The following is a 143,210-nucleotide window of genomic DNA, read 5'->3' as shown; positions in this document are numbered from 1 at the left end:
GAAAGATGAGCAATTAGTACCCAGAATTGGCCTTCATATTCAGGCAGGCATTTGACATCTGCTGCTACTCACTTGTTTCCTTGGATTGTGCTTTATTGGCTTCTCCGAATGGTTCACTTTGTGGTATTGTTGCTTTTCTTGGACTTTGCATCCTACTTTGAGCTAGGCTGCCCTGATGGGGGAAGACAAGGCTCCTGCAGTTTTAATGGTTGTGTAGAAGAGGGAATTTGAGCAGCTAAACTATGCCTCTTCTACACAACAGTTAAAGCTGCAGAGGCCTTTCCCCCCATCGTCATATGGCCACCCTACTCTGAGCGTGCATTTGGATGGAAAGATAGACAGTAAACCTAACACACAGTTGAGAAAAAAACAACCAGTTGTTTAAGTCAGGTATCAGTTACATACATGGTTCTTTCAGTGATAGCGTTCAGAGTGAGCACAGTATTGACAATGGCACAGTCTGGTCATTTTAAACAACAACTCAAAGTGTGATGTAATGAAAACAAGACACAGAGCCAAAATCAGTTTTGGCTCAGTTGCTTCCATTCAGCTATGCATTGTATTATCGTAGACACATTTTGTGACATATATACTTACAGTGCTAAAAGCGTAATGTGACATCATCTTGAAGGTCAGAGATAGCTTAGGATCTTAAGTCCCTCGACTTTTAGCATCTGCAGAATTGTGTCAGCAAGTAGAGCTACACCGCCATAATAAATGTGCTGGTGTAGCCCTGTGGTATGCCAGCATGAAGTCCTTCATCTTTAAGATCTCCAAGGCTCTTGGCATTAGCTGAAACCAAAGCATAGGATTGAGCTGAAAGTGAAGCATAAGATTGAGCTGTCAGTGTGGTCCTGAAAGTTCACAAGCCAGAGATCTCTCTAGGCCAGGGAGAGCAAATCCATGACCCTCCCAGATGTTGTTGAACTCCAGCTCCCATCAGCCCCAGCCAGCATTGCCAATAGACACAGATAATGGCAGCTGTAGTCTAGCAACCTGGAGGCTACAGTTTCCCTCTCCCTGCTCTTTGCATGAGGCAGGCCAAGCCTTTTTAACAACCTGGTCAAGGGTGGAGAGCTGTTGTGTAAGGTCTGCTTCCGATCGCTACAAAAGATTTGCAAAGTATCTGGCAGAATGAATCCACAAAGCCTTTTTTTGCCTCTGTCTCTTTGAGATTGCTATGTTCCCTCTGAGATGTTGGAATGTCCATTTAATCTAACCTTGCATAAGGGCTTGACTGCAGATCTCCACATCCGATCTGTTCTTGCAGAAGGCTGCCTTTTAAATCCCATGCTAATCTCTCCAGTGAGTAAATTTACACAAGCCAAATCAAACAAATAATCTGAAGTCGAGAAGAACCAAACTTTATGGACTGTCGTCACACAAGTACTGTTACTGGCTTCTGTGGTGGCCAGGACTGAAATACGACATTTAGGATTTTTCTTTTCTTTTTCTCCTTAGTAATATTGGAAGTTTAATACTTGGTTATCTAAGGCAGGGGACCAGCTGAGACATTTTACTGCCTATGGTAGAGTAGCAAATGTCATCCCTTCCCAAATTAAGGGGTAAAGTCATAGTACCCAAGACTGTTAAACTTATTTTGGCACCTCCAATGCATAATCCCACAATTACTTACCCTAACCTGCCCGCAAACCCTCCAAGTGTCCCTATTTTCCAGGGACATCCTTGATTTAGAGAAGCCATCTCAGTTTCTGATTTGATCCCGGAATGTCCCGCCTTTCCTTAGGATGTCCCTATTGGAGAAATGTTGGAGGGTGTTGAGTTATCCAACCCCTGAGCCATCTGAAGGCAGTCCTGTATAGCCAAGGTTTTTTTTTAATGTTTAATGGTTTATTATGTTTTTATATATGTTGGAAGCTGCCCAGAGTGGCTGGGGAAATCCAGCAAGATGTGTAGGGTATAAACAGACAAATTATCATTATGGAATGGGACGTCCCTATTTTCATCGGAGAAATGTTGGAGGGTGTGCCCACCTGTAAAAACAACTGGGAATGGTCCTATGAATGGGCAACTCACTTGAAGGGATGGAGGCTGAAGGAGTGACGTGCAGATGAGTAATGGTATGTGAGAAACTACAGTTTGAAATGATAGAGCAGAAAGCAAGAGGAGAGTTTATCATCGGAATCAGATCAGCCAGAGTAGGGTGTGCAGCCTTGAGAAAGCTTCATAGATTGATATTTGGGGCGCTGCTGTCTGCTGAAGAAATGTCTTAGGGTGTTTTTTCCTGCTGTGTTCTACTTGTGGATTTGTCAATAAAGCCACCACTGTTCTCATCCAAAAGTAAGGTAAAAGGTAAAGGACCAGGACCCCATGACGGTTAAGTCCAGTCAAAGGCAAATATGGGGTTGTGGCGCTCATTTCGCTTTCAGGCTGAGCAAGCTGCGTGCGTTTGTCCACAGAAAGTTTTCCAGGTCATGTGGCCAGCATGACTAAACTGCTTGTGGCACAGCAAGACCCTGTGACGGAAACCAGAGCACAAGGAAACACTGTTTACCTTTCCGCCGCAGCAGTAACTATTTATCTACTTGCACTGGCGTGCTTTCGAACTGCTATGTTGGCAGGAGCTGGGACAGAGCAATGGGAGTTCACCCCATCATGGGGATTGGAACCGCCGACCTTCTGATCGGCAAGCCCAAGAGGCTCAGCGGTTTATGCAATGCTATCCTAGGACTTCCCCCTCCTGGGGAAATGGATATAAACACACCCTTTTGCATTGTCGTCACGGTAGATTATTTGTACAGTATCCCATTTTTCCATGGCAACATGGCTCAAAGCAGTTTACAAATTTCACTCTTATAATTCACCAATTATAGCAGAGTTTAAATAGTCATAGAACAACAGGTGAATGGAAACACCGCATATTAATAGCCAATAAAATTAATCAATCACCAGATAACTCATAACAGTGCAACAAGAAAAATACAAAAATGCTCACAGTGAGACCTTTATGATTGGGACATGGCAAACAGGGTCTAAAAACATGGAAGTGAACTGTTTGAATAATATGAAAGGCTCCCAAACTACCAGATACAGTACTTAGTTATGCAGCTGCTTGTGACCTGGCAGAGCTACAAACAATCCATGCTGTACACAACATGTGAAAGAGAAGACAAAAAGAAGGCCTTGGTGCTGCCCTAAATAGGCAAAGAACTCCAGGATGAGGAAAGGATAACTTCTCAACACCTTATAACAATAAACCCATCCTGCAATTTGTAGTGACTTTTTTGCTGTCTAGTAGATAGGCTTAGCATGTCTCTTACATGTAACAATGCCTCTTTTGTATTCAGATTAAATTCTCAGCAGGGAGGAGAAAGTGACTGGGAATACACAAGTGTCTCCCCCCCCACAACCCCAGCTCATTTATAGCCCAACAAGTAATTGACTAGGAAATGGCCCTAGGCTCTAAGCTAGAGGAAATATGCCTTGATTCCTTATCTGTGAGCAACAGGCCTTTTCTACCTCTGAATGTACAATTTAAGATTGCTTTAACAGGGACAAGTAGGCAATACACACAGCAGACAAGGGCTTCTTTTCACCACAGGGTGATGTATCTGCTTTCAAACACTGAACCTCCAGAGGTGTTTAAGATTGTTCAAGGTGTGGAGAAAATGGGTAGAGAGAAGTTTTTCTCCCACTCCCGTAACAAAAGAGCTTGCAGACATTCAAGGAAGCTGAATGCTGGAAGATTCAGGACAGACAAAAGAAAGTACTTATTCACACAGCCCATAATTAAAGGATGGAATTTGCTCCCACAAGATGTAGTGAGGGCCACCAATTTGGACAGCATTAAAGAAGGATTAGACAAATTCATGGAAGATAATAAATCTATCCATGGCCCACAAGCCACAAATGCTACATTCTGCCTCCACTGTTGGAGGCAATATGCCTCTAAACATTGGTTGCCTGGAATCACAAATGGGATGAATTGCTGTGCAGGGCCAACCCTACCATCAGGCGGCAGAAGGAACTGCCTCAGGCAGCAGACACTGGAGGGCAGTCATTCCCCTTGGTTGGGGATTCAACAGCTAGGCTAGTTGGCATCTGTATGTGGAATGGGGGGGACGGGACACACGACATCTTGTCCTTTGGCCGGCCTTATTTGAGTGACTGTCATGCATAACTCTGTTGCTGGATAGAACGAGGTATCTGGCTGGGCCCACTGTGAGAGCTTCTCCCTTCTTGAATTATTTGCCTGCCTTCGAATGCCTTGTGTTACCATACATGCACACATAATTTTATTTGTATGCCATGCCAAGGCAGATTACAACCTGAAAAACCAAGCATAACATAACAAAAGGAGTCATAAACAATGAATAAAAACATTTAAAAGTACACAAGCAGACTGAACTATTTCCACACAAATCACAATATCTAAGATAAAGAAACAAAGGGGAAGAAAAATTAAAAAACAGCAACAACAAAAGACCCCAGCCCAAAAGTCTTCAGCAACCTCAGCTTCTGCAGCTGGAGTCAGTCAAGGCCCTGTGGGTGGAAAAAGGCTTGCAGGGCAGGGAGCAGGTCTTCCAGGACTCGCAGACAAGAGGGGTGGGGGCCTGCCTCTCAGTTTAAGAACCACAGCTCTAGAGATACAGTCACCAAGGAGCAGTTGGGAGGAGTAAGAGGATATGTGAGCAGTGGGTAGATCTGGCTCAGATGGCCTAGTTTTTCAAAGCAGCACGTCTCCCACATTCTAGTACACAATGTGTCCTAGGCATGTGATAATATTATTTTTTAAAAAATAAAAACAAAAACAAAAACAGGACAGCATCTGCTATTGTTCTACACGTAAGAGTTTTGACTTTGTTGGTAGCATTCAAATGGTGTGAAATAATAATACCAATAATATCCCTTGTTGCTAGCTTGTAGTAGCAAGAGTTCCTGGCATGAAATTAACACTTTCCCATGCCCTCTACTCTAATTTATTTTAAAGCATAATTTCTCTGCTCTGTTTAGCAGAGTGAGAGGGCACTGACTGGGCACAATAAGGGAACTCTGTTCCACAGGGCCCAGTGCCAAGGGGAGGTCCTACAGCAGCAGCACCAAAAAGGAGCCAGTCACGGAGTGGGGTTTGAGCAGTTATTAAATGCAAAGGATGCAGAGATTTAATTGGTCTTAAAGCCTCTTTCTTTGTACCCATGCAATCTATGCACGTTACGATGCTGGGTTTGGAATTTTAACTTGCCCATTAAAAACTGACTGAGTCAAATCAAAAACTTAAATGCAAGGGAGAAATAATGGGGACACTTCACAGGCATGAAATGTTCTAAGGGAGAATAGCTCCTGCTAGGTTTTATTCCACAGCATGTAGTATCTATGGGCGAGGTTCAATGTCGCAGTATGACGAACGTTTTGTCTGCGTGAGCATTTCAACTTGCCAGATGGAAAATCCCCCCTCCCCTCCCCTCCCTCCACCCCCACATCCCACCCACCGCATCCTGTTCTGGGGATTCACCTAACACATCCATCCCAATTTGTGGGGGGGGGGGCTAGACATGAAGGAGGAAGAATGGGGGGGGGGGAAGCATTGCTGTCCAAGTGGAAGTGCTTGCACAGGACTTCCACTGATGGGGCTTGTTAGCTGCATCCTGCCGTAATTGTTATAAGATGGTAATAGCCAACTTCAATCTGACCACAAGCCTCTCTTCATCTGCACAGCCTGGACATTAATAGAATTAGCACCTGGCCAAACCCTTGTGCCTCAAGAAAAGCTGCACAGCAGGCAGAAATGCCACCTCTTAATGGAATTGCAATGATAGAGGATACTGCATCTGTTGGATTTCTACCTGTCACCCAGCTGTTAAACACACGGGGGCTGTGCTGCCAACAAATGTGAGAACGGCAGTAGCCGTCCCATCGACCTACAAATAAGCACACACAGGCTCAGGTATGGTAAATCGAACCCTTAATGTGCAGCCCTAATTTCAGCTGATGAGCACAAAGGTGCCACAATCAATGCAACTCCAGTCTAGCATCTTATCTGGATGTTGTGATCATAGCAGCATATTCTACTTTTGAAACAAGGACTGTTATTAACTCAGAAGAAGGCCACTTCACCAGGATGCAGCCTCCTTAGTATAACATGCCCAAACATGTTCCTTGTTAGAGCACTTCGCTCTGAAAGCTGCTTATGCAGGCACTTTTACTATGAAGGCTCACTTTTTATCCCTGGAAGCCAATTTTCAAAATCTGGCTACCAGCTGATTTAATTGATTTTCCTTATATTCTGAAATTGAAGATAACGGGGTTCTTTAGCCATGAACCAATGTTGCATTAGGTATGGAAAAAGCAGCCGAGATAATAGTTCTGCTGCTTACATCATCCCAATCCACAGTGGAGAATAGAGTCCTACGCAGTTAGAAATTCTGCCCCCACTCCAATGCTGTCTTTAAAAAAACAATAATGCAGAGGCTGCTAGACAAAAAGTAATTAGTGTGACCTTGTGCCATACTTTGCAGAAGGCCGGCTTCTGCCTGAAGACATCCTGTGTTTGAAGGGCTGCCTAACCAAGTCTATTTTAAAGATAAGGGTCAGCAACGATGATGTCTGTTAGCAGCTGGACAGCAGACTGAGCAGCCACACAGGTCAACACTATGGGGAGATGCATTTCTATTTAAATTACAGTAATTCTTTCTAAAATTGCATCTGTTCATAGAAATCAGCACATACACTTTATGCAAACCTCTGCCCCCCCCATTTTTTTTATTTTGTTGGCCACTCTGGAAATGATACAATTAACCGTGACTGAGTTTCCTCAGTGAGGTGAGGGCCTAGCTGCACAGCATGCAGATTTTCAACAAGTGTCCTTTCCACCAGTGCATGGTAGCAGCGAGGAAAGTTATGCCTGGTAGATTTCTGCCTGTTACACAGCTGATAAAGGTGCAGAAGCCCAAAAGGTGGCAACCGACTAAGTAGACAGCTAAGACTTTAGCAGGTGGCTAACAATGTTGCCTAGCAATGCCGTCCCATGTTAAATATTGATATATGGGCGGGAGGCAGGTGCGTGGTTCCCTTTGTTAAAGGTCCTGATTTGGCTCTAGACAGGTTGGTAGCAACCTTAGAGTTGTAGCTCAACAGCCCTGAAGTGGAGCATCTTCACACGTCACTAAAAGTTCATATGACCAATTTGTGAATGGTTATCTCAATACTTTATTATGAAGTTAAAAGAACAGTCCAATAAGAATTATGAAATAAGATAAACAAAAAGAAGAGAACAAAACAAAACAGTGTCTTACAAAAATAATCAAGGGTCACAGCCTTGTATCAGATAAAGTATATTCTCCAGACAATTAGATGTTACAACGAAAATTGACCTGATACAGAAAGAATATAAAACAAATGCTACAAAGAGCCAGTGTGGTGTAGTGGTTAAGAGCGGTAGACTTGTAATCTGGGGAACCGGGTTTGCGTCTCCCCTCCTCCACATGCAGCTGCTGGGTGACCTTGGGCTAGTCACACTTCTTTGAAGTCTCTCAGCCGCACTCACCTCACAGAGTGTTTGTTGTGGGGGAGGAAGGGAAAGGAGAATGTTAGCCGCTTTGAGACTCCTTCGGGTAGTGAAAAGCAGGATATCAAATCCAAAACTCTTCTTCTTCTTCTCTTCTACAAATATCAAATGACTAGGACTTGCCATCCTCATGATTGGCCTATCATGGCAGGTGTGAATGACTTTAATGCATTTTAATTAAGAAAACCAGATTTTAACTTGGTTTGAGGGTATTGCCATATGTCCCCTTTTTCCAGGACACACCCTCTTTTTCATGGGAGAGCTATCATAGCGATCCATAGTTAAAAGTAGAAGTCAGCAAATGTGTCCTCTTTTTTGCTCTTCAAAATATGGCAACCCTTGGTAGGCCCAGTGTGACCCCGGGTTCACATTCCAACTCAGTGAAGGTCACAGGGTGACCTTGGGCCTGTCATTCTCTCAGCCCAGCCTTCCTCGCATGGTTGTTGTGGGGGATAAAATGGAGGCAGCAGGGGGGGGGGCGTTGATGTACGTATGTTGCCATGGTTTCCTTTGAAAAAAGGCAGGATATAAACCTAAATAAACTAAGTAAAACTCCTGCAACTATTTGGCGATGCACAAAGAGAAAAGTGGGTGGATCTACAGTTACCTTTCAGCCTTCATGCGACTTTGGTGACACGTAGGAACAGCTCTATTGCGACTTTGGTGACACGTAGGAATAGAGCTGTTCCGACTTTCAGCTGAAGATAATCTCAAGGCCTCTACCCAACATGAGTAGCTTGTGTGCGCAACAGAAAGAGGGAATTTTGAAGCAACAGCAAATTATTTTATTTTCATTTTTTGCTTTCTTTTTCTTATTTAACAACAGGAAATTATAAAAGAATCCCAAACTGCGGGGAATCCCACCCCCAAGGAAAAATCTGGGATAAAGTGGGAAGGGGGCTACAGGCCAGCATTTTGGTGTGGATGACGCCATGCAGGAAAGAACCTGGAGATAGAATGAGGTGAACAGTGTCGGCTGGCCACACCTGCTGGATTGCTTCAGATTAAACAGCTCTTAATTCGCCAGAAGCAAGGAGAGAGGAAAGGTGTGTGAGATGGTTGCTTGGTTGGCTGGTTGGTTAGTTGGCTGGCCAGCTGGTTAGTTGGTTGGTCGGTCAGCTGGTTAGTTGGTTGGCTGCCAGCCTGCCAGTCTAAGGAGTGCGGATGTTTTAAGTGCTCATATTTGCATAAATTTTCAAGGCATGTCTAAAAATACTTTTGAGTGCTTTTCCACACAGGAGACGGCAGTCTGTGTTAATACTGGGCAGGGAAAACGTACAAAGAGTCGCTTAAGAAACAAAGCGCAACCGAGCCGACACTCTTCCCGGTGTTTTGCATGAGCGTCAGAGAGACACAGTCGGTTTACATCTTGCAGCATATCCCCCCCGCGCTCCTGGAGTCGGGGCCGCGGCTCTTTGTGCTCGTAGACGTGGATGCCGGGCCGGCGTACCTTTGCGGAAGAATTTTTCGGCGGCGCGATTCCTTTTCGGGCGTGCGTGTAAGCGAGGACCCAGGCAGTCAACAACCGAGACCAGGAAGGAGGCGCTCTGGAAATTCCTCGGAGGCGGGGAGGAGAGGCGCGATGCCCCGCCCCTTCACGAGAGGGGGCGGAGTCTTGGAAAGGCTTTATGTAGTCCTGCCGGGAGCTGCTACGCTCACAGCTACCGAGAGCAGACGGCGCCTCCGAGCGAAGGAAGGCAGCGAAAGAGAGAGAGGTGAGCGCTGCTTTCTCCCGTCTGGGAGCCGGAGGGTCTTGGGCAGCTCTCAATGCTGAGTTGGGGGAGGGCGGCATTGTAACGTGCATGGAAAATATTTAAGGTATCGGAAACAGGAACCTTTATCCGTGATTGTGATGGAGAAACTGCGTCGACATCTCCCACCCTAGCCACATTTCGGAGGTGGCAGCCCCCTCGCTTCCTCTCTTGATGTCCTTCGATCTCCGCTCCGCCTGGGATTTTTTCCTCTCATCCTCATTTGCGGAGGTCAGCTATGCTGCGGAGGGAGAGAGCGCATCCCGGCTTCTTACTCCCTGCTCACCCCCATCCACCTTGTGTAACGTCGAAGATCTCGTATTTTGTCTGCGGGTGGGGAAATATTAGTGGACCAGCCCTGACCCCGTCGGTGGGGGGGGGGTTCCTCTTTCGCTCCCCACCCTTCTTTCGTTTGCCAGCGTCCCAGGAGACGTCGTCTTCCCTCTTCATCCCTTGAGCCACCTGTTCTTTCCATCTCTAGCCACTCCCTTAGACAGCCTGAAGAGCTTCGGCGTGGCTTTTCGACTTCACCTCTGAATTCTCCCACCTGCTCACGAGAGGAGATGGCAAGGGATCCCTTAAAATGGGTTCGGTCGGTTTTGGGGTACGTGTACCTCCCCGAAGTGCGCGATGGCGGTGCCGTCCATCGCAGTCGGAGGAGCCTGGCGACTCCTCAGTTCGCTATCCAAACACGACGGCATTGTTTGTTCAGATTTGCGTGTTGCTTATGTATGTCATCCCGTTCCTGAAGACTCGGGGACCTGAGCGCTTAAAGGGAGGGGAGAGGGGCAGTGATGCGCGCTCACTTGCGCGTAACCTGCACAGATCATGCACACCGAAACCAAGAACGTCTCGGGTAAGTGCCCGTGCTACGCCTACTACTAATCAGTTGTTGACAGATGAGCAGACTGACGCTCCCCAAAAGAAGCACGGAGCGGCCAGTCCGGGTGAGGAAGCGGCGCGTTGTTTTGCTGGATGACGAGTTACTTTATCTGTGCGCCTTTGCAGGGAGGTGCCTGTGTTTGTCTGGGTGAGTCAGGTAGCGGCTGGAGAGCCGTCGGGGCAGAAGTCTCGGGCCCCGCTCAGCGCAAGGAGCAGGAGGGCCTTCCAAAGCAACCTTTGGAAGCGAGGGTGAACATTTTGAGAGGACGCGGGGTGGGGCAGAGAGAAGGGAGAGCACCTTAGGACCATTAAAGGATCTGGGCTTCATCGCTCCGCTTGGGTAATGGCGATGCCCCACGCAGCCCGAGCCCTTTGCAAAGGGTTGCGGGGCCCTTCCTGCGCCTTGCGAGAGGGGGCGCTGTCGAGCCGGCAGCCGGACGGTGACTTTGCACGGCCAGAAGAGCCTGCCGGGGCATGTCCCGGCTTGCAGGAGGCGGCGACTACCACGGCTTGGTGGAAGGTAGTCAGGCGGCGGCTGTGACTCAGTGGCAGTCCCTCGCTCGCTCCCCGCCGGGGCTGATGTAAGAGGGCCAGGCCAAGCCCTCGAGTGTTCCCGGGGCGCTTCCGAGGCAGCCGCCTGGCGGGGCTGCCTTTCCTGACCTGTAGTAGGGGGTAAAAAAAAATAAAAGATAAATAAGATGCGTAAGATGAATATTTAGTAAAAGAACTAATTAAGAAAAATGTGAGAAGGAGGAAAAGTAATATGGGGTTTAATTGGCAATAACTGTGAATTAGGGTTAATTTGGAAATCAACGGGGGGGGGGAAATCGGGGAAGTCGGAAAAAGCAAATATGATATGTGCAAAGTAAGTGGTTAAATTGGGAAAGAATTGTTGATCACCCCAGTGAGAGGGGGGTTTGTTTTGTATGCTCCCCTTGGTGAGAGAAAGGGGAATTTGGAAAAAATTTAATCATGTATTGTAATTTGGATTTAATTGGAAAAACCTTTAATAAATATTATTTTAAAAAATAAAAATAAAAAAGGAGGCTGCGGGTTTTCGCTTCGCTCCCCGAGCTTGAAGACAGGAAGAGGCGAGGGGGGGTGGGGAGAAGCCCCGCCTGGGTGGAACTTGAAAGACGCGCACGAGCTGATTTTTGACTCCCCGCCCAGCCCGCCGCGATGTTCTGTTCTCTCGGGCCGGGAACTCCTTGTTCCCAAGCCGAGTTTTATTTTTGTGCTTGTTGTGCTCACAAGAGCGTCAGCCCAATTACGCCGCTTTGAAAGAGGCGCGCGCAAACCCAACGCTGAGCTGCAGGAGGAGGAAGCGGCTGGAAAGAGACCTCGGTGGGGAGGAGGAAAAGAGCAAAAAACACCCCACACACAACCAAAACCCCACATCTTCCTCCACCCACACCCCCCCCCAAACCACGCTGGAGGAGCAGTTCTTTCGTTTACGGGGCTTGAGCAGCCGAAGCCCGCTTTTGCGAACTGCTGTGTGTTCCCAGCCACTTTTTCCCTCCTAAAAAGGCGCCCCCCCGAAACAGCTTCTTGGGGTGGGATTTTTGCCCCCCCTCTCCTTTTTGAGCCCAAATCCCCAACCATGAGCTTTTGCCAACTGATGTGGTTCTCACCCCCCTTTTTTCTTTTTTTTTGGGGGGGGAATGGAAGGAAGCGCCTTGAAACCGGCCCCCAATCCGCCGGATGCTTGCTGGAGGGGGCGGCGAGGCGGGGCCGTAGTAAGTTTTCTCGGGGCCGTGTTTGTTTCCCTGCCTGTGGCAGAACTAGGTCTGTGTGGCAAGCGCGATTTCGCAACTTCCCTCCCTCCCCCACAGCGCGGCACGTGACGCAGCTGCTGTGGTGCCAGATGACGTAATCCCGGGGCGAGCGCCTCGCACACCTCCCGGGCTCCTCCTATTACGATAAGCAAGTCCTGTTTGCTTTGCTCCAGCACTTGGGGGCCGAAGGAGCCGAGCTCCCTGAGCTCACCCTGTGCCCGGCAGGCGGAGCAGCTGATCGCCAGCGAGACAGGCCGCCAAGCGGTCGGGATTGTTTTGCAACTGCGAGAGACGCTCCTCTGAATTGCGCGGGGTGTTTTAAAGCTACTGTTTCAACAACAGTGGTGACCTACATTGTGATTGGCTGGCTCTTAACCAGCAACCACCAAAGCATGTTTGCAGGATAAATAGGAAATACTATAATGCGGCGCTGTGTTTAGTAAGGTGCAAGCCCCTCTGAAGGGAGTGTGTATTGTCTGCAGAAGGTCCCTGGTTCTTCTGTTCCTGGCACCCCCACCTATGGCTGGGAAGGACTGCTGTCTGAAAAGCTGATGTCAGAAAGGGGAGACACTACTGAGTTGGGTGGGCTAAGTATGGGCCTTCAGCAGCTGTATGGTAGGCAGTGATTTTGTAGCTGCAGCCTCCATCCCAAATGCAGAATTGAGCAAACTGCCTAGTCCTTTCCTGTAGCTGTCTAAGGTAGCACCTGTGCAATGGCAACAGAGCAACTCTAGCTGTGATCTCAAGTAAGAAGTGAATAAGAAAGATCTTTGAAAATTAACATCCAGGGTTGACTTTCAGGACCTTGGGGGTGCAGTTGCTTCAAGAAAAGCATTTTAAAATGTTGGATTGTATGAGTTGATTTCTGGCCTGTAGCTGACTCTGTGTTTGTGTGTGTGTGTGTGCATAGTATTCAATTTGACAACCCACTGCAAAAGTTGCTCTTTGAACCTTTTGTGGGGGTTTTAATAAAGACGTGGTGGCACTTTCCCGTGATGCAAGTGAATTGTTCGCCTGCATGCAATCCAATGTGTTTAAGACTGGAAAGGGGACACTGTCCCCTCAATAGAGGATTGGTTAAACTACTGTATGTGAATTCATAGAATTGGCTAAAATGACAGCAGCCATTAGACTTCAGTCAAATCAAAAACTTAAGGAATGGAATTGCTTAGAAGAATATGACAGAACATTGTTCCAAAACAAATTTCTTGATAATGCATGGACTAACTTCGTAAAGGTGTGAAAAAATTATTGTAAGATGGTTTTGAGAACCAAAGTAACCAATATATATAACACAATAACTAGTTCAATATATATCAAAGGATGTCGAACTGGTGGAGAGAAGTCACAATAGAATGAGATAGACACAGAATGGAAAATGGGAATTTTATCAATGTAATCTTACACTGTATATTCTGTATACTTTAGAGCATATATTCCATGTTATAATGAAATAAAGATTTAAAACTCAATGTTTAAGGCTGCTGCAGTTACTGTGGTCATAGAAATAGCCTTGACTCCTCTCTCTCACCAAGAGGAAGAAGCAGTTCAGAACTTGCATGGCACCAGCTTTTGCAGGGTGAGCAGCTGAGGGAACTAAAGGTGCCTTGTGGGCACTCTGCTCCAGTGGCCTGAAGTGGCAACTTAACAAGATATCAAGTTGAGGCTTGCCCTCAGCAGCAACACTACCTGCCAGGACTTGTTCTGGTATGCCTAAACCTCTCAATGATGTCATTCAGCATAGCTGTTTATAAAGAGAGCACGAAGGCGGCTGCTATTTTTAACCTCTTTGCCTCTTCCCAAGCGTGAACACTGGAGGAAAGGCAGCCTTGCAAACACATTGGCCAGTGTAGGTGGTGGTCTGGAAATGTACTCTCTAGACAAAACACAGTCCACTTAAGCATCTTGGTAACCCAAACCTTATAAACCCAAATGAGTCTGTGCGCAGTAAGCCTTAGAGATGACTTCACGCAAGACACTTAAATTGATCTACAGTGTGATGTCACGATGGGTCATTATTTGGCTGCATTCTGTCTCACTAATGCCATTCAGCACTAGAGAAAATGTGTAATGATGGTATGGGAAGGCCTTGTATTGATGGAAACTGTGTCTCCCTTGCTGGCCTTGAGATCAGCTTTGCAATGTGGATGGATGAATCCTGAACAGTCCTTGATGCCCAAGTCCATTAGCAGCTGGTGACTTAACGTTTTATTGTAAATTGTAGCTAGTTCTACACTGCATATGCACAGTAGGTGGCGTTTTGGCCACATTCAGTGCTAAAAGTACATGAACAGTGCAATCTTTCATGCATGTTACCATGGGAGAAAGTCAAACTGCATTCAATGCAGCTTGCTCTCCAACTTTTCAAGGCTGGAGATCTAAAACAACTATTGGCTACAAAAAACACCCATTTCACAGAAGAACTGGTAATGCTCAGAAGCCTCTCCCAAACAGGCAAAACATCGACACCCTCCCGTACAGAAAAAAGGAGGCAACTTCCCCAACCCCCCTCAATTAAAAGAACCAAAACATTTTAGAGTGGGGGTGGGGGCTTGGGTCTGAAGGTGCTGTAGTACCCAGGTGCCATATTGAGGACTGTAGCCCTAGGAAGTGTTTAGGATTGCAGCTTTTGCATTGTACGGTACTGGACTCAGGGTCTTCCTGTGCAGCCATGTGCTTTTTAAAATAGGTACTTGGACATCCTAGGACTGTACCAACACAACTGGGGGTGTATTTTCTATACAAAGATTGGGTTCTGACTCTGTCCTTCTGAATCATTCAGATTTGGGCAAATGTGGGCTATTCCTTCAGGGTGCTCCTAGGCTCCTTTAATATCAGTACAGTGGTGCCTTGGTTTATGAACTTAATCCGTTCCGGAAATCCGTTCTTAAACCAAAGCATTCTTAAACCAAGGCATTTTCCCCCAAAGCAGCGGGGGACTCAATTTACAAATGGGACACACTCAACATGTTCTGCTTCGAAGGCAAAGTTCACAAACCAAAACACTTCCTTCCGGGTTTGCAGCGTTCTTTCATCCAAGTTGTTCATAAACTAAGCTGTTCTTAAACCAAGGTACCACTGTATTTAAAAACATAACTAACAACCAACACAATCAATTCTGTACAGAAACTATCATTTGGAATGAGTGGGCACAAACTGTCAAAACAGACACTTTAATGCAACAAAGTTTACCTGCATCTACCGTAATTGTCTGGAGGGGATCAATAAATAGTGGGAAGATCTGATGTGGAAGATTCTGCTTCACATTAGGCCAACGATAAAACTGCAAGTGCTACGCACTATGCAAAGGACTGGGTCTGGAAAACATGGGACTGTCTCCTTGAGTGTGCTCAGGGTGCCCAATGATAACTGCTGAGGCAATGCTTTCCTAATTTAACAAGAGTTGTCTGATGTATGACTGCATGGAAATAATTATGTGGGAGAAAGGGAGTACTAAAAATGGAACACAGCCAACTAGATCTTGGCTTGCAACCCCTTTTTAATCTCCAAGGAGCTCTACTAGTACATGGGTAGCTATTGAGTAGCTTTCTTCTTGGTTGAAGGCTGTTGTTCAAAGGGTAGGGATGATGAGGCTTCTGTGTACAGTGCAAAGACCACCTTTCTTGGTGACGTTGGCAGTTACTCAGAGGAATCCTTAGCAGTTTCAAATGTCATCTGAATGAAGTTCTCCTGGCAGAGAATTTCCCTACAGATTCCATCCCTAGTTTTATGTTGCTCAGTTCTTTCAAAGGTAAGGACTGTTAAAACTGTTGGGCCCAACTTGTTGGTTTGTTTATATATTCAGTTGTTGGTTTATATATCCAATTTATATGCTGCTTCTTAATGTCAACTGAAATCTCCTAACAAAACGCAATCAAATACAATACAAACTCCTTATTCAAAATGAAACAATATTCCTAATCACCACCACTATCATAATTCTTCATGTGGAGTTTTGTAACCAAATATATATCTAAACAATGTACATAATTGTTAATTAGGCATTCTTAGTCACTTTACTTAAGAATTAATAACTGTTACCAAAAAAGCTTATACAGTCATGGCTTCAGCCCTGGAGGTGCACTTTATTGTCTCTCAAGACAACTCGGATGCCAACAACAGTCACCTATACATTCACTCTACACAGGAACTATTCTGAGCACTCAGCCACCACATACACAATCTCACAGCAATCGCCTTGCATGCACCACTTCACTCGGTCCACTCGATTCTCACTTCTTAAAAATAGCCATGATCCATTTATATATGTACCACATTTTCCACAAGTGAATCTGTGCTCGAAGCAGTTTATGGTAAATATAGTAACACAGTAACGGTACATAATAAGACATATACTTGCTGAAACAGAACACTAAAAATTAATAACAATTAACAGTTAACATGTGTAAACATTATGCTGTTGAGTTCTTTTGATTAGGCCTTACTGCTGGTCTTGCTGCCATTAGGAGGTGTGGTTGGACGGTGATTTGGGACAGGGTCTCTTTTGTATTGGAACCAAGCTACAGCATTTTCTCCCCTGGAGGCTTGTCTTGCTTCCACCTTGAAGGCCTTTCATTGTGCTATCAATGCTGATATTTTTGCCAAGCTTTTGACCTAGTAAAATTAGCTTTGCCATGGCACTTTTTTTTTTAAATGATCAATTTATTTTACTTGCTGAAACAACTGGATTAATTTGTAAGTTTTATTGTTAATTTATAACTGTTGTAGGTGGCCTGTTGTAACTTTCCTTAAAACATTTCGCTTGTATTTCTCCTAGCTGGAAACATGCCTCTGTCTAAGAGCAACCTCCTTCGTTCTCCCTGCAGCAGGAAGCTTTGCAGAAACCTCTTTGGACCAGTAGATCACGACCAGCTTCAAAAGGACTTCCAGTCCTTGATGAAGGCCCAGCTGGAGGAGGCTCAGCAGAAGTGGAACTTTGACTTTGAATCGGAAACCCCGCTTGAAGGGAACTATAAATGGGAAAAGGTGTCTCATCTAAACAGGATGCCATCTCAAGATCTGCTGAGCCCCACAAAGGAAGACAGTTGTGCCGGTGAAAAGAGCTTGAGCTCCCCAGTGCTTCTCAAGATGCACACAAAGACAGACAGGCCAACACAAGTGGCTCGCAAGTCTGGCTCCCCGAGGTCTTCCAAGCGAAAGCAGACAACTATCAAAGGTAAGGAGCTGCCAGCTTTGTTTGAGAGGAAGGGTAGTATTAATGGCCATAGCTGCCCCGGGCGTGAATTTCACTTTTGTGAAATTGCATTTGTTTCAAATTCACCAGTTGAATTCTGAACCTGAGCTCAAAATTGGAATTTGATATTGGGAATTTTTATTGTCGTGTCATCAGTTTAAGAGGAAATTTTCTTATTCCCCTCCCCCCTTAAAAAATAAAATACTATATTTTAAACCAACCCTTCATCCTGAAGGTTCCCAGGACGTGGTCGAACATTTAAAATAAAATTGAACACATTATAGAAGTTTAAACCAAAGAGTCACATTTAGTAACAATCGCTTAAAACTTCAGTAGCAAAGAATCCAGCAGAATGCAACCAGTAGTCATATTGATGGTCTTCAGCTGACAAGTGAAAAACCAATAATGGGACATGGAAATATCTACTAGGAGGGAATTCCACAGCTAAGCTGCCATTATTGAGAGTGTTGCACCAACCAAACAAAGCACCATTGTTAACAAGATCACCAGCACGGTGTGTGCTGCAAATCTTAAACCAGGCTTCCTCAACCTCAGCCCTCCAGATGTTTTGAGACTACAATTCCCATCATCCCTGACCACTGGTCCTGCTAGCTAGGTATCATGGGAATTGCAGGCCAAAAACATCTGGAGGGCTGGGGTTGAAGAAGCCTGTCTTAACCCATTGGCTGGCAAGGCACTCCTTCATGTACATGACTCTCAAGTTGTAAAGTGGGCCCTTGAAGTAAGTCCACTTGAATGGGTAAACATTCATAGAATTGTGCTGTTAGGGTTGTGTTGGGAACTCCAGGATCTTGGCTGGTGATTGCCTTGCAGTCTCTGAGCAGACTGCTCTTGGGCATGAATGAATATCTCCCGGGCACTCACTCTGCCACTCCCTTGGCTGGCATGTTCAATTTGTCCTTCTGCTCTTTTCCAGACTTCTACAGCTCCAAGCGGAGAACTGTCCCCTGCAAGTCAGACCCATGATAACTACATTGCAAACAAAATGCATCCATGCAGTCTCTGGGCTAAAGGAGCTGACCTGCCTTCACCGCTATTAGCTGGAATGGCCGACTTGGACACAACACTCAGTGCAGGCCGCAGACTTGACTGTTTGAAGGAGCAGCTAGTTAGAGTAATGACTTCTGCTCTGAGGCTCTTACTTTACATAAAAACTATGTAGCGGACTAGTGTAACACTTCAGAAGGATGTAGAATTCTTTTCCTTATTTATGATGGCACTGGAGCTTTATGTGCAATGGAATATATTGTAAAGCCTTATCCTAAAATAGACTTAAGTTGCTGGGGGAGATGCTTAAGCATGATGGCAAAAGGGAAGGATCAGTGCAAGTACTGCTTGTGGCTGAGACCTTTCATACACCTGTCTCAGGTATGAGTCACTTTGCAGGTGCAAGATCTGAAGGATTGTATTTTCCTAGGCCTGTGATCTTGCTCTCTCTTTCTTTCTGTGTCTATCTCTGTGTGCGTGTTGTTGTTTTTTGTCCTGCTAGGTTTAAAGGAATATGGTGAGGGGGAAGAAAAAAGACTTCCAATCCAGAAAGCTAATCCATTCATTTTACAAAGATGAAGATCTTCCTGTTGTGGGCAGTAGTATCACAAATCAGTACCATTACTGTTGCAGGGAGGATTCCGTTATCAGACAATACTGGATAGTGTGTGAGCACTATAACTTTCTTCCCTCTCCTAAAACTATCGAATAATACTGTTGACTCAAGTCATGCAAATAACACTAGCCTTAAGGGGGGGGGGGGAATGTAGCCAGTGGGAACCAGAAGTTTGAGTTCAGAAATATTACTCTACTTCTACCATGCAGCCTGTAGGCACATATTGTCAGCGTAGCAACTCATCCATCCTTCGATAGCACACAACCTTTGGTATGGTACTAATTGGTGAGAATATTGTGGGATTTCGGTTCCCAGTGAGTGCTAGCGAGGCTTGATAAGACATGCCCGTGGAGTTTCCATTGCCTCTGGAAACATAGATCACTTGTGACATCTCTCTCTAGCATGAAATAATGATAAAATATTTAACTTGTGTTTGCTTTCCATGCTTTCTGCAGCTACCTGTGATCTTGCCAGTTTTCCTTTACCCTTTTAAAATCAGAAAGTAAATTGCTTAAAGCTTAAGCACATCTACTTTGTGTGAGACAATTAAACTCACAGCTGTTCCTGTCTGAATTTGGGACTGATACTTCAGTTATTACTGGCATCTTGCTGTCAAAAGCACCACCTGTTAATATTGGGTGCAGTGTTTAACACTGGAATTTGAAATGTAGCCTTTTGCCATGTGCAAGTTGTTATGTACGGAGATTGATAGGGGCTGTTCAGCCACCTAGCACTGGCCCGAAGCTACGTCTGGTGCCTGAGCATAGATGCCGAGATAGAAGGATGGGTCAAACATAGTGAGCCCTGCCAGGTCTCTCGACCAGATCCACCCAAGGCACCAGTACAATCCTGGGAATCCACACAGTCCCCATGGTCCAGGTTGCACATGGACTTTGCAGGGCTCTTCCAGGGCCAACAGTTCCTCATAGTGGTTGACTCCCAGTCCAAGTGGCTCGAGGTGACACCGATCACAACCATGTCCACTAAAGCGACTATAAACGCACTGAGGAAATTATTCGCTACACACAGCTTGCCTGACACACTGGTGAGTGATAATAGAACCGCTTTCGCTTCAGTGGAATTCCAAGAGTTTGTAACCAAGAATGGAATCCGTCACGCTAGGCTGGCTCCCTTTCATCCGCCCACTAATGGCCAAGCTGAACGTATGGTATGCACAACTGAAGATGCGCTTAGGCATATAGTACAGGGAGATTGGACCCGCCGTCTAGCACAGTTCTTGTTGGCCAAACCCATCACCCCAAGCACAGCAACTATCCAGAGCCTGGCAGAGTTGCTCATGGGAAGGAGGCTCACTATCCTCCTGCATTGTATGCATCCTGACAGGGCCCTAGAGCAGCGACCAACTACCGTGGAGTGGAAGGCACCAAGGGGGTTTGCCCCAGGGGATCCTGTATACGTCCGGAACTATGGGCTCGGACAGGGATGGGTTCCAGGCACCCTTGGCTGCTGTACAGGCCCGGTTTCCTACGATGTTGGGTTGGAGGGGGGACTGGTTTGGAAAAGGCACATTGACCAGATCAGAACCAGGGCATCTCCCAACCCAGAACATCAAGCAGAACCACAGGATGATGAAATAGAAACTGCTGGCGACTCAGCAACTGGGCCAAGTGGGGAAACGGAGGGTTTGCCGGCAACTGAGACACCTCAGCAGAGCGATCTTGGGCCAGAGTCCTCAGCAGCCCTGCAAATGGTAACTCCCGCAGAACTGCCCTTGCCGGCTGCCCCACTCTGAAAACAGGTACTAGGGGAATTCCTCCAGTCACCAGCTCAGACGCAGGAACCACGACGGTCCCAGCGAAAATGGAAATGGCTGGCACATCTTGATGATTTTTATTGTTTCTCATGTTAGGAATTTTGGGGGAGGGGTGTTATGTACGGAGATTGATAGAAGAGCTAGGGCAGGCGAACATCCCAATGAGAAGCAAGCTAGCCAATGGGCAGTTTCTCATGATGACAGTTTTTGGCGTGTTTTCCCTGTCTCTCTCCGGCAGCCACACACTCAGTTGGGTTCCTGTTGAGTTGTTTAAAGAAAGAAAAGGGATTTAAGGAACCGTGCCGACTCTGTCTCCTTCCTAGCTGAGTATACAGCACAAGTCAAATCTAACTTTGTCTACCCCTTTGCAACGGGTTCTTTACTGCTGTGCTGCTGGAATAGCACCCACTGCTGAAATCTTGAATCTTTCATCGCGGTGTGCTTTTTGGGAGCTATTGCTTTATTCCAGAGGCTAGAGCTGGACCTCCTGAGGATCGCATTTTAGTTAAATGAAGGGTGTGTCTCATTTAACTGCATCTGCTTTGCAAGAGCGGTGGGGAAATCCCTACAGCCATGGGAAAGGATTAATGCTAGCACATTACTGACGGGTACAATTTTGCCTTTGACAGACAACGCAGGAGCATATTTGTGCTTTGTTGGGCACCTTCATCTTTTTTCCTCCAAGAAAAAGTTGGGTGTGTGTGTGTGGGGGGGGGTGATGTCAGGCACTTGGCCTAGTGGGTTGTTTGTTATAGGCCTGGGATGGAGGGGGGGGGAATGTAGCAGCTGAAATTGGGAGTACTATCAGCCATACTGTATTAGACTAGTTACAAACAACTGTGGCTTGTGAGCAAGATGTTGGAAGAAGACCCATCTTATCCAGAAGCACAGCTTTAGGCACTTCCTTAAGATAGTATGTTTGCCTGTGGATTTGTCACCTTTTTAGAGTTGCCATGGACAGGCCTGGCCACTTTGGACCACTGCACTTCTACATTCAGGGTAATGCGTAATGCTAGGACTCTCTGCACTAATCCAATTGTTTGTGAATATAATGCTGCTGAACTAAGTATAGACCTTAAAATAAAAGCTGTTTCATAATGCACCAACACTTTTGTCTGATGTAATTTCATGTGGGATTGATCAAGCTTGAATTTTCTGGGTGGTGAGGGTTCTTTCCTCGGGGATTGGTTAGTTTTTTTAATGGAGATAATAGACAAACGGAATGACACTATTCCTCCTACCAGTTGTGTAAGGGAAAGCGGGACAAAACCATGGGCGAAGGGCTGCCATGCCACCATCAGGAAACACTGTAGAGGATGCCATAGGTCAAATTTGATTGCCGAATACATGCCGTGACTGTTAATCCATGCGTCATCTATCAAATATGAGCTGGAGAACTTAATGGCATTACTATGCCAGCTATCAGTCTGTTTCTTCTTTCCATCCTTAGGTTGCTAATCTCTTGCATGCTGAAGCATCATGGTAATAGCATTTGCTCTCTAATGGTTGGATTGTTGCAGTGCATTATATAATATCCACAGGCATTCTAATTTCAAAGACTGAAAACCATGTTTGCAAAAACATTTTAAGTTCATGGAAATGAAAGTTTGGGTGGGGAAGGCCATCATAGGCCTAGGAACTTGAAAGTATGGGAAAAATGATAAGGAAGTTAAAACAGATCCTAGGGCTTACAGGAAAGTAAAAGACCAAGAGCCAGATACAATTGTAAAAGTGTTTGATGGGCAGGTTCTGAATAGGCAGCAGGCTGAAAAATGTAGGAAACCCAGAACAGAAGGTGGAGAGTAAGGAAAGGGATGAGTTTAGAGGAAAACCCATACAGTTTTATAGATGCAGAAATTCTTTCCCAATACCGCACATCTGAAATCACCTGCCTGGCCGGATGTGGGAAATAAGGGTGCTAATATGTACAGTGGCTCTCCCTTACCAATCTTTCTGAAATGTGGCAGAATGTATCCCCTTGGAAAGGGCACCATGGCTGCTGTTTGCATTCCATTCTGGGCAGTCTGAATTTACTCTGGAAGGCCTCTTTTGCCTGAAAATTTCATTCACTTAGGTGAAAAGGGGGAAAGGTTATGGTTGTTTTTATATTTAAAAGGAGTGAAACAGAGCTTTGGATTTAACAGTTACAGGTGGGTAGCCGTGTTGGTCTGCCAGTCGAAACAAAATAGAAAATTCTTTCCAGTAGCACCTTAGAGACCAACTGAGTTTGTTCTTGGCATGAGCTTTCGTGTGCATGCACACGAAAGCTCATACCAAGAACAAACTCAGTTGGTCTCTAAGGTGCTACTGGAAAGAATTTTCTATTTTGTTTGGATTTAACAGTTCAGAATTGGACCCGAATTACAAATTGGAATGATACAGTACAGATCCAAAAGAGACTGGTTTGCTTCCAAACACTACAAATAAAAGACCAATTTTTGCGGTGGCAGCACACCACTACGTGGTTTTTATTCATATGTCCTTCAAGTGATTAAGAAGCACCGATGAGTTGATATTTCCAAATATTCAAAGAAGCACTTTGCACACAAAAAATAGCAATTGTATTAGAGAAACAAAACAAGGTGTTTTGGGCACTACACTGGCTAAGTACACTTACAGAGGATGAAATATAAACTACTATGATCTTGTAGTTTCTGTATTGTGGTGTAAAGTGCTTCTCTCCATGAATGTGGGGTTGGGTTCAGAAAAGAGGCAACTGTTGTACCTAGAAATGTGATCCTGAAAGAATACATAGCAGATCCTCTTCCTTTGTAGGATGATACTTTGAATACAGACAACTTGTTACTTTTTTTAAAGCCAGTTAACAATGGCTAATCAATATACAGATAATCTCAGCAGAATTTGGCAAAAAAGAAAATGGATAATTGACTAGCTAAATATATTTACATACAGTACTTGCTTAATGGAATGGCAGTGGATTTTTATAGTCTCAGACTAGCCTAGACTGAAGACCAAAAAAAACCCTTTGCTGCTGGTTTGTATTCTAGGTAGCCACAATAATCTTGCTTAACACAATCACATTTCTATTTGCAAACTGTTCCATAAACAATTTTCCCTGCAGGCTGACCTTGTTCCACATTTGTGAAATGGCTCAATGTAGGCAGTACTGTTGGTCTCTCATTCAATAGCAAAACATTTGCTGATGCTTTATATTCCCAGAAATATGGCCTCTCCCAAGTAAAAGTGAAAACCAACTGTGTTTTGTGCAGCAAATCTTAATCTTGCATTAAATGTCCCAAGGCAACCAACGTCTTTCACAGAGATCAGTAGGACAAACTGTTAAAATAACACGAGTGGCTGTAGCATGCTATTCTTGTTGAGCCCACAACAGAAAGATGAGTTGAGCAAGAAGGAAAGTGACAAGACAAATGTCTCAGTTATGCTGGTGAAATCGGCCACCTTCTCCCTCCTCTGTGGTTGTGCATGCCAACTTCCGCCTGCAAAATAAAGGAACAGTTTCATTTAAGAGGAGGTGTCCTGCTCTTTGCAGTGAGTGAGAACCTTGCAGATGCTGGCGAATGGTAAGTGCTTTTTATGGTCTGGCTAGTGTTTTAGGGAGTGACATCTTGAGTCAACGTATTAAAGAACAAACACATGGAGGCTTTTCTTTATTTTGGAGTTAGATTTTATTTTAACGGTGGAAATACTGAGTGCTAGGAGCTTCCACAAAGAAGCCTCATAACAAGCAGCAATTCAGCAAACAAACACAGTTTTCCTTTGGTATTGCATTTCCATTTGCTGAATTTCTGCCTGCTGTGCAGCTGTTAAAAACACAGATCCCCTGATTAAGAGTCAGTGGGGTGGAATAGTGGTTGGAGTGAGGGTGGGAAGCCTGTGGTCCTCCAGATGTTGTTGGATGACACCTCCCAGTACGTGTGACTGTTGGCCATTCTGGCTAGGACTTACGCAATTTGGGGTCCCTGCACCTGTGTTGGTGTGGCAGAGTAGGATGAGACCCAGGCTCATCTTGGCTAAGAAGCTTTTGCTTGGGTGACCTTGGGCTAGTCGCCATCTCTCAGCCTAACCTACTTTACAGGATTGTGAGAATAAAATGGTGCACAAAAAGACAAATGGACGCCACCCAGAGCTCCTTGGAGAAAGTGTGGAATATAAGTACAAGAAAGAAAGAAAGAAAGAAAGAAAGAAAGAAAGAAAGAAAGAAAGAAAGAAAGAAAGAAAGAAAGAAAGAAAGAGGGAGGGAGAGTTGATAGCCCTAGTGACTGATTCACACCAGGGGCATAGGAAGGGGGCAGAGTGCCACGGGTGCCACTCTGGGAGGGGCGACAAGATGGCCCCTGCCTCCTCCCAGCTGTAGAGAGGCCGAGGGCGTGGCGTCTGTATGGGCTGCTGCTCTCTCGCGATGTCCATACGGGATGCCGCCCACATGGTTGCCATGCAAGCGCCAGCCCATATGGCCGCTGTGCAAGCCACAACCCGTACGGCCGCTGCACGGAGTGCGCACACGCGCTGCCCCGGGTGCTGGAGAGGGTTCCTCCACTACTGATTCACACCATATGTTTAAAGCACATTCAGCACACATTTAGTGCATATGACTTACACCAAACATTCCTGGTAGCTGGAGCCATAGAGCTACAATTCCCTTATATTTATTTATTTATTTACAGCAGAGTTTCCCAAACTTGGGTCTTCAGCTCTTTTTGGACTACAAAAACATCTAGAGACCCAAGTTTGAGAAACCCTGCTTGTCAACTGAAAAGGCTTCCAGACTGTGACTTACATACAATCTAGGATTATTGGTGGAAAGCCATGCGGTTTAAATGTATGGTATAGATCTGCCCATACAGCAAGTTTGAATCAAAATCCAGGTTCCTTTGTTGCCTTGGCCCTTGCAAGCAACACCAGGACTGTACACTGTAGTATGATTCTCCAGCACTTTTTTTGTATTGTAAACAAAAGAACAACAACCATGAAGAGTGATGTGAAGAAATTGTTTTCCACTTTTAACATTAAAAAAAATTGCAAACAGCACCTCTTACAGCAGATTACTCAATCACACTTATGCTGCAACCCTCTTAACTGTGTGACTACATCTGAGTAGACATGTAAATGCATATGCTCTAGAGCAGACGCAAAGAACTGCTTTTTGCCAGACATAGTTGACAGTCCTGACAGCCCAAATCAACTGAAATTTCATCCTTTGCTAGGAGCCATTTTCTCACTATTCACAAGCAAAAGGTGGAAACTTATTTATAGGTGTTAAGTATGTAGAAACTCACCACATGCGCTGGCTGTGTGAATCCATACTGATGGTCTGCACAACCATTGTCTCTAATGTAAGTGGGCTTTTTGTAGTTTGCCAAAGCTTTACTGCAGGCTCTCTGATGGTCAACAGCAGATATAGAACCCACCAAGGAGAACCAACCAGTTATGAGGTTGCATGGATATGGAGCGCTAGCAGGGCTTGAGTTGCCTTGACTTAAAAAAAAAAGCTTTCTGACTTTGTACCAGTTGCATCATCCATCCATGCCTATTGCTAATGGAACCTTAGTCTTATGTAAGGGTGTTGTGAAGATTAATGTCCTGCTTGAAGAATAGGTTGGGCAGGCACTTGGGCTATATTATTAAGAACACATGTACAAATTTACCAAGAAAAGTTCTTATTTCATACACATGACATCTGGCAACCCTAGCTGCAAAAGCCCAATGAAGTCACCAAACATATAGAATCAAAAGCATGAAACTATCCTGCAACTGGAAACTATATGATGACCCTTGTGGAATAAACCTCATTTCCAACCCAACATTTGGTTATATCATGTGTAAACTTTGAACCACGAGCTGCTTTTTGGCAGGGACTAAGGCCTTAGTTTTGGTCATCTAAAATATCCAGAAAACCCACAGAAGTAATGCTAGTTATAGCCTATTTATCTGTATATTGTATTTCCCCCTGATACTTTGTGTCCAGAGTGGTTTATAGGACAGACAATTTAAATGCAGTAACCATAATTATAATATATTGCAATTACCAATTCAACAACTGCAGTTCATTTAAAGGAGCATAAAACATACCAACAGGTCAGTGAACAATACCCAATACTAATAATATCAGTATTATGCTCATATTAAGCCATTCATTCAAAAGTTAATACAAGTCTAACCAGGGCCGGAGGAAGGGGGGTGCGGTCTACCCTGGGTGTCACCACTGAGGGGGGTGACAAAATGCCGGGCAGCATTCACTGTGGTCCTGCAGCGTGCCTGAGCCACACGTCTCTCCTGGGAGAGACGCAATGGCTTGGGCACCCACAAGTTTGCACTGCCCCAAACGGTCTGCCTGCTGCCTCCCCCTCAGCTGTAGGGCAGCTGAGTGGGAGGAGGCAGGCAGATTCCTTGGAGGCCCCGCGGAACGTCCTGCCCTGGCTGGCCCCGCCCCTGGGCGTAGGGCTTGTGTGCCACCCCAGGCGCCCGATTGGCTTGCTCCACCGCTGAGTCTAACCATACAAGTCTAGCCTCCCCCACAAAGTAGCAGAAAAAGAGGAAATTGTTTTTTAAAATCACAAGATGCTTCAGACAGCGCACTCTAGATCATAGTTATCATTTGAGAGTTGGACTTCCACGTTCAGTTTCACATACCCTGAAAAGGCTCCAGTTGAAACTAGTTAACCAACTTTTGTTGCTGTGTGTTGTCAAGTCTGCAAAGTCTGCTTGGTTCCGCACTGCACTGTTCAACCTGGGAAATTCTACTGACTCACCACCAGCAATATAGGCAAGCAGTTCTCGATCTTCTTTGAGAGTAAGTACTTCTTCTTTCTGCGAACATGTTTAATTACAAATGCTAGAAAGTTGTGGGCTCCTGTACCATAATTTCTATAATTAGATACAAGTGCAGTTAGCTTGATGGTTTCAAAGGAAGGCTGATTAAGATCATTCTAAAATGATTCAGATGATAACTTTTAAAAAGGGGGCCAATCAGTGCTTTTTTTTTTTCTTCAAAAAAATGTTTAGGGGTACTCTCATTTTCCCACTCATATTGAAATGCTGCCCCCCCCAATGAGGCCAAACTTAGATTCAAAATTTTTTTAGGCGTATGCGCCCCCTTGCATGCCCCCAGAAAAAAAGCACTGGGGCCAATATTGTAACAAGCTTTTGAGTTTCACAAGACTTTTCTTGACTGCTGAACTTTCTCAATTTTAAAGCTTATTATGCTAATCTACCATTGGCCTAATAAAAAGGTGTTGCTTGGAACACAAGGGATCACAAAACCTTGCAAGGTTTCACGGATGATGATGATGATGATGATGATGATAATAATAATAATTAATAATAATAGGGGTATGCTTGAATAATCTCTATTCTCACATTAAGGATCATTTTGTGAAAACCAGTGTCTCCTCTGTTTTATATTAGTGAAGACTGTTCACCTCCTGTATGTTCATTTGACCAGCAATAATCTGTCCTCCATGCACTTAAGAGCCAGCAGCGTGTTTATTGTTTTGGTTTCAGAAAAACATAATTGTTTCAGGAAACAATTGTTTCTGTTTTCAGAAAAAAACATAATTGTTTCATAAATGGTATGTTTTCCATAAACCTCAGTAGCCGTTGCATGTGAAATGGCAAGTTGTGTGCTCCGTGATGCCTCAGACTGCGTGCACATATATGTACCTTCGTGTGCACTGAAGACAATGTGCATCCATTTCTGACTCAGATGTTCTGCTTCTAGAGAGCTGAGGTTGGGAGCTGAGCCCTAAAGCATGATGACATCAGTAACTCAGGCTAACCACATTTTAACTTGAAAATAAGTAGCGTGCATCCTTGGCAAACAGGGAGGATTGGAGCGAATGCAAGTCCAAAACAGCCATAAACTAGAGACGTAGCACAACATATATGGAAGCTGGCATCAGGTATATCCTGTCACTTCCTTTCCTGATCTAGATAAGGATGTTTGGTGCAGAAGTTAAGATTGCAATGTGCGTGCGCACACTGGGTCAATGTTGATATCCACTGGCAAGCTGGGAGCCAAAGTATGTTTAGCCCAATGGTAGCTAATGTAGTGTCCTCCTGATATGTTGGACTACATGGACTACAATCCCCATCATCTCTAGCCAGCATGGCCAATGGTCAGGGGGGATGGGGATTGCAGTCCACAGCATCTTGAGGAAACCATGTTGGCTGCTTTTGCTTTAGAACAACGAAGGAAATGGTGGAAGAGATCTCTTTGGATACTGTGCAAAGGGGGAGCCAGGATTAGTGGAGGCTTGTAAAAAAAACTCGCTTGCCTGTGACAAATAATTACTTCCCAACTGCAAACAGCCTGGGAAATATTTATAAATTAGTAAGCTCACTGACATGTGGTCTATTTTTGCATTGTATACTCTGACTGGCAGTAACAGTAGCCGGTCTGCCTCAATGAGAGATCTTTCCTGCTCTCCTTTTAATTTGACCTTTGACCTTCTGCATGCAAAGTTATGAGCTACAGCCCCTCCATTATCTGGGAGTTATTTTTCTTTTCTTTTAGGCCCTCAATGTGCCATAAACAGCTTACCTAAACATATAATAAAGTCAGGGAGAGCTGATGTCCGTCCTAGGTAGGCAGAGCCTGAGCAATCTTAACTGACCAGGGAAATGTTCTGATCTGTAACTCACCTGGGGCAAAAGTGCATATACTTCATGCGTTTTGGTCCTAACCTCAGCAGCTCCTGATGCTTGCAAAGCGGGTTTAGTGTAGGCATGCAGATCCATGAGCAAATGCATCACTGCTTTACAGCTGGCACAACCACCAGCCTTCGCGGGTTCAAGATAACTAGGAGGAGAAGTCACGAAGTTCCGTGTCTCTAGTGTGTCAAATTATGAGGCAAAGGAGGATATGAAAAAGGATGATGCCCCCTCCCTTTCCTCCCTCTTTCCAAAGAACTGAATGTAAATCTCTGGGAGGGCCATGGATAGGCAGAGGATGCCTGGCAGAAAGTTTGGGTCGAGCCGCCGGAAGCAAGCAAGAGGGACCAGGGGAAGCACACGGGTATCTTCGATCTCAGAGGAAGAGCCATGCCTTTCTGAACTCATGGAAAAGGTTTGGGACCTCTCCCAGGGACATGGAAAAAAGGAAGGTTTCATCACACGAGCTGATATGCAGGTAAATTGGTGGTGCGTCTATGTCATTTGCTTTTGAGAGCCAGATTTTTCTTGCTGGAAGCTTGAGACATGCTGCCTCTTGGCGGTGGAGGTAGAATACCTTAATGATGAATGAGAAAAGGCTTGGCAAAACCCCTGATCTCAACTCTGCCTTATCATGGATCATTCTGTGTGACCTTAAGACAAATAATTATCATCTTAACATTATTCCGGTGTCTATGACCCTGCATATAGAGTGAAACGCTACGGCTCTTTTCCACTCGATGTTATGATGTTGGGTCTGCTAATCAGACCTTTTTATTGTCCCAGGCGCTGCTAATGCCAATAAGTGCCTGTAGACAGGAGATCCAATATACTTTTGTTTATTCAATTGAATAAAGCGCACAAACATCTCCAAAGAAAGGGAAGGAAAATGCCAGCCATGAGGACTCTTGCGTCAGGCTTTTAAAACATTGATTTCCCCCCTCTCCCCCTTTCTTCTGTCTGCTTTCCGATTGGTTAAGACTTACAGCTTATAGATTTCCCAGAATGCCCATTTCATGTGTTATAAGAACACATGTCTTACTCCTTGGCATGTGAAGGAGGGGAGCACACACATCGCATGTGCATTTAGATTAGCCCTAGCCCCACCCTGGGTGTATCTTCTAACATTCATGAGATCCCAATAGGCTCCAGAACATGTGTAGAGTCCCCAAAGTAGAGCACCTGTTATTTCTTTTTGTTATCTTGGATTGTAAACAGTGGCGTAGCAAGGGAGGGGCGATGGGGGTGGAGCGACACTCTGCGGCCCCTCCTGCTTGGTCGCTGCGGGAGCAGCAGCTCCGGGCCGGATGCACTGTGCATGCCCGGAAATTCTGGGCATGCGCAGTGCATCCGAGTCGGTGCCGCTGCTCCTGTAGCGACCGAGCGAGCCACCAAGTGAGTGGCGGCCCATGGGGCCGCCCTGTCCATAAAGCAGCACGGACGGGGCAGCCCCACGATTTGCCACCCGCTTGGCGGGTCGCCCAGTTGCCGCAGGAGCAGCAGTGCCGGGGCGGATGGACTGCACATGCGTGGCACTTCCATGCATGCGCAGCCCATCCGACGTGTGTCGTGACGTCACGACGCAGCGTCACGATGCCCTGCCCCCAGGGGGGTGCCTCCGTGTGCCGGCCTGGGTGGCCAAGAGGCTTCCTCCGCCCCTGATTGTAAATCTTTCACTCTTAGGCGCCTCTTGGCTATCTACAGTAAGGTTACCAGACGTCCCATTTCCCGAGGACAGTCCCCGGATTTACAAATCAGTCCCCATACAAAATCCATTGAAGTTGAAAAGTGTCCCCAATTCATTGAAAAAAATCTGGTAACCTTAATCTACCTGCCTTGAGCAATAAAATGCCTCCTTAACACATTCCAAGCAAGAGCTGATAAGAGGTAATTAAGGAGTCCCTAACAAATACTCTGGCTCCCTCTGCCATTGCCGCAACCCCAGGGGTCCCTTTACCTTTACCTAACAAATAGACAAAGGAAGAGATTCAACTTAAAAACACCAGGTTGATGGACTGCAAACTAGCTTTGTTTAGCATAACACTTGATAGGTTCTCCAGCAGGGAAACAGAGACAGCAAGCACAATTTTATACAGAAGCGAATACAGCTGGTTATTTTATATAAAAACAGGACCACTAATCATTTCTGACCCCACAATGACACGGAGGGCACCTTTTTGGCAGACTGAACTCTTTACTAGCTGTCTGAGAACAAAGGGACTGATATCAGGGCCTTAACTTCACATTTGTATTGTTTTCAGAAATTGGAGGCAGACTTTCCCTGGAGCACTAAAGAGCTGGAGCTTGTGTTTGATGGCCTGGATACTGACAGCAAGGGCTACTTAACCACAGAAGAGTTCATTGAGGGGCTTAGTATGCATTGCTTTAGTGTGTTACACTGATGGGGTTGATAACGTGCAATGTTTGTCTGCAATCCTATGCACACTGTACTTGGCAGGAAGCCCCCATTTGCAGGGAAGTGCAGAGGTTTGGAGCAATGGTTGCTGTGCCACCCTGACTGAGGATGGTTGCTTCTCATGCTTGCAATGTATTGCAGCAGCATCCTTATTATTATTATTATTATTATTATTATTATTATTATTATTATTATTATTTATTTTCTTAGTAGTGGTCACTCTGTTCACAAAAGTGATTCAAAGTGAGTTACAGAAACAAACATGGAAAATAAGAGTAAAAACAACCTAAAAAGCTCACCGATAAAAGAGCGAATCCAACTCAACCCAACCCACTGAAAAGATAAGCAGAAGATTAACGTCCAAAAAGCATGGGTCAGCGAAAATATCTGGTGTCCAAAAACAGATAGGGATGGCATCAAGCCTGCCTTCCTGGGGAGAGCATTCCACAAACAGGAGCCACCACGGAGAAGGCCTGTTCTTGTGTTGCCAACCTCTGCACCTCCCTTGTGGGAGGCATACAAAATGCCAGCCTGTATTTGTTGCCTCTATTGCCTATTTAATCCAGATTTACCCTTTCCGGGTAAAACAATCCAACCAGGAAAAGGAAAACGCCCACTGTTGCCTGCCAATGACCTGTCCACAATATTAAGCCCCTGTCTGGAAGCCTCTTGATTCTGACAGTCTGTCTAGAGCAGGGGCCAGCAAACTTTTCCAGCAGAGGTCCACTCTCCCTCAGACCTTGTGGGGGGCTGGACTTTATTTTGAAAAAAATATGAACGAATTCCTATGCCCCACAAATAACCCAGAGATGCATTTTAAATAAAAGCACATATTCTACTCATGTTAAAACACGCTGTTTCCCGGGCCATCCACAGGCCACATTTAGAAGGTGATTGGGCCGCATCCGGCCCCCGGGCCTTAGTTTAGGGACCCCTGGTCTAGAGGTCAACATGAGGATCAGCAGACTGCTTGTGGCAGTTGCTCTGATTCAGCATGTCTTGTCGTAGGTAGTTATTTGGTTCCAGGGGCCAAATACTGTTTTGAAACTGTTCTGTATTGCACCATGTCTGTCCAGAGGTGTGATTTTCATTGTCTATGTGGCAGGGTATTTTCTGAGCTCACAGACGGTGGCAAGAGCGCACCGGAAGAGAAATATGCCTTCCGAAAGGGCTCCTACCCACCTGTCTCTGGAGGAAGCTGATACAGAGGAGCAAGTGTGCTTTAAGGCCTTCCTAAACCAACTGGGAGCTGACAGCATCTTTGAAGAGTGAGTGCATGCGAACCTTATGCTAGTTTTATACTGAATCTCACAACACAGGATCAGGGCCGTCTTAAGGAGATCGGCCGCTGTGGCGCAGTGATCCCTCCAGCGCCCCCGGCGTGCCGCCTCTCCGCCCGCCTCCCTCCTGCGCTGGCCGCCCCTCGGGGGGCGGGCGAGCGGGGGATGAGGGGCGTGGCTCTGGAGTGGCGCGGGGCTTTGAGCACCCTTCCCAGTGCTCCAGCTGGGGCTCCGGAGGGCAGCCGGCTTGCAGCTCGCCCGCCGGCACGCGAGTGCCTGCCCGCCCACCCGTGGGGGCAGGGGCGGGGGCACCCGGTATGCCGGCAGACTCGCGGGGGCTCCCTTGGGGGGGCCCGGCGCCCTGGCGCGCCGCACCACCCAGCCCCTATGACGAGACGGCTCTGCACAGGATCCAGGCAGAGGAGGAATAGGGAACAGGTGAAAGAGTTTTGGTGCTGAATGCTGCACCTAAGCTTGAGTTACTATGCGGGTTGTGGAAGTGGAAAGCTTGTAGGAAGACACTCTGGATCTTGAAGATCATGCTTCAACACCCTGAGTTAAGGAAGTAGCTCTTGGGGCTTGAATGCTGGGATTAGTTTTACCATTGGGTAAAGGGAGGCAACCACCTCAAGTGCTGTGATAAAAGTGCTGTAGGTACAACCACAAAAAGGCAACAGCAACAGTTAATCTGGCCTAGACACTTTCCTAGTTTATCTTTGTTGTTGTTCAGTCGTTCAGTCGTGTCCGACTCTTCGTGACCCCATGGACCAGAGCACGCCAGGCACGCCTATCCTTCACTGCTTCTCGCAGTTTGGCCAAACTCATACCAGTCGCTTCGAGAACACTGTCCAACCATCTCATCCTCTGTCGTCCCCTTCTCCTTGTGCCCTCCATCTTTCCCAACATCAGGGTCTTTTCTAGGGAGTCTTCTCTTCTCATGAGGTGGCCAAAGTACTGGAGCCTCTTTTATCTACTAACTAGTTATTTTCGAAGTGACACGCATTGCAATAAGAGGTATTTCAGCTTTCGCAATAGCTGCTTTACAGCCCCGTTGCCTTATTGGTCCACATGCTTGTTTTTAGGAAGAAACAAAACTGCTCTCAGATCCTAAGAGCAGGCTGTCCTGACCTGAGAGGTCCCCTGAGGGTTCGGGTGGATCAACAGTATATTCGCTGAAAAATGAGACAATCTTCTCTCTTGCAGCCAGTCAGAAATCTGGAAGATTTGGGTGCAGCTCCGACAGGATGAACCACATCTGCTGGGAAACCTGAAAGAATTCTTGGCAAAAATGACACACTTGATCAAAGAATCGAGGGGCGCAAAAGAGACACTGCAGTTAATACTGAAAACGTAGGTCACCGGATGTACGAGTAAAGCGCGGAAACTGCTTTCGTAAGTGCAGCTTTCCGGAATGGTTAGAAAGACTCCAGGAAAAGGGAATTTGGAACCCAAAGGGTAGAAAAGGTTGGGGTGTTTGCATTTGTAGAGAGAACAGGGGGGCATACATAGCTCAACAGAAGAGGCTGTGGCTTTCCTTCAGAAAAGTGTTCCCCAACTTGGTGCTTTTCAGGTGTTTTGCACTGTAACTCCTAACAGCCAGCAAAGCCTCACTGGATGAGTCTGATAGTGCAACATATCTGAAGGGTACTAGGTTGGGAAAGGCTGTTGTGAAAAGGCACAGGCAGACTTAGTGGACAGTTAGGTTGGTCCCAGCCAAGGGCACAGGCTGGGGGCAGCACAAAAATTGCGCCTTGGTGCCTCAGTGGGGAACCCGGCCACTGGCATGGACCTTCGCAGCAGCCCTCCCCAGTCAGCCACCAGTGCTGACAGTTAGTTTGTGCAGTGGGGCTCCCCATGAGGACACCTCTACTTGGCCCTCCACCCCAGCATGGCCGCTGTTCCCTGCCCTCTGCTCGCCTGGCTAGCCCTGAGAGAGGCCTTTCAGCGGATGTGGTGACTGAGAAACATCAGGCGAGGCTTTTAATTTACCACTGCTGATTCGCTTTCCCCTGGTTTCTTTCCCACCTTGGCCAGCTTCCAGTGCATGCACCTCTGCGTGTTTACCCCAGAGAGCAAGGGCCGTTGACTTTAGCGTGGCTTACTTCCGAGTAAAGTGTGCACCAGGCGCAACCTCCAAGTTAGTGCCTTCCTTCTGGTGCCTTGTTGGAAGTAACGACAAAGCAAGCAAGGTATTGTCAGAAGGTCCTGCCTCTGGCTTGCCAGATTTAGGCTGCCATCCTGTGTACCCACTTTCCTGGGAGTAAGCCGCATTAAACTTGGCGGGATTTACTTTTGCGTGTACATTTAGAGGAATGTGCTGTTAAACACCCAGTTTAAGAATCATTTGTAATGATAGAATCATGTCAATCTTTTTCTGGAACTGGGTGGGAGATGCCGATACATCTCCTTGCCAAGGGAGTCCAGGTATGGCTGTGGTCACAGGTTCAATTCCTGTCATCTCCTTTTAAAGAATCATAATCTCAGCATAATTTTCCAGTCCTAGCCTGACATGGAGCCATGTTGAGATCAGCAAATGAAGGGGCCTAGGGCCAATTCTGCTTTCTTAAGGTACATGGGTAGGCGTTGTGGTTCTTTCCAGATATTGCGGGCTTTGACTCCTATCCTCCATGAACGTTGTCCAGTCTGGCTGGTGCTGATGTGAGCTGCAGCCCATAACGTTTGGAGGGCGCCATGTTACCCACCTTTAAACAACTCTGCTTTAAAGCTCTCTTGTTTGCTCCTCTGCACTAGGCGAGTGGCTGATCACAACAAGGAGGTGCAGCAGTTATATGAGGAGTTGGAACAGCAAATAGACCAGGAGACAAGGCGGCTGCAGCTTGAGGTTGGTGCATAACTGGATCATGTGTAATTCCTCAGATTTATGAGAAGGGGTGTGCTGAGTTTTCCTTTCAAGTTCCTGCCCTCTCCCAAAAGCTCAGGGTGGATCACACCATTTAAATCACCACATGATGGTGTTGTTGTTCTAAGTGCTGCACAATGACCCCAGGGGCAGATGCCTCATCATAAGACAGTCAGGAGGAGAGAGAGAGCTGCAGAAAAGGACTCTGATCCAAAACATGGAGAAGGAATAAGGCTGCAATCCTATGTATACACACAGCAGGAGTAAGCCCCGTCGAATTGAATGGGGCTTGTTTCTGAGTAGATGTGTAAAGGACTGTACTGTAATCGTCTTTCTTCCTAGAAAGCATGTTCTCAGGACCCTTGTGTGGGCAGAGGAAAACAATTCCAAAAGAGCCAGCATCACCTGCAATTAGGGGTGGAAGGATCTGTCAATTCCAGTTCTCACACTTTCTCATTTTTTAATTATTTTTTGGGGTCTTAAATTCAGTTTGCCATATTTTGCAACAACCTGTGCTTTAAAAAAAAGAACCCTCATGAAAATTCTCCAGCAGTTTAGGACAAAGTTCATAGATGCCCGCCTGCCTGATTTCTTATGGGAGGGGGCACCACTGAGTAGGGCCCACTACATTCAAGACATGGCTCCTTGTTGACATGAATTGTTCTTCGGATACATGGGGAACTAAGATGATACTCTTAGCCAGTGCTTCCCTCCCCCCCCCCCCGAAAAAATAGGTGCTGGTACTCACCTTGAAGTTGTTGCAGTAAGTGCCACACTTTTTAGCAACAACCAAAAAAAGAGGTGCTGGTACTGTGTACCCTTGAATACCCCTTGAAAAAAGCACTGCTCTCAGGTCTTTGGCAAACATCTCCCTCCCAAAATATATCTAATATTTGCTTGTATTTGGCTTTCTTAAAGTGACTCTTCTCTATTATGAAAATGTCACTTGTAGGATTTTTTTTTTAAAAGGATATTATAATGCTTATAATGTCAGGGGCCTTCAGAGTTCCCGATTTCTTATAAAAGGGCAAAAAATATTCATATTTGACTATACACAGTGTGGTTGGGCTTGATGTCATTGCACAATGGGAAATTCAAAGAACCAATCAGCCATATAACACTTCACACAAGGCACTAAAATGTCACGCTATTTGTTCCATCTGTGAAGACAGAAATTGCATGTATTTTGTAGTCAGAGTAGGTTTCATTCCCCTTCCTCCCTGCATTATTCTATAATGTAATATATAGAATCTAGATACTAACAGCAAACTCATTATCCAAATATGGATCTTTATGTAGAAAAACCACTAGCATCCATGCCGAAGGGGGAGATATCAGAAGGCTTGGAGATATCCCAAAGTTTGGATAAGTACAAAAAACATGTAGAATAAAATTCAGGGTGAGGGGGAACCCCAAAATAGCTCAGTGGGGATTGAACATGCCTAGTGGGCGCAGAAGGCTTACCAGGGGAATAGTGTGGAAATGGAATGGAGTATCCTGAAAAAGGATACAGTTGTCTGGAAGCATGAACAAGAGAGCAAACCATGCTGCAACTTTTTGTTGCATGTTCCACTTGTGCTTTGGCTCAGATGCAAACAGGTCCCATGTGTGAACGTTCCCTGGAAAGCTATAGCTTCACCGCCTTTGTTTATTGCAGAGTAAAACCCAAAGCCAATTCCTCAGCGTAGAGATGAAAGAACTGTTGGATGCCAGGGAAAGGGAAATACAGCATTTCCTTGATGTTCAAAAAGAGGTAAGGTTATCCCTGTGACATGAGGAAACAGCGCCATCTACTGGAAGCATCTCCTCTGGCTAAAGCATTTAAGGCCAACCAAACCATCATCCACACGCAGGGTTGCCATATGTCCTCTTTCCCCAGGACACATCCTCTTTTTCATGACGAGAATCTCCATAGATTCAAGTTAAAAGTTGAAGTTGGCAAGCGTGTCCCCTTTTTTGCTCTTCAAAATATGGCAACACTACACACACAGCTGCTTGCAGTGTGGCTGAATATTTCTGATATAGTCAACATGATTTGCCAACCTCATGACCTCCTGGTGTTGTTGGACTACCAATCCCATCAAAGGATGGAAACTGTAGTCCAGCCATATTTGGGGACACTGCATTGCTTCCAGTTACTCAGGGACCATGGCCTTGTTTCACTGAAAAACCTTTCACACCATTGTCCAGTAGTGATGTATGGAAGTGAGAGCTGGACCATAAAGAAGGCTGGTCGCCGAAGAATTGATGCTTTTGAATTATGGTGCTGGAGGAGACTCTTGAGAGTCCCATGGGCTGCAAGAAGATCAAACCTCTCCATTCTGAAGGAAATCAGCCCTGAGTGCTCACTGGAAGGACAGATCCTGAAGCTGAGGCTCCAGTACTTTGGCCACCTCATGAGAAGAGAAGACTCCCTGGAAAAGACCCTGGTGTTGGGAAAGATTGAGGGCACAAGGAGAAGGCGACGACAGAGGACGAGATGGTTGGACAGTGTTCTCGAAGCTACCAACATGAGTTTGACCAAACTGCAGGAGGCAGTGGAAGACAGGAGTGCCTGGTGTGCTCTGGTCCATGGGGTCACAAAGAGTCGGACACGACTAAACGACTAAACAACAAAATTGTCCAGGCACAATAGGGTGTGATGTTTGATACCCAGAGATAAGGAAGAAGAATCCTGGGAACGATAGTTTACATTTCACAGAACTACAATTCCTAGCACCTTTAACAAACTACAGTTCCCAGGATTCTCCTTTCTGGAAGGGAGAGGAAATGTGCTTTCAATGTATGATGTGAATGCAGCACTTGTTAGCCTCTGGCTCTGGTCAGAATGGCTTCAGTCTCCAGTGTGTGTGTGAGAGAGAAAGACAGAGAATGTGAATCAAATGCAAGGCAGATATTTTCAACTGTTTCATTACTTTTCTACTGACCACCTGAAAGGAGTTTGAGAACCGCATGTCTAAGAGGCTTGACCATTTTACTTGCAGAAGGGTCTAGCCCGTGCAAAAGATAGAAATGTAATAAAGGAAATGAAATGAAATGTCAGTCTCACATTTCCTGCAAGGTTCTTCCCCCATTTTTATCCTCACAAGAACCCCATGAATGTAAGTTAGACTGAGAGACTGACTCCATGAGCTTTGATGGAGTTTGAATCCTGTTCTTCTTCTAGGTACTAGTCCAGCACTGTAACCACCACACTTCTTTTACTTCATTGAACACCTTCTATATTCCTTTCTTAGCTTGAGACACAGTTTCTCAGTCTTAGAGAAAAGCAGCATATGGCCAGTACCCAAACCCAGGAGCTCAAACAAACCAACATTGCCCTTGAGGCCCAGCTACAAAAAACCCTCAATCAGCTTCAAAAGACCCAAAGGCAACTGGATTTCATGAGGGGTAGAGTATCCCAGTTACACAAAGAAGAGAGGTGAGTCCTAACCAGCACAGTGTCACCTTTTTTTGGGAGGGTGTAGAGAACCCCTTTTGTAGCCTAACTTGTGGCAGCTATTTCATTAGAAGGCTTTCCAAGTTTCAACGAACTAGCTTTGATCTGGTGGAAAAGAGAGTGGCTTCCCTAAGATACGCTTGCACTGGGAACTAAGTGTTGCATCATCAGAATACCTACTGCCCCTGGCATCTGTTTATTCGCTCCATTAGTCAGATTTGATAATGAGGTAAAAGCAGAATAGCTCAGCAGACCGAACTGTTTTCTGCCCCCTGGGGAAAGTTGTTGGTGGTTAGGCTATTTTGGCCATTGCTTCTGGCAGGGATACCTCTTCCTGAGGTACACCTCCCAAAAGATGTCACTTTTCCAAAAAAGCTACAGCATAAATTGAGTGCAGCAGTTCCGCTGTCCCTCACAGCCCCCTTGAGATAATATGCACTTCCTGCTTGCTCTGTCCCACTTCCTGTTGCCACCATTGCATTTCTTGTTTGCATCCCGCCATCCTCAATATATGCTGTTCCATGCATTGTGGCACTATTACTGCTACTAGGCTTGTGCCCCTGCAGAGGCAGCACATGTTAGTATACAGGGACAGTGACAATGTATCCCTTCTTTCCTTGGCAGTGGCAGATCGCCAGAGGAAGTCTCTGTCAAGACTGCTCAAAGTCAACAGGTACTTCTTAATTGTTCACCTTGCATCCTTTGTCACTCAGTACTGCCCCCCCCATGGTGTTGCCCTGGAAAGGCTGCCTAGCTATGAGTACTGTATATTAATGCATCTGACATAGTGCTTTCAACCAGCAGATAGGATTATGGGAGAATCTAAGCTCTCATGGGCCCTGGAGATATTATCTAGCACCCTACATGTATAGTAGCACCTTAGAGAAATCTGATTACATTAAATCAGGCTTTCCCAAGCATCTGTTAACCAATGCACATTTTTATTTCTGAACCAAAATTGGAGGCACACTTCATTCAAACTATCCAAAATGATTAATGCAACACAATCCCTGTGCATATTTACTTGGGAAGTAAGGCCCCTTAAGTTCAAGGGTGTGTATAGAGGATTGCAGCCTTAGATCACGCTCCTATGCACACTTACCTGGGAGTAAGTCCCACTGAAGTCAATTTATTTTATTTTATAAAATTTATATACCACTTGATTGTAGGGGAAAAAAACCTCAAAGTGGTGTGTAGACATGCATAGGGATTGTACTGTCAGAGTTTACAGAGGGAAAAGAGACCAGTTTTCATTAGAGGCTATCTCCCATATCTCTGCATGAATTGGTGTTCTGGACATGCCTTCTGTGCACTGCAGATAGAGGCAAAATCAGAGCAGTGACTTGTGATGAGTTTCGACAGGAAGCCTCTCCTAAGTGTGAGCGATTCAGCTGCATGTCTCCATCAGGATTGATCCAGTCTCCTTCCCCCCCCGTCACACACACACACACACACACACACACACACGTGTACATGTGATTAGAAATAGGCAAGGCCAGTGCAGTAGATCATGCAGAGATTCGACAGGCATCCTCCCCCATAAGTGGATACTGAAATTGGTAATAAGTGATCCTTACTTCTTTTTCTGCCTTTCTCCCACTGTGATTCTTCTAAGGGTCATCTGAGTGCAAATGAGTTGAGTTCCTCTGAATTGGTGATGAGATTTGGATACAATCCGAGTGAGGATACACTGGACAGCTCTGCTCAGAAGTAAGTACCAAATACTCCTTTAATACACTTGAGTAAGCGGGTGGCAGTGGTTTTCGTTGAAGCTGAGTCCATGCTCCGGCACCTAAGCAGTTACGTTATTTCTGTCTGCAGCCCTGACATTCTCATGTACTTTCACATATGCCGCACCCAGAAAGCCAAATGCATGTTTGAAAAGTATCCTGGGGCCAAACAGATTAGATTAGATTTAATATTTGTATGCAGCTTTGCCAATGACAAAGCTGATCTCAGAGTGGTTCAAGAACAATAAACAGGGCTTCCTCCACTGACATTCCATCATTAGACAATATAATAATAATAATAATAATAATAATAATAATAATATCCCACTACATTACCAAGACATTGCCATTAAAGGGCTGCCAGCCCCAGGTGAACCTAGTACATTCATTTGTTTTGTCAAAATTAACTCTGGCAGACTTTTTAGCTCTCCCCCATAAAATCAAAATACTGCTTATCAGTGGATTGTAAAGAAGAGCCGTGGAAACCGGCAGAGTTTAGAGTACGGTTGATCTTGAAGATTATAGTATTCTTTAGCGGTTTAATAAATGCCCTGTTACCTCATTTTTGTGGAATGACTCAGTTTACCAACATGTTTCTCTTAGGCCTTTTGATATACATTACTGCTTTCATCCCTCACTGTGTTTATAAGAAGAAACATGCATGTTAGAAACAGATATACTCAGTCTTTACACTGAGAAAGCAACAAACCTAAGAGCCTAGAAGTCTTGCTGGTGGTTAAGTTAGCATTTCATATACCTGAAGGAGCATCTCCACCCCCACCATTCTGCCCGGACACTGAGGTCCAGCGCCGAGGGCCTTCTGGTGGTTCCCTCACTACAAGAAGCCAAGTTACAGGGAACGAGGCAGAGGGCCTTCTCGGTAGTGGCACCTGCCCTGTGGAATGCCCTCTCATCAGATGTCAAAGAGAAAAACAACTACCAGACGTTTAGAAGACATCTGAAGGCAGCCCTGTTTAGGGAAGCTTTTAATGTTTAATGGATTATTGCATTTTAGTGTTCTGTTGGAAGCCGCCCGGAGTGGCTGGGGAAACCCAGCCAGATGGGCAGGATATAAATAAATTATTTTATTTATTTATTTATTTATTTATTTATTTATTTATTTATTAGGCCCATGAGATCTTGATGTTCTCCAGCAGGAATTGTGCCCTTCTGAAGCCTTGTTTCTTACTTTTCTTATCTTGTACCAAATGAGTGTTGCTCTATCCATCGTTTCCCCATAGGGCACCTGGTGGTATGGCATCAATGGCCAAAGCCGACTCAGAATCTAGAACTACTAGAGTGATCTCCATTGAAGAGGATCCTTGGGTAGACTCCATTGTAGAACCAGAAAAATATTTTCCACAGGAAGTCGTTGACCAAAGCTCTTTGCTTAGAGAGCTGAATGATGCCGTAGCAGCAGTAAACAAGGTGTCTGAATCATCAAATAATCCACAAATAGATAACTCTGGTTTTCAGTTCTTGGGCCAAATTAGAGAGAATGGAAATTCTCAGCAAAGAAAAATGCAGGAAAAAATAACTCCATATGATGCAAGCTCCAGAAAATGTGATCCTCAGAAGAGAATTGTTGAGGCTCTTCCTGGACGAGCTTCATGGCAAAGAGATGCTCTTCTTAAAGAAAGAACAACTTGTGCTCTGGAGGTGAAGAATGCAAACATCTCTGAGCCAAGAAGGGAAGTCAAAACTCTAGAGTCAAAGCAGAGAGGATGTATTCTTGTTCCTGAAGTGCAGTCTTCTGTTTATAAAGAGTTGACAAGTCCAGCCGGTGACTATAAAGGCTCGATGCAAGGAAAGACTCTCATTTTAGAACAGGCGACCCAACTTCACAAGCAAGTTTTAAAGTGCAGTGGTATCAGCCGGACTCAGTGGCCACCTGCCGATTCTGAGCAGAGAGTGGTAAAGCAATCTCCAGAAATTAAAACATCAGAGAAAAAGATACATGAAACTCAACAGCCCTCAGTGGAAGATACGCCGCTTGCTCATTCCTCACCCAGAGTAGCCCTACCCAAGTTGGATGAAGGATGTGAGCCAGAGATCTCCGTTTTCCAAAACCACAAGTTAGAGAATATGCTCCAACCGGTGTTGCAGACACAAACCACAAAGGGTCTAGAAGCATCATTATCGGAAGACAAAAGAGAAGGATGCTTGGATTTGCCAGGGTGTAGGAAGAATCAAGAGGTCAGGGTAGAAAAGGATGAGGAAACAAATGTCAAAGCAGAAGCTGCAGACTATCCAGTGGATGTGGATGCCAAAGAAACTTCTAAAGACACCACAGCTGTTTGCTTTTGTCCAGACCATGTGTATAACGTGCTCTTTGTTGGAGACTCTAATGTTGGCAAAACGTCTTTTTTGCACCGACTGCAAGATGATTCCTTCAATGCAAATATGACTGCGACTGTAGGTATGAATCCATCTTTCACTAGCAGGTAACAAGAGACACTGGGTCGTCTCTCCCATAGGTGCCAACTCTTAGGGGCCAAGGGGGCTTCGCCCCCCAATAAGATATTTGAGGGAGCCAGGACCCCCCACATTGATGGGGATTGCCATTCAGATGGTGTGTGTACACTGCATCATGTGACTGATTATGCAGGACGGTGCTTACCTGCCCCCCCCAATATTTTATTCAAGTTGGCACCCCTGGTCTCTCTCCACCCCTAGGCTAGATGTGTTTTTATTTCTAAGGCTTCTAGCCCCATGGGGTGTGTTGCCTCTGTTCTAATCTCAATGAGCATTTGTGTGTGGAGATAAACCTCCTCTTCCCATGTACTGCGTTTGAACCAAGAATTGGGCTCCCCGATGCCCATTTTTAATTAAGAAAAAATAAGATAGCTAGTTGCTATGTATTTATACCCCAGTTTGGCCTATATTTTTGTATGATTAGGCCAATCTTGGACCTGCTTGCCATAAGGAGTGGCAGTGACCCTGAACTCTATATACAATATAACACTCCAATATTAGAGATTGACCTGCATTATTCCTATTGTTAGTATTATTTTGCTTTTGAAAGAATATTACCAGAGAGGCTATAAAATGCCCCCAAATCAGATATTTCACATAATTGAGCATGGCTTTCTTAATAGAAAACATTCACTTGAAGGAAAGAGCATGGTTTTAGAATGAGAGGAACCAAGTGAGAGTTGAGCGATCGATTCTCTTGTAAGTCTGTTGCAGGCATCTGCATAACCAAAAGCAAATTAGAAGACATAATTCGTTTTCCTCCCCTATTTGGGGCCGGGGAACACCACCCAGGTCACCGTTTGTCTGCATATGCAAGATAATTGGTCCTAGGGTGCATTCTAAAGGCATGCAATGTCATCACTTTGCTTAAGCTAAGTAGGTATCCGTCTGGTCAGTGTCTAGATGGGTGATTGCTTGGGAACAATACACCCACCATCTTGGGTTCTGTGAAGACAGGTGAGATATAAATGTAACAGAATTGAAACAAATAAATAGCTTAAAAAAACCACTCTCCCTGTGTTAAAACAGCTACTGTGGTGTAGTGGTTAAGAGCGGTAGACTCGTAATCTGGGGAACCGGGTTCGCGTCTCCACTCCCCCACATCCAGCTGCTGGGTGACCTTGGGCTAGTCACACTTCTCTGAAGTCTCTCAGCCCCACTCACCTCACAGAATGTTTGTTGTGGGGGAGGAAGGGAAAAGAGAATGTTGGCTGCTTTGAGACTTCTTCGGGTAGTGAAAAGCGGGATATCAAATCCAAATTCTTCTTCTTCTTCTTCTTCTTCTTCTTCTTCTTCTTCTTCTTCTTCTTCTTCTTCTTCTTCTTCTGTACCCCAAAACCCTTGTTAAGCTGGCAAATACACTGAGTCATACCAAGAATCAGCCCCAGCTTTTCGACAGCCCTTGGGCAGGATGTCCTTGGTGGGCTCTCTTCCCTGAGTTGGTCTACCTCCTTTGCCGTCCCATCTCCCTCTGGGCTCACATTGGCAGAACTGCCCAGAGAGAAAATGCAAAGCCAGCTGAAGGATGCTGCTCTGCCTCCTCACTCTTGTCGCTGCCTGCATGCTCAGAGAGGGGAGCGACAGCAAGGACTAATTGTAGCAGGGCTAGTAGGAGGCTCTGGGGTGACAGTGATCCTCCTGTAAGAGTCTTGGCCTTGGCAGATGCCCAGCTACGCCTACTCCTGATGCCTGACTTCCTCTGTCCCACCCTAGGCCCCCACCCTGTCAGTAAGTTAAATTTATCCACATGGCCACAAGGGGTCCTAATCCCAATGTAATTTGAGCCATGTAGAAATTCAAAGGGCTGCAGCACAGATACAGGAAGAGTTTTTTTTTAATCTATAGGGCATTTCCAGCTTGTTTCCTTCTAGCGTGGTCTTTCGGTTTGAATGTTCTCCTTTTCTAAAAAATTGTATGAAGGTTAGTCAACTCTAAAATGGAAGGAAGTCAAATCCATTACTCCGTGTCAGGTTTGACACCTGCAAAATTCAGATAATAAAACTGAACAAGTTCCTCAGTGTTCTGCTACGCTTGCTTTTATTAATCTCCCCAAACTTCAGGGATGGAAGTGCTAGAGCCCTGCTGCGTTTTATTCTTATCAGTTCGGTTCCAGCTTGCGCTTTTCAGCTCTTTGAAGCGGTTGGAGATGTGAAGTGAACTTGATTGTAAATGGCTGCAATGTATCCCTTAGGAATGGACTATCGGATCAAAAACCTCTTTGTGGATAACAAGTGCTTTGCTTTACGCCTGTGGGACACAGCCGGCCAAGAAAGGTAGTGTAAGGTGCTGCATCTAGAAAAAGAAAGAAAGAAAGAAATTATAAAAAATGTTGTGGGAAAAAAATCACATTTTCTCCCAAAAAACAGATACCACAGTATCACCAAGCAGTTCTTCCGGAAGGCTGATGGAGTTGTATTGATGTATGACATCACCTCAGAACATAGCTTTGCAGAGGTGCGGTACTGGATGAATTGTATCCAGGTAAGGAGAGCAACTCTCTTCCACGATTGGTTGGCTTTTGTTTTCCCTGCTTTAGCTCTTGGTGATTGGGTGATTGCATTGTTGAGTTTGGACAATGCAGTCCTGTGTGTGTTTAATGAGAGGTAAGTCTCACTGCATTCAGTTATGTTTTCTTCCAGTAAAGGTGCTGAGGATTGCAGCCTTATCCACCTCTCTATGGTGTTATTCCCATGCCATGGGCTGGGGCAAGGAGGGGCAGCTGCCCTCCCTAATCAGTAAAAATACATAGCTACCCAAGGTTCTGCCCCACCAATAAAAGGCCTGCCTCACAAAAAAACTCCAAAAATCTTGGCTATGCCCATGTCCCGTGTGGCTACAACAGCGGACATGATTAACAACAGTACATGATGGTTGCTGAGTCATCATGAGATACATTTGCTGACTCGTTCTTGTCATGGAAGTTGCAAACTAGAAAAAATCCGTACTGCTTTTTTTTAGTATATATGCTAGAAAGTACATGATTGGTAACTAAAATAGCAAAGGGTCTGTGATCATTAGAACTAATAGATACTGGAAAAGTACAGATGCTGGAACATACATGAGTGCTTTTGCTTGGCTGGAATGTCTCCCTGAACTGTAATAATGCCTTTATTTATTTATTTTGCTTGTGTGGATGAAGGATGGAGAGTTTTGTGTGTGTAGAAACGTCTGGCTTTTGCATGGTTGCAATGTACCCTACTATACAAAGGTAAGAGTCAGATCTGTGGCTATGCCCACTCTTGCCTCTGGCTACACCCACCATGGGCATGCAGTTCCCAGAGGGTTGCTCAGAAGGAAGTGTGGCCTTTGGGTTGAAACGGGTTTCCTGTCCCTGGGACAGAATGTTAAACTAGAATGCCTTGAATCAAATCCTGGGCAAGAAAATTCCTCCATCCATAAAATGGCGGCCATTCATGGACAGCCTGAGCTTCACAAGACTGTTATGAAGTTTTATTTATTTGTTTTTGTTAGTCACTTTTCTACCAGAGAGTGACCCAAAATGACTTAACATTAAAACCAATGAAAACATTTAATATTTTTTTAAAAAAAACACACCTAAACAGATGCAACAGATCGGGACTTACTGATCTCACAAAAAGAGGCCACAGTACCACCCTTAAAATTAAGAGCCAGGAGATGGGTAAAGAGAAGAGTCTTTGCCTGGCACCTAAAGAAAAAGACAGCACTGAATAGAGCATTCTACAAGTAGGGGCCACCACTGAAAAGGCCCAAGCTCATGTTGCTACCCTCCAAACCTCCTGTGTAGGGGGCAGATGAAAAAGGGCTCAGATGATAACTGGGTTTAGGCCAGGATGTGGGGAGAGGCGATCCTTCAGACCTGAGCAGCATTAGGCTTTATAGGTCAAAAACAGCACTTTGTGTTGATCCTGGAAACAAATTGGTAGCCCGTGCAGTCCTGCTAGAATTCATGCTATATGTTTAGACTGTCTGCCCCAGAATTCTATACCACAGAATTCTATACCACCTGCAGTTTCCAAACCAATGTTTAATGAAATATGGGAAAGATTTTGCCTATTCTAAGAGATTTGGCAACTCAGGTGTCTAAAATATGGGTGCAAAAATGAGTTGAGAGAAGAGGACCTCTCATATTTTCAACGTACTTTGGTTTCCTTAATTGTCAGGAACTAGGAAGGATTATTTTGCAGCCTATCCTATTTGTAGTCCCTGTAGAAATGCAGTAGACGGTCCTTTATCGCTGTCATTTTGGTTTCAGCTCATATTTGAAGAAGCATGTGCGTTTCTTCACAGGAAGGAGCAGAAAATGGAGTTGTCATCCTTCTGCTTGGTAACAAAACAGACCGTGCTGCAGAAAGAAGAGTCTCTTCAGAGGACGGTGCATACCTGGCCAAGGTCTACCCTTAAGCTTTCCTCTTATCTTTGTAATTACTTCTCCCCTGAGTTTGGCAAACCAAAATGAAGTCAGAATAAATTAAAAGTAATATAATGTAGTGCTGCTTTTGAGGTTGATTGATTTAGGCCAGAGGCAAAGGAAAAAACCAGATGCACATATATGACTCATGTGTTTGCCCATGGCCTGGAAGTGATCACAAAATCGTAACGCTGTCTTCCTCTGATTGCTTTCTTTTTTTGCTTCTCTTAACTAAATCCAATTGTGCTTTAAAACGACATCAGGATGTAGGAAGAGCCCTGCTGGATCAGTCCCCAAGCCCGTTTAGTCCAGCTTCCTCTTTCCAGCACTGGTCAACCGGGTGCCTGTAGGAAAATTACAAGAATATTAGCTTAGTAGAACTGTGCAGCTTGTGATCCTCAGCAACTTAGTTGCTGAGCATCACATGGATTCTTGATTACCAGTTGTAGCAGACAAAAACATTTTGAGGGCAACAACCACCACACAGTTAAGAAACAAACCAACATGCATGGATTTTTACTGGGTGGGTGGAGTTGCCATTAAGATGGTGGTCAGGAGTCTTGGGACCTCATCAAGAGATTCTGATGCTCTGGTATACCGTAGGTGAACACACGGGGTTTGCAGGGCTCATTCCGTGTTTTTCTCCATAGGCAATGGCATGGAGGGGCAGAGACAGGCTGCCTTTTATATCTTTTTTAAGGGATGCAGGTGGCGCTGTGGTCTAAACCACTGAGCCTCTTGAGCTTGCCGATTGGAAGGTCAGCGGTTCAAATCCGCTCGATGGGGTGAGCTCCCCTTGCTTTGTCTCAGCTTCTGCCAACCTAGCAGTTTGAAAGTGCACCAAAGTAAATAGGTACCACTGTGGTGGGAAGGTAAACAGTGTTTCTGTGTGCTCTGGCACTTGTCACGGTGTCTCATTGCACCAGAAGCAGTTTAGTCATGAACCAGAAAGCTGTCTGACAAATGCCAGTTCCCACGGCCTAAAAGCGAGTTGAGTGCCACACCCCATAGTCGCCTTGGACTTAGCTGTCCACAGGTCCTTTACCTTATATCTTTTAAACCATGCACCTTTGTCTGAGTCTTGACTCTTTTATGAAGAGGTAGGATAACTTTGATGAAGTAGATTGCACTAGTATCTTGCACTCTATGGGCATGGATCCTTCCCACTCCCCCTGACAGCTCACTCAACATAAGCCTTTGCCCAAATGCCATGAATAATTTGCTGTCTGTGGATATGCAGTAGCGAAATTTGCCAAGATAATTTAGTCAAAGATGAGATGTCAGGGGTAGGGTGGATCTCTACAGCAGGAATAGAGTCACATTTGATCATGTTCATGGTAAAAATGTGTAGCTACGAGGTCAGGTGGTGGAGCTGAAAGTAGTTGCGTTTACCCAATTAGGCATAATGTTTGTCAACTACCACTGCTGTAAAGGATGTGCATTGTTTGTTTTGTTCTCATTTATTTATTTTTGGGCAGGAGTATGGACTCTCATTTTATGAATGCAGTGCTGCCTTAGGTCAGAATGTGACTGAATCCATGGTCAAATTGGTAAGGTGGGTAACTGGTGGCTCTTCAGCAAACAGCATGGACTTGGTATGACATGGGAGCTGCAGAAGATAGTGTGGTGGGGCTGTGGCATTCGCTGGATCTCTGAATAGCTGAGTTGCTGCAGCATACTGGGACACAGAGGTGGAGGGTTGCAGCAGATTTGAGGTTGGCATGGTGCAAACCTGCTGGCAGGAGTGCCGGATTGGCTCCACTAGTGTGTTTGCACCATGCCAAACATGCTGCAATCATGCTGCTTCTCCCTTTCATCCTGGTATGGTGCAGAGACTCAGCCAGATGGAGGTCCACTGCTGGAGGGGGGTTGTTTTGTTTGCTGTGAACAACAGCACAGACAATAACCTATAAATGCCTATAACACTCATGTAGTCACACAGTCATTATAACAGCAATAGATGAGAACATCTTGAGGGGAAAATGTGTTTTCCCAGGTACCAAATATAGAACATCAAACATTCTACAAAGGGATGCTGAAGTAAATTATTATGCAGAAGTTTCTTCCGGATAGGAATTTTGTAACACATGAAGTAGCCCTTCTAAATTTCAGTAAGCTGTTTTTAAGGATTGCCTGAATGTGATTGAAATTGTATCTATGTTCACACAGAACACTAAACCTGAGTTTAGAGGTACATGGGTGACTCAGCTTCCACAAGCCCAAACATTGGCCTTACAGTGAAGTGTTAGGAATGTAGGCTGTTAAACCTTTTGCATATCTCATCTAGTTTGCTTGCAAAGTGCTCTTCTGATTCTACCCCTCTTCCAGTGAACAGACCACACACTGCTAAGTAAATTTTAAATGCTTTATGAACAACACATTCCAAAGGTCAAATTAATGCATTTATGCAAGCAGCAGCAGAAGAACACAGGCAGAATACTCTTGGGTAGAAAATACAAATATGTACCGGTAGTTCCAAATATGTGCTGTAAGCCTGGAGCTTGCTTAGACACATCTTCCTTACCCAGTGATGTGGTGTGGAGAGAGGGAACAGGAAGAGAAGGCTTCACTTCCTCCTTCATTTGAGAAAAGGGGGTATAACTTAATTGATTCTAGGAATGTGGTCTTTACCCCTTCTTGCACCAACTAGCACTCATGCAGTTATGTTTGACTGCAATTTCCCACAAACCATTTATTTAGCATTGTGTGAACACAATGTGAGAGCTTCTGAAAATCCTCTAGACTTGAGCAAAATACTTAACATGTTTCCCTCTATGTTTATCATGTCAGGTTGCTGAAAACTCATGAAGATAAGTTCAGGCAGGAGATTTTGGAGCTTCCAGCACCATCTGGAAAGAAAAGAGGATGCTGCTCATAACCAAAAGGCAAAAGATGAGATGTATAAAGCTAATGGCTTTCAACAGATCCTTGTGGCTGTTATGTGGTTAGACATGTTTTGTTCCCCCTTGAGTCTGGTGCTCAGTCCACCTTATATAGCATGGGAACCTTGCCAATCACATTGGCCAGATTTTACATTGGTGTCCCAAGGCAGCTTCCAAACCTTATATCCCTCCAGATCTGTTCTTTGCTCTGTAAACTTTCTTGACAACAGGCCAGAGAAGAATCTCTAGTTCATAGCAGTAATTTCCCCCTCCCAATACCAAGCTAGTTGCTATAAGCAATTATCTCCTGAAAGATGTGCCTTATTATGCCAATACTCAACAAACATATTCTGATTCTGAACAAATTAGTTGTTTGCTCCTTTTCTTTTCATTCTTAGCTTTGCATATTAATACACTTTCAATTCCTACACTGTCATGGTTGGTAAATTCTTTCTCAATGTTTGGTGCAGCATGATTTTGCTGTTAACAGCAGGGGTGGTACTTGGAGTAAAGCCTTAGCAGCTGATCTGAGGGCACAGGCAGGTTCATATAGGACAAAGCACTCACTAAAGCACATGGTCCTCAACAGTTTTACAAATATTTTAAAATAATAAGATAATCAGTATAGATTCACATTTAGAAAAATGTAAGCATGTGGGATTCAAGTTAAACAATAACAGTTGCAAAGCTATAATGTTTTCAGCTGGAGAACTGTAATGCACAGCTTTCCAAACTGTGTGTAGCAACACGTTAATGTGTCGGCTGCAGTGTGTAGGTGTGTTGCACCAACACTTATAAGGGGTTAGTTCAACCTCTGGTTTGCTAGCAAAACTGAATTACTGTGTCGCGAAATGATGCATGTCTAAAAAGTGTGTCACCAACATTAAAAGTTTGGAAAGCTCCCCTGCTCCTTTCTACCACCCTTTGTTTTTCCAACATCCATGTACAGGTATAGCTGGGACAAAAAAGGTTTCTTGTAAATGCTATTTCAGTTATGCACAGAAGGCGGCGCTTTTCTTGCTTCTAGCTACTCTTTTCCAAAGAGATATAGCAGAAGGTGACTGTCTTACAATTGCTTGATTTTCTCCGTAAGATGGCAGCAAACACAATTTAATATTCATCATTGTATTAACAAGGTTGGGTCAATCTGAATTTCTTCCAATTTGAATTTCTTTAAATCTGTAAACAACTTAAAAATCAACAACGGTGAAATTAGTTTTCTAATGAAAACAGCTGTTTATAAGCAAATTCCACAAGTATGAAGAAAATCCACATGCTAATCATAAATCAGCCTGTAAACAAGAACAAAACACTGTGTTCAGTGTCTGTTCAGAGATAATGACAATAATTGGAGCATAAATAGTGCCAAGAATGCTGCATTTTAAATATTGTTTTGCTTATAATAATAACTTGTCTCTCGATTCTGCTACAGCTTTGGACTTGAGTTTGCAGGCTCAAAGATTAAAATATCATGCCATCTGACAGGAAACATCAGCTTAAAAAATATTCAGCTTTGTGGCTCTAAAATATTTTTGATGAAAAGGGTGCTATTTTTGTGGCCATCCTAGATTCCCAACTGGGAAGTGAAAATGCTGCAGAAATCTGGCCCTCAAATGGATACAAAGGGAAATGAATAATAAAGTAATTAAAAGAAATGTGAGGGGGCAGCCTTGGAACCTCCCTGTACTGTTCTGGGATGGAATGTTTTTTTTTTTAAAGTCTCCTGGCATGCACCCTCCAACCCCAAGGCCAGGATAAAGATGTTAGGGCAGGGGTAGCAAGCATGGTGTCCTCCAGATGTTGTTAGACTCCAGCTCCCATCAGCCTATTTAACAATCAAGGATAATGTGAGCTAGTCCAGCAATATCTGGAGGGCACCACATTGGCAATCCTTGTTAGAGGCTTGAAGAGGCCACTAAACTCTTCATCCCCTCCCTGCCAACTGAATCTCTTTGTTTTTCCAAACTTTTTCCACTTCAACTGCAAAGGAACTTCAGAGGGAGTATGCAGTGTGAAACATGCTATCCCTTGCGAACTGAAAGAAATCAGGAGCTTTAGCATATTGTGTTAACTGGCCTAACAATTCCTGTGTTATCAACTGTTTGATGGTTTAATTGTTAATTGTGTAATTATTATCACTGTACTCCCCCCCCCCCCGTATTTCATTTCCCTCTGATCTCACTGTTTATAATTCCTCCCACCCCACCCCATGCCTGCAACTCAAGGTAACAATGTAAGCTTCCAGTAAAATGGACTGTAACCCATGCAAGTGTATGCTATAATAAATGCGTTAGTCTTTAAGATGCCACAAGCCCTCTGGAAATCTCAAGATTCTGTATAGCACAGGAACGTAAGAACAGTCAATGGCACATCTTGTCCAGCATCCTGTTCTCTCAGTGACCAACTAGATGCCTGTGGCAAACCAGCGAGCAGAATGTGAGCAGAAGAGCACTCATCTGTCATGCTGGTATTTGGAAGCATTGCTGCCACCCCGACCATGAAAGCAGAGCATAGCCTTCATAGCTAGTAGCCATTGATGGCTCCATGAATTTGTCTAATTGTCTTTTAAAGCCACCCAGGTTAGCGGCCATCACTGCCTCCTGGGGCAGCAAGTTCTATAGTTCTATAGTTGGGCTATGCACTATGTGAAGAAGTACTAGAAACCACATGTACTTGGGTTTTTATTTTAATTTTAGAAACATATATATTTTTGCTTACTTAGGGATTCCCAGGAGTATATAGAAATCACTACCTTCTTTTTGGGTGTCTCAGTTTTCCTTGCAAATAGACATGTACCCAAGCACCTAATGGAGGAAATGAGGATGATGATTCTTAGCTGGCCAAATGACCTAGAAGCTGTATGCCAGCTCCCTCGGCCAATAAAGCGAGATGAGTGCCGCAACCCCAGTTGTCCGCAACTGGACCTAATGGTCAGGGGCCCCTTTACCTTACTTTCCTGAAATGACAGAGTGAATGTTGAGACAACTGCCAGGGAACCTGTTTGAAAATGTCATCTACCAACCCTGCAACACTATGAGCTCAAGGCTGGCAATGAAGACTGCAATTCTGTGGCTGTTACTACTTGGAAGCAGGCCCAAACAGAGGGGGTGTGTGTCATATGGGCCACTTGGCTCGGGCCTCCGATTCCAAAGTGGGCCTCGGTCAGCATATTCACAATCGCTCACCATTATTTAAATGTAAATACTTAAAACAATCCTTTTCCCTATGTATTTTTAAAATGCACTATTATTTATATACTTACTTATTTATAAGCCTTTGGAGATCCCCAGGGTAAAAAAAAAGGGGGGCACATTATCTACCTGGCCCGGGCCTCTGACCGGCTCTGCAAGGGCCTGCTTGGAAGTAAGCCCCACTGAACTCAGCGGACTTAACCTCCACATACAGTATTTTGCATTAGGTTTCATCTCACAGAAGCCATCCTGGACGACATTCTTACAACTGTTCAACAATACAAGTAGTTGTTGTTTAGTCGTGTCCGACTCTTCGTGACCCCATGGACCAGAGCACGCCAGGCACTCCTGTCTTCAGCTGCCTCCCGCAGTTTGGTCAAACTCATGTTAGTAGCTTCAAGAACACTGTCCAACCATCTCGTCCTCTGTCGTCCCCTTCTCCTTGTGCCCTCCATCTTTCCCAACATCAGGGTCTTTTCCAGGGAGTCTTCTCTTCTCATGAGGTGGCCAAAGTATTGGAGCCTCAGCTTCAGGATCTGTCCTTCCAGTGAGCACTCAGGGCTGATTTCCTCCAGAATGGATAGGTTTGCTCAGAAGTAAGTCCCCCCTATCCTGAGTTCTATGAAACTTCTTCCCAGATAGGATATCTATCTACCTATCCATCTGGCACTAAGCCCCTTCATTCATTCACACCCTAGACCCGTGCTTCCCACAGGGGGGCAATTTGATTTTTAAGGGGGGGGGGCAATTCGAGAATGAGTTATTAACTTTTTGAATAATAAAGGTTGGGAACCACTGCCCTAGACAGAGGATGCCAGCCAGCATCCCGCTGCCAGTCAGTGTGGAGCAAAACGGGCTCGGCGGGTTTTGACTCAGCTGAGTCCGCTTCTTCGGGGCGCAAGCCCCGCTGACCACCAGGGTGCGGCCTTCCTCACGAGTAAACGCCCACGTGACGGGGCTGCACCGCAAAGCCGGAGGGCCGCTGAACACCAACTGGCGACCATGGGCGGTGGGTTCTTGAACAGCGGCGAGCTAGAGCCCCTGTCCGGGGAGGTGCGGCGGCCGTTCAGGCGCCTCCAAGCGAGGCGAAAGTGCTGCGGGGAATCTGCGGCCTCGCTCCCGTTCCGCAGCCCGGAAGCAGGAAGCGCCAGGCCCAGGCCCAGCCCTCCTCCTCGCCTGCACGGGGAGCATCGATCCCATGCTCGCTGCGCTCCGCCTCTCCAGTCTGGTGGGAGCCACCCGGGCGGCGGTTCATGGGGTGAGGAGGCGCGTGGGCGAGGGAGGGCCGCTTTCAAGTGAAGGCGGGAGAAGCCTCCGGGTGAGGTGGGGTCTCTTGGCCGTTTGGTGGGGATGAGGGGGGGGGTGTCATGTCAGGAGCCTGGGCATGACAGGGGAGAAGGGCAGCCCCAAAGGCAGGGCGGACTGTCCCAGGCCGGCTGCCCCCTTCGGAAGAGACCGGGGTGTGGGGGGGGGCAAAGCCCTCCATGCTGCTGTCAGTGGCCGGTGCTTTCCACGCGCTCCACAGTTTGGAATGTCAGTGGCGGTCAGTGGGAGAGAGAAAAAAGGGGTGTTTTAAGGGGTAGCAGTAACTAACATAAATTGTGGCCCAGCGCTCCCTTAAGCGGGTTCTAACATGTACGGTGTTTCCCAATTAGCTTTGGACCCTCTGTTTTTCGAAAGCCAAGTCACAGAACCCCTCCTTTTGTAAATATTGATCACTCCACGGTAGTTTTTGTTATATGAATGGTGCCACGGATCCCCTGGGTGGGTTTCACAGACTCCCTGGGGTCTGCGGACTAGCAACTGGGAAGAACCACTGCCTAGCAGAAATCTGGAAGTTTGTGTTCGACATAAATAAGCCTGTGCTTTTGTCATTTGTGCACATCGAGGTTCAGATTTCTTGCAGCTGGTGTTTACAATCTTACCAATGTTACATAATCCCTGAAGGCATATAGGGTTAGAATCTCAGGTATGTTGTTGATTTCATATAGGTGAATGAATGAATGCTAGAATGAGTTCCCGTGTCATTTATGCTGAATCTTGTGAATGTCGGCAGTTTCATGAGACTTTTGCAGTGAGTGATGAGGCTTTACATCTTCATGCATATGCACATAAAGTAAAACAGGGCTGCATTATAGATTTGCAAAGTAAATGCCCCATTTCAATTCAGGTCCTGGAGTAGTCTTTCCAAGGCTTCAATCCTGTGTTGTTGGGAGGAAGCCAAACAGTGTGCCTTAAAAGTAAAGGTAAAGGGACCCCTGACAGCTAAGTCCAGTTGCGAACAACTCTGGGGTTGTGGCGCTCATCTTGCTTTACTGGCCGAGGGAGCCAACGTTTGTCCGACGTTTGTCCGCCGACAGCTTCCGGGTCATGTGGCCAGCATGACTAAGCCGCTTCTGGCAAACCACAGCAGCACACGGAAACGCCTTTTACCTTCCTGCTGCAGTGGTACCTATTTATCTACTTACACTTTGACGTGCTTTTGAACTGCTAGGTTGGCAGGAGCAGGGACCGAGCAACAGGAGCTCACCCCATCACGGGCGTCAATCCTGTGTTGTTGGGAGGAAGCCAAACAGTGTGCCTTACTTCTGAGTAAACATGCATAGAAATGTGCTGTTAAAACAAAACAAAACTGTTCTAACCATTATGGTGTATTCTTACTTCTGAGTTATCCCTTTAAGTCTGAATTATCCCTTGGCTACAAAATGTGAGACCAGAACAAATCTGAAGGTTATATTGTCCATCCCTCTCCATTGATGCAGCTCCTTATTCAATTAACAACGGTAGAGGCTAGAACGTGGTACATTAAAGAAGTCAACAGAAAGCAATGTGTACATCTAGTGACTGAAATCTAGGTGGCTCAAGGGAGCCAAAGATGATCTACAGTGTTTCTTTCTTTGCTACAGAGGGCAAGAAAAATCTTAGGTTCTCAAACCAGTCTCACGTAGAGAAAGTTTGTTGCCCAAATCTAGATTCTAACTAGGCCCATTGTTGCAATCCTGTAATATATGAAATTGTACTAGATTTAATATCTAGTTGAAAACATATTAACTGATGTAAATAATGTATATACTACCGTATATAAGACAATTATGTGAACATATATTTAAAAAACCACTTTGTAAGGCATTATCTGGAGGCAATTGACTTATAGCATGCCTGGATAGCTCAGATGGTTACATTGCTGATAATGCCAAGGTTACAGGTTCAATCCCTGTATGGGACAACTGCATTGCAGGGGGCTAGACTAGATGATTATTGGGATCCCTTCCTATGATTCTTTGATTCTATGCCAGTTTCCTCCTCTCCAACAAATTCAAAGGTTCATTTGATCCCCCCTTTGTTCCCAATGTAGATCTTTATTCTCCCATTGTTTCTGATGTAGATCTTCACTTGCCCTTTCTTCCTTGGGGTGTGTGTGTTGGGACACACACACACTGTTTTTTTGTGGTTCGCCTCAGGTGCCAAAATGTATTGGGCCGGCCCTGCTTCTGCACACACTTCCCATTTTGGGGGGAATTGTGCTGGGTGTTTCGTTCCCAGGGCTGGAACAGTGAATCCAACACAGGATCAGGAATCAGGTCTGTCTGACTGTGTGTGTGAAGATCAGAGCTGCTGTTGCTGCTTGTTTGTTGTGGAGTGTTAGATCTCACAAGGAAGTCAGAATTCTAAAGCACATCTTTTACTGGGAAAATGCTATAAAAACAATAATAATACAGCTGTAAACCCGTTGCTTCCTCCTGTTGATACATAGCTCATTTTGGACTCTCTCTCTTTACATAGAAATTAAGCATTTCTCCCGCCAGTACATGATTGCATAGAGTCATCATACACTTGAGGGGTACTTCAGGAATGGCTTGACCCTCTAGTTATTTCCTCCTTTCAGTATCTTCTTGTCACATTTTTAGTTGTACGTGGATGGGTTGGCCTTGATACTAAATTGTTGAGAGTTTCATAAATAACACAGTACCCTTGCAGTAAAGAAATCGTGAATTAAGGGTTTGATAACTGAATGGTTGTTGTTGTTGTTCAGTTGTTCAGTCGTGTCCGACTCTTCGTGACCCCATGGACCAGAGCACGCCAGGCACGCCTATCCTTCACTGCCTCCCGCAGTTTGGCCAAACTCATGTTAGTAGCTTCGAGAATACTGTCCAACCATCTCATCCTCTGTCGTCCCCTTCTCCTTGTGCCCTCCATCTTTCCCAACATCAGGGTCTTTTCCAGGGAGTCTTCTCTTCTCATGAGGTGGCCAAAGTACTGGAGCCTCAGCTTCAGGATCTGTCCTTCTAGTGAGCACTCAGGGCTGATTTCCTTGAGAATGGATAGGTTTGATCTTCTTGCAGTCCATGGGACTCAAGAGTCTCCTCCAGCACTCCTCCAACTGAATGGTAGTTTGGTGCTAAAACGGATGCTTAACAAATGCTAAACTATAAGAAGGCTCAAAAGTTTACTTGTAAGTCTGCTTGAATTTGTTCTTGCTCTCCCTTGACCAGAAATAGGTTTTGTGAGTCAGATCTTCATTTGCAAAAAGTGGACCTTTTGTGAAACAGCTTTTGTGCTGCCTTGAGAAAATAAAACTTCATTGTGTATACCATATTTACTCAAGTCTAATGCACCATCGAATCTAACGCGCACCTCAGTTTTCGCAATGTAATTTGGCCCAAAAGGTGAGCATTAGATTTGAGTAAACATGGTAGTTTTTGTCTGTAAATGTGTCTAATCCAGCATTTGCTATGGCTACCCATGTTTTCTTGGAAATTCACAAGCAGGGCATGGAGCCGACCACTTCCTATTAGGTGGTACTCATAGATGTAGGACAAAGAGCCTTGGCCTAGCATGTTTGTAAAGCCACAAGATTTTGTGGACTACAATCCACTTCCTTAGATGTCCGTGAAAGCTTTTCCCATAATATGTTTGTGTACAGTTGCATCTAACTAAGTTATTGCATAAGGGAAACAGTGAAACAGCTTCCACTGGTTTAATAGACGTTCCTCTCCTCCTACCCCCAGCTCCATCAGCTCTGGAGGGTTAGAGAACCCCCACAGTAGATGGGGGGGGGGAGGAAAGAGAGAAGTTATATTGCATGAGTGACATTATTCCACTCGCACAGTGACTTCATCCCTCTGTGCCAACTCGTGCATTTTCAATGTAAACAACGATGATACTTTTATAGTAGTCATTATGTGTTTTACTTAGATGAACAAACTAGCCCTATTTTAGAACGTTTAAAATCCAGGATTTGGGTGGAGTTTAATGAGACCTCACAGCCAGCTTTGCAATTTTAACACAAAGAAACCTTGCTTAGATTAGGAATTTGCTGTCCTCTAATATGATCTTCTTTGAGGCACTGGAATATCTTGTTTCTTAACATTTTGAATTTTCCCTAATAGGATTTTTCACCAGAGGACATGGAGCTTTCTGCCAGCGAACTCAGCATTTATGATAAACTCTCAGAGACCATTGACTTAGTGAGGCAGACCGGTTATCAGTGTGGTATGTCTGAAAAGGCCATTGAGAAATTCATCAGACAACTCTTGGAAAAAAATGAGCCCCAAAGGGGACCCCCACGCTACCCTCTTTTGATGGTACTCTATAAGGTAAAGCATTTCAGGATGATCTTATCCTTGTCCATGTCCTTATACAAAGTGGACCACAGTTTGAGGGCAACCTAATGGAGTGAAACCTAACAGCCAGAATATATCAAGCGAGATAAAGCTTGAATCATAGCAATGCCTTTCGTTACCATGCCTATTGTCTGGCAGGAATATTAGAAAGAACTGGCACACAGAGTAAAAATTTTGGTGCCTGGATGCCTGACCTAGTTTTGTTCCTAAAAGTCTGGTTGCATATTTGCATTTTGGCCACAACTGTATTATTAAATGCACAGGGAGCACATTATGCTACTGATGTACAGGCAAGAGCATGTACTGAGCAATAATGCACTGCAAGTAACATCCCTCATTGATAACCATATTCACTAGAATATTTGAGCCTACATTCCTGCAACAGCTTTTGTCAGCTGACACTAAAGCAGGGATGGGGAAGGCCAGTGGTTAGGGCTGATAGGAGTTGGAGTCCATCCACGTCTGGAGGGCCACAGGTTCCCCATCCTCGCTCTGTAACTTCATGTTGCAAGCTTTGGTGTCAAAGTGATTTAGCTCAGCAGATCATAACCTACATGATTACCTGAAAGGGACAGTTCTCACTCTGAACAAGTGCCTGTGGCTAATCTAATGCTTGTCTTCTCTTGCAGGGCTTGGTTATGCTGGGGTTAGTTTTACTAACTGCGTACTTTATGATCCAGCCGCATACGCTTTTGCCACCCGAAGCGACGCTCTCCAGAACCCACGCGTGGGGCTCCCTCATTAGTCATATCCGACTGCTGCCTTTACCAATTACCAAGAAGTATATGCTAGAGAGTAAGAAAGTTATTTGCATATTTACTTGACCAGAACATATTTGGGGTGCATTGGTGGTAGCACACATGATGATATGCTAAGACAATAAATGCTAGGGAAAAATATTCAGTAATGATGCCCCTACCTTTCATTGCAAAATAATACTGCTTTTTACAGGGAGCAAAAGAGAACTACTACTAAGGTCTAAATGACTTCTGCCTGCAGTAATCACTAATTGACTCATTGTCATGCTCAAAGGCTTTGTTTTTGTGTTAACAACAAAGCTTAGCAAATTGGCTTCAGTGGGCATGTTCTGAGACATTACACTCTGCAGCATGGCAACCTGCTAGCATTTTTTTTAATGTTCTAAAACTGGTTCCAAACCAGTCACAAATGAGGATAGGCAGAGCCTAACATTGTGAAGGAAAGTTTAGAAAGCACAGGGACGTTTGCTTATTGTTGGGAGAGCGGTTTAGTTTGTTCTGGATTTTTTGAGAGTGAAAACGAACCAGTTACCATTGGCCCCTTGTTTAACAAACTCGCACCTCATGAAATTGGTGCAGGATTGCACGTACACACAGATTGTACAGGATAATGTGTTGCAAAAGGGAGGTTCTGGGGAGCCAAATAGGACAAGGTGAGGTTTTTCTCTGCTGTTGTTAATTCTCCTCCTAGCATGAACAGCTAGCTGCAGAGTGGAGTTTCCAGCTTTTTGTTTTTCCTGGATGGCCCCTGGCTGCACAACTAACAGGTGCAGCTTTTTCTGGCATGCTTTACTTATCACACAGCTTTACATTTTTTGGAGGGCTGCCAGGAACAAAAATACTTTGGTAAATTTATCCACAGTTTAAACTGGACTCCGAAGGCTTGTATTCATTTTTTTAGCAGTTGCATCAGACTTTCACCCTTTACTGCCTCTCAAAGATGCAGAGATCCTGCCTTTGCACCTCCTATATCAAGCACATATCCACAAACGATATCACCAGTTATCATTTTTTTGTTATTCTAATGCATTTAAAAACGTTAAAATCTAGAAAAATTGCTGTATGTTTTCCCACTTGGCTAAATATTTAAATCACGCATTTAGTTGCATTTGGAGTATTTCAACAATGTCCAAGCATATAGAAGGAGCCTGATCAGGATGCTGCTAATGGTAAAGTGACCATTAACTCTGGTATTACCTGTAAAAACTGCTTGCTATATAATTCTGAGTCTTTCCACTAGTGCCCTAAAACATTCAAAGCAGCATTTGTACAGGATTACTCTGTGCTTAAGGTGGTGCTTTGAGTTCTGCATGGAACTTTGGTTCAGAGTTCAGTAAATCTGATTTCAGCAGGTAGGCTGTGGAAGGTAGTGGTGCAAATATCTTCTGTTTATTTTTTGCTGTAGTGATTGAAATGTACACGTCAGGAAATGTAGCAATCTAGGTCTTTGTCAACAGAAATGAGGAAGCCCCTCCAAGGAAACTCAGAATGAGACTAGTGTTTTGTAGCTGAACTTAGTATTCAGCTGCTGCAGGAAGGTTTCAGAGCAGTTAACTCTGAGATAATAAACCACCAAGACTTAACATAAACCAGACATGGGTGCAGGCAGAACTGTCTGAATTGCAGCTAGCTGAAAGGTCATCACAACTGTGCTGTCTTCTCGGGCAGATTTGTTTAAAAACCTTATCATGTCTACATTTGTTGCTTTTTTTTTGTTTTGTTAGTGCTCAGTTGAAGGAAATTTTATTTCTGGGAATGCTTGTCACACAAATGGTTGTTTTTTCTTTGTGACAGTTGAGAATAAACAAGGGGTGGGTAAGGCAGAATATAGATTGGAATGTATTACTACTACTACTATTTATTACCTGCCCTTCACCCTAGGGCAGGCTTCCTCAAACTTGGCCCTCCAGATGTTTTTGGTCTACAACTCCCATGATCCCTAGCTAGCAGGACTAGTGGTCAGGGATGATGGGAATTGTAGTCTCAAAACATCTGGAGGGCCGAGTTTGAGGAAGCCTGCCCTAGGGTCCCAGAGTGGGTTGCAATTAAAATAATAACATTAATATTAAAACACAGCATCGCACAATATTAAAAACCAGTTTAAAATGGGTAGTTTTCTACTTGATTGGCAGTGGATTAACAAAGACTATCTCCAAAGTTATTTATTTTTAGCGATAGCAATAACAAAGCAACCCCTTCCACCTAAATTAGGTTGTTGAAACGAACATAGAACATTGGTGTTTGGATACACACAATTTATATGTGATGTGCAGTTTGCCACTCTCAAATTTTAATCCTGGGCATAATCACTTCTAAGTAAGCTCTAATTTTGTACAATGAGATTTATACCCTAATAGGCATGCATAGGATTACAGACTGAATTGTTTCATGACTATTCTTACATGTACATAAGAGAGAGGATCCTTTTTTTTTTTGCTCAGATTTTCATACTGGGCTTCTATATGTTAAAGCAATGATTTTTCTAGCTCCCAAGTATAATAGCTTATCTGATACTATTTGCATTCTGTCAAAAGCAAATTGAGCATGGCCACCTCATTTTGTTAAGTATCTCGAAGCCTCATAGGAAGATGAGAACTTTAAGTGTAGTAGTTTGATGGGTCTCCTGACATATTTTTAAAGAAAAGAACGATGGATTGTGTATTCGCAGCTGTTTAGTGTACCGCTCTTTGATTCTTTCTAGCTTGGGAACTGTCATAGTTTCAGGAATCCTACATTCTGCAAAATCTCCATCTTAAATTTAGCTCACTGTCGTGCCCTTGCATTAGTTGGTTGATTAGGCCCAGCCTTGTAAATTACTCCCTGCAACTCTTAAGCTGGGAAATGATAAAAGGGAGTAAAGGCTGCTGCCATATCAACGTGTGTTTCATAATGTACAATGCAAAGAGCAAATGTAACTAAGCAGCTTTGCTGGGATGGAGAAGAATCCTGTTTAGAGGCTGACTCAAGCTAGATGTCAAGCATCTTTGAAGAGCTGCTGTTTATATTTTCTGTTGCGATATCGCTTCAGTACATAATGAAAATGATTAGACATTAAAGGAATTGCTTTGGTAGCTTGAATTAGCTGGCAAATGAAAAGAGGAGGGAGCTCTTTGAAGAGAATCGCTCTTGTTTGCGAAGGCTATTGACAGCGATGGAAAACTTCTTCATCACTGTTGCTGTGCCCTGAAAGAGGAAAATGTAGTGGGCACTTTATATTTCCTTTGCCTGGACTGATATGGTCACTATATTATCTATTTAGAACGGACATATAAAGCTGCTTTGGCTCCTGGAAGGACATGCACTTGGCTTATGTTATCTGGTGCAAAACCCACACATATCTAATAACATCTTTCTAGGAACAGATTACAGACTATACATGTACTGTGTTCTGCCAATAACCATGTGGCTTTGCTAGCAAATTATTGCTTCATTGTGATCTTTTAAAGTGAGTCGTAGCTAGATAGGCAGGAGATATGGCCATAGAAAGGGGCTTACTAGCCACTTGAGTTACAGGGGCTGATACCTGAGAGGATAATAGCCCTGTTACAGCCACTGTCAAAAGTAGGAACTGCTTGCTGGATAGTTAATTCTAGTGTGGCAATCTGAAGGGAGCACCCAGGACTGATGACTTTGATTTTTTATTCCATGGGCCAGATCCAGCCCTGGAACTGACTGTATCAATACCCTGGTTGTCCTATCATATTTTCATTAAGGATATAGTCACAGGTTGCCTGCTGTTTCATGTGCAAGGGACAGAAATAATCTTCTCAAGTCGTGTACAATAGGTGAAAATCCATGCTTTTTACAGCTACACCCCTTTGGCAAAGCATGCGCTTGTGTGCTCCATGGCCATAAAGTCATTCCTGCTAGACTGTACCAGTTTCATCATAGAGTCCACATACTTATGAGGTCAGTTTGTATAGCAAAATATGTTTCTGACCCCCAGGAATATAGAAGTTGACCATCTCTTGTTTAGAAATATAGCTCGGCGTGCCTTCTTGCTTGCTGCAACTGCCCCTGGATAGTGCTAGCTTAGCTACAGTGTAGCCTGGAGTACTGCAGCACAGTACCCCTAAATCTGGTTTGGAAGCTACAGCTGGTGCTAGAGCTGGTGCTAGGTGCAGCAGCATGGTTGCTCACTGGTTACATGTAACACCTTTTTGAAGGAACTGCATTGGTCTCAGTACAGTCGTACCTTGGTTGCCGAACGCCTTGGAACTTTTACGTTTCAGCTCCCGAGCGATCGAAACCGGAAGTGAGTGTTCTGGTTTTCGGACGATTTTTGAAAGCTGAACGTCTGGTGCGGCTTCTGCAGCTTCCAATGGGCTGCAGGATGATCCTGCAGCCGGTCAGAAGCCACGTGTTGGTTTTCATACAGTTCCGGAAGTCTAATGGACTCCTGGAACGCATTCTGTTTGAGAACCAAGGTACGACTGTATTTGCTACTGAGTCATGTTTAAGGTGCTGTTGTCTGTTTATGAAGCTTTAAACAGCTTTGGACCAGGTTTCTCTCATATAGATCTTCCTGCAGAGGAAACCCTTCCGGAGATAAAGCAGCTCTTTGAAGCTACCTCCAAACCACCAGAAAAAGGGCCTTTATAATTATAGCACCTCCCATGTGTAGCATTCTTCCCACAGTTATGTGGCATGTGCTTTCTGCAGTAAGCCCGCAACTTACACACGTTTAACTTCTGCACATTCAGTTTTTCATGTGTGGCAGAAAATAAAATTAAAAAGAAGGTGGAAAGGTTATGGGAAAAAATTACTTTGGCAATCCCACCTGCCACTGAACCTACACATGAATTTGAGTTTGGGCGCAATCCCCGGAATATAAACCATGTGTAAGTTGCAGACTTACTGTATATTGTGTTTCCAATGGAGGTTGAATATTTATCTGCTTACCCAGGTGTTTCCTAATCCTTGATATTGATTATACATACTACCAGCTATCATAGACACTGTTCTGATGTGATTACAGATAATACTTAATTCGTTTATTATTATTTTTGTTACATTTTATCATTGTACACCACTTTGGACATTGTATATATGAAGTGGTATAACAATAGTTTAAAATAATTCTTTATTTTGTTTTTCATTTATTTTATTTTATTACTTATCATTGTTACAATATCAGTCACATTGAATCGCACGAGTGGATGAGAATTCCATCATCTAGTGCAGTGGTGCGCCAGATAGTTATCTCCTCCTCACATTGCATGCTGACGTGGGCAGGTGCTTCCCTGACGTCACAATGACATCAGGTGGCCTTTTTTTGCCCACGGGGTCTTATTTTTTACACCCTTTCAAAGCAAAATTCAAAACCGATTGCCGATTTTCGGAAACCCCTTTCAATGCACAATCTTTCTCTGTGCTTTGCATAGGGCTTTGCAGGCATTTCTGATTGGTGGTGCCCGCAAAGCCCCAATTTGACTGAGCTTAGTTTTTACTTGCCTCGCACCTGGCATCATACATGGTGTGGCTTGGCTGAAATGGCCTTGTGGGCCAAACGGGGTGGCCTAGAAGGCCCCATTAGGCTTGTGGGCTGGAGGTTCTCCACCCCTGATCCAGGTTATGGTACCAGTAATCTCACTTCAGAGGGAGATTCCAGAAAGATCTTAACACAATGGGGAGGTGCATTTGGGATAATATGCTCCCTCAGTAACACTTATATAGGTTTTGGCACTTTGACTTTTTCATTTTTATCTGTCATCAAGATCATTAACAAGACTGCAAGACTGTTTTGGCCCTGTTTAATTAGCAGGTTTGTCAGTTTCTTATGTCCACATTCTTTGCAGATGGATATTATATGGAGTTGCAACAACCAATCACAAATGTTATAGTCTAAATTTGTTTGTGAAAATTTTGGTCGGTGTGGTTCAAGGTCTCAGTCAAACCTGGAACTCAGCGTTCTAGAAACCCTTTCTCCCCCACTTCCAAGAGACTAGATCTATCCTTCAATCACAGATTTAAATCATGAACTATATAATGATGTACTGGGTGAAACCCAAGATACGTAGGGCTATTTGGAGACATGATTACTCTTAGCACTAGGATGTGGTCCAGTGGGAAGTCCTCCATTTGTTCTTGGCACAGAGAAGTATCTTTAAAATGATGGTAGTATGGAGCTGGGCCAACATTCATTCGTCCCACATTTCTAAATTCCTTTGACATACCAAATTCAAGACTAGAAATGATTATGTTCTTCGCCAGGCATTTCTGCTTCTCTGAAATTGTTTGTAAAAACAGGAAGGACTCTTGGGCTCAGTGTTGGCTGTTTGCAGAGGTGCATGATGTAAAGTGGTGGGCGAAATTCCAGCAGGTCACTTTTAAGCTGGCATACGAGCCACAACTGCCTTGTTAGCAATGAACTGCAACTAAGGTCTGAAATAATATGATTGGAAGAAGCAGTGAGGAGTCTTTCTACATTTCAGAACCCTTGAGCACTACCTCCAAGCCGTAAATTATGAAAAAGGGTGCGGTTAGCAAAAATGGTTCATTTGGGAAGATTTGCAGCAACAATATCTATCTTTTTGGCTCTCTAGCTTAGCATGAGACGTGCTTGACTTCCATCCAACATTCAGGGCCCTCTCAGGCTAAATCATGTCTTGGATAGTTGCAGTTGAGTCTGCTATAGAGCATGCACAAAGATATCCTTTGCAGATTAGTGTTCTTTCCCCCTAGAAAATACTGATGCCTCTAGAGGATGTTGTCCATTAACATCAGCCCAGCTGCAGCATCCTTACACCATTATGAACTGAACTGTAACTGATGCCCCAGGGCTCTGAATCTCATTGTAAACATCTCATTTTATTATAATCTGAGGCCTAATAACAGGCACATGTGTTGGTACACATTTTTAAAGGTCCAGGCTGGCTTTGTACAGATGGGTGGTGCAAGTTCTTTTTAAACAATGACTTTATCTTGGCTATTCAGTAGTTGAACTGTTTGTTTGATATTTCTTATAGCAAACCAGTTCCATGTTATTTTGGGAATCTGGAAAGTGGAAAACTCTTTCCTTGTTTTGCATTTAGGGTAGCATGTTATATATGTATCTGGCCACAAAAGATGGGTTTGTTGTGGGGGTGAACTGTTGGGGTTCACCCAGTGGCAAATAAGGCTTGCCATTCAAAGCTTAATGTTGAGCATATTCTAAGAGAATTAGCTATTTTTTTAAAAAAATATCTCGAGCAGTGTATTGTATAACTTGTTAAATTATTCTTTCAAGTTCACTAGACGTGCAGAATTGGGTATTTTAACATACTGCTATTTGAAAACCTGTTTCCAACTCTTAGGTGTAGAAACTAGCTATGAAAACATTTGCTTATATTTCTTGGTAACCCAAAGAAATTGAAAGAGGTATTAACATGATTTCCCAGGGGATCAAGGAATGGGGCTTCTATTCCATCACCATTCCTACCACTGTCTCTCCCAAAGCATAGAACTGTGCAGGATCCCCTTGTCTTACCCTCTTTGCATTCTTTTCTTTGAAAACTTTGGGATTGAGGGGAGGCCAAAGAAAGTGCAGATTTGGGAGATGGAGTAAGTGAAATAAGTAGTAGTTCATTTATTTTGGACAAAATGTTGATATTTGAATGTGAGTGCACATAGTCCTGGTGGTAATTCCACCTTGGTGGTGTTCAGCTTTGCAAAGTTGTGAAGAAGCAGTTTCATCCTTGCTTCAGGATTGGTGTGCTTATTATTATGTAAAACATGGTAGAGTGATGTGTTGCCTTCTCTCTCCATGCATTTACCAAGCATGTGCATTTCATAAAAAATCAGTTTTGACATCTGGTTTCCACTGAGCCATGTCTGTTGTTCCAGCTGGGGTAATCTGAGGGTGACAACACTAGAACTCTTGTGGCTTGAAATTTGAGGGGTTTTTTGAAAAAAAAAAGTGCATTTCTTTTTAATTAAATTCTAATGTTTGAGTTTTTCTGTTCATGCTGAAGCCCAGTTTCCAAGCTTTTATCTCCAATCTTAAAAGCTAAAACGTCCCCCACAAAAAATGGAAGTTGTGATTTTGAAGTCACTGTTGAATACACATAGCACAAGACGCTTTGAATCCTTGCCATAAAAATGACTTTGATAATTAATGGCTATAACACTGAATATCCCTGTGAGGTGGTCATAACAGGAGCACCTTTCACCCCTTTCTGCTGAGTCATGATATGCCATGTTATTCTTAGAACCTCTGGTGACAAATAAAAATAAGAGGGGAGGATGATGACAGATGAGGTCTACCCCTTCAGGTTATACCAAGACTGTGGCTAAGCTAGAAACTGGGAGGTGGGGGGCAGACTTGTATCAGTTCAGTGCTTCAAAGCGCAATCCCCTACTAATTGGAGGTTAAGTCCAATTACGCTTACTCCAAGAGAAGTGTACATAAGATTGTTTTCTTAATTGCCCCAGTCTTTTACTCTCAAATGTGAAGGATTCATACTGTCCAGGTCTCTGCAGTTTAGTTTTGGTGACTTGCAGATGCAAAATTGAGTCTAGCTATGTTTGGTTTTTTTTAATGTAAATGAAGTCAGAGCCTGTGCTCCTACTTTTAAATGAATCAAAATAATGGTTTGCTTTCCCTAACTATACCTATTTGTAATTTTATTCCAATATACATAGTTCCAGTTACAGGTGGGTAGCCGTGTTGGTCTGCCATAGTCGAAACAAAATAGAAAATTCTTTTCAGTAGCACCTTAGAGACCAACTGTGTTTGTTCTTGGTATGAGCTTTCGTGTGCATGCACACTTCTTCAGATACGCTGAAACAGCTGATCACCCATTCCCACCACCCCTCTGAGTAATACCCCTCCCCACTCCCTCACTATATTTAAGGATCTGGTGACTTCTGTTTCAGCGTATCTGAAGAAGTGTGCATGCACACAAAAGCTCATACCAAGAACAAACACAGTTGGTCTCTAAGGTGCTACTGAAAAGAATTTTCTATTTTGTTCCGATATACATATTTCTCTTTGCAGAAAAAAACAAGTCTGTTGCAATGGGTAGCTTTATATTTTACCGCCACTGTTTCTCTCTTTACTTGTAGAGTGCTAAGTTGTAAGCCAGAGCAGCAATAGCAATGAGGGTAGCAGTTGTGAGTATTATATGGCCGTGTTTTGAGATTGAGGATGTCTGGTAAGCAGGGAAAAATCACTTCTGCTTGGAGTAATGTTGGCTGCTGCAGAGCATGGTACAACTGGTGGGTTTTTTTTGGCTAGTGCAGGTTATTCATAGTTTATGCTTTAAAGGATCTTAGCATCATTTTGAACGTGTGCACCTGCATAAATCCAAAGGAGGCAGCCGCATTGCCTGTAGTGATATCATCTGTTAGTGGAGAACTTTACTTGTCTTGAATCAAATAAATAATTTGGCACAGGATAGCCAAGTACAGGCATGACACTTCTACCTAGTCATGCCAAGAAATGGTGCAGCCTGTTACCAAAGCTATGCAGGGCGGATGCATGTTACAGATTTTGCGGGTTGGATAATCAAAGTGTGAGCCAACCCTTGGAGACCATGTGGCGTTGCCGAGCTTACTCAGCTCCTGATGTGCCAAAACGTTCTAAACGTGATGTTACTTGAGTTTATTTGTAGTATGATTTAGCCTATATGGCATGAAAGATACATATTTTTAAAAAATGAATGTATGATATCAGTGTAACCACACACGCTATTCACCTAAGATTTATGGACAAAATATACAGTTCTGGTTTGTCTGTCCAGTTTCTATATCATTCTGGGGAAAGTTCTTCACATGCTTGAGGATCAAAAGGCCAACTTTAGGTACACGCAGTGGGCTGTACATGCCCAGAGGATTTTTTGAACATTTTGAAACATAGCCACTTTTGCTATATCTCAAACTGCTTTTGAAACTCTCTTTAAATTTCGAAAGCAGTTTGGCATGCGCCACAGGTCGCTGTTATTTGTGCATTGTTTGTCTAAAACCCCCTTTAGGGACTAGCTTCTCTGGGCTAGTTGGTTGGTTTTCAGATATTTACACATAGGCGGACCCCTATGGTGGGTAGAAAACAATCTTTAAAACACAACAATAAGAGAGCAGCAACTCAAGACGAGCACAGCTTAAAACCACATCTACAGCAGGAAAGAAAACCAGTGACTAGAGCCAACTTGGAAATAGGAAGGGGTGGAGGTGACAACAATTTCAGCTCAGTGTGCCAAAGGCACATTGAAATGAAACAGTCAACTAGGCCTCGAAATGTCAACCAAAGAAGCCTCCCAGGACAGAAAGTTCCCTTGCCTGGGGACAATAACTATAAAGTCTCTGACTTGCATACCCAGCAGCTGCACGTCTGTCAGTGGTGGTGGAGCAGTACCTCCACTGACGACCTAAGCACGTAGGAGATGATGATCCTTTAAATATTCTGGTCCCAAATTATAAAGGCAATGAGAAACATTTTGGGGCTTGGAAACTGACTGGATGCTCCAAAAAGCCACCACCAACAAATTTATTTATATCCCTCCTTTCCCCCTGACGGTACTTAAGATTTGATAAAATTAAACTAGCTACATATATAAAATCTATTAAAACCATACCAATAATTACAAAACAGCACAGCGCCAGCCCTTTAATTAAAAGCAGTCTGTTCCCAATCAGAACATGTTTGGGCTAGTTGGTTACTCCTTACTTTTGAGTGTTTTGCAGTTAACCAGCCAACCTAGGAGGTGTGATAGGCCTATCTTCTCCAGGAAACGGCCCAGCCAGTGGCCAGTTGTGAGTTCTCTGGATATAGGCCATTGTGTCTTAACTTCCTGACTCCCTTAGCTCTTTGAGGTCCATCTTTCCTATCAAATTAGCTTCTTAGCATGCCAAAAGTTACCGCCTGTGAAGTGATTTGAAGTGACTGAAAGATTAAAATGTTGATTATATGGTTTTTTTTTAAAAAATAAAAAATAAAAGTGCCTGGTGGTTTGTATGGACAGCCAAGAGAAACGGTTGGTAATGATACAGTACTCTGTCTGACCTCAGGACCGAGTGACAGGCTGACTCCCTTATGAAGTTGCTGAGCCTCTAAGGAGAGATGCAGAAACAGCTCCTGTCTACACTTCTGGTCAGTAGGGGGAAAGCAGCAACACAGTTGTGATGCTCAGCACAGTAGTGAGAAGAACCAGGGAGCGAAGTGGCTGTGAGCTCCTCTCCAGGAGCATGTACATTTATGCTGAGCTAGGGTTTGGCTTAATGTGACGTGTGAACCTGGCCAAAGTGGGACACTGCTGTCTAATGAGGATCAAAATATCCTCCTTGCTGTTTTGGCACAGAAATATACTGCTTAGTAACAGCACAACGGAATCTTCCTCCTTTAGTGGATTTTAAATGATGTGGGTCTCCGTATTCTCTGCCAGATAAATGCAGAGTTATGTTATTTCAGCTTCGCTATCTCTTTGTCATGGCAACAGCAGCTCATTTATAATAACTTCTATGTTAGTCTCAGCTTTGCAGATCTCTTGTGTGTGCCTGGTCTCTTTAAACTAGCAGGCGAAGATATACACATCACTGCAAGTTACACGAATTAAGTGTTGGAAATAGCATGCCTTTTTTTAAGAGTTGAGAAGGAGAGCCTTCCCAGATATGTGGTATCTTAAGCTGCTTGTTGGTGGGGAGGCGATCCTACTGATGAGAGCCTGTATGCATATTTGTAGGCCCACTGCTTGTAGTTGCAAAAGGATTGCTCTCTGCATGCAGACTTGTGAAAGTGGGGACACATCTAGAACTGGGTGCTGGCCCTGTAATCAAGCACAATTACCTTAAAAGACATATTTTAACTACAGCATTCCAGCTTGAATATTCTTTTTTGAGCAGTGGCGGAGCTTCGTGCTCCGGCACCGGGGGCGGGAAACAGGTGGGGGCAGGGCTGGCGTGCGTTCTGGGGGCGTGGCTGCGTTCTGGGGGCAGGGCACACAGCACGGGTTGGGGGCAGCCGAGATGGAACCCTACCGGGAACCCACCCTTCCTATGCCAGTGTTTTTGAGAATTTACAAACTGGCTATGCTACAAACTGATGAAGCCCTGCTACACATAAAGGCCAAATACACCTCGAGTATGCCTACAGACAGATGGATAATCTGAAAGGAATGCAAAGGAGCATAACTGAGAGTAGTAGGGGAGAGAAGACTACTGCGTCAAGCTCCAGTTCAGTCCTCTTGTACACTCCTGTGTTTGCATTGCCTCTGCTCTTTGCTCAGTCTGTTATTCTTCCATGTCACCCTTCAGTCTCTCTCCAAATCCAGGCTAGCCTGCTGCCCTCCCTCCCTTTTCCCACTGCACTTTTTATGCAAGTCACACACTTTCTGGTGTACAAAGGAACACCCTCAACAATAAATCTCAGATTGATTAAATAAATTTTTTAAGCCCACTTGGAATACTTGAGTGGGTTATTCATGGCAAACAAAAACCTCCTGAATCATGCAATTGAGAATGCAAATACCCAGAATTGGCTGCAAAGATAAATTGGGCTCTGTTTGGTGGATGTGATTAATGCACAGCCGTACAGATTGCTCTGTGCTTCTATATCTTGCGATGCTAAACATCTCAGTCTTTCAAATTGGGTAAACCTCCTGAAATGGCTTCAAAGGCTTTAAAGGCATCAGAAGCATTTTAACGGTCCTCCTTTTCCATGAATTTTGTATTGTCTTCTGTTATGATGTACTGAAGGAAATCAAAGGAAGCATTGTTGATCGCTTTTTACAGAAGGTGATCCTTAAGATCAGGGGTGGGGATTCCCAGGCCTAGGGCCAATGCAGCAGCTCCCCAGCCTCTCTGTCTATTGGGAAGCCGTCCCCCTGGCTAATAATATTACCGACCCTGATTTGTACCCTTCCTCAGTGCATTTACCTGGCTAGAATGTGCTCTTGAACTCTGATAATGCTTTTAGGATAGAGAAGAGTCTGCAAGTGTGTGTAGAACCTAGCCTATTGTACGAAAGTAAAATTCAAGTTAATTGCTCTGGCCGCACCCACCAATACTACGCAGCCCCCTGAAGGGCTATCATTTGTAACCTCATTTTCTTTATTCTTTCTGCCCCATTGGATCTCTCTGTGTGTGTATAAGAGATTTTCTTTCGTTTAGCCTCTGCAGTTGGGAGGTGCACATTGAAGCAGTTGTTCTTGCTTACTAAAACATCAAGAATTTGTATGTGTGCTTAAGAGGAATACAATGTCATTATCAAGTATCTTTTTAAGAAGGCTCTGATGCAAGTTTTCCAGTAACAAACAAGTCATATTGTGATCTTTCTAGAACACACCCCAGAGGTAGCACATAAAACACAGCATTCAGTCAGATATCGCAAGCTTTCCTGTGATCCTCGGATGAAGGGTAGTATAGAAATCTGATAAATAATGATGATAATGAACAAGCCATAAAGAATTAACCACTGTGGTTTCTTCTGTCTCTTGAGAGAATCCCTTTCTCAAAAGTGTAATGATGACAAAAACCCTCTCTTTTCTGCTCTTGAGGATGTCGTTCTGTATAACAAGATTACAGTTACCTATTTGAATTACCTATTTTGAATTATGGTGCTGGAGGAGACTCCATCCTTAAAGAAATCAGCCCTGAGTGCTCACTGGAAGGACAGATCCTGAAGTTGAGGCTCCAGTACTTTGGCCACCTCATGAGAAGAGAAGACTCCGTAGAAAAGACCCTGGTGTTGGGAAAGACGGAGGGCACAAGGAGAAGGGGATGACAGAGGATGAGATGGTTGGACAGTGTTCTCGAAGCGACTAGCCTGAGTTTGACCAAACTGTGGGAGGCAGTGAAAGATAGGCGTGCCTGGCGTGCTCTGGTCCATGGGGTCACGAAGAGTCGGACACGACTGAACGACTGAACAACAACAACAATTTGCAAAAGGAGGGCAGAGACCCTGGTGGGAAATAAGCCACCATCTCTTCATTTCCCCCCGATAAAGGGTCATATGTTAACCATCACTTCCAAGCTACAACAACAAAAAGTCTAAAGACAAAGCCTTACTTATTTTGTTGTATTATACGGTATTGTAAAATGACCATTTAAGCTAAGTCTCTCTAATCAAAAGAGATTGATTCCCCCAAAGAGAGTGCTGAAATTTGATTTCCATTGAGGCCAGGCAAATTGCTTATGCTCTGCTTTTCCTATTAAAATTAGAAACAGAATGCCCGATCCTCAGATATAATTTGCCCGTAATTTAAATCACACGCTCCTGTTACATAAGAACGCTAGAAGAGCCCTGTTGGATCAGACCAAAGGCCCGTCTTGCCAGTGTCCTTTTCCCCCACAGTGGCGAGCCAGATGCCTATGGGAAGCCTGCTAGCATGACTGTGCTTTATCTGCTTGTGATTCCCAGCAACTGGTGGTATTCAGAGGCATGTAGCCTTGGATACTGGAGGTAGTACACAGCCATCATAGCTAGTGGCCAATGATAGCCTTATTTGCTCTGAATTTGTCTAATCACCTTTTAAGCTATCCATTTGGTAGCCTTTACTGTATCTTCTGGTAGTGAATTTCAGAGTCTGAACTATGTGCTTTGTGAATAAGTTCTTCCTCCTGTCTATCCTGAATCTTCCATCTTTCAGCTTCACTGGATTACTTCAGCTTCTAGTGTGATGAGAGAGACAGAAAGGCTTTTTCTCTATCTACTTCATTCATACCTATGCATACTTTTATGTTGTATTATACCATCCCCTTGCTCGCATTTTTCTAAACTAAAAAAGTTTAAATGTTGGACTTTGGATGATAATTCTGGTTGCCCTTTTCTGAATCTTTTCCAGCCCTGTGATAACAGTATTTCAGACGCCTCTGCACCATAGGTTTGTCAATATTGCAATGCTCTTAAACATTTTTATTTTCAGTCTCTTTAACATGGAGTTTACTTTTTTCACAGCTGCCATTTTCACTGAGGTCTCATTTCTGGTCATTCACCACCAGATCAGACCCTACTGGCATATATGTGAAGACAGGGATTTTTTGCACTAGTATGCATCAATTACACTTGCTTACACTTGCCATTTTAATGCCCGTTTACCCAGTTAGAAAATATCATTTTGGATCTGCTGCCATCTGGGGGTGTTCGGGGGGGGGACTCATTCTGAGACAGAACTGTGAGATGCACCACTTGTTTGCTCTCGAATGGGGTGACAGGTGTTGCCCATATCAAGTTTAAAGTTTCCTTTTCAATGAATTATCTCATGATAGTCCACGGCAGAGATAACAATGACAAGTGTAATGTTTGGAATCTGTTGCTGTCTGCTTAAGTGAAATCTTGGAGCTCACAAACCACCTATATCCTTTTGCTTCAAAGAGTGTCAAGACTGGTGGGGCTTGGATTGTAGACAGAACGTGTCTCAGACTGCCAACTGCTCCTGCTCTGTGAAGAACCTTGTGGCTACTGCTGACCTAGGGCAGCTATCAGAAAAACTACTGCAAACTCAGCCTCTCTTCATCAAGGTAACTTCACAGTGTGGGATGCCTGTCAGAATGTAGCGTATTCCTTAGTTGTATAAGAAAACATAACTCATAAAAATACCATTCCATCTCCTCTCTTTCTCACAAGACAGCACAGTATCGGTCTTATGCTGAAATGAAGCATTTTCAGTCTCTGTACCCTGGATTGACAGATTTCATCATACTGGAAGAAACAGCTGAGAGATGGAGCAGTCATCCAGGGCAAGGAGTTCACATTTTCTGGTGAGTTTGAGCTATTCGCTGAAGTTGTACACACACACCCTTTCTTGAACTTGACCCAAGTGAACTTTCTGTGATGCGTCTTCCAAAAGGCTAGGTGGGTGGGTGACGGGTGAAGAACACTAGAAAGGATGATGTGGATCTGCTGTTTTTGTAGCTGTCTTATTCTAATGTGTAATGTGTCATCTTAACCCAAATGGAAAATTGGTCCGCTCAATTTTATTTCCTTTATATATTTATTACACTTATACCCCACATTTCCTCCAAGGAGCTTAAGGTAGTGTATGTAGTTCTTCTTGCTGTTTTATCACAACAACCCTGTGAGGTAGGTTAGGCTGAAAGTGGCCAAAGTCACCCAGTAAACTTCATGACTGAGTGGGGATTTGAACCCTGGTCTCACAGGTCCTAGTCAGACACTAACCACTACACCAGGCTGGCAATCAAGTTTATAATGTGGCATTTTGGCACATGTGCCTTGGGATTCTGAGAGGGCCTTTTGTGGTAGGATTCCTTAAGCATTTAAAAATACCAGCAGGTTTCTTTCCAAACATGGTTTGACGGAAAGTTTGGTGTGTGTGTTGCCCAAGTGGAATACACACAAAAATGCAATGGAGTTGGGATGTGGAACTCAACAAAACCATTTTGGTTTCCCCTGTTTCTGGAACGTCCCTTATCAGTAAATACCTCACTGTTTCTTCACAGAGCACTGGTGCACCAAAATGTAAAGGTCAAATTCTGCGTCTTAGAGGCCTGTAACCTTCCCCCAAATGCAGGGACAGCAGAGGTCCAATTCACATTGTGCAGGTTACAGACTTTGTAGAAGCCTCTACAGTGCACACAAGTGATGCCACCAATACATGCCACTACTCACAGGCCTTTAAAAAGGCCAACTACAGCCTTGGGTAACTAATGGATTCAGGGGAGCCCATATTTGGCTGGAATTTGCTCAACTCCATTCTGCAGAAATCTCTCCCTACCCCTGCAATTTTGAGTATTTTATTCCAAAGAATGCTAGGTGCTGGTTTTGCCAATTCCTGTTTAAAATGTCATCTAACAGCCCCATACTGAATTGCTCCAGTGTTGAGTGTGTGTGTGAGAGAGAATAAAGGGATCTTCAGTTGCTTGGAGATAAATTCTCAAAGGCAACAACATCACCTAAGTCACTTTGTTTAAGCTGCTCATTTCAGCGGCTGCTGCTCCTGAGATTGCCAAAGAAACTACCGTAGCATGCAGCAGCAACTTAAGGCTACAATCGTAAACAGAAGCGAATGTGTGCATACATACAGGACCTAAAGATTTTAGGCTTTGAGTCATATTTGGGCACTTCATAATTGTGGGACACGGTGTTGTCTATCATTCAGTGCTGTTCTTACTTTATGAACTTGTGCTAGCAGCTAGACAGTTTGGGTGCAGAATATCAAGCTGTGAATCATGACGGATCCCCACACTGGGATTTCTAAAATGCGTCCCTGCCCTCCCTTTTCTTGGAATGTTGAATAGGCTAGGATTCCCAAACTCTTTCCCATGTGGTTTTAGTTAATGTTTGACTAGGTGACGCCTTCCTTTATTTCCCTTCATCAGCATTTTATTAAATGAACTTGACATTTAAATATATATATATATATATTGTCGTTGCATCAGCCTCTTTGTTCCCTGAGCATATTGTTTTCTTGGGAGGGGATAGGTGATCTGAACTCATCCCAAGGAGTCCCAGTTTCTAGTTCAAGCTCTGGGAAAATCACATTCTTAGGCTCCCCCCCCCTTTTGGTCACTTTTGCAAAATGGAGGCAATAATAGTGATTCAGGAGGACAGAGGTGGATATCTTTTGAAGGGACTTGGCAGCAATGTAAGATGCTAAGTACAGCCTGGTTCTCTAAAATGCCCCATAGGCAAAATCCTCTGAATAAAACTCGGATTCTGCAGGAGATTTTCCCCGTCTTCTCTTCGCTGCTGCTTCCAAAGACTATTTCTCTGAAAAGCTGTTTTCTCATCCACAACTCAAGACTTCAGGATAAGGTGAGCATTTTAATGCTTCTTGAAATATTTTTGTGCTGCTTCTCTGAAAGTTCAAAGCAGTTTACATCACAATAAAATACATACCAAGAACCACAAAACAAAAAACAAAACAAAACAGGCATCTAAACATCAGCAGAAAATGTTCACCCAGACAATGGCAAGGACCCCTTTCTTTGGGGGAAATGCATGCACAATTTTCTGCAGTTGTCCCAATGTGCCTTATGCTTGGCAGTCTCAGATAAATGGTGGTGGTGATGACTACTTGTCCACATTTCTCCCCAAGAGTATAAATGCACATGCAGGTTGCGGCAGTAGCATTGAGCACCTAGTCCATTTTAAAAGGCAAAGTGCTTCAGATAGTAGTTATGGAGAACAGCTCTGAGGTAGTCAGCTCTTCTGCATCTTTGTGTCACCTGGGTTAATTCTGCAGGGAAATGTTCTTTCATTCTCTTGCTTTCCAATAAAGCTCTGAAAGGGCATGGGATAATTTGAAGTTTCTTCATCTTCATATTTTTCAGACATACAGACTGCAGAGCACCTTTGTGGTTGGAAGTGGTCAGCTTACCTTGAATGTTATCCCTTCTCCATTGTGCAGAGAACATTGCAAAACAGTGACAGTGGAGCTGGAAGCCGGGGATATTGGTAAATACAAATACAGATGATGTGACACTGCAGCAAATGAGTTCCCTGTTGCATTCTGGGAGCTGCTCATTGCACCCCATTGTACCTTATACTCTGGAAAAAGGCAAGAAGCGGCTTGCGGCTCATGATTATGCCCTGCTAAATGTTCTAATCTTTATTATGCAGCAGTAGAGAAAATGTATTCCACACCCTGTCTATTGGGGGGGAAATGTGAACTCTGTATACACAATGTGGTATTCTGAAGTGGCTTTTCCCAACCTGGAAGGATGCCTCGCCATTGTGGGAAGCTTGAGATCAGCGCTTTGTAGCAGTTAAAAGCCAAATAACTGTTTAGGGCAGGGGTCTGCAACCTTTAAGACACAAAGAGCCACTTGGACCCGTTTCCAAAGGAAAAAAAAAAAACCTGGGAGCCGCAAAACCATTGCGACATTTAAAACAAATATAACGCTGCATATATTGTTTCTTACCTTAATGCAATAATAATAAATAACGTATAGGAGCCAATGCAAAGTATAATTAGTAAAAACAACAAGAATAAGTTCTTACTTTTTTGCATTGACTCAGGGGCGTACCCAGGATCAAAACTGGGGGGGGGGGCAAGCCATGGTCCTTCAGGTTGTGACATTTCAGCACGGAAAGGCGAATGAAACCAAAATTTTAGGGAAATTATATATAATTATAGCAGTGCTTTATTACAGTAGTTATTACAATTATTTGCTTGGTTTTTAAAATTTTTTATTCTAGTTACATGTCTTATACCAGGGGTGGCCAACTCCCAAGAAACTGTGATCTACTTTCAGCAGTGATCTACCCCCATTTTGGGGTTCAGCTCAAAGTTGTTTTGGGGGGTGTGGTGGGTGGGAGAGAGGGCTTCCCCCTCTAAGATAGGTTGGCAAGCGAACTAAGAAAGAAAGAAAAAGGGGGGTGGGAATGGAAAAGTGGGGTGGAAAAATATAAATTGGGGGTGGGGTGGGGTGGGGAGAATATCTATTAAAAATATGTAGTAGTTTAAAAAATAAAAATAAAGGGGGAAATCTTTTTCTTCTTTTTCCTTTTTTTGAAAACAAAAACAAAAGGGGAAGAGAAAAGAAAAAGGGGGGATAGAGGGAGAAAAGGGTAATAATAAAAATTCAAATAGAGTGGCTGCAGCAGCTGTGGGGGGTGTTTGTTTATTTTTCGTTTGTTTGTTTGTTTTAAAAATGGGATTTCTCCCCTTGGATTAAAAAAGGAGGGGAGGAAAAAAAAGAGAGGGGGGTGGGAGAGCAAGGCAAAAAGCCAAAAAGCAAAAAACAGGTTTTTTTGGGGGAGGGAATCGCGCCAGGCTCTGCAGCGCGCCGGCCTCGGGGCTCCGGGCCCCCGAGCCGCCCTTGGGGCCATCGTTGAGCATGTACACCGCCCGCAGCGAGCGCTGGCGAAGCACCGGTTGGCGGAGGTTTCAGAAGCAGCCCGGACGTTTTCGCCGCCGCCGCCCGGCCTTCCTGTTGCACAGCGGCGCAGGAAGGCTCTGAGTCCCGGCCGGGCCCCCGGGCGCCCCCCGGATCCCGCTGCCAAAGAGGCGCCGGACGGCGAGGCGGAGCAGCAAAGCCAGGCGGAGGCGGCAGCAGCACCATCCGGCGACCGACGCCGGGAAGGTCCCCCGCCCGCCCACCTCTCCGGGGAGCGGGGAAGGCGCAACAGAGCCAAGCCCCACAAGGACACCCCAGCCGCCCGCCGGGCCCGACACTCCAAGGAGGGAAGCGGGCAGGCGCGGCGGGTCAGGAGGATGGCGCGGCGGGCGCAGCCCAGGCGGGCCAGGAGCGCAGTGCAGTGCCCCCACCACTCCGCGCCACCTCCGCGCCCCAGGCAGCCGCCCCGGAGCCGAAGGAGGAGCGCCTGTTGCGCGCTCACAGTGGCGGGCCACGGCGGGGACGGCCCCGCTCCGCTCCGCCAACTGCGCTGCCGCCGTCGCACCAGGCCCTGCCCCCCGCGCCTCCCCCCGGCTGCCCCCTCCCTCCCTCTCTCTCCCCCCTGCAAACCGCCCCTCCATCGCAGGCAGGGCTGGCGCGTCTTCCCTCCGGCCGAGGAGTTCTCAGGCGCAGTGCCCCCACCACTCCGCGCCACCTCCGCGCCCCAGGCAGCCGCCCCGGAGCCGCGGCAGGGCCGCAAAAGAGCCGCATGCGGCTCCAGAGCCGCAGGTTCCCTACCCCCGGTTTAGGGTAAAGGGCATGATATATTGCATAACGTCACCACACCACTAAGCAAGCCCGTCTTGATATACAACACTAGACTTAACATTTGCTACATTTCAAAGAAGAGAGTGTAGAAGTGGGAAAGGAACAGAGAAGGGCTCAGGTGTAAAGAGGTGTGCTAGCATAATAATTATGATGATCTGCTGTAGTAAAAATGAAGGAGTTTTGTGACATCTTAAAGATTTAGAAATGTGGGGTGGAATCCCTTGCACTCATTCCTTTAGCACGGCAGAACATTCCCCTGTCTTCTGCACATGCACAGAACCCTCTCCAAATGAGTTGCTGAGGGTTGGGGAAACAGACTTAGGGAGCACCAGGGGAGGAAAGGGAGAAATTCTGTTGCACAAGTGTAAACCCTTATCCTAACAGAACGAATTACTTAGTGCTACTTTGGATACAATCCTTATTGTGTCATGGAAATTGATAGGACAGGATCCATCTTCACTGGGTGCATCTAGTGAAGTAGATTTCTGGCTATGAAAGCATGTACCACAATACATTCGTTAGTTTTTTACGGTACCGTGGAAGTCTCTGTAAAACTTTAGGGTTCTGAAAAAAGAGAAGAACTGACCTGTATGACTTGACATAGTAAATGTGTTTAATCTTTAAGGTGCTCTGTTATCAATAGTGCAGGGCAGGAGAAATAGTAGAATGCCTTTCTTCACTGTTAGGCCTAAGGAACAGTCAGAGAGGATTTTTTTTTATAAAGGGAAATTCTGTTTCTAATTTAATTTATATGGGATGAAGTGAAGCCTTCAAGTCTAAGGGTTGCACCCAACATTGCCATTGCATTTGTGACATGGAACTTCCCACTCTTCCTCCCTGCCGTCCCACATCCTCCAAATCTGCTTCAGAGGAACCCCCAGGAGCAGATTTTGGAGGTACGTGGGAAGCGGAGAGGAAGGGCATCCTTTATTGTGAGTAGAACTCCACACACACAGCATTGGATACAATCCTAACAGTATAAGTACGTTTTGAAAGGTAAGCTCAGTTCATAGAGAAGACTGTCAATAGCATTGTCTTTAAAAAGTATAGTAATGCAGATCACTTTTCCAATGTTTTCTCATTTTTCTCCCTAAAGGCTTTGCAAATGTGGATTATTGGACAACAGGCTTTAACTCCAGGGGATCAGAACCTACTGTTGTTTGTGATGGATCTGCCAGTTAAAAACTGTCGAGAGGTGCCTTTTGCAGAATAAGAACACTCGGGATCCAAGGCGAAGGAAATGGAATACAAAAGATTTAAGGATGGTTAGCCACCATTTCCAAGGATGTATCTTTACCCCGTTGTGTGCACCTGCAGTGAAGGAAGGAATACACTTTAGAAGGGTATCTTCTCTTGACCTTCAAGATAACTTTGGCCTTTCCTTCAAACGTCTGGGTAGGAGTTGGAGGTGCCCCCCCTTTCTTTGTGTAGATTTCTTCTTGAAAGCAGTTGTGTTCTGGTGTGGGGTGAGGGTGGAATTGCTCTTTTGACACACTCTACAAGTGTGCAATGCACTCTACAAGTTTCTTTCCCCACCTCTTCCCTAGTGTTGAGATACACATTCTTGCTGCTTTCTTGGCCTGGGTCAGTTTAATGTCAGATCCAAGATTTTTTTTCCAAAATGACTAATAGTTGCATCAAGCAGCCAAATTTGCTAGAGGGTTTCTTCTTCTTCTTCTTCTTCTTCTTCTTCTTCTTCTTCTTCTTCTTCTTCTTCTTCTTCTTCTTCTTTTTAACATTTCAGAACATGCCAAGCACTACTCTTCTGAAAACTAGATCTTTTTGAGCTGTCTAGGTTGGACTACTTTGGTCTCATTTAATCACTGCCTAGGAAATTAAAACTTTTTGTGCATATTTTGCTTGAACACTGTCCAGCTCTTGTTTCAAAGATGCTGATGGGTGGATGCTTTTGTGGGCAGGATTGGAACAAACAGATTCTTAAGGCTTGTGCCGTGAATAATCCTGCCCTCTTCTTTCCCCCTATGTTTTGTTAGTGTTTTCTCATGTCTTAATCCATGTTTTTGAATACATGTTGATTATTCTTGAACTCCTTCCAAGCTTTGTGCGTTTCCCCTTGCTGCTCATGGGCTCATCTGTGCCTTTAGAGAGGATCAGTTTCAAGCATGTGCTGTCTACATTTGTAGTAGTGCTTCCCATGAGTGAATCTTTTAGGTTCCTGCTGTGTTAAGACAATTTGCAGATGTGTCAGGTTGAAGTCGGATCCCAGTAATGAGGGCTGGGGTGTACAATTTAGCATGTTTTATGTGCTATTGGGGATTATTTTGTTTCAACCAAGTTAACAATGCAACTTTCCATGTGAAAAGTAAAAAAAAAAAAAGTTCATTTGTAAATATAGGTCAATTTTAAGGAAGAGATTCAAGCAATTTCTCTATCTTTGCTAGAAGATAAGGTGGGATATATTAATTTTATGATAATAGCAATTAATGGCCCCTAACTTGGTCTCATTCTACTTGATTCTCTGCAAATATGTAGATTGCATCTTCCCCACCTTTTTTCTGTATATATTCTATTTTGGAAACATCCATAAACTGATTTGCAGTCTTAAGTGAGAGATGCATATGACAGTGGACTTAGCTGTATGTGCGTTTAAAAGATCAGTATATAAATAAGAGGCAGCACTATAGAGACTTGGGTTTTTGGAGGGTTGGCATTTAATCTGCCTGATTCTTTAGCGTTTCCCTTAACCAGATGGTGAACCTTCCCCCCACCTTCCTTTTCTTTGTAGAGGAAATTCACACACTTTTTATTAACCAGCTTGAAGTCCATAAAGAAAAACAACAACTCTACATTAGAGCCCAAGTATCATTTTAAGCAGGTTTGTGATAATAGCAAGTTCAGTAGGAAAAACGTACTTTGTTTAATTCTAATGATAAAGCAGAGGGATTTAATTGAGCAATTACAGAACAACATGTTCATATAATTTTAAAAGGACCACATTCCACATAAATTAATAGAAGTTTTGTGACATCATCATTTTACTCTCCTGGCACCTCTGCTGCAGAGATTTACACACTGAAGCTAGCAGGTATCGAAATTCTTATGTACCAGCTTTTAACCAAGGATTATTGTAGATTTACGCAGAGTACAGTTTGCCCTGAACTGTGGTGTGTTGGCATCCTTTTTTCCTCCTTGCAAGTAATGCAAATAGCAACAAATCCGAAGCAGAATTTTACATGATGGAAGATACAGAGATTGATCAACACTTACATGAACAAAGCTTTGATAGTGAAATGCCTGTATTTTAGGGAATTGTGTTAGTGATGCTAACTGCTTAATAGTTGGCAGGGGGTGGGGAAGAATCAGTTTTTCAGTCAACTCGGGGTCTCTAGAGAGGAATAGTTTTAAAGGCCAGTTTATACATGTGCTGCACAAGTGTTCCCATAAAAATGCTTTCTCTTTCCCAACCTCAAATGCCAGTCAGGAAATAGTCTCTTGGCCGAAGATAATGAATTTGTCCTGCATACGGACTGGCTTTCCACGTGCTCTTGGTCTTTGCATAGGTTTCCAGATCTTTGTCTAGGAGGTGCTATGCACATGTCCAAGCCTCATTCCCTCTGGAGTTTACATCATTTGTTTTCAAACTTCCAGTACATTTTCTCCTTCTCTTTCACAAGCTGCAAGGAATTAAAATAAGTAATTGCCCAACAAGAATCAGAGCTCCAAGTTCTCTGATTTTCAACTGATTAAGAGCATTCAGTTAGATCAGAGTTTCTCTTGTCTGATTTTTGGAGTTCAAGCTACCATTCTGAAGCGTTTTTTTAAAAGCACCTGTTACCATCCTTTTCGGCAATGGCCAGAGAAGTTGTGTCGGCACCTTTTTGCATTTATGGTTGGAGAACATAGAAAATAAACTTTGCCTAGATCAGGTTCATTGCGAACTAGAACTTAGCACTTGTGACTAATTGTCTAATGATGCAAATATTAAGCATAGGAAACCTATTGTGGAGACAAGTCAGCCTCAACAAAGCAAAACTCTCAAAGTCATTGGTGTTTGTGATGTACAATCAGAATGGAATAGTTTCCAAAAGTCTGCAAGAAGCATGTGCTGAGAACCCTTGGAAGTTGGACAAATTCCAACCACTGTTGCTATTTGTGATGAAATGTTCTGGTGACACACTTTTTAAAAAGAGAAGCTCAGCAAGGAATAAATGCAAATATTGGCTCTCACTTTTTTTCACACCCCTTGAATCCTATGTATTGCTTCTGTTGCATGCCATTAATTCTTTCCTCAAGAAAATGTTTTTGGTTCCTTCTGTGATTTTAGCAGTGTACCTTGGCCTGCTTTGCTCTTTTCATCTTCTGAAGAAGCAAACTGTCTCATCTGCTGTGCTGCAATATTTACAGAGATCAATGACTGTCTGAAATTACAGCACATTCCTAAATCCTGTGACTAAAATCCTAAGGAGGGGCTTGCCATGGCGCCGTGGGTTGGCAGGTTTAGTTGTTAATGTTGACAAGCCAAGATATGAAGATCATTTGCCAGTTTCTTAGTAATAAAGATTTTTCCTTATGAGCAAATCAGATTGCCTTGGTGAACTGAAGTGACGTGACATAGAATCATAGAATTTTAGAGCTGGAAGGCACCCCAAGGGTCATCTAGTCCAACCCTCTGCAATGCAGCAGTCTCAACTAGATAATACATGGCAGATGGCCATCCAACCTCTGCTAAAAAACCTCCAAGGAAGGAGTGTTCACCACCTCTTGTGGGAGTCTGCTCCACTGTTGAACAGCTCTTACTATTAGAAAGTTCTTCCTGCTGTTTGGTCAGAATCTCTTTTCCTGTAACTTGAAGTCATTGGTTCGGGTCCTACTCTCTGGAGCAGGAGGAAACAAGCTTGCTCTATCTCCCATGTGACAACCCTTCAGAAATTGGAAGATGGCTATCAAATCTCCTCTCAGTCTCCTCCTTTGTCCAACATGCCCCTCCTCTACATGCCCAACTCTCTCAACCATTCTGCATAAGGCTTGGTTTCCAGACCCTTGATCATCTTGGTCCCCCCTCCCCCCGTGCACACATTCCAGAATGTCAGTATCCTCCTTATGTTGTGCTCAGAACTGGACACAGTACTCCAGGTGTGGTCTGACCAAAGCAGAATAGAGCAGGACTATTACTTCCCTCGATTGGGACACTCTGCTTCTGTTGATGCAGCCTAGAATAGCATTAGCTTTTTCGCTGCTGCGTCAGACTGTTGACTCATGTTAAGCTTGTGGTCTACGAAGATCCCTAGATCCTTTTCACATGTACTACTGGCAATCCAAGTGTCCCTCATCTCATATTTGTGCAGCTGGTGCTTGTCCTGCCTTACATGTGTCCCTATTGAAATTCATTTTGTCAGTTTAGGTCCCATTCCCCAATCTGTTAAGGTGACATTGAATCCCAGTTCTGTCTTCAGCACCATTGGCTACCCATTGGTGGTGTCATCTGCAGATTTGATGAGCATCCCCTCAATACCTTTATCCAAGTAATGGCAGGAAGAAGTGAATGGGGTGAAGAGAAGCTTATTGGTCATAAGGCATTCAAATAATGGCTTTCCCAGTTGCCTAGGAACACCTATTTCCATGGACATCTGTTGTTTAAATTGGCATGATTCCCTCCCCCCACCCCACCCCTCGGCAACCTTCAGACTTAGTTTCAAAAAGCCTTGTGCAATTTTTCTGACGCAAAGTAGAGTTTGGAGCATTCTTAAGTCTTTTTCAACAATGATAGATCAGAACCCTTCCTGATGCAGAATGGGAGAAGATAGTGTGTGTGTGTGTGTGTGTGTGTGTGTGTGTGTGTTTAAGGTATCTGGAGAGTTTTAGATTTGAAAAGGAAGGGGCAAGCCCATTTCATTAAGACTTGTTATGAATTGGGCTTGCAGGGTCAGGCCTTCCTTGAACCACTGTTCTGCCAGATGATGAGCATCCTTAGGATTCATTAGCTACACTGGGCCCACAAAGACCAAATCACAAGTGTCAAGAAATTCAGCTGCTTTGTAACCAGTGAATAGAAGGCATTAGCATCTCAGAGTCTTGGGCTCTTTTTCTTTGTTTATCTTATGTAGGGAAATGTATAGTTTGAGGAAGCCTGAAAATGATGGCTTTTAAAAAGGAAACTATGTAATTTGCTCTTTCATTGAATGTGGGAAATGCTGGGCTTTCCTGTTGTATTTGAGACTTGAACAAATGACTTTTATTTTTTATTAATGTTTTTTGTCTGTTCAGGGAATATGGGTAAAATGGCTCACTGTTATACATTATAATGGCTCAGGGGCAACTGGGAAAGTAACTGTATGTACACATACAGTTTTGGACAAGCGTAAACACCAAATTATGGAACTCTGTTTCTAATAAAAGAATGTAAATATGCAATTTTATGAACTATTATAGATTAATATATTGCAACCATTTGTAAATACAGTACTTGGGAAATGCCTGTAAATAATGTAAATATGTCAGATTTGTATGTTTGTGGGTGGGGTCAATTTCTACTTTTTGCAATTAAATACAGCTGTTGATGCACTTTCCCCCCATATGGCTCTTTTTTGTTTATTAAAGACACAGTGCCACTAAAAGCCACTGTTTTCTTTGTCCTCCTTCATAGATTAATGAAATCTGTGTGTGGGAATATGTTTTTTAGGAATCTCAAGTACACCCTTCCGTGCAGTTCTGAAAAGACAGCATTTCTGCCAATAAATAAATATGCAATTTATTTTCCAAGGAAACATAAATCTGGAAAACAATGCCAAGTTACATTAGCTTGCCTAATTTTGATTGTAGTGTTTGGCTCCGTAGAACTTGGGGATTTTGTTGTTAAAGTTTGGGGTCAAAAAGAAGGAAAGGGGGAGAAGTGCAGGTGATATAGTGAAGACAGACACATTTGAATATTAGAGTTGAACACAAGGGGAAAAGATGGTTTCCAAAGCAGGGGCCCTCTGTGAAGAGACAGCTTGACACCACAGGGGTGAGTACCATTCTGATATCATTTAGTTGTTAAGATTTTGATTTCCTATTTGTGTGCTACTTTTGTATGACTTGCTTTTGTACCATTTTGAAAAACTGAACAGAGCATGAGAAATGATGGAAGGAATTTCTTCAATTTCAGTTTCAGATCTGAGGGAATATCCATAGAGAGGAGGAAAATAATATATCAATGGTATGTGACCTCAGCGAAGGTAAATGCATTTAAAAAAAACAAAACCAAAAGCTTTCAAATGTTGGAAATGTTATAATGATTACACCAAATTTACCTCAGGTTGATCCTTGGGTGGTGTCCTTCAAAGAACAAGTATTTGACTTGCATTTGATGTTTTTTCTTTTGAGCCTTTGTTAGGATGGCTGACAAATGGCGTCTAAATTGTTGCAAAATATGTTTATGGTAAAAATTAGAAAGTGGCCTCAGTACCCACTGTTAAGGGGTAACAATAAAGTCCTGCGACATCTTAAAGCAGGGGTGGCTAAACCACCAGATGTTGCTGAGACTCTTAATTTCCATCAGCCCCAACAGCATTGCCATTGGACAGGGATAATGGGATTTGTAGTTGAACAGCACCTGGAATTCCAGAGGTTAGCCACCTGCCTTTAAGACTAACACATTTTAAAATGGCATATAAGGTTTCAGGGACTTGCGTTCACTTCACCAGATGCATGAAATGTTATCCTTAGTTGACAAGTACATGTGCACATGATTTGAAGGTGAAAGGGGAATGGTCAGCTGTAAACAGAGTGATCAGAGGGAAACAAAATGCAAAAATAATACAGAGCTTTACAATTATGCTACAGTGCAAATGGATATAAAATTATTAGACTGACCATTCTGGTAGTGATACAGACATCCTGCCATTGTGGGATAAGACCTGCTACCATCAGGCCATGGGTGTTAGAACTGACCTTCTTGATAAGTCATAATTCAGTGGTTTTATAATGGCAGTTCTTCAGATCAAGAATGGCCTCCAGTAACCATCTGGAAATTGTTGCTGTTAAAGAACAGCTGATTTAAAGTTTTAGATATAGCTGAAATGAGCAAGCTATTGGATAAGGTGCAGGAAAGGACTAGTTGTGTTATTTCGGTTGGTTTTCTGGAAAAATGAGACACACTTGTTTATGTCAGGCATGAGGAACCGCTGGCCAAGATAGGGTCACCAGGAGAACTTGTTTGATTCACAAGATCATTTCCCCCTAGCACTCGCAAGAGTTCTACTTCAAGTGGGGCTTGCCTTCAGTGCCTTTAATATATGGTACCAGGTGCAAGCTCTGTTAGGATCGACTCCACTCCGGACCTCCCAGGTGGAGCCCATCCCTGTGGCAGGGATTGTCTTTTGCAGACATGGCTTGAATCCAAGCTGCTCCTATAAAGGAATAAAAGAAAGACTCAGGGGCGCAATCTGGATTCGTTTCCTTTGAAGTTCCCCGTCCTCCTGCATTTTTTATTTATTTAACAAACTTTAAATGCTGCTTGATTCTAATAAATCCTCTAAGCAGTTTATGGGAAATATTCAGGTTATCAGTAAAAACAGTTAATTTTAATAATCTTTAAATGTTTTTAACAGCAAAAATAAAATAAAAAAATGAAGCATATCAGCATCTATGGGCCTGGATAAGCTTGCTTAAACGAATGTTTTAAGCAGGTGCTAAAAATGATGTCAATAGGCAGGGAGTTCCACAGTGTAGATTGTGCCACTAACAGATTGATTTCTTACAACTGCAGAATGAGTATAGCGTGGTAGCGGTAACAGTGCCATTTCCACAAATTGAAGTGGTTGAGTGAGCATATATGGGGTAAGGCAATCCCGCAACCAGTCCAGATCTCTTAAGCCACTTGATGTCAGGGTGCCTGTCAGAGGATAGATAGGTGGGCATTTCGACCCACTTGTCACAATGGCCTGCAGGGGTAGCAGAGCCCACCCAGTTCCCCTGGTTGATGTAATGGAATTTTAGTTGTCATGGCATCCAATAGGAGAGATGCTTGTGTAGGAAATGCAAACTAAGAGGATAGAACCCCAACTATTTAGATGTTTTATAGACATAAAACATGACATTGAATTGTGCTGCAAGACAATAAGATACAAAATCTAGGGTGTTCTTGTTGGTCCACAGAAGTCAAGAGGCATATTGTCTTATGATGCACCAACTCAAGCTCCTAACCTACCAACAAAGATATGCTTCCGCAGCATACTAAGCTTGAGCATTATGAAAATATTAATTATGGTCATCACTAAGTTGAATCAGACGTACATTATTACAGGCTTCATGTGAACAGCATGCTGGAACTTTACTGCAGCCTGAATCTTCTCTGTTTTAGAGATCAAACTTGGAAAACCTAGAACACATTCACTTGTTAGTAAAAGGAACTTAAACATATTGCACAGGCTCCTCCTGGAAGCACCCTCTCCTTTGGATCCAACTGTGAAGGAGCAGCAGAACCCCCACCGTCCAGCATTCTCTCCCTATGCCGTGTTTGGTTTCCTCGGGGCTACAATGCTGATCTCCAGCATTAGGTAAACTTTTCCCGTCCCAGGTTTTGACTGTGCATAGGGCTATGGGTGCTGCAAATTTCTATGTACACTGAAAGCTCATACCACTTTTTAATATACTGCTTCCCCACCTCTGAAAAAAAGCTCCCATCCAATTGCTAGGGAGTCCTCTTGCTTACCGGTATTGTAGTAACTGGGGCACTGTGCATTGACCATGTGTGTCATCTCTCCCATATTTGCTTGCAAATGCTTTTAACTACCTTGTTTTGGCCAGGCTTTGAATGACCCATTTTGCATGAAGGAGGGAGGGGGAGAGGGAAATGGACAAATGTCTGACTTTTTATGGTACTCCAGTGATCAGGGTATGTTGAACTATCCCACGTGCAGGTTATCCTTGCAATTCTGAAGCTCCAGTGAGACTCGGGCATCTTCACAGATTGTTGCACACAACTTGTACACGGAGCAATATATTAGAATACGTAGTGTAGAAAGATAAAGAGAGCAATGTGTTATTTAGATGGCAATCAAAATAATGTTTAGAGCTTGGGCATTTAATGCATCCCAAACAGCATTATTATTATTATTTTTTGCCTTGATGCAATATCAAGCTATTGGATGAAGCCACCATGCATCTGGACTAGCCCACATCTGCCCACTGTGAGTTCTTGGCATTCTTCTGAAACATCTGGCTTTGGTTGTCCTTTGAGGAGATACGATAGCTGCATCCCAGCATTGAGCCAGTAGGACACTTCATATGTTCCTAACGTTTTATGTGCAGAAATACAGGGCCTCACTGCATGCCTGTCATCTTGGCTCCTAGTCTACAATGTGTCAAAATGTGAAGCACATGCAGCTGTTACGTAGCCACATTTGTTTTTCCCCAGTTACAACCGGGCTTGTTATAGTTGGACCATACATTTCTATGCTAAAGCACTTAATAATAATGAGAGCCACATTTTCATGCGCTTACCTAATATTTGTCTAGCAGGCTCCGTAGAAGACAAGTTCGTCAGTCTGTGGGTGGGAAGTCGATCTGTCTTCTAGAATTTGGTGTAACAAATATCAGTTCCAAAACAAACAGTTCTGGATAGGACCCTGAAATGGCCGGGGGGGGGGGGACCAACCCAACCTTCCCAAACCACTTTTCATTATTGTTCAGCACAATAGCATAGGCAGCGTTAATATTATCCAGATGCATAGAAATGTTACAATTAAACCACTGTCAGATGTAATATTGTGCTGAGTTGATGCACTATGTTTTTTGTGATCTGCTCTATGACTGTTCTATGGAAGAAGGTGGGATATAAATCCAATAAATGATACTTTGGGACTCTGCAGCCTCAAGAGAAATGGGTCAAGTGCAGGTGCTGCCGGGCTATTGGATGCCAAGGTTGTGGGATGAAATAGAGGAGAGGATGGCAGCCTGGAAGCAAGATGGTTTGAGCACATAACACCAGTTCTGACCTGACTGCACTGGTTGCCAGTTAGTTTCTGGGCCCAATTCAAAGTCTATATGACTTATAAAGCCTTAAACAATTTGAGACTGCAATGCCTCAAGGACTGCCTCTGCACATATGAACCAACCCAGACCCTTCGATCATCATCTGAGGCCCTTCTTTGTGTGCCTCCTCAGCGAGGAGTCCAGAGGGTGGCAAGGTGAGAATGGGCCTTTTCTGCAGTGGCTCCCCATTTGTGGAATGCTCTCCCCTGGCAGGCACACCTGGTGCCTTCATTATATATCTTTAGGTGCCAGGCAAAAGCATTGCTCTTTTCCCAGACCTTTGGCTAATTAAGCAACCTATGGCCTTTAAACTGTGTTTGTGTGGGTATTGTTTTAGTTTCTTACTATGTTAGGTAGTTTTGTGTTTTTATATTGTAACCCACCCTGTGAGCCTCAGATGAAGGGCGATATAGAAATTTAATAATAATAATAATAATAATAATAAACTTAAATTAAATTAAATTTCAAACTAGGCTTTTCAGAGTGTCACCTCTGCTCTGACTGAAGTCACCTAAGTTGTTTTTCTGCATCCCTCTTTTTTCTCTCCATCGCGACTGGAATGCTTGTTCACCTGCTTGTTTATCCCCTTTATATGCAAAAGCCAACAGACAAATACGGTAATGAAAGCCCAATATAAAATACACAAAACCGTGAAAGACACTACAATATGAACTACGAGAATATTATGAAAACATTTAAACTAGAAATTATTTATATCAACAAATAGACTGAAATCACATAAAACATGTAAACAAGTATCTACTCGAAGGCATGATCTATGGCTTATTATCCAAATGATCAGCTCTGAAGGTGCAGAGTTCAATGTGCAATATTTATATACTGTAAAGTGATAGTGCAAAATCTCTCAGGCGTCCTCGTCTGTCTTCCTTTTTTTTTTCTTAATCCCCTTTGGTACATTCACTCACATGCATAGCTGTCAACCTTTCCCTTTTTTTGCAGGAAATTCCCTTATTATAGCATTGGTAAACAGCAGGGAGGGTTGATAGCTATGCATTACAGTGTCCTGATGAAGTGCTGCAAGCAAGGATTTAAGTGGCTCTTTTTGGTTCTCCAGTTTCTTTTCTGCTGCTAATGAGTTTTCAAAATGTTTCCTGAGCTGTTTTCACTCTGAATATTTCCTTCTAGGTTATATTGGCCAATAAACTTGGTGCAATTTGTTAGTAGTACTATATTGGTACTGTAACTCTCCATCGGTTTGACTTCACCCTTGAACACGCACTCTTCCATTGCCTCCCGAGACAGACAGGTGCCAACTGACTGGTTGTTAAAATACTCTGTTAAAATTCCTGATGTTCTGAGTTTTAATCCCTGTACTCATTATAGTGAAATTGGTCTGGAACATAATGGAGCAGAAGCCATGTGTGTATACATGTTGGTAAAGTGAGTTGGTATGGTTATGATGATGATTACAATTTACGAATTGCTTTCTAAACTGCTGTTTCAATGTGGTTTGCGTGTAAGATAATTAAAAGCAGATAAAAACACAAAAGCTTTTTTTTTTTTTTTAAGTGTGAAACCTTAACAAGCGGACACTTTTATGCAGCTGGGAGAGACTGTTAAAACACTGTCCCCCTCTTCCGTAGATGACCCAGAAAGATACCATGGTCAATGAAATCAAAAGCTGATGCAAGATCTGCGGAGGAAGCACTTGGGTGTTTTTCTAGGAAACTGTAGCCTGAACTGCACTCATGTTTGGTCATGGTAGCTGATCTTGAAGCACAGATAAATCTTAAGTCTTTCTTAATGGTCTCTGTGCAGTTCCACATATAGCACATCAGGCGGTTTTTTTAAAAAAAGAATGTCATGGCTGTGGGAGCAAGCTCCCTCTGGACACAGCTGGTTTGCCTGGGTGAGAAACGTCTTATAGACTCTTGCCCATGTTATAGGCTCTTGCCGCCCACTGTCAGAAATTGACAAAGAATGCATGTCATAACAGACTCTTGAGCAACTCTGTGGGAGCAGGCCATCTCTGCAGTTAATTCTTTGGCCAGGGCCACTATGACACCAAGTTCAGTTTCACCCCGTTTGCCCTTGCTATTGTCTCTTCAGTCAGTTTCAGTTACTGTGACAGCTCTCGTTGGCTACACAGTGAGCCCTCTTGCTTCCACTGGTTTTTGGTACTTACTCAAATGTCTTTCATGTCGACTGCAGTCTATAGTACTCATGTAGCAAGTAGGTTGTGTGGAATACTTCCCCCTTGGGTTTGAGACCACTAGGAGCATGTCCAAGAAGCTCACATTGAAGACTTTTGTGTCAGATAAGCATGAAAGCATGAGATGCCGGATGGGGGCCGCCCACTTTCACAGAGTTGATTTGCCAATCTATTACGTTGCTTGTGTTTGGTGGATTTCTTAATATTGCAAACATGAGTTTTATGTTCCTCCCACAGGCAAAATGGTTGTGCCAGTCAAAGGGAAGTTTACTTCCAAAGTTATTATCTTTGTTTTTTGAAAAACACCCATTAAACTATATATGGGACAGCACAGGTGACCACTCAAATAATTAGATGCAGGTAAGAAAAGATTAGATGAGGTTATGGTTCTTTCAGTGGAGAGAAACCACTCGTTTTTTAATTACTTGCAATAGCTGCAGATTATATACCATGGGCATTTAGGCTTCCCATAAAACTTACAATGTGTTAAAAATAAACTAATTAAAACAATCTCACTACATAGACTGCATTGAAACTAAAGTGATTCCATTCCCTTAGTTAATGAACTTTCTTATTAAATATTATATGAAACAGAGCTTATCTTGACCAGCGATGCCTGTGCACAGTTTGCTTCCCTTTAACTGTACCTCCGATAAGCTCTCAATCTCCTCTATTAGCTCTTGTATTTCAGCTTCAAATAGCTTTATATTAATGTGAAGAAGGTGCCTTTACTGGACAAGATTTCAAGCTACCCTGCATATTCTATCAATCGTTATAAAAAGACAGGTGTATTTTTCAGCTATAGACAGGGACTGGGCTTACCTATTTCTAATTCATGTATAGGAGTCAGATGGTTTGAAAACCCATTAGGATTTTATATACAACGCAGTGACCTTCAGAAGGATAGGAATGGCCAGGTTGTCTTCATATAGCATTACAACAAATAGCCTGTAAAAAGGCAGTCCATATATTGTTTGGTGGATTATCCCTTTACCCAGAATGGAACTGATGTGAATGAATAGTTGGAGGGTTTTGGATATGATTTGCTGGGGTGGTTATAATCAACACCCTGGGGCTACTTCCAACATTTTTCTTTGCTGTACATCACTTTTTATTGTATTTAATTTTTAGGTCACCTTGAAACCTTCATGGTATAAAGCAGGCACCCCCAAACTCAGCCCTCCAGATGTTTTGGGACTACAACTCCCATCATTCCTAGCTAACAGGACCAGTTGTCAGGGATGATGGGAATTGTAGTCCCAAAACATCTGGAGGGCCAGGTTTGGGGATGCATGGTATAAAGCTACAAATCTGTCTGTCTATCTATCTATCTATCTATCTATCTATCTATCTATCTAACTATCTAATCCATGATTAGGGTCTTTCCAGATGGTTGTTTAACCATGAAAGACTGATTAAATCAATCAAACAAACAAACAAACAAACAAACAAACAAACAAATCACCCACCCAGATCTTAGCACTGTACTGTACACTAAACTTGCCCTAAACAAAGTTGCATAAAAAGGAGAAGCCTTGCTGCAGAGGAATAACCTTGTCCCATTTCCCATGTTTGCAAGTTTACAAAAATGATTAGTACAGATGTGCATTCCTTTAGGAGAGAGTGGGGAGCAGCACACAGCCTTCAAAGAACTCAAGAGGAAAAAAAGAGAGAAAGGGAGAGAGAGATGGAGGAGTCACAACCTGGGTGCAGTTCTGAGGGAAGAGGTTAGCACTGCTATCCCGTTTGAAGGTGTAGTGAGAAGCATAGCCCAGGAAGCCTTTATTAAAGGATGATATTATTATTAATGATGGTGGTGGTGTTGCACAACTGTTCCTCATTTCATGTGATATCCCAGGCATATCTAACAAGTGTCCCCGGCATGCAGCCACATTCTACGGAGCATTCAAAATTGCAGTTAGGTTCTCATGGGAAAAAAGTTTAATTTTGCTACAGTAAGCAATTACCACTTTTCCCAGAAGTAAAACTGTATTTCACACCAAGTTTTATCTTGTGGAAATACATGTTGCACAGGATCCAGAAGTAACAACTTCACAATTAATATGCATCAATTGGAAAACGCCATTTGGATGCACCATGAAGCTATACGGACTGCTTCTCTCTCACTAGATATTTTCTAAAAACTGCAGGTTCAGCTCTGTAGATGGCATGTCTTTCCACCCAAGCCTGATCTTCCATGTAGATTAACAGCCTCTTGGGTCATGGATCCTCATGTCGAGTTCCCCTAACCTCTTGTGGACATGCAGATCTTGCCATATCTGGTTCAACTTCCAGATGATACCATCAGAGTATTAAAACACCATATGCCTTTCACCATCTATTTTGCTGTTGCTGTCCTCTACCATTGCTGTCAGTGCAAAACTGCCAAAAGTCTTTCCCTCTGTTGAATATGAAGGCAGTATTCTGCATTATTTGTAATTTGCAGTGCGCTACAACACACAAGGGGCTCATTGCTGCTCAGACATATAGCTTATCCTTGCCCATTTCCCCCAGCCTGAGCCGTGTAGATAGACAATGGTCTGGAAGGACCACAGGGTTGATCCAAGTCTGATAATGGCTTTGGTCCTGATATTATTATTATTATTATTATTATTATTATTATTATTATTATTATTATTATTATTATACATAATTAACTCAGTGTTACTGGCAGCACCATTGGATGCAGTCACTGTGTCTGGCATAATTTTGCTGATGAGTGAAGACAACCTTGAGGGTAGTTTTTGAGTTTGGTTGACTTGTAAAATATTTGGAAAGTGAGGGGAGGGGTGGGTTATGTGCACAAATGGGCTGGATCATGCTTAGGGTTACTGGTATGCTTCAGCATCAGGTTACAGCACCATGACCCTGCAAGCCAGGTTCCTCTTACTGGAGGAATAGTTGATGCATCATTTTCATGCACACAATTGATTTCATCGAATGGGCATGGCTCATCTGACCGTCCCTTAAGGACCATTATTCTTCTTCCATCAATGATACTCCGTGAGATGGGTGTGTCCCCTCTATGGCTCCGAAAGGCATTCTAATAAAAAGATAAATTTCCTCCTTGCGATCTTGGGCTTTGGGTGTTCCTTATTCTGGGAAGGGATTTAAAGCTGTCTGCCAGACCCGTGGGCTGTTAAAACAAGACAGTGCCACAATGCTGAGCTCAGGCCTGCAAATTCCCCCCCTCTTCCTCCTCCTCCTCCTCCTCCTGTTGCTCACAGCGATGGAGCTCAGCTGCTCTTTTACAGATGAGGACAAGAAGTTACTCGTGGACCTGCACAATCAGTATCGTGCTAAGGTTTCCCCTCCAGCTGCAGATATGCTGAAAATGGTAAGTGAGCTGTGGGCAGCCCTGGACTTTGCTGTAATGTGGGGATTCAGAGACTTTCTGTCTTCTTGCTCAGAATATTTCTCTGGAAATAGCAACTTTTTGTTTGTTTGTTTGTTTGTTTAATAAAATGATTGTTTAGAGTTTCTCTTTCTTTTGTGAGTGCATCTAACTGGTGAATGAGGCAAGTAAGTGCAAAGCTTTTCAGTTCTAAGTGAAATGAGCTCCTAGATTGATTTTCTCTGTAGATCTTCATGGTGTAGTTTCACATGCCAAATATTTGTTATAATCACTGTGATCTATTTGTGTGTAAGGTGTTCTGTTAACTTCAGAAGTCTGTTTCCTTAATGAGTTTGAGCTCATTTAGCTTATTTAGTTAGCACTAAGCATTTCACTGGAGCTTTTCAAATGGAAGGTTCACCTGCATTTTGTCAGCTTCCTGTGATGAATTAGTATAAGTTAAAGAAGGCAGCTTGGACCCAGCCACCAGAATTCTGTGCCTGGTTATGATATCAAACAGCTTGGTCATTTTGGGGCAAGTTCCTTTTCCTCTGTTCCCTCCCACCCTTGTTGTTTGTACTGAGAGTGCATAGCTACTTGGATCACAATTCTACCAGAGCATCATTTGGACTTCTATAGATACTGAAAGAAAAAAGAAAATAAAAAAGATAAGGTTGCACATTTGTAACTCATTAGTTTCAGGGTACACAAAACAGACCTCTTCCTTTTTGGTTGTGCTACTGTTGCCAGAAACTCGGCACTCAAACATCACTCTGGCATGGCTGATTACAAATGATTCTCCTTCCTCCAGCCCAGCTGATGGTAGCACCATTACTAATGAGACCCTGTGTGTTAACAGGGTCATCTAGCTTCAACAGGAATCTATTGGATAGTGCCTGTGCCATCATTGTTGACAAGATCCCTAACACCCTGACACCTACTTCTACCCATTTCCCCCCCCCTCCACTGCAAAAAGGTTTTGTTTTAAATTTATTTATTGATTGCTGGGCTTATTGCTTCTGCTTCCCCTCCTATGATGGTGATTCAGGTTTGTTTAGGTTCAGGAAAGGGGTGGGAGAACTCACTGCCTTACCTGATTTACAGTTAAAGCTGAAGGACCGGCACCTGCAAAATGTTTTGATGGCGAATGCGATTTATTGGAGGTAGGCTGGCCTGCCTGGGATGTCGAGGACCCACTGATTGGACATTTTAAATCTGAGTCCCGCCTCTTTAAACTGGAGGCCGAGGGAAGGACAAGAAGTCAGGCTGTACTGAGGGAAGGCTGGGCAAGCACAAGTGAGGTGAGAGGAAAAAGGGGTTTCCCCGTCTTTGGGGGCAGGAGAAGTGAGTCTTTGGGAGTAAATTGGGGTTTTTTTGGGGGGGGGGATATGCCAGTGGGAAATGTGGTGGAAATTGGGGGGGGGGATGATCCAGAGAATTAATGTTTGGGGCTAGAATTGCACCTCTGCCTTGTACTTTTTGTGGTCTTCAGTAAGTAACTCATTTGCATGTAACCCAGACCTCTTAAAAGTCAAAGTAGATGGAATATGGGAGGTCTGTCAAGTGATTTCCCGAATATTGACTCTTTTCGACATTTACAAAGCAACTGTGGGGAGGAGAGGAGATAAGAGCCGCAACGCTTGGGAGGCAGGTTAAACTTTGCTCCTATGCCTGTAATAGATGCCTAAATCTAAACTGTTTTCCTGCCGCTGGGGGTGGATATAGGCATCCCTGGTGCCTGGATTTAAGTGTTGACCCATTGGGATCTCCCACATCACATCTAGGATGGCTCCTGCAGTGGCTGGCCAAATGTGCCTGTGATGTTTTCAGAGAGGACGTGGGGGAAAGAGCACATAACTGTATGCTGCCTCTGAACTTAGCTATCCCATTTAGCTAGCATAGCAGTCAGGTGATGCTCCCATGAGTGGAGCAGGTAGGAGAAGCTTTGGAGGAACCAAGGTGATGGGAATGGCTTAGCAAGGTGAGTGGGGGATGACTTGGAACAAGATCTCTTTTTGACAGCAGCGGCTGCCCCAATTATGATACAGTTTTGTGTACAGATGACAAACCATTTTTTTTCAAATATAAAAATTAACCCAAAGCTAGACTCACATTCAATGAGAGTGGTAAGTGACGGGATGGCAAATGATCACCAGCCATAATTGGTTTTATCACTTTTCTCAGCTTCTCTGTGATGAGATTAATCATACAACGGAAAGCAGGTCCTTAGATTCGTGTTAGCTAAGCAAGATATGCAACGATCGTGTTTATTTTATTTACGGCATTTGTACCCTGCCATTTAGCCAAAAAAAAAAAAAAAAAAAGTTCTCAGAGCTGTTTACAAAAATCAGTACTAAGACAGAGCCTGCCCTCGGGCTCACAATTTCTAGAAAGGCATGACAGACAAGGAAAAAGGATTGATGGGGAGGAGGGACAAGCAAGCTCCAGCACACACACTTGAACATACAGCCAACAAAAATACCTTCGAGAATAAACTGACCCTTAGTTACTTTGTTGTTGTTGCTTAGTGGACCATATTTGCTTGGGGCAGATTCACACACAGGCTAAAATTTTACTGCACGTTTTCCCCACCCCCCACATGGTGACTCATAGCTGAATATATGAACTGTCTCCTGTCATTGCAAAATACTCGGACGCCTTCTTTTAAGCACGAATGTATAGTTACAATATGAGTTAGAAGTTCAATAAATACTGTACTATTCAGAAAAAATCAAATTTTAGCTAAATGCTGTTGAATTGTGAAATATGCTGGCTTTATTCAGCATAAAAACCACTTTTTAAAAGACATTTCATGTGCATTGTACGTCTTGGGTATTTCTAGGCCGATACAGATGGATTTAATTTTATTTCACTTTTATACCTCCACTGTACCTGTATTAATCTTTGCACGGTTCTTGTACATATGCATTTCTTTCTGAAATATTGCAATTGTACAAGCGTAGCCATACACATCCTGATACGTTTGATACTTTAAGGAGGTTGGAGCTCGAGACACGATTGTGTAAGTTGCCTGATGCAGGATGCCAATAATACTTTATTTTGAAAGTAATTAAAATATTCTACATCACTTTTGGGTGGCTTTAGAAGAAAAGAAAACAATTCAAAGCAATAACAGAATTAGGCCAAACTTTTAAAACCAACATTAAAATAATGTCAAAATCCAGCCAGAATAAAAAATGTTTTTACCCCCGTGCCAAACAAAACTCACCAGAAATGGGGGCCTCCCTAGGGAAGGAGATCCATAACCAGGTGCTGCCACCAACAAGGCCCTGTCCTATGTTTTCACCAACCTTCTGGCGGTGGGTTTAGCTTTTCCCAAAAGAAGCCAGCAGATGAGCTCCACCAGGTGTCTGTGGTGTGTGACTGTAAGGGTGCAACCAAAACACAAAAAGAACAGCTCTGATTGAAGAGGATAACTAGTAAGAGGCTAAAACTTTTTAGAGGTTTTCTAACCTGGTGCTCTTCCAAGTGTTAATGGACTGCAACCCCCATCATCCCCAACCACTGGCCATGCTGTCTGGGGCTGATGGGAGTGGAATCATGCAACATCAGGTGGGTCTCAGGTTACCCATCCCTGCTGTAGGACTTCTGCCAAGAACCATTCATAGCCCTTTAATTAGGAATGTGGCTTCTGCAGTTGGTGTGTGGGTATGGGGTTCTCAGTAAGTGGAGCACAAACAGTAATGGAGCATGGAATGTGGTGTGCTTTTTCCTTAAGTGATTTCCTGTAGCAGGTCATGGATTTATTTATTTTTAATGATAGCCCACTTTCCCTCCGTTCTTGAGCTCAGATCAGCTAACAACAAGACATTTAAAAGCCAGAAACATCATAACCAGACACTGGAGAGACCTATCAGGAGTATGCATGGACCAATGGTACCTAGTAGTATGGGAAACAGCCCTACTAGAAAAACTAACCAGTAAGCTGAAACTGACACGGGGACAAATAGAAGAAGACGCTTTCACCCCACTATGGCTCCCCTTCATCACACACACAGCCCAACAAGACAATGACAAAAATCTACCGACAGCATACAAATCAATATGGCTAACCTGATCAAAAACACTCACCCACCCCACTCACACAAGAAACCAAAGACCACCACAGCCAACTACAAATGATCAATCACACCCTACGCCAATCCCAACCTCTCTCACCACCAAAGGAGCATAAGTGAACAACAGAGAACCTGCACAAACAACGCTGACACCAAACCCTACATATATTAAGTAAAATAGAAACATCATCACCCCACCCCACCCATTCCCCCATCCCACCCACCTCTTAAACCCTTTTCTTCCTAATGTCTCAACAAACGAAATTGACTTATAAAAACGTTACATGGAAAAAATACGAGAGAGACATTGCACTACCTTTGTAAATCAAGAAAATCTTTAATAAAAAATACTTTAAAAACAAACAAACAAACAAGACAATTAAAATAAAACCCTGTCAATAAACCAGACCCATAATCAGACAGCAATGTATAATAATCTTGGCAGAAGGTTTGCTAGAAAAACATCTGTCTTCTCCTAAAAAAACCCCACATTTAACTAGCTGGTGAAATGCATATAAAGATGGGACTGGACAGATCTCAGCAAAGACATTTCAACCCATTGGTGCCATGACTGAAAAGACCCTGCTTGTACCCACCCACCCCATCTCAGTTGTGGCTTCTGATGTTGACCAGAGAACACTGGAGGGAGCACGCAGAGAAAGGCAGCTCTGCAGTACCTAGGCCTTGTAAGCCTTAAGGTAAGAAGTAGTAGCTTTAAAACTGGAAGCAGCTGCAGATCAACAACTACCAGAACAATATGCTCCATCTGGCCTTCAGCAGGACGTTGTGAAAATGTGGGAAAACTACTAGTCTGGATGGACCCTTTGGCTTTTTAGTGGAACAAAAAGTGCTATGTGTATGTATTTTGTTTCACTTCTGGCCTGAAGAGTGGGAAAGACCTGCTGGTGTTGTGAGGCTGCTTTCAGGCTGAAGGCTTTTGAGATTATCAGGTGTGTCTCAGGAGTCTTGTGTTTGATTATACTTGCAATACAGATGGGAATGGTGCTGATGGTTGCTAGTCCAAAAAATGAACTGATCGGGATCTGCTCAGGTGACATGGCAACCGTGGGGCTTAAACAATTTCAGTTATGTCAGCCCCTATGCTATACTTCCTAGATGTATCCTGTGTGCTAGTACTAGTACTAGTACTACTTCTGAAAATGCTACTAGTACTAGTACTAGTACTACTTCTGAAAATGCTCCTTCTCTCTGTTCAAAATGTGGATGCTAAAAGTTACCTCCATTTGCTTCAGGCTTCTCCCTATGCTTTCCACCCCTCTTTAACATCAGAACTTGTGGTCAGTTTCTTCTGTTCCCAATCTCCCCCCCTTCTCTGAAGTCACACTTTTCAATTTTGTTTGGATCAGCAGAACTGGTTGCCTTGGAAATTTTTATATATACATTAAGCTATGTCTGCCAAACTATATTCTAATGGAACAAGAAAACCAGCTGTTGGATCCTTATATATGGAGTCTGGCTCTGGTTCACAAAAAAGGGAATAATAAACTCAAGCTGGACCTGCCATTTCAGCCCCTCCCAAAAATTATACAGAGGGCTGCCCCAGAGGGGGAGGAATTAGTGTCCCAGGAACTGACCTCCTGTTCTTCCAACCTTTCAAAGCTATTTTGATCAAGAAAAATGGGAATGATTGCACCACAGACCTAATAGTTTTAATGGTAACTCCTTCTCCCCAGAAAACTATGAGCTAGACCAGTGGTTCCCAATTATCGAAGTACTGTGGGCCCCTTGTTTTTCAAAAGCCAAGCCATGGATCCCCTACTTTTGAAAATGTTTTTGTTATGTGACTGGAGCCATAGACCCCCTGGGTGGATTATGTGGACCCCTCTGGGGTCCACAGACCCCCAATTGGGAACCACTGAGTAGGCTATTCTCGCCAAGGCCCCCAAATCTGACAGCCTTGCTTGCAAATGGCCAGTTGGTGTTGCCTTCAGCATTCTGGGCTGGGCTTATCTTTTAGTGGTAACAGTAGGATGTTTCATTCCTTTCCGAATTCCCCCCCACCACCACCACAGATGGCGGCAGCAGACCTTCCCTCTTGACCCAGACACCATGTTTGTTACCATAGAGTCCAGTAAATTGAAGGAATTAGGTTTGGAGACAATTTTGGTAGTTTGGAAGACCCTTCTCAAAATGTGCGACCAGCCTCCCAAATCCCCAGCTTCCTCTGCCAGCACAGATCAAAACCCAAGTGTGATGTCCACCTAACTTAACTGCCTCCTGCAGTGTGCCAAAACTTTCTCCAGGATCAAAAGGGGAGGGGCATCATAATATTGTTTAAGTGAAGGGATATGTTGTACTATGGGAGGGGAGTGCTTTCATAGGGGTCAGCAATTTTTTTCAGCAGGGGGCCGGTCTACTGTCCCTCAGACCTTGTGGGGGGCTGGACTATATTTTTTTTGGGGGGGGGATGAATTCTGATGCCCCACAAATAACCCAGAGATGCATTTTAAATAAAAGCACACATTCCATTCATGTAAAAACACGCTGATTACTGGACTGATTGAGAAGGTGATTGGGCTGTATCTGGCCCCCGGGCCTTAGGTTGCCTACCAATGTGCTTTCAGGACCAGGGCAGTTGTAATAGCCAGCAAAAAAACTACACGTTCTGCAATACTCTGTCCTACCGTATTATAGCAGGCAGGAAGTGAGGACATGGCAGGCATCTGTGGTGGTCTTGGAAAGGCTCATAGGTGCCAGGTGCTGCTACCAGCACTGGTACACAGAGTTAACCTGCATTCTGGATGCAGCAGCCAAAACAGCAACATAAGGCAGGCATAGGCAAACTCCGGCCCTCCAGATGTTTGGGACTACAATTCCCATCATCCCTAGCTAACAGGACCAGTGGTCAGAGATGATGGGAGTTGTAGTCCCAAACAACTGGAGGGCTGGAGTGTGCCTATGCCTAACATAAGGCAATGGGGGTGGGGACTGTGGGCCTAATTAAGGAAGCTGACTTATCATATATGACATCAGGTCCCATTTGAAGTCAAATCTATCTAGGTTTGCACTTTCAGAAACAACCTGTGAACCGAAATGCAGCAAGCCTTTGAAATTTGCATGTATCTGAATTTTGCTAGCAGGTCACCAACCAAACAGTTTTTAAAAAAAATAAAAATGCATATATTAGGGGAAAGTGTGTGTAAAAATGAATATATTGATGAAAATAGCACACAAGAATGCATGAGGTTAGGAAAAAATGCTTGCAAAAATGTGTATATTAGGAAATATTTGCACCAAAATGCTGAAGATTTTTTATTTTAAAAATCCTCAATTGCTGCAATATGTGGAGAACTGGATTTAAGACTAGGGAAATGAGAAACAGAGAGAACCATAATTGAGAGTGCCTTCCATCCTTGTAGCAGAATGAAGTGGCAAGTTCTAAAGCAGTCTTTGACAGCCTGGTGCCCTCCAGATATTTTTGACTCTATCTTCCAACAGCCACAGCCAATATGGTTCTGGTGGCTAAGCTTGATGAAGGCGCTAGTTCAGAACCAGGGCCGTCTTAAAGGGATTGGCCGCCGTGGCGCAACGATCCCTCGGTGCCCCCGGTGTGTCGCCTCTCCGCCCGCCTCCCTCCCACGCTGGCCGCCCCTCGGGAGGGGGGGTGGGCGAGCGGGGGATGAGGGGCATGGCGCTGGAGTGGCACGGGGCTTTGCGTGCCCTTCCCAGCGCTCCAGCTGGGGCTCCGGAGGGCGGGCGGCTTGCAGCTTGCCTGCCGGCGTGCGATTGCCCACCCGCCCGTAGGGGTGGGGGCGGGTTGGGGAGGGGGCGCCCGGTATGCCGGCAGGCTCGCAGGGGCACCACTGGGGAGCGTGGCGCCCTGACGCGGCGCGCCACCCAGCCCCTATGACGAGACGGCTCTGTTCAGAACATCTCGAAGGCACCAGGCTGATGAAGATGGTTCTGAAAATGGGTTATGTCACTCCAGACTACAGGTGGAAGAATCACTTTTTACAACAGATCTTTGCATAATCTACTCCCTACAAATAGAAAAGTAGCACATAAAGGAACTTGAACTTTTACCCTGATAGGCTACCTTTTTATTGGCAAAAAGATTTTTTTTTAAAAAAAACTTCCACATGTTGATGCATTCAAAAATGGTACTTTCCATGAAGTGGATAGGGTTGGAGTGGGAGAGTCCATTCTAGCAGTTCAGATTCCTACCGTTCTGTTGTATTTATATGCTAAGTCTCCATGTATTCCTATGGGAGTTTGAAAATTCACATCTGCAATGCAGGACTGTGAAGATTCCTGTTCTGCTTCTGTAGGTGCTCCTTGGCATCCTCAAAAGTCATGCAACAAAAACCTCCCCACAGAGGTGTGTCTGGCATCTTCATTACACATGTTTTGGCAAATGCTGACAACACACCCCTTTATCCCGGCTTTTGACCCTTGAGATGCATATTTTTAGGACCCACCTTATTTCTGTGCTTGTAAGCTATTTCAAGCTGTTTTCAATTATTGTAACATACCCTGGGACATTTGGGTGAAGGCTGGGCAATAAATTATAATAATAAAATAACAACAATAATAATTATAAATAAAAAGACTAGCTACCCTCAAAGTGACCTTCAAGAGAAGTTCCCTGACCTACTTCTGGATCCCACTTGGGCTGAATAAAGTTCCAGCTGTTTATTTAAAAACCACAGGAGACCCCTTCTCTTAAATGCTTTGATTTACTCAGACCTTCCTCCTTAAAACTCCACCAAATGTTACAATAGAATAACTATGGAGAACTTAAATCTCGCTTTGACACCCGCCAAATGAAATATTAACATTTGTTGTTGTTCAGTCGTTCAGTCGTGTCCGACTCTTCGTGACCCCATGGACCAGAGCACGCCAGGCACGCCTATCCTCCACTGCCTCTCACAGTTTGGCCAAACTCATGTTAGTAGCTTCAAGAACACTGTCCAACCATCTCGTCCTCTGTCGTCGCCTTCTCCTTGTGCCCTCCATCTTTCCCAACATCAGGGTCTTTTCTAGGGAGTCTTCTCTTCTCATGAGGTGGCCAAAGTACTGGAGCCTCAACTTCAGGATCTGTCCTTCTAGTGAGCACTCAGGGCCGATTTCCTTGAGAATGGATAGGTTTGATCTTCTTGCAGTCCATGGGACTCTCAAGAGTCTCCTCCAGCACCATAATTCAAAAGCATCAATTCTTCGGCGATCAGCCTTCTTGATGGTCCAGCTCTCACTTCCGTACATTACTACTGGGAAAACCAGTATTAACATAGAGAGCATTAAAATGTTGTTGTTGTTGTTGTTGTTGTTGTCATCCATCTGTCTCGAGAGACAATGGAATGCACTTCCAGGGGTGAAGTCAAACCACTGAAAAATCATAGCCGCACTGGAGTGACTGCCTGGGGGTGTATGGAGGTCCAAAGGGAAAGCAGAGCAATACGTTTGGCACCAGCTTGGCTGCAGGAGTTGCCAGAAGGAGGCACACAAACCGCCATCCAACCATCTTAGGGACTCTGCTCCAGATTTGTGCAGGATTTACTCCTTAGTCTTTTCTTCTCCCAGAGATATCCCGCAAGGCAGCAGATGTTTAGGATAAGAGCTTTCCTTCTCCAAAATTCACGTTGAGGTTACTGTAATGCACTTTATCTGGGGCTTCCCTTATACTTGATCCTGAAGCTGCAGTTAGGACAGGGCAGGGCAGTTGCTCACAGGAGTGTGACCCTTTCTGCATATATCGCCTCTGCTCAGAGATCTGCACCGCTTGCCCATTTCGCCAAATGGTTGGAATATTTTGCACATTTCAACCTGTTGCCCCTCCAAAAAAGGATATTGTAGGACAGGTAAAGGTATACATGACAGCAGCCAAAGCGATCCAGGGGCTGGAGCAGCTCTCCTGCAAGGAAACGTTACAATTTTTGGCGCAATTTAGTTTAGAGAAAAGTGGGGACAACTTAGAGGTGTATCAATTCATGCAAGGCTATTGTCTGCACGTCCTGTTTGTGGACTTTGCAGAACAATCTGGTTGGTCATTTTGGGTAACAGGATGCTGGGCTAGGTAGGCCCTTGGTCTGACTCAGCAGGGCTTTGTTCAACATGGTCATAGTCATACAATTCCATTGTGCATTGTTCCAGCTCTGTGCTGAGATTCCCACCCTTCAGTCTGCATTGTTTTGTGGAACTCCCCAATCCTGCCTGCTGTCACATTGGAAAGCCGAGAGGAAACTCAGTGTGTTGAGTTCAACGAAACATGTGGCCAGAACAGGGTGGGAAATTCACCATAGGGATGCTGGATTCCGTGTCAGGAATAGCTTCACGCTTGGAAGCAAAGTGGAACCAGGACCATTTCTTTTCTCTCCTCCTGACCAAATAGATGACACACCATTTCTTGTGGCAAATGGCTCGCTCCAAGATGTCTTAGAGGGGTGGGCCTCAGAATTTGTTAGTCAAGGCTGTCTGTTGCTTTTGCTTGACTGTTTTGGATGGCAGCGCAGAAGCGCTGGCAGCTCCTTTGAAGAAGAAGAAAACATTGCCTCAGTTTTGTACTGTAACCTTCCCTAACCGCACTCTCTTGTACATAAATGCTCTCTGCTCTTCCTGCTTAGCAACTGCTGCTGCTAAAGTAGCCTGTGGAGCTCAGCTGGATAAGAAGGGACTGTCTATCACGGCACTAGAGGGATTTGTTGGCAAGCAGCTGTTGGTCTCTGTTAAGTAAGCTTTCCAGATGTTTGCATTGGCTCTGGCCAAGCACAGCTGTTAAACTGGGCATGACTTTATCCTCACAGTAGGGAGGAGTTCTGCATATTTACTGTACCTTCCTCTTAGCAGGGTTGTAAGGGAGAGAGGGGGCTTTGTACCTCAGCTCTGCTACTGGCCTCCGAACCCATCCTGCACCTTATGCCAAATGAGGTGGTAGGCTGTGAGAGTCCTGGATGGCGGCCCTCTCCCTGACGTGCTAGATTACGACATCTGGGAATCATTTTTTAACGCTCCTCCACATAAAATCCTCAAGGAAGATTTCAGAAACAACTGCCCTGTGATTCCTCAGCAAACAATCTGCTCAGGGAGTGGGGAGTAGTGGAGTCAGCCGACCACCACACCAGGTCTACCTCTAGTGACAGGAGTGATAAGAAGCTGGCAGATTCCATCTGGCCACCCAGAAGGCCAATGCCTCACCCAATGAAGTCAGCAAATTCTGGCTGACCAGGAATCACCAGACTATTTCTCTGGGGTCTGACAGGCCTGCCTTTTGAACTCTGAGAAGCCTTTTTTCATCCTAGCTGGCTGTTATCTTGTATTTTGTAACATTAAGAATGTTGTACCTTAATTTGCTTGTTTTTCCTCTTCCCTCCTCATCCCCCTTTCCTTTTGTGTCATGAAGGCAGAGACGGTGTCATTTTTGTTGACATAAACCACTCTGGGAGCATTTCTGGCTGAAGAACAGGCTATAAATGCAGTTAATAAATAATAAGTAATTTTTTTAAAACCAATTTTTTTTGTAGTAAGCTAGCTCATCAGAGTGAGGACAGCACTAATTCTGTTTTGCTGGTGTACTAGTTTTTTTTTTTGCAAACCAAGAGTTGGAGCCTTAAAAAAAATGTAATCTCCAACTTGCAGTCTAGAGTGGCTGCAATATTTTCACTATCTGTGCATATTGCAGACAGATTTGGCTTGGACTGGTATTTGCAAAGGCACCTGAAGAGGTCCAGTGTTCTCCAAATAGCCAGAAATGATTGCGATTGTGCCTTACAGATGCCTCGAACCACTCAGATGTCTCTAAACAAGTGTGCTGCTGCTGGATACACTAGCTAATTAGGAAGGGTACATGTGAAAACCATTTATAACTGAAGCTGGAAAAGCTGCCTTGAGGACTGACTCCCATTTTTCCTTCTGATGACAACAGCTCCCTCTCCTTGGGCTGAGCTCCAGGCCTTCCTATTTTGCTAGGCCGGCCAGGCACGCTGACCAAATTCCAGCGGGAAGCACTCCTGCGGTTGGCCTGTATGAGAAGCCGTTCTGCGCGATGGTGACGTCCTGCTTTGTCCTAATTTCAGAGCTGGGATCCAGAGCTGGAAGCCTTTGCCAAGGACTACGCAACAAAATGCATCTGGGAACACAATGCGGAGCGTGGACGGCGAGGCGAGAACCTCTTTGCCATGTCTGGCGACCTGGATGTGAAGATGGCGGTGGATGAGTGGTACAACGAGTACACCTTTTATAATATGACAACATTAACCTGCCAAGAAGGGCAGATGTGTGGTCACTATACACAGGTATCTGATTATATCAGTGGTTTTCAAGCAGTGTGCCATAGCACCCTGGGGTGCCTTGAATGATGGTCAGGGGTGCCTCTGTCCCTCTTTCCTTCCCTCCCTCCTCTGATGCCCTCCCAAAAGCTTGCACAGCTGTTTGTTGCAGCAGCCCTGGCTACAAGCTCTGGAGGCAAATAATGCCTCCGGGGCTGGCCAGGGGGTGCTGGATGCCAGGAGCTTAGGCAGCCTTGGAGCGAGCAAGCAAGCAAGCAAGCTGACGAGGGAGACCAGCCAGCCAGTCCTCCAGCCCTTGCTGTTGGGAATGGACAGACAAGTCCCAGGCCTCTGTGGGGCAGTGTGTTTTTCTTTTTTGTATTTTATTTTATTTTGAATAATGAATTGGATAGCTGTAATATTTAATAAAATCAATAAAGATCATTGCGGGGTGGGGTGGGGTGGGGAGACAAGTCACAGGCCCGTGTGGTGCATTGTGAGGATGGGGGCAGCTCTCTTTGGGGTGGGGGCAGCTCAGAAACCAGGGGTGGCAGCAGCAGCGTCTGCCTAGAGGACTCCCAAGGAGAGGAGGCTGAGGGAACACTCCACAAGGGAAGGTGTTCCAAAAAGGGTGAGAGGCTGCCAGCTCTGCTGGCAAGGGGTGACATAACTGGGTTCCTGAGCCCCGCAGGGGTGCCGCAGAAAGAATGTAGTTGGTCAAAGGAGCCATGGACTCAGGGCCGTCTTAAGCCTATCCGGCGCCCTGGTTCAAAGATCCCTCTGGCGCCCCCCCGCGCCCCTGTCAGCTTGGGACTTCCATTTTCACTCACGGACCCTGCACTGAGCTTCTACATCTTCATCCGCTGCAAAGCAGGCAGCAGCTCACCAGGTGCAGCTTTCCCCCATTGGTAAACAGCCTTCTCGTAAGGCGCAGCGGGCAAGATCCCACACACATCCATGGCTAAGTTGGCATCGATGGTGACAGACAGGAAAAACGGGCTGACCTCCCTGGCCGGCTGCTTGGGCAGCTGAAAGCTTAGCACGGCCGCCTTGCCTTGGAGGAAACGGGTGAGGGCAGCGCTGCCGGCAGGGCTGGAGGGCACTCCTCCGGCAGGGGGAGGCTCGCGGCATGGCAGGGCGTCCGGGGGAGAGCGCGGGCGGCGCAAGCACCCGGCCGCCCATGGGGGTGGGGGGAGGCCGCCGCCGGGGCCGTGCGGCTCCCCCCCACTCACTGCGCTCGAAGACGGGGCTGGGCGGCCGGGGAGCAGCCCGCCGGGAAGCAGCATGGGCGGCAGCGGCTGTGCCGCCGGCGCGCGAGCACCTGCCCGCCCACCCGCCCGTGGGGTCGGGTTGGGGAGGGGGCGCCCGGTATGCCGGCGGGCTCGTGGGGGCGCCCCTGGGGGCCCGGCGCCCTGGTGCGCCGCGCCACCCAGCCCCTATGACGAGACGGCCCTTCATGGACTCAAAAAGGATGAACACCTCTGAGGTCCAGTGCCGAGGGCCTTCTGGCGGTTCCCTTGCTGCAAGAAGCCAAGTTACAGGGAACCAGGCGGAGGGCCTTCTAGGTAGTGGCACCTGCCCTGTGGAACGCCCTCCCACCAGATGTCAAAGAGAAAAACAACTACCAGACTTTTAGAAGACATCTGAAGGCAGCCCTGTTTAGGGAAGCTTTTAATGTTTAATAGACTATTATATTTTAACATTCTGTTAGAAGCCACCCAGAGTGGCTGGGGAATGAATGAATGAATGATTATTATTATTTTATTATTATTATTTCATCCTGGATAGAGCTGAGGGTAAAGCTGAGGGTATTAGCCACAATGGCTGTGTTCTACCTCCTCTGTCGGAGGCGATGTGTCTCTGCCAGTTGCTGGGGGTCACAAGCAGAAACAGTGCTGCTGCACTCAGCTCCTCCCACAGGCATCTGGCTGGCCGCTGTGAGAACAGGATGCTGATGTAAATGGGCTTTTGGCCTGGTCCAGCAGGCTCTTCTCGTGTACATCCCCATATCATTACTAAAATGAACAGACTCTATTGTGATGGGGCTCTATTGTTTGGGTCCAAAAGGTGGAGGGTGTCTTGGCTTCAGTTTTAATTTGTGGCTGAGATAGCGATAAAGATGTTCACCCACGTAGTCCCAGGGAACCAGTGGCTTCAATACAAATGCTTAAAGACTAGGGTGGCAATATTTGTCAATTCTTTTTTCTGACTGTAATAGCAAACAGAACTTGCTCTTCCTTACTGCTGTAGGTGGTCTGGGCAAGTAGTGAGCGTGTGGGCTGTGGGACGGTGTTCTGCAAAACCCTGGAATTCCTGAATGACACCGACATGCATTTGGTAGTCTGCAACTATGAGCCACCGTAAGTTTCATTTTGTTGGGGCTGGGGTGTTTTTCCCTGAGTGTTTTTTGCCTGGCTGGAATATGTGATTTGAACCATGTTGATTCTTCCTGCTTGTGCAGTTGCTGCAATTTATTTTCAGCCGTTTTTGATGTTTTATTCTACATTGCTGTGAGCCGCCCTGAGCTCTTCTGGTGAAGGGTGGGTGAGTGGGTGGTAATACTAATAATGATGCATAGTACCAAATTTCCCAAAACTATGACAGTGGCAAGAGTGTGCCCCCCTTGGTCTTAGCAGATAGGGAGGTCTGTTATGGGACAAGGCATTTCACCAAGTGTCCAGATCCTAAGCCATGTAGGCTTTTAAATATCACTACAAGCACTATGGGTGGGGGGAGAAATTCAATCCAGTTTACATTTACAAGTGAATCTCCCTAGCCTAAACCCAGATGCCTTTTGCAATTTGCAGTTCTCCTAATTTTGCAATGCAGTTTATAGCCAAGTAATGCACATACTGAGGGTAAGTGTACATAACAATGCATATTTTAGTGAAAATAGCATATTATAGAAAGGAAAGTTGGTTTACAAAAATGTGTACATTAAGCAAATTTAATATGTACATTAGGAGAAATGCTCATGAGGACTTGTGTTTTTTTTTTGGTGGGGGGTGGGATCACAAGCTGATATGGAAGTGTGAAGGACTGATGAGGAGGAAAAAGAGAAACTGAGAAAAGCTGAAACTGACAGATTCATCTGTTCCCCACTCGACCCAAAGCACAGTAGCATATTGACAGTCAGTACAACTCCTTCAGAACTGTTGCATTATGTTCTTGGCAGCTTGGCTGCAGAATTTTGCTGTTCTCTCATCATTTGTGTGTGTGTGGGGGGGGGTCATAGTATTTATTGTGAACAAGGAACTATAGCAAGGATAGTCCAAGTGGAGCCTTGCAGATATTCCACTCCCATCAGGACCAGGCAGCATGGTAAGAGATGATGAGGGCTGCTGCCCATCATTATCTGGGTAAGTGGGCACCATAATAGCAATAGTTACCGATCAAGGTAGCGAACAGTTACTTGGATTTCATTGTATGTGTACTTCTGAAAGGAGTTAACAGGTACTGTAAATATACAAGATAATGAAGATCCACTTCAGGAGTCAACCTTAGTTAAACTGTAGTTACTCTTGGCATAAGGTTTTTGTATTAATTCCAGGATTTACAGAGCTGTGATGCTGCTGTTTCTGAAAATGGGGTCAAATTGGTCAGTATGTTCCCGATGATCTTTGTCCTCTCTCTGCCTTCCTTTACCTCATTTTAAAATGGCAACTTGCAATCATCTTCATAAGGTCTACTGGCTGTAGAATCCGGGACAAAAGAGCCACAAACAGTCACCAAATAGTTGATGCCTTTTGGCAGTCCCTCAAAGCACCCTCTTTAGCTGAGCTGGCCACCTTCCATCTTCCGAGTGAAGCTGGGAAGGTAGTTACATGCTGGAGAGATGAACTCTTTGCAAAAGCCATCAATGGTGATCATAGAGTGTTCTTAGGTGCAGCTGTCAATGTGGGGGAGCAACAAAATGTTATGAAATTCTTATTTCTATTGTGTCAACGCTCTCCTTCCTTAGGGAATTGCCTAGTCCTTTTTTGAGTAACGCCTGGGTCTTTTCACTTCCAGGGGGAACATAAAGGGCCGCAAACCGTACAAGGAAGGGGCTCCATGTTCCATGTGCCCAGATGGCTATTCCTGTAAGGACTCTCTCTGTGGTAAGTGAGTGGAACTAGAGGATCCAGCAGATAAGGCGGAGAGCTCCTTATCTGTACCCCAAATTAATGCCACTCAGGATTACCGTGAAATAAATTTCCACTGGCTGACAGGTGCAGATTATCCAGCCGCCTAGGAGTGTAGTGATTTCCTTGGCTGCCTTCACCCAATGATTATCCTTGTCAAAACTGTTCTCCAACAGGAGAAGTTAATTCCTTCTTCCTTCTTGTTTTGCCGCTTTGCCAAGGATGGGCAAAAATGCTTGGAAGGAACAGTTTCCCTTTCAGCTGCAAACACCTGTCTCCTGCCTTCAGTGCACCACCATTATACACAAGGACCTGCCAGCATCAATCCCCTTCCTCTCCCAGGGTGATGACAGTGTGTTTAAAACATGCTAGCTTCTCTTTTCCTTACCATAGCACCAGGAAGTGGCACTTTGGCTTATATGAATTCATGCAGCACACACACCTTGAGTCTATGCACGCTAGAGGTCTTAGCCCTTATTGGTCCCCAGATGGATGGCTATGCCACTCCATGCAAATACAGGCCATGTACACACTACACCTTTAAAGCACATTTGGAACAGATTATTTCCCTCAAATAATTCTGGGCATTGTAGTTTACGAATTGACCATTGGCTGCCCCCTGATGCTGCTCCATCTGAAACAGACCTCCTCACCCTAATAGTAGGGACGGCACTGGAAGCCATGACATTCCTTTCATGCATTCTGCCTCCGCTTGGGGTGTCTTATGTCTTGAGTGCTATGCTATATTATGCCATTTCACTAAGTTTTGTCCAAGATGTTTTTGCATCTTTGGGAGAAAATTCAAATGACATTCTAGTCCAAGTTATGAAGAAACAGATGGCAATGTGCTGCCCTTTAACGGCATCTATAATCTGCTGCCTGTGACCCTGGCCACACTCGCTTTCAAAGTAGGGCTCACCTTCTGTGCAAAAGTGAAATATCAGCCTTCCGTTCCCACTGGTTTTCTGGGAGGAGGGCGTGGCTTTGTGCATCTGTTTGCTGATTGTTCTGCTGGTCTCTCTTTCCCCCCACCAGAATCCGGTGTCGACATGGGAGATGCCACCGCATCTCCTAAGCTGGAGCCAACGGCTGTCTTGACTGCAAGCCCAGCTCTGCAAACCACACCAGATTCAGCACCTGATACGCCAGAGAGTCCCCAAACAGGAGCAGAATCTGAATCCCCAACAGCTGAAGGGCCAACCTCTTCGCTAGAGCTAACTTCAGACTTGTCAAACTCAGACGCAACTGTTTCCTCTTTGGTGACAATGGGAGTTACAACTCTTCGTCCTGCCTCCCCAGAATCAAGAACTGAAAAAGCCACTTCCTCAGAATTTCCTTTGTCTGGTGGCTTAGCCACACCTGAAGCCACCATTAAAAAAACTGAGCCACCTCCAACTCCCCCCACACCAGTGCATTCTACCCGAAAGTCACCCTTGGTCCCTAAACCTGCATCCACCCCTAAACCTCCATCGACAGCTAAACCTCCCTCCATGCCCAAACCCCTTTCAGCCCATAAGCATCCCTTCTTCTCCAAGCTACCCGCCCCAAAGAAGCCTCCCGCCTCTAAAACACCCGCACGCCACCGCTTGTCAGCTTACTCCAAAGCAATAAACAAGCACAGCAATGCTGCTCAGGCCTCTGCAGATAAGGCACCTGTTCACAACACTGCAGGTAAGGCAGCTTCAATCTCTGTCTGCCTGCCTTGCCTTGGATGCAAACAGATTAACCACCCTGAAGAAATAAAGACTGCGCTTAAAGAGCTGACTTCCAGGTACCCCTATGCTCCGTGTTTCCCCCCGCTTCCCCGGTGGCAGAGGCATAGCAAGTGGGGCAATACACTTAGGAAGGCCAGGCCTTATTGGCTCAACAGTTTATAGCAGTATTTGATCCAACATATTTATAGGCTGAGCCCTCCGTCTTCTCTTTTGTACATGCATGCCTATGTCTGTTCATGAGCATGCCTGGCCATTTTCCTTTCTGCCCTTTTAGTGAGTTTGCCAGTCTGCTGGGAATAGCACTGTAGCATGGCCAGTGGCTGAAAATTCTGTAGATGGTGGTACAACTCTTGCCCAAGCAATAATGCTCTTGGGAGGTTGCAGTTTATTTCCACAACCCCTTGTTTTCACCCGTTCAGGAATGTGGAGCACACATGATTTTTTCCCCTACTTTCCTTCTCTTTAAGCTTTGCTAGGGTCATACTGTCATGAAACCTCATTCCACCCAATGACTCACCTGTGATCATCCTCCCTCTTGTCTGTGCTCTGTGCACCACAAATGGGGGCCCTATTTATTTGCAGGACTGTGCCTGGAAGTCATTCCCGGGCTTCCTATTCTGCTTGTGAATTGGTGACAAGGTGTCTGCATTCTCCACTGTCAGCCCATACTTTACCCCAAAATGCCGATAAAAACCTGGATCTTGAAAACCCAGATAATGTAAAAAACCTGTATCTTGAAAGCTGAACAAATTGTGCAAGATAAGCAAAGGCCTGCAAACCTACTGAATTCCTTTAGCTGATCCCAAAACATTAATTTGTGCTCCCTTGGTACAGCCTCTGGAGCTTTGTGGCTTGGAATACAAACAGTTGTGTTGATCAAAGAATTGGTTGTGCCCACCTGAAATGTAAAGCAAACTGATATGGCTTGTTTGTAAGGAGGATGGAGAGAAAATGAATGACTGATTAGGGAGAGTGATGTGAGTCTCTATAGAAACTCAGTGCACAAGAGCTACATTAAGCAATCAATAAATGAAGTGCATGTGGACCAAATATTTGCATGTGAAAGTGAAGCGAGTGCCTCTGTGAGTGTTTGCATTTGTAGTTCTTCAACTCTGTTCATTACAGTAGATCTTTCTTCCATTGGAACTCTACAAACCACAGTATTTTGATCAGGCAACATTATTAAGGCTCATTCACCTCTTCTGTGCCATGTGGGTATCTAAAGCTTTAGCCCCCTCTCTCCACCATTGTCTCCACTCCTCCTACCACCTGACAGGGACATAGGAAACTATAAACCAAATCAGCTTATTGGTCCATCTAGCTCAGTATCATTTACACTGACTGGCATCAGCTCTCCAGAGCTCCAGATTTTGGGGTGCATTCCCAGCCCTACCTGGAGATGTGCTGGGGTTGAATTTGAGAGCCAGTTTGGTGTAGTGGTTAGGAGCGGCAGACTCGTAATCTGGGGAACCGGGTTCGTGTCTGCACTCCTCCACATGCAGCTGCTGGGTGACCTTGGGCTAGTCACACTTCTCTGAAGTCTCTCAGCCCCACTCACCTCACAGAGTGTTTGTTGTGGGGGAGGAAGGGAAAGGAGAATGTTAGCTGCTTTGAGACTCCTTAGGGTAGTGAAAAGCGGGATATCAAATCCAAACTCCTCTTCTTCTTCTTCTTCTTCTTCTTCTTCTTCTTCTTCTTCTTCTTCTTCTTCTTCTTCTTCTTCTTCTTCTCGTGCATGCAAACCAGATGCTCTACCACTGAGCTATGGCCCTTGCACTTCAGAGGACTTGTTTGACTAGGCCTGCTTGCATATCAGAGATATGTATTAGACCAGACCCCCCCCCCCCCCACAATAGCTGTATTTTGAACTTTGCACATGTGTCTTGGTAGCATGCTGCATCCCTTCCTGTTTCTGTTGCATGGAACCAGGGCAGGTTCCTCTTCTCTTCAGCTGACCCCTCTCTTATGTTATGTTTTCAAAGCACAACCAGGTGCCAAAGATACTGAAGATCTGCTGAAAGACCCACCCAGGAAAGATTCTGAGCAGCCCACACCTTCAGGCAGCAGCCCTTTTTTGCCTTTTCTGTTTTCCATTTTCCATTACTGAGTACTCCCTTTCTGATAAGCCTTCTCCTTTGATGGTTGCCTCATAAGAATATTTGCTCCTGATTCCCATTCTCCTATGCTACTTGTGGTTTGTTTCTTCATCTTGCTGTTCGGGGTGCATGAAAGACAAAGGTGAAACTCTCCCCCTGTTCCTTGCTCCCCCTGACCTCTGTGGCCATTCCGGTTAGATTAGAAACATAGGAAGCTGCCCTTTATCAGGTCAAGTCACCTAGCCCAGAATTGTGACTGGCAATGGTCCGCAGACAGAAGTATTTCCTATCACCTGCTAACTGATTCTTTAAAAAAAAGGAAAATAGAGGAGATGTCAGGATAGAGCCTGAAATTTTCTGCATGCAAAGCAGGTGATGATGTCCATTCTAACAGAGCTCCTACTTCTTGGCATCTACCCTCAGGTGTGATGGTATGGTTCTTTGTGGGTGTGTAAATGAAGGAGGAGAGATCATTTGAATGAGTCTGATTCACAAAGCCATTTTTATCAGTTGCTACAACTGAATGAAATACGATGGTGTGAGATGCCTCTTGGAGCTCAGCTAATAATTGACCGAGCTTTCTTATCATGTGACTGTTGTACAATATGCAAAAGTATATTGCTTGATAACTGACTAGCATCTCAGCCAGGTATGTGACTATGCCTTCAACTTGTCACCAAGTTCAACCTGAGACTACTTGACAATACTGGAATGCCGTAGTATCCATGTTTGTTTGGTTGGATGACTACTCAACTCATTTCAACTGAGCTCACTTTCCGAGTAACTGGGCTTAGAACTGCAACTCTGCATCCCACCTAAAGGTGTCATAAGGGTACACAGAGCAACTTAGGCTGTCATAGCTACAGGAGCCAGTCTTTGCTTAGTCTGGCCCACAGTATTTGCAGCTCCCTAAAGCAGAGCTGGTGAACCTGTGACTTTTCAGATGTCGCTGGACTCCCAACTCCCATCAGCCCCAGGCAGCATAGTCAAATTTGCAGGATTGTACATCAGAACTTGTGCCCAGTTTACTGCATCTTTGCTACTTCCCTGGGTGGAATCCAGTATAGTGCTAATGTCCTCATCCTGTTAGCACAAGGATTTCCACTTGCATAATGGGATTTCACCCCCCTCTTCTACCTGTGTCCTCCCTGTTCTGTGGCTTCTCCTGACCCTCCGCAGCAGTTTTGAGGAGGGTGTGGGACATGCATGGGGAGAAAAGTGGGAAAGCTCCATTGCACAAGTAGAAATTCTAGTGCTGATGGAATGAGGCAGTTGGATACCGCCCCAGTATGGGGCCACACCACCTCCAAAGATCTGTGATCATGTGCTGCTCCTGCAGTCATTCAATATCTCATCCTTTACACCGGGTTAGCCAGTGATGTGGTTCATAGGAGTGAGACCAAGGGACCAAGACTACATCAGTTCACTTCTTTCTTGTAATTTTACAGGCAGTGAACTGTACTACTGTCTCCAATCTGAGAGCAATAAGGCAAAGTTCTCCAGTATCCATGTGGAGCTGGCCCTTTCCAGTTGTATCTAAGGAAGACCTAGCAAGGCAGGCTTGGGGAACCCGTGGTCCCGCAACTCCCCCCAATCCCAGCCAGTATGGCTGATGTTCAGAGATGTGGGAAGCTGCAGTCCACTGACATCTGGAGGATCATGGGTTAGGTCCCTTCTCTTAGCAATGGCTGACTCCTAGTTTGAAGGAATAGCTGAAACATTGCACATCCCAGTTCTTTCATACAGGTCTGGCGTAAAGGTAAAGGGACCCCTGGCCATTAGGTCCAGTCATGTCTGACTCTGGGGTTGCGGCACTCATTTCGCGTTAATGGCCGAGGGAGCCGGTGTACAGCTTCCGGGTCATGTGGCCAGCATGACTAAGCCACTTCTGGTGAACCAGAGCAGTGCACGGAAACGCCATTTACCTTCCCGCTGGAACGGTACCTATTTATCTACTGGCATAGATCAGCTCTAAAGATCAGCTCATCAGTTTTGCCTTGCCTGTTGGGCACATTCCATGCCACCCAGCAAAACAAGGTATGTTGGTTTCCAAAAAAAAACTTGTGGGGCAGCTGCAGTATTTTAGATGGATTTTTCAAATTAGGAATATATTTAAAGTGAAGTGGCAACCACACACCTTGCCAAACCAGATGATACCGGCTCTAGCCAATGAAGAACGGAGACCAAATTGCTGGACAATTAGGTTCATTGCACGCCACATCCAGGCATTCTTTCCCCCTTCTGTATTGCTGAATGGTCCTTGCATTATACTAACCTCATCATGACAAGCCACAGCTGGCCTAGCTAAGATCCAGTTGAAGGTGCTACTTGAAACGGAGGTCAGCAAATGTGGTGTTCTTTTCTAACAAGAGTTGTGAAGACGGGATGAATTTTGAAATGGTGCAATAAAGTAACACTGTGTCTTTTAATGCACTTGGAAAATCCTGCTAATAATAAATGTTCTTCTAAAAACCATTGGTCTGGAAGATGCACTGTTTTTGCTGGATGGTTGCTAGAGTCTCTTGTGGATACATTGCTAGAGCTGTTTTGAGAAGGATGGTTTGAACTAGGTAGCAAGTGGAGTTGCCTGACCTGCTGAAGGCACCCGAGAAGGGGAGAGTAGCTTGTCTACTAGTGCAAGATCAAGGAAAGCGATGTAGCCTTTCCCACATTAACTAGCATCCTGGCCTCAGAGAAATGGGATAGTCAGGATTTCCTTACTGAAAAATATAGGCTTGGGGCTATCTTTCCATCATTTGATCAGTTGAGAGGTAAGGGATGCATGGACACTTAATCCTATTCTGCACCCAAGCAGAAAGGAAGAATAATGAAGGCAGAAATCCTGTTTCACACTTACTGTATATGGGAATAAGTCTCATTAAACACAGTGGGACTTGCTTCTTAGTAAACACGCAGAGGATCGTGCTGCCACTCAAACTATAAAGTGTGTTTTTCAGTTTTGGCTGAACTTCAGTTTTGGAGCCAGTGTGGTGTAGTGGTTAAGAGCGGTAGACTCGTAATCTGGGGAACCGGGTTCGTGTCTCTACTCCTAGTCACACTTCTTTGAAGTCTCTCAGCCCCACTCACCTCACAGAGTGTTTGTTGTGGGGGAGGAAGGGAAAGGAGAATGTTAGCCAGTGGCGGAGTAAGGCTCCGCGGTACCCGGGGCGGCAAAGGAAACGCCCCGGGGGCGGGGCGTCGTGACATCACATTGTGACGTCATGACGCTCCGTCCCAGGGCGTTTCCGGGGGTGCCGGCGCCGCTTCTGCAGCCCTCTTTTAAGCCGAAGAGCTCGCTTTTAAGCTCTCCGGCTCAAAAGGAGGCTGTGGAAGCGGCGATCCGATGACAGAGTGCGCCTGCGCGTGCAGGCGCACTCCGTCGTCGGGCCGTGCGCTGCCGCTCCCAGGGTGACGGAGGGAGCGGCAGCGCGTGGGAATGGTGGGAGGGGCTGCCTCTTGTCCCCCCTACGTGCCGCCGTTCGCTCCGTTGTCCCAGGAGCAGCAGCACCGCACACACCGTGCGCTGCTGCTCCCGGGGGGACGGAGCCAGCGGCAGCGCGTGGGGCTGACAAGCGCCAGCCCCTCCTACCACTCCCCACGCTGCCGGTCACCCCGGGAGCAGCAGCGCTGCACGGACGGGGTGCTCCCTCGGCCGTGCGCTGTTGCTCCTGGGGTGACGGAAGGAGCGGCAGCGCTTGGGAATGGCGGGAGGGGCTGCCGCTTGTCACCCCCATGCGCCGCCGCTCGCTCCGGTCGCCCCGGGAGCAACAGCGCACGGCCGAGGGAGCACCCCGTCCGTGCAGCGCTGCTGCTCCCGGGGTGACCGCCGTTGCCTGGGGAGTGGCGGGAGGGGCGCCGCTTGTCGCCCCCACCCGCCGCTTGTCGCCCCCACCCGCCGCTTCTCGCCCCTGTCGCCCGGGGGCGTGCCGCCCCCACCGCACCCCCCTAGCGACGCCCCTGATGTTAGCCGCTTTGAGACTCCTTCGGGTAGTGAAAAGCGGGATATCAAATCCAAACTCTTCTTCTTCTTTACACGAGAAGTAATTACTGTTGCAGAAGTGCAAAAGCTACAAAGTTAGGGAAATTTAAGAGGTTATTATAATGCTTAAACAATAGTGAAACTGTGGCTTCGGCGCACTTTAAATTGCATCGAACAACGGTGTTGAATGCTAACATAACTTGTGCACTCTTGTGTCATTATGGTTTGCATGGCATTTCAGCAAAACCATGCCCAAAATGGGCATTTCCTGAATTTAGAGTCTGGTTAATTTTGCATGAAAGTATGCAGAGTGCTTCTTTCACTAATATCTGTGCAGTAATGCAGCAGTTGCATAATGACGAGCTGAGGTTTTTTGAGGTCACGTATTCCCACCAGCTGTTCTAACTTCTAGCCAGCAGATGGCACTGATGAAGGCTGACTGTATTTTTAAACGGCTGAGCATTTTTAAAAGGAAGAGGAAAAGCAACACACACCCTTGAGCAGCACCGAACAGACAGCAAGCCTGTTTCTGGCACAGATCTACAGAGACTTTAACTTCTTTAATTAATCAGGAAACTCACTTGTATTTAAGCATCAAATCGAAAGTAATGCCATCTCACACTTGTGCTCCCGCAAGCTGAAAGGAGCGTAATCTTGATGGTTAATTCAAACTGTTGGGATAATAGGATTTAAGACCTACTGATCCTTCTCTCTTGTAATAACCATTAAACAACACACACACACACACACACACACACACACACACACACACACACCCTAAAAGTGGGTTGTGCTGTATGGCATGTGCTGAAATGATCTGACTGCCATGTGTGCTTAAGTTGAATGCTGAACAGATGCGTTCAACATGCAAATTGGGAAACGTGGATTACAAATACATACCTTTGCCTTCCCCCCTTTTTTTTCTTTGTAGAGCTATTGTACACTAGCATGGCTGCTGCTGGTGGATGCTGGTGATGACTGGTTAATGGTCTGCTAGGCATCACCAATACGGTGACTAAAACAGGGGTGGGGAATCACTGGCGGAGGAAGAGGGGGGTGGCAGCACACCACCCCCGGCAACACGATCCCGGTGGGGTTCCATCGCGGCTGCCTCCCCGCCCGTGTTGGGCGCCCCGCCCCTGCAGGTGGAGCGCCCGGCCCGCAGAATGTGCGCTCTGCCCCTGTGGGCAGCGTCCCACGCCCCAGGGTGTGTGCCATGCCCCCACGGACGGTGCGCCCCACTCCCGGAATGCGTGCCAGCCCCACCCCGGCCTGCTCATGAATCTCTGCCACTGTGGGGAATTTGTGGTCCACTATATGTGTTGGACTCCAACTTCCATCAGCCCCAGGCATGGCCAGTGGCCAGGGATGATGGGAACTGGAGTCAAAGCAATAGGGTTGCCATACATCCAGATTTTTCCTGGACATATCTGGAATGCTGCAGTCAGCAGCAGTGTCCGGGCAGAAATCAGGAAAGTGTCTGGTGAAATCCGTATGGCAGCCCATGTTGGCAGTGCTTTTTTTTGCTGTTTCCCCATAAAAATAGCTCAAAAACAGCATTATTTATTTATTTATTTATTTATTTATTTGCGATTTTGCCCACAAAGCTCAACAACTTTGAGTGAAACTTTAAAAAGCTCAAGAACTTTTCTGTCCGGATTTTCACTGTTTGAAATATGGCAACGCTACACAACAACATCCAAAGAGATATCAGGCATAAGCTAATGGCTTTTAAAAGATATCTCAAATACCTTTTGCTTTTCTCTTCCCATTCAATATATACACCATATTTGGGTGTAACAATAAATCATCATTATTACCATTTATAACAGTTCATTGCTTCAGAAATAAGACTAGGTGAGCCTTGGGCATATATCTGCCCTGAATCATCCACTAATGTGGCCAAAAGGCGAATTTTGGATGTTTTTGCATCTACTTTAACAAGGGTAGGGAACCTGTGGCCCTTTATATATTGTCAACCTCAACTCATTGGCCGTGGTGGCTGGTGCTGGAGATGTAGGCCAGCAACCTCTAGAGGGCACCAGGTTGGGGAAGGGTGCTGCAACATTTTGAAAGGAAACCCCAGGCCCTTATATATACAGTGGTACCTCGGGTTACAGACGCTTCAGGTTACAGACTCCGCTAACCCAGAAATAGTACCTCGGGTTAAGAACTTTGCTTCAGGATGAGAACAGAAATCAGGCAGCGGTGGCAGCGGGAGGCCCCATTAGCTAAAGTGGTGCTTCATGTTAAGAACGATTTCAGGTTAAGAACGGACCTCCAGAACGAATTAAGTACATAACCAGAGGTACCACTGTATATTTTCTACCACCAGAACACTAGCCAACGCAGGCTGAGAGGGTTGAAGCAGAGAAGCATATTAAAGCTGCTTTAATCACAACATCACCCTGTCTGGTTCAGTACAGCCAGCTCAGCCTGACAGTGGCTTACTCTCAAAGACCCTGGGGGCAAGGTATTTTTCAGCACTTCCACCTGAGGTTCTTTTTTCACTGGAAGAGTCACAAGGGTGGTGGGCCGGACTATATTTTGAAAAAAAATAATGAACGAATTCCTATGCCCCACAAATAACCCAGAGATGCATTTTAAATAAAAGCACACATTCTACTCATGTAAAAACACGCTGTTTCCCGGACCATCCGCGGGCTGGATTTAGAAGGCGATTGGGCCAGATCCGTCCCCTGGGCCTTAGTTTGCCTACCCATGCTTAACACCTATAAATAAGTTCCCACATTCTGCTTGTGAACACTGAGACAACGGCTGCTGGCAAAGGATGAAATTTCAGTTGATTTGGGCTGCCAGGACTGTCAACTATGTCTGGCAAAAAGCAGTTCTTTGAGTCTGCTCTAGAGTACAGTATATGCATTTACATGTCTACTCAGAAGTAGTCACACAGTTAAGAGGGTGCAGGGTTGCAGCATAAGTGTGATTGAGTAATCTGCTGTAAGAGGTGCTGTTTGCATTTTTTTTAAATGTTAAAAGTGGAAAACAATTTCTTCAGGGTTGTTGTTGTTTTGTTTACAATACAAAAAAAGTGCTGGAGAATCATACTAGAGTGTACAGTCCTGGTGCAGCTTGCAAGGGCCCAGGCAACAATGCGTAAGAGATTTTCCAAAGGAACCTGGATTTTGATTCAAACTGTCCGTGGGCCGGATTGAGAAGGCAATTGAGCAGCATCTGGCCCCCAGGCCTTAGGTTGCCAACCCCTGCGTCAGGGGTTGAGCCCAGGAACTTTAGCATGCAAAGATTCTACTGATGAATGTTGGCTTTCTCACTACAACTCCCATCAGTCCCAGACAACATGATGGGAGTTATAGTCCAAAACGTCCAGAGGGGGGGGGGTTTAGATCATTGCTCTTTTCAAGATTTTGAAACACTTGAGATTGACAATGTGAAAAGCAGGTGCAACATTGTTTGTTTCAGATGGAGCCATGAGTCTTATCATGCTCCCCAATGCAGGGACAGCTGATCCCGGCTTCTTGAGCAAGGCCATTCTTGCTTAGCCCTGACTTAGATTAAAAACAAATAAAAGAAAACAAAACAAAACTGTGGAAACAAAATAAAAAATAAAAAATTCCCTTCCAGTAGCACCTTAGAGACCAACTAAGTTTCTTCTTGGTATGAGATTTCGTGTGCATACACACTTCTTCAGAACTTAGTTGGTCTCTAAGATGCTACTGGAAGGAATTTTGTTTTTGTTTTTTTTGTTTTGACTATATGGCAGACCAACACGGCTACGTACCTATAACCAAAACTGTGGAGTCATCCTAGAAGAACATTTTTATTAGGTCCATCTCAAGATCATCTAACTTCTTGTCTTGAATTGCGATAATCCTCCATGACCTAGAGCAGGGATGGGAACCTAAGGTTGTTGGTTCAGCCCCAGCAAGCATGACCAGTGATCACAGGTGATCCTAAAGCTTCTGGAGGGCTACAAATTCCTCAGCTTTGGCCTAGAGGAAGTTGGGGAAATTTTGAGGAAAAAATGTGAAGTCTGATGCATTTCAAAATATTCATGTTTCGAACGCCAAATCGTCCATGCCAAATCTTGATTTATAAATGCAGATCTTAGATGCTGATGTCAGATTTTGAAATCCAAATATGTACAGTGGTAGCTCACAAGACGAATGCCCCGCACAACGAAAAACTCGCTAGACGAAAGGGTTTTGCGATTTTTTTAGGTGACTCGCAAGGCGAATTTTTGTATGGTCATGCTTCGCAAGACGAAAATTTCAATGCATTCCTATGGGAATTAAATTTCAATGCATTCCTATGGGAAACCGTGCTTCGCAAGATGAATTTTGCGCAATACGAAACGACTCGCGGAACAAATTAATTTCGTCTTGTGAGGCACCACTGTATTTCAACTTTTCCCCTCTGCACGTTTCAAATTTTCCCACCACTTCATTGGATTGTTTTAAGTATCCACTGCACTACCTGCTTCTGGATGTCAAATGGCGATGCCAAAACCAAAAGTTTACTCAATAACCTGCCAAAACGCAGAGAGAGGAACTTTTGACATTTTTATTTAAATAAAAACATTAAGTTAAGGGACAAAACCCTTAAACTTACGTTGCTACAATGCCTCTGTAAGGCACAACAGGCGCTCAAACGTCTCCTCTGGGCTCATTGTTGATGGTGATAAAAGCTGCTTAAAAAAAAATCTAGCAAGGTTATATAGATCAAGCACAAGCTGCAAACCCCTCCTACAACCGCGGATTGCAGGCAAATGAGAGGGAGCTGGCAGTCCCACCCTCGCTTGCCCTGCTGGCCGTGGGCATTGATGACTCCCTTTTTGCCTAAACTTGCCTCTCCCGAGAGTTGCAGGATGGGACAGCTAACACTCTTTATCTGCAGCCATGTTGCTATAGCAGCTGAAGCTGTCAAACACAAGCCCTTTTGTTAGTAATTCATGGACCAGCTCCAAGCTACCCCTCCCTTCGCTGTCAGAGGCTTCACAAGTCTCTGAATTACACATTCTGCACATAGGAAGGGTGAAGCTCCAGGGAGGCAGGATTGCGTGCAGCTGGGGTTTCAGCCCCCCTCGCTATGGTGACCACCAATGGTGAGGTGCTTGAATGCAGCCCGGCACCAGTGAATTACCCATTTGCATGCATTTAGCAGGAGAGGGAGCTATGTTCGTAGGTCACCGCTGCTGAAGCTCAGAGTCACTTTATGGATTTTCATGACTCACGAAACAGCTTCTGCAAGCTCTCTGTCACTGTGATAAGAGCTGAACTGTTGGCATAAGGTGCTGGGTATCTACAGAAAGTCTGAGGCGAGTGTTGATCTAGCCACAGACAACACACAAAGCCAGCCATGCACTCCAACGGCAGCAAAACCAATGAGAAGTTCAAAAAGGCTCCATTCTGAATTCCTGCATCTCTCACTTCCTCCTCCTCCTCTCCCCCAAGCGATGCAAAAATGTAAGGGTTTATATTACACTTGGCATTTGTCCTAGAAATTTATTGTCTTGTGGGTGGCTGTATTTAAACCGGATTGGCCTGGCTGGGTCTGACCAAGAGACCATCCTGCCCAGCGTCTTGTCTGTGGCACCAGCAAGATCTGGATGTGTGAGGACATTTGTATCAGCAAAAGGCAGCCATAGCAATTGCTGTCAGCCAACCTGATTTTACCACACTTAACTGGATTGTTGCAGTGCATTAATTGTGGTGCTGTCTCGGAAGGAAAAATTTAAAAACCTCAGTTGGTACAAAATAGGGCAGCACAATTAATAACTGGGATCCATAGATTTGTCTGTTTTTCTCCAATGTTCAAAGACCTTCATTAGCTATGAATGTGTTTCCAGAAAAACTTCAAGCTACTGGTTCTTGAACAAGGGCTGCTTGCTTCCATGCAAACCTGCCCATGCATTGAGCCTGTGGTGAACATGTGGTCTTCATGGTATCATTTGACTCCAACTCCCATCAGCCCCAGCCTGCATGACCAATCATCAGGGATGATGGGAGCTGTAGATCAGAAACATTAGGAGACCCACACAATCCTTCTCCCTAGGTCTCTGTTTCAAGAGCAACTTGAAGCAGGAGGTTTTAATCAGGAGTCACAGTGATATGTAACAAGAGTTGGCCAGAGTTTCTTGTGCTCTATTTGTGTGCCTCTGTCTTGGTTCTGGGCACTTGTCTGTGCCCTGACCAACTACAGTGCTTCCTGGCCTGCTCAGTCTCTCTAGTCTCCCACCACAGTCATTCCAGAGGCCCATCCAGAAGATACTGGTTTCCTATTAGTTAGCCCTTTGACATCATCTGGGAATCAAAAAATGAAGGCATAGAACAATAAACAATCTTTAAGAGTTCCATAATTCACAACTCACCTATTTTAAAACATAACATAAAATGTAAGACAAATACAATATACTTTTGCTTGTGTCCTGCTTGATGTGAGGAAAAGCTCTATGGTCAGAGGCCCAAGAGGCATGGAACAGTTTTCATCAGCTAAGATTGGGGTGCCAGTCATGATCCCTCCTGGAGAGTTATAGTTTTGCTACAGTTACCAATGATCTGGTAAACTGCAGTTAGTACAAAGCACAACTGCCAGGATACTAGCTAATGTGGAAACTGAATTTGAGACCAGAAAAAAGAGAAATTGAAACTGCCAGAATTGTCCATCTTCCATGAAGGTAGGACAGGAATGAGGGAAAGTTAGTTCAGGATCTACTGGTGATTTGCAGTTGATCATCCAGGAATTACTGACCCTCAATTGTCTTAACATCATTCCACTATAGGCTTGTGGCCCTCGGAAGGAAATGTGACCTTTGGGCAGAAGAAAGTTCCCCACTCACTCCTGTGGAAAAGGGAAGGAGGGAAAGTAGCACGTGAAGGACCATCAAAAGGAAAACTCATGGTGTGCTTTGTAAGAAACAAGTTCCTGAACATAATGAGGGCCCCATGTCATGAAAGGAGAAACCATTCTGAAGTTAAGTGCATCAAACTGTTCCTAAGGCAGATTTGCTGCTCCTTAAGGAAGGCAATAGACTGTATAGTTATCACCTGAACTGGGATGTAATCCCTCCCACAAACTATACAACCTACTACCTCACCTCCACGGGGCAGGACAGAGGATGTCCCAGAATTTCCAGCAGCCATGGGAGCGTGGGTCTGGTGCCAAAGGGGGCAAAAGCGATATTCTTCATGGCAGATGAGGATGGGTGATCCGAAAGGATGAGATGACCTGACTGTCTCCTTAGGAAAGACAGTAGATTGTATAGTTAGCTCAGAGGGAGAATATGGCTCCACAACTATTCAATCTACTACCTCAGCCTCAAGGACAGCATCATTTTGTTGATGGTCCTGAATGGCGAACTTGATGGCGAAGCAATGGCAGAGGAGAACGGCGATGGTCTGGAGGCTTCAGGAAGAAGGAGCTGGTGAAGTGCAGCCTGCAGAAAGAAGAGACAAAGAAACATAAGCGCAATGTGAGGGCCTCTTGCAACCACTTTGAGGCTGTTCCTCCTTTGCTTGCCTTCCCTCAGTTCGGCTATGTTTGGCAAAAACATTGGATGTGTAGTTTGAAGCACATGTAAAACCCACTACCCAATATGCAGCAAAAGACATAACATGCATGAATCTATGGTAACACCACCACCACCACCACCACCAACAACAACAACAAATTTATTTATACCCCACCTATCTGGCTGGGTTTCCCCCGCCACTCTGGGCAGCTACTGACAGGTGTTATATAATGAAAATAACAATAGTACATTTAAAATCACTGTGCAGACTGGACTATAATCCTCATCCTCATTTATTTATGAATTAAAATACTTCTACAGTTGGAACAGACCAGTGCCTTTTTCTGGGGGTACGCAGGTGTACACATACCCCTAAACATTATGTGAATCTTCGTACTTTTGTCCATTTACTGTTTTTATTTCCCCCGATTTGAACTATAAAATGGTGATTCTTCTTGAGTCAAAATGAGAGTACCCCTAAACATTTTTTTAAAAGAAAAAAACCACTGGAACAGAACCATAAGGCAGCTAATGAAATCTTTAAAAAGCAAAACATTCAAGACTGCTCACAACAAAAACAATATGAATTCCTAGGCAAAAGGAGATACAGACATAATTTAAAACATGACAACAGCTAATAAATCTCATAATGAATGAAACCTAAAGAGATAGGTCTTTGCTGCTTGCTGAAAAGCGAGCAATGAAGACCCCACACTAGCTTCCTGAGGGAAGTCATTCCAAAGTTAGGGGCCATTTTGGTATCAGTCTAATATGGATGGGAACCTGTGGTTTTCCATATGTTGCTGCATTACGACTCCGATCATCTCTGAACATTGGTCATGCTGGCTGAGACTGAGGGGAGTCCAAAAACCTGTGAGGGGGCCACAGCCGCCCTGCTTCGGAGCATGCAATATATTGGTATCCTGTTAGTTTTTTTATTCTAGATACACCAATCTCTTCCATCCCACCAGCCAATCATTGTCTAAAAACAACAAAGTTTCTCTATTAACTTGTCTTCTGGCCAAAATGTTACCACGGGGATTAGTCTTCACTGAGCATTAGTATGTGTGAAGCTCTTAGGTTTGTTTTTTGTTTGTCTGTTTGTTTTTAAAGAAAGGCAGAAAATTTTCTGCAGGCAGAATGGCCTTTGTGCTGGGTCTCACCACTTCAAGAAGTAGGGCTCATGTAACACTGCTGTCAGACAAATTCAAGGTAGCCTGTTTTGCGGATGAGAAAAAGTTGTGTGTGATGAAGAGCTTTTTTCCTCCCTTTCTTTCAAAAAAGAAGTATGATTCATTAAACACGACACAAGAGCAGCGCAAATCTACCTTTAGCAATGGCTGCGCAAATCCTCTTTAGGGTTGCCATCTGTTCATTCTCATTTTTAAAGCTTAACCTCAATACTAGGTCAATTTTATATATGTTATATATTTATATGGATTAATATTCTAGAGAATTATAATCCCTTTATTTTGGAGCTGTGAGACTACCACTCCCAGCAAGCACTCCAGGAGACTACAGTTCTCAGTCGACGACGTTATATAAAGCAAGGAGCAACATGGGAAGCAGTGTCTCACAATAACTTGCATCGCCCCTCATAGCAACAGCTAGGAGCTGATCCAGGAAACTTGGGTTTTCTATTTTTAGTATTACAATAGGGGACAGAGGCGCCAACTGTAACAAGTACCCCACCTTAATTGAAACTGTGCAAGCGCAGTTGAAAAGAGCTGTTATGAGGAAGAAAACACAAAATAACTAAATGAGACCATCAGAAAGACACACAAGAGGGCATTGAACCTGCGATCAGAGCCAGACGCTTTGCGGTGGCAGGTAGGGAACATAAATAAGTCAACATAAAACTGCAGAAGCATAAATATAAGTAATGTAATGTGTGTACAGTATTTAATTAAATAATGCGAACCATTTTTTAAAGCCCCAGTAAAATTAAATAATTAATACGTACTTGGCATTTATTATCTCCATGCCTTTACACTCCTTGGACAGAACACTGGAAGTCAAAACTGCATTTACTTAGTATTGTGCTAGTGAACAGAATATACTGTCCACATTGTTGTTATTTAAATGAGATCTCCAAAAGGGCTAGAGACTTACACACAAAAAAAAAGTTTTCGGAGCATGGGAAAAAAACTTTATTGTTCCACCAAGCCGACCTTTCTGACATATGGTTTCAGTGTTTTAAAATGACTGCTTTTGTTATTATTTTTAAATGTAACTTCTTTTTAATGTTTTTTTTTAAATCAGCATTTTAAACAAACTTCTTAGAACGTCTTGCAAACCACTTAGAGGACTTGTGCTCCAGTAAACAGTATGCATAGTTGAATAAAAGAAACATAAAAATGATGAAAGGTGAATGTTCAGGAACAGCCCTGCAATATTCTTGAGAAAGACTGTCCTTCCACAACCCTGCCTTGCCCTCCTTATAGCAATGGACCTGCTATAACCTTGAAATTATGACATAAAAGATCCATTTCCATTCCTCTGATGGCTGCTACATTGTACAGTACAGGATGGGTAGCAACTGGTTGCGGGCCGGGGGGGGGGGAGAGGAGAGGCAAATCCAGCAGCTAAAAGAAAGCGATTTTGTTTTGCTTTCAGGGCAATTGCCAGAAAAGCAGGCAGTAAGGCTGGTCCCCTGCCCACCCTTCTAAAATTATTATTTCCTACTTGTTTAGTTGTTTTAGGCACACATAACTAGCTGAGGGAGGAAGGGATCCAGGAGAGCAAATGCAAGAATAATCCCAACATTGTGTGTGCGCGTGTTGTGATAAAAATAGTGAACATCTGGCAGGAAAGAAATTCATGGTATGAACAAGGGAAATTTTAAACCCCACCCCTAATACCCAAATAACGTATTTATTTGGTAAAGTTTAACATTCTGCACAGAAATAGAGCTCCTCGGCGTGCTGGTATCAACGCCGCCCTCTCTGTGTAGATTTTAGAGGAAATATCTGTTCCAATCTCCAGAAAGAGCATAGACCAAAACAGAATGTTCTTTTCTGCCCCCCCACCCTCCCCACGGTCACAGCTAAAAAGTTCAAGCAGTATAACACAGCAGTGAGGGGGGAAGCAATACGGTTTGCAAAGACTATTCATTGTACAGACTGGGATGGTTCTCAAAATGTCATGGTTTTCTTTTTAAAAAAAATCACCCATAGCAAGAAATCAGGTGCTTTGAATGCTGGTTTCATGCACATTTCTGGGGGATGGGGGGGGCAGGGGGCGGGAAAGATGCCACAGCTGTGCTTTCCCTATGGCTTGGTATCAAAGCAGCATTGTCCATGACCAGCATATCTGATCAAATGTCTTAGAATTTGAGCGTTCACAATGCCAGAAAGTGAAAGTCTGAAAGTAGTTAAGGCAGCAATTTAGAATGCAAACAAACTTGAGCCATTGTGAAATCCTAAGCTCACTTCAAAACCGAAAAAAGGTTTTAGGAGATGTTTCTAAAAGCTTCAGGTGCTGATCTGGTTTATTAAGAGAGTCTGTCAAACTGGGGGGAAAAAACAAAAACAAAGAACAAAATAGCTCTTTTAAAAGAGGACGCTCATTTCAGCTTTTGTGTAGTCACAGTCCGGAGAGGCGCTGCCAAAACGATCCAGGGACATTTCCCAGAGAGAAAATTTGTGCCAGTCTCTCCTAAAATCTTTTCAGTCCCGCACAGTGATAGCTAAATTGGGAGACAACCAACCTGAAAGAAAAGAACTGCATTAAGTCAGCTGTCTGCATTCCTACAAAATGGCTGACAGTCAGCCATTTTGTCATTTAGATTTGCCTATGGAAGGCTGCAGCGATTTGATATCCAATTTGTGTAACTGATTTTTTTAGAGAGCAGGAAAATGAAAAGGAATGGATATTTTTAAAAGTCATCCAAACTTTCAAAACATTGCAGTATTACTATTTGCATCCAGAGTACTTTCTAATCTAGACTTGGAACAATTTTATTTAAAGCACACAGTAGCATCTTAGCCGTCATGGACTTTCTTTTGTGTGTGCCCAGTTGAAGTACCTGGATTATTTTTTTTAAAAATCGCTTTCAATTAGTTTGCCAAATGCCAAGCTCAATCCTTTATGGCAAGAATGAAAGTCCAAATGACAGGGAAGCAACGAAGCATCTGTAAAACATTCAGGAACTTTCTAGTGAACAAAACAAAACAAAACAAAACCCAATTTTTATATATATAAAAACTTTACTTAAAATTTGCATCCACTTTATGCCTTGTTTAAAAGCAGCTGACAGCCATAATCTGAAAACTGAAATGATCGCAAAATGCATACAGATAAACAAACCCGGCAGTCATTAATCCACAAGCAGAAATGCAGCAAAGATCAACACACAATGCATAGAGCTGTAAAATAAGTTCTAGGTGCCATAGGATAGCAGATTCTAGTCTAGAAGTGGCAAAGCAATATTTTGTTGGGACAATATGGGGTTGGGGGGGGCCAACTCCCATCTCTTGCAGGGGTGCAATTAGTTCCAGTGCCGTCCGTTAAGAGTTTGAGTGTAATCTTCAACACCTACCTTTTTATGTAGGTACAAGTTGCAGCTATAACAAAGGCGGCATTTTTTCATCTCCGCCAATCTAAGCAGTTGGCTCCTTACCTCTCTTGCCCTGACCTAGCCACTGTGATCCACACGACGGCCACCTCCAGGCTTGATTATTGTAACTCACTCTACGTGGGGCTGCCCTTGAGACTGACACAGAAACTCCAGCGGGTGCAGAATGCTGCGGCGAGACTCCTTATGGGGTCCTCGCAGTGGGATCACATTCACCCGGTGCTATACCAGCTGCACTGGCTCCCGTGGAATACAGGATCAGGTTTAAGGTGCTGGTTTTAACCTTTAAAGCCCTATACGGCCTAGGACACTTGTACCTACAGGACCGCCTCTCCTGGTATGTCCCACGGAGGACCTTACGGTCTTCAAATAAAAACATCTTGGAGATCCCAGGCCACAGGGAGGTTAGGCTGGCTTTGGCCAGAGCCAGGGCTTTTTCAGCCGTGGCCCCGATCTGGTGGAACGCTCTGTCACAAGAGACTATGGCCCTGTGGGACTTGACATCTTTCCGCAGGGCCTGCAAGACGGAGCTGTTCCACCAGGCCTTTGGCCAAGGCACAGTCTGACCCCCTCTCTTCTTCTGTAATCCTCATAGAACTCTAGCCCAATGGTTGCCATTAATTTGATTCTGAATTGATTTTAGAATGTACTTTAATTAATTGACTGTGTGATTTTATGTACACTGTGCTATTTTTACTTGTTAGCTGCTCTGAGCCTGGCTTTGGCCAGGGAGGGTGGGATATAAATAAAATTATTATTATTATTATTATTATTATTATTATTATTATTATTATTATTATTATCATCATCATCATCATCATCTGAGCAATGGAAAATGGACTGGGGTGAGTACTGGCCTTACAGTGCGTTATAGGGATGGAGGAGAAATTCAATTCAATTTGCATTTAATAGTGAATCTACCTAATTTGCACTTTATGAAACAATATGCAATCCAAAACAAGCATCCTTTGAAATTCGCTCTTCTCCGAATTTTGCAATGCAATACTCTAGCCAAGTAATGTGTGCACAAATTCATATACTGTGGTAAAGTGTGCATTAAAAAAATGCACACATCAGTGAAAACTGCATGCAAAAATGCATTACATTAGAGGGAATATATCCATTTGCCAAATTGTGCATACCACACAAAATTGCATATGAAAATTAGGAGACTTTTACACTAAAATGCTGGTGACTTTTCATGAGGATTTTTGAAAAACAACAGCAACAAACTGATGTGGAAATGTGAAGAACTCAGGTTAAGCTTGAAAAAAATCCGAAACGGAAAGATACCAATACTAACAGATTTACCTATTTCTATGCTGATGACTTTAAAAAAAAAAAAAGAATTTTCAGCAGGGGAGGAAATAAAAATGAAGACCTGGCCACCCACAGCCTTGCATGTGTTTGCTTGCTTGCATGCATTTATTTAACATGGTTATCAGCTGCCTTAATAGCATTTTTGAAGCAGAAGGGGTGGTCTTCCTATATGGGTGTCCATCTTCCACTTTTAGAAAGGCTTCATGAGTATTCCTGGGCTAGAAGGAGATACATATTGAATTAAACTAAACCAAGCCTTTATAGGAAGTGCGCAACATGCTAAGGTTCTCATTCATTTCACTCAGCGCCAGTGATGCCACAGGCACATTCCATATGGCAATAGCATGAGAAATGAGGATAGCGTCAGGGGAAGAACAGCAGTTCCCCAGCAACAAACTTTTGCAATCCGGGAAAATGCAATGAGTGACATCTTACTCAGAGCAGATCCATTGAAATCAGTGGACAAGTTAGTTATAAGACTGACTTAAGCCCATTTAATTCAACAGGCCATCTCCGAATTTGATACCACCCAGTATCACTGCAACAGAAGCACTACCAGGAGGGAAGACTTCTGGTTCACAACAATAAGCAGGTAACGATTGCACATATACCTGTAGAGTTGAAACCGAGGCTGGTCCTGCTCAGAGCAGACCCACTGAAATTAATGAGCATGGCCAACTTCATTAATTTCAATGGATCTACTCTTAGTAAACTTTAGTTGGCTACAATCCATATTGCACTAATAAATGAAACTTGGAAATTCCCTTAGAATGGCCCGTTGCCATTCACACTTCTGGGAGGGAAAATATTTTCCTAACTCTGCAAGCAGCTCAACAGATTATTCAATGGCTTGACACCTCAATTCTTTAGACAAACTATGCAACTCATGCTATGTTTTAAAAATAGAAACAGCACAAGTGAGAAATTCCCCCTTCTTTTGCTTCAGCTGTAATTCAAATTGGAGATTAATGTGACGTTTGTAAAAATGACTCATATCAGAAACAATCACTGTATTAAGAAATATAGCAGTTGAGTTTACTGATTTACAGTGAAATCCTGTATGTGTCTATTCAGTTTAATGCTGCTTGCTTCAGATAAGTGGTTATAGGCAGTGTTGGATTTAGGTATAAGCTAAACAAGCTATAGCTTAGGGCCCCACTCTCTTGGGGGCCCTCTAAAAAATTAAAGTGAAAAAACCTGGATGTACATTTCCAAAATATAAGATAAAAAACAAATAAAATAAAGCCTACATACAGTAAGAGCTTAATAATTATTTCACTATTAATATACTTCTTAATTGTATTTCACTATTAATATACTTCTTCTTAATTATATTTCAGTTCAACAATTACTTTTATAAAATACATATTTTGTTACGTGCAAATGGCTTTAGATACCTATTAGGTCCATAAATTACCATATAGTATATATTCAACACAAAAAAAGCAACGATTTGTTGTTGACAAAGGACAGCTGAACATATAAAGGGTCCCATTACTTTCAGTAGCTTAGGGCCTCATCAAACCTAAATCCGGCCCTGGTTATAGGTCTGCAGCTCTAAATATATTGTCACAACTTCCTTTATTACCTTCAACGGTTTTCACTATGATTACAAATTTCCATATCACTTTAACTGTTCCTGCATCGTGCTTATGATTTTTGCTAACTCTTCATCAGTCATGTACAAAATATTTACAAATGTAAACACAACACACATCATAGCTGCAAATTAGATCCACTCTATATACCACATATCATCCATAATTTACTTTATTAAGTAGTTTCCCTTTCAAGAGAGTCTTTAGAATGTAACTTCATGGCACTAATATGTTTTCAGCATGCTAGATACTATATAGTGATATAGTGATACACACACACACACACACACACTCTTTTTAAACTACAACTGGCAATCTTGATTGAAAGAGTAGCTCATAAAGTAACTTTGTATACATTGTATCACATTTTGGAATATTTCTGGCAAACTGAAAAGTTGAGCAACGGTACTTTTTGTTAAGCATGCACTGTGTACCTGCACCTCATAATTCAAAGCTGCTCTTATATGGAAAACCATATTGTACTGTGACTGTTATCTACGACTCCAACTTTTCCCAACCTCCATATATTTCGGACTACAATTCCCATCAATCCCAGCCAGAACAGCCATAGGGTAATGGGAGTTGTAGTCCAAAACTTCTGGAGGGAACCAGGCTGAGGAGGACTGTTCTAGTCTATTTCCTGCCATGTTTGTAGTTACTCATCTATTGTTTAGAAATTCATTGTCCATATATAAAAGGGGAAAGGCATTTTCTCTATTCACTGTTAAGCATTTCAAAAACGACTGTCTAATAACAGAATTGTAGTTATTGCCATTTTTTTACGAATCCATTGTGATCTTTTAAATTTGCTTAAAGAGAGGGAAATTATATACTGTAGATAGATAGATGGAAACATATAGATATAAATACATTGCTTCTGCTAGTCTCAAGTTATCCAGTCCTTTAAAGTTTAAAACCTTTATAGTAGGCATTCATAAAATAGTCATGGACCACTTTCTTCTCTAGTACCTGCTCTTTGCTACTATTGAACAGATATACATTCCTTAACAGACTCAACTAACAGACTCTCTGCATGGAATTGTAGAGAGATGCTTCAAAATGAGACCAAAGTCTTTCCAACTCTTCTTCAGATTCTCCTCTCATGACACGTCATGGATTCCAACAATTTATTTCGGCACACACACCTATTTCTACAAGATTTTTTTCCTTACGTTGCTAGCTCTACTTTTCCTATAAACAACCAAGAAATCATGGGTCCTGAGAAACCACCACAGTGCTTTAAAATAAATAAATAATAATAACAACATTTTTGAGAAAGAGTAGATATAGATAAATTGATAGATACAGACCAACAATAGAACAACCATCAGCACCCCCCAAAAAATACTGAATTCCATTTTCAGAAATGAAATACAAGAAATGAAATAAGTTAAACCCTACCCTGTAGAATAGATAAGTACATTGCCCAACCACATATTTTACAATCCTAGCACATAACAACAACTGATACAAGAAACATACAAGACTGACCGTTTCCCTTTCATACTGTGAACAAACCTTTCCAGCTGGTTCTAGGCACAGTCACACATTCCTGGCTGTACCGAGTACTGTTACACCGATAACACAATAGCTCATTTTGGCAACCCAGCCTATTTGCAACACTCGGCACACGCCAAAACTACCCACATGTGCCTCCAACTCTGGTTTTATTCCAAACTGGCTTTCTCGGTTTTGTTACAGATGGTGCCATGCAGAGATGAGAGAGCTAGGTCCTAACATGGCCGAAGATAGCCAGAGAGCCACGTCCCAGCCTCTTCGCTTCCCCTTCCTGACGGAAGATACGTTGGCCAGGCGGCAGCCATTTTGCATGCCTCAAAAGAGGGAGACAAAAAAACGAAAGGGAGGGGAGAGGAGAGGAGAGGGAGGCCAGGATATGAGTGTGTGTTTTGAGTTTAAAAAACAGGGAACATCAAAGCTCCACAGAGACACACCTTCCTTTCCTGCTATTTGAACAGAAGACCTAAGCCTAAAAAGACCAGCTTCTGAGGCTTCTAACATGCTATTGCTCCTGAAGTTTGAATCTGCTGATCTTAAAGGAGAAACACGCCTTTCCTAGGACTAGCCTACTCCTGGCACAAGTAGAAACATGACTCAGCTTATACATCTTAGCCAAAAAGGGACACACGGGGGGAGGGCAGGAATTATTCAGGAAAATTCCCAATGGGAAGAAAGCAGGGTAATGGAAACCACCTGGCAGTGTCAAACTTTCCTGACCAGTGGGAAGCTCCGCAAATATTTCAATAAAAGCACAGTTAGGGTTCCCTCAGCAGAAGATCTTTGGCCAGATGGACAGCACTGATTCTAGATGGCTCCTCATGCCACCTGGAAGAGGGCTTGCAAGGGAAAATGCAGTTTCTTTTTAGGACCACATCATCTTTCATCAATACCTGTAGCAGTAGTAATTAATAGTTGACCATAACTGAATTGTAGCTTGAATGTGAACACCATATCTTAACTGCTAGCATATTCTGGTGCTACGGTCTTCAGCATGCCATTCAAAGTATCTACAATTCTATAATAATATTGAAAGGAGTTTCAATGTAGAGAGTTATAATCCCTACTGTTGAATTCCCCATGCTGATCTCATTACGCCCAAATGGATGGATAAGATCAGTGAGATGGAACAAAACCAGTGAGGACAGTGCCAACCTCTCAAGCTTAGTTAGGACCCTTTCCATGAAATGTTTCATTCCCACTACATTTTACTACTAGCATCACCAGACAAACCAGCTATCTGAAAAAGCTCAAAGCTTTATATAGAATATAATTGCCACTGTGCGTGTTAAGTCCTCTAATTGTCCACTCCAAATCCAGATCATGGGGCAGAATTAGAAGCCTTTTTTATCCTGAGGATTGCATTCCCTCGTGGGCAACTTTCAAAGGGTAGTGGGCCTGCAGTGAATGGGTCCAGAGTGGGCAGGGCAATGGATGGGACTCTTATCTTTGTACAATAGACTACATTCCAGCCACACAACCGTCAGAGGTTCTACAGACACTCCCTCCCACTTCCACATTTCTCCATCCTCCATCCAGACTAGCAAGAGGTGTTGTCAAAGTTCAAGGACACATTCCAGCCAGGCAAAAGCATTCAAGAAGGATGTGAAGGGTGTTGCCTTTGGAGAGTCTTGAGAACCAGGAAGGAAGGCGTAGAGATCAGTATGAAGGTGGTAATCAATATAAAGCCTATGTTGTTATGGCTAAGGAATCCTTCAGAAATATTCGTGAAAGAAGCCAATAACCAAGTTCTGATGATTGCGTAAGACGTGATTTTCCATCACAACAGAAAAAGAATGAAGAAGAACTGACAAGGAGAAAGATGTTTCATGAACAGCTTATAGTTCCCCTAGAAGAGCTCAATATTGTAATTTACAATGAACTGAAGGGCAAAATTCAGAACCATTCTTGTTTGTTGCCAATATTTGCAAATTATAGGCTAAATAATGGAATTAATAGAAATTTTGACCTCATAAGGTATCTGAGAGGCTATTTCTCATCCAAGATATATGAAATACTAATGGGAATTGAGCCAAAGAATCCTTATTCCTCTGCAGTTCTAGTCACATTGTTACACAAGACTAGTTGCACCAGAGTATGGAAGGAAGATGTGCTTCCCGACTTCCGGTTAGGTGCCGGTCAATGGCGGACGGGAGTCCGACGGCTCCGTCCTCCGCCAGGCTTTAGGGACTTCTGTGCCTGCGCCACGGGTCCCTTAAAGCCACGGGAAGAGCGTCCCGTGGACCTGAGCTTCGTGGGTCCCAGACGTGCCGTCTCCGTTCCCGATTGACCCTCGTAAGGGGGAAAATCGGGCGAGCGGAGCGCCGGCACGGGACTGAAGAAGCGTCTGCCTGCGGAGGATCAAAGCAGCGATCCCGCCAGACTCGAGCACCCGGCACTTCCTGCATAGAAACTTCCAAAGAAACTCTGTAAGTTAAAGAATTGGATTATTTTTACAAGTTTTAAGAGCACTGCTTGCAGAGGAACTGCAAAAGGAAGCCTGTTCCCTTTAAACTGTTTGCGCGAGCTTGGTAGCGCTAAAAGATCAAAGCCGCGACTAACGGAAAAGTTTTGCGAACTTTTTAAAAGTTGATTAAAAGTTGTTTAAAGGATGTTTAAAGACTTAAAAACAGTTGATATGGCAAAAGAAGATGCCCCTCACCCTCTGGATTAGGATTCCGGGTCAGTAGCGGGCTGTGATACATTGTTGCCATTTTTTTTTCCTTTGTTGGTGTTTCAGTGACTGTTTACCAGTGGAGACATTCTGACTTTTTTGTAACCAGATACAAGTTACTTTGTGGACTTTGGTGGTAACTGCAAGTTAGGAACTGTGACTGACTTGGGCTACATGAAAATGGGCCCTTCTTGGCTTTAAGGAACTTATATTTTGGAAAATTAAAACCCTTTGCCTAAAAGTTGGATTTTCGGGACTGGTGTGGGCTCCTGGCTCAGCAGCCTCTTTGTTCTCAGGACTGAGCTGCTGGCCACCTGGTGTTTACTTTTGGGACTGTTGGCCTTCTGCTGTGAATGTCTGAGATTGTTACTACAGAAACTGGAGTGACCTTGAGATTACAGCTGCAGAGCCCACAGGGAATGGAAACTAGATCTAAAGGAACTGGCTCTGAAAAAAGAAAAGGCTCTGTTTCCCTAACTCTACAGGAACAAATGGAGAAATTAGTTGTTAGTGTTGCAGAAATTGCAGCAGGATTGAAAAGCGTGACTGACGGGTTGAAGCAAACACAAGATCAAGTTTCATCAGGAAATACAGCAGTGAATTCAGCAATAGAAAAATTACAAGCTGATATAAAAGCTGACATTAAAAATTCTACGCAGACCCTAGAAAAATCCATTGGACAAATTGAGGAGAACGTAAGGAAGAACAGAGAAGAGATTAATAGGATTGGGCAAGAGGTGACCACCTTGAAAAAGGACTCAGAGGAAATTAAAGTGGTCAAGGAAAAAATAAAAAAGGTGGAGGAAAAATTGGATAATTTAGATTTGGAACAGATAGAGAGTATTGGATCACGACAGAGGTCGGTTGAAGAGTCTCTCGCGTTTCTGCAACTACATCAAAGAGAGGGCAACATCCGCCTAAGAAATCTTCCAGAATTGGAAGGGGAAGACCTAAAAGACTACATAGTGAAGTTATTCTCAGGATTTTGGGAGATAGAAGAAATCAACGTCTCAGCGCGCATAGTGAAGGCCTTCAGATTTGGTCCAAGAGGCTCCAGAGGAAAGAAAAGTAGCAAAACAGTCAGTGACTGTTTGATTGTGCTACACGATCGACACGACAGAGACTATTTTCTGGACTTGCATTATAGAAACAACCTGGTGGTTGAGCAGAATAAAGTAATTTTTTATAAGGATATCCCCAGATTTTTCCTTGACAAAAGAGTTCCCTACAACGATTTGGCAACTGAGCTTAGAAAAAGGAAAATCCCCTTCAGTTGGGAATTTCCAGAAGGCCTGGCATTTACGTTTGAAGGAAAAAAGATAAGAATAAGGTCCCTGGCGGAGAAGCAGAAGTTTTTGGACAAGCACCTGGAACAATTTAAAGGCACACCACTTGACCCAGCACAATTCTACAGGTTTCCAGAGGTATTTCCACCACCGCCGGGACCACCACCAAGCCTACCCAGCCCAGGCAAGGATCCAGAGGAAGACAAGAAAGGAGAAGCAACTGGAGGAGAAGACTAGAGAAAGGAAAATGGCGCTCAAGTTAATGACATGGAATGTCCGGGGATTGAATCAGAGACCAAAGAGACGCAGAGTGTTCTACAGCATAGAAAAGAAGAATTTGGATATAATATGCTTACAGGAAACCCACATAGCCCGACGTCACAGAAGATTACTACAGAACAAAAAACTAGGCCAAGAGTTTATATCATCGGATAAGGCCAAGAAGAGAGGAGTAGTGATATACGCAAAGGAGAAATATAGCCCAAGACAGCTTTTTAAAGATGAAGAAGGGAGATACATCGCAATTGAAATTAACATACAAGGCGAAAAATTCTTGATTCTGGGACTCTATGCACCAAATGATGGAAAGTCAATTTTTTATAAGAAAATACATGATTTGCTGTTGGATTATTTGGATTATAAATTAGTTTGCCTTGGAGATTTTAATGGTGCAGTTTCCACATTAATGGACAGATCTCAAAGAACTAAATTAACGAACGATGGGAAACTCCCAAAGACTTTTTTTGAAATGGTGGACAATCTGAATTTGGTGGACTCTTGGAGATTAAAAAATCCCACAGATACAGAGGCAACATACTTCAGCGAACCTCAGCAGTCATGGTCGAGGATAGATTATATTTGGATTTCGAATGAATTGGCTCCAAAAATACAAAAGGCAGAAATTGGCCCTAAAACTCTTTCAGACCATAACCCTGTACAGTTAAATTTAAAAATGATTTCCAAGGACTCTTTTAGATGGAGAATGGATGACGCTTTGATGAGAGACACCAAGCTAGTGGAAAGAGCGGTGAAAAAGATGAAAGAATATTTTCAGATAAATTGGAGCTCCGAAGTGGAGAAAAGAATTGCTTGGGATGCAAGTAAAGCTGTAATGAGAGGATTTCTCATTAGTGAAAAAGCAAAAAAGAAGAGACACCAAAATGCAGAGATGGAGAGATTGTTGAAATCAATCAAAGAAAAGGAAAAAGAATTAAGAGGACATCCCAGATGTGTCAAAATCCAAAAAGAAATCAAATACTTGCAATCCCAATATGCTAATATAATGAATCAGGACATCGAATGGAAAGTGAAAAT

General features: G+C 44.2%; 4 protein-coding genes and 1 long non-coding RNA gene across 7 annotated transcripts in view; 4 read left to right on the top strand and 1 right to left on the bottom strand.

The window, feature by feature from the left end:
* The first annotated feature begins 9,092 nt into the window (after positions 1-9,092).
* Positions 9,093-18,591, top strand: CDKN1A (cyclin dependent kinase inhibitor 1A). The gene is made up of 3 exons (XM_033152568.1): positions 9,093-9,240; positions 16,711-17,109; positions 18,065-18,591. Exons 1-3 carry the CDS (start codon positions 9,108-9,110, stop codon positions 18,112-18,114), a joined length of 582 nt encoding a protein of 193 aa, XP_033008459.1. The 5' UTR covers positions 9,093-9,107; the 3' UTR covers positions 18,115-18,591.
* Positions 18,592-23,960: 5,369 nt separating this feature from the next.
* RAB44 (RAB44, member RAS oncogene family) lies at positions 23,961-47,867 on the top strand. The gene is made up of 14 exons (XM_033152567.1): positions 23,961-24,067; positions 29,413-29,634; positions 31,418-31,529; positions 32,678-32,840; positions 34,056-34,202; positions 35,604-35,694; positions 37,370-37,465; positions 38,949-39,133; positions 39,776-39,824; positions 40,767-40,861; positions 42,123-43,300; positions 45,548-45,629; positions 45,723-45,837; positions 47,626-47,867. The coding sequence occupies exons 2-14, from the start codon at positions 29,440-29,442 to the stop codon at positions 47,737-47,739; spliced, it is 2,622 nt and encodes an 873-aa protein (XP_033008458.1). The 5' UTR covers positions 23,961-24,067; positions 29,413-29,439; the 3' UTR covers positions 47,740-47,867.
* Positions 47,868-54,953: 7,086 nt separating this feature from the next.
* C6H6orf89 (chromosome 6 C6orf89 homolog) lies at positions 54,954-82,405 on the top strand. Of its 2 annotated transcripts, none has more exons than XM_033152565.1 (8): positions 54,954-55,077; positions 59,210-59,416; positions 60,073-60,238; positions 75,488-75,633; positions 75,740-75,873; positions 77,761-77,887; positions 78,406-78,529; positions 81,839-82,405. In XM_033152565.1, exons 1-8 carry the CDS (start codon positions 55,018-55,020, stop codon positions 81,922-81,924), a joined length of 1,050 nt encoding a protein of 349 aa, XP_033008456.1. In that variant the 5' UTR covers positions 54,954-55,017; the 3' UTR covers positions 81,925-82,405. The 2 variants fall into 2 exon arrangements, with proteins under 2 accessions (XP_033008456.1, XP_033008457.1); XM_033152566.1 differs by lacking the exon at positions 54,954-55,077 and adding an exon at positions 55,488-55,788.
* A 14,347-nt stretch (positions 82,406-96,752) lies between these two features.
* Positions 96,753-116,408, top strand: PI16 (peptidase inhibitor 16). 2 transcript variants are annotated; one of them, XM_033152564.1, is made up of 6 exons: positions 96,753-97,226; positions 109,333-109,551; positions 111,775-111,884; positions 113,536-113,624; positions 114,684-115,556; positions 115,620-116,408. In XM_033152564.1, the coding sequence occupies exons 1-5, from the start codon at positions 97,050-97,052 to the stop codon at positions 115,523-115,525; spliced, it is 1,437 nt and encodes a 478-aa protein (XP_033008455.1). In that variant the 5' UTR covers positions 96,753-97,049; the 3' UTR covers positions 115,526-115,556; positions 115,620-116,408. The 2 variants fall into 2 exon arrangements, with proteins under 2 accessions (XP_033008455.1, XP_033008454.1); XM_033152563.1 differs by having other exon boundaries at positions 114,684-116,408.
* A 9,558-nt stretch (positions 116,409-125,966) lies between these two features.
* Positions 125,967-143,210, bottom strand: part of LOC117048572 — a 31,079-nt gene continuing 13,835 nt past the window's right edge. Inside the window, exon 2 of the long non-coding RNA XR_004426855.1 lies at positions 125,967-128,852. This is a non-coding gene — a long non-coding RNA (uncharacterized LOC117048572). The remainder of the gene's footprint in view (positions 128,853-143,210) is intronic.

This window comes from Lacerta agilis, chromosome 6, assembly GCF_009819535.1.
Source record: "Lacerta agilis isolate rLacAgi1 chromosome 6, rLacAgi1.pri, whole genome shotgun sequence".
In the NCBI taxonomy this organism is placed as follows: domain Eukaryota; kingdom Metazoa; phylum Chordata; class Lepidosauria; order Squamata; family Lacertidae; genus Lacerta; species Lacerta agilis.
The sequence above is the reverse complement of the archived record's forward strand: the minus strand, read 5'-3'. Positions and strand labels throughout refer to the sequence as shown.

What these genes read in the sequence shown, in the direction of transcription:
- CDKN1A (XM_033152568.1), top strand. Translation starts at nt 9,108, where the DNA reads ATGCCCCGCCCCTTCACGAGAGGGGGCGGAGTCTTGGAAAGGCTTTAT. An exon ending in AGGCAGCGAAAGAGAGAGAG is followed by an intron (nt 9,241 to 16,710) that starts GTGAGCGCTGCT and finishes TATTTCTCCTAG; the next exon opens with CTGGAAACATGCCTCTGTCT. An exon ending in AAAGCAGACAACTATCAAAG is followed by an intron (nt 17,110 to 18,064) that starts GTAAGGAGCTGC and finishes GCTCTTTTCCAG; the next exon opens with ACTTCTACAGCTCCAAGCGG.
- RAB44 (XM_033152567.1), top strand. Translation starts at nt 29,440, where the DNA reads ATGGATAGGCAGAGGATGCCTGGCAGAAAGTTTGGGTCGAGCCGCCGG. An exon ending in TCACACGAGCTGATATGCAG is followed by an intron (nt 29,635 to 31,417) that starts GTAAATTGGTGG and finishes TATTGTTTTCAG; the next exon opens with AAATTGGAGGCAGACTTTCC. An exon ending in GCTGACAGCATCTTTGAAGA is followed by an intron (nt 32,841 to 34,055) that starts GTGAGTGCATGC and finishes TCTCTCTTGCAG; the next exon opens with CCAGTCAGAAATCTGGAAGA.
- C6H6orf89 (XM_033152565.1), top strand. Translation starts at nt 55,018, where the DNA reads ATGCTCGCTGCGCTCCGCCTCTCCAGTCTGGTGGGAGCCACCCGGGCG. An exon ending in CAAGAAGTATATGCTAGAGA is followed by an intron (nt 60,239 to 75,487) that starts GTAAGAAAGTTA and finishes TTTGCTTCAAAG; the next exon opens with AGTGTCAAGACTGGTGGGGC. An exon ending in GCTGGAAGCCGGGGATATTG is followed by an intron (nt 78,530 to 81,838) that starts GTAAATACAAAT and finishes TTCTCCCTAAAG; the next exon opens with GCTTTGCAAATGTGGATTAT.
- PI16 (XM_033152564.1), top strand. Translation starts at nt 97,050, where the DNA reads ATGCTGAGCTCAGGCCTGCAAATTCCCCCCCTCTTCCTCCTCCTCCTC. An exon ending in TGTGTGGTCACTATACACAG is followed by an intron (nt 109,552 to 111,774) that starts GTATCTGATTAT and finishes TTACTGCTGTAG; the next exon opens with GTGGTCTGGGCAAGTAGTGA. An exon ending in CTGTAAGGACTCTCTCTGTG is followed by an intron (nt 113,625 to 114,683) that starts GTAAGTGAGTGG and finishes TCCCCCCACCAG; the next exon opens with AATCCGGTGTCGACATGGGA.